Source organism: Pristiophorus japonicus, chromosome 6 (assembly GCF_044704955.1).
Source record: "Pristiophorus japonicus isolate sPriJap1 chromosome 6, sPriJap1.hap1, whole genome shotgun sequence".
Lineage (NCBI taxonomy): Eukaryota > Metazoa > Chordata > Chondrichthyes > Pristiophoridae > Pristiophorus > Pristiophorus japonicus.
This window is the reverse complement of record NC_091982.1, coordinates 234,615,619-234,759,797: the sequence shown is the minus strand read 5'-3', so window position 1 is coordinate 234,759,797 and position 144,179 is coordinate 234,615,619. Positions and strand designations below refer to the sequence as shown.

At 43.7% G+C, this 144,179-nt stretch overlaps 1 protein-coding gene across 2 annotated transcripts; it reads right to left on the bottom strand.

The window, feature by feature from the left end:
- Positions 1-29,992: 29,992 nt before the first annotated feature.
- On the bottom strand, positions 29,993-137,599 carry tsc22d2 (TSC22 domain family 2). 2 transcript variants are annotated; one of them, XM_070883724.1, is made up of 4 exons: positions 134,164-137,599; positions 99,850-99,921; positions 35,755-35,806; positions 29,993-31,722 (listed from the first exon to the last, which is right to left on the bottom strand). In XM_070883724.1, exons 1-4 carry the CDS (start codon positions 136,002-136,004, stop codon positions 31,438-31,440), a joined length of 2,250 nt encoding a protein of 749 aa, XP_070739825.1. In that variant the 5' UTR covers positions 136,005-137,599; the 3' UTR covers positions 29,993-31,437. The 2 variants fall into 2 exon arrangements, with proteins under 2 accessions (XP_070739825.1, XP_070739826.1); XM_070883725.1 differs by lacking the exon at positions 99,850-99,921.
- Between the last annotated feature and the right edge of the window lie 6,580 nt (positions 137,600-144,179).

The window sequence follows — 144,179 nt, the reverse complement described above, 5'->3', positions numbered from 1 at the left end:
CCGTCTGCCCTCTCAGGTGGATGTAAAAGATCCCACGGCACTAATTCGAAGAAGAGCCAGTGTTCTGGCCAACATTTATCTCTCAAATTGGCTGCCGCGCTTCCGACAATACTTCATTGGCTGTGAAGCACTTTGGGATGCCCTGAGGTGGTGAAAGGCGCTATATAAATGCAAGTCTTTCTTTTACCTGATCTCAGCGTGTTACAGTTGAGCTTAGTGTCTGTGTGGCAGGTGAGAGGAATGGGCCGGGATTCTTGCTCTTGATCGCTCGTCTCCTGGCCCCACAAAAAATCTTCTGGCAGTCCCTCCCCCACACCTCCGATTAAATTTGCGAATTGTGACTGCTGGAGTTCCCGCCCTCCCGGAGTGGTGAGCTGCCTGTGAGCATCTGGGCAGGGCTCATGGCTCGGCGGGATTATGGAGATAAGGTTGGGCCTTCCAAAATGGTTCCGGCCTCTCCACAGGGACTGCGGACAGGCAGTACCAGTGCTCCTCCCACTGCCTGCCAATAGTTAAAATCTACCCCTCGAGACAAGCGGCAACCTTCTTTGGCAGATTATTGCATAGGATAAGGCTTCTCCCAATCAGCTCAGAGTCGCTGGGAAGAACAGCCACTGTTTACATAGCTGCGATAGAAACATAGAAAATAGGTGCAGGAGTAGGCCATTCGGCCCTTCGAGCCTGCACCACCATTCAATGAGTTCATGGCTGAACATGCAACTTCAGTACCCCATTCCTGTTTTCTCGCCATACCCCTTGACCCCCCTAGTAGTAAGGACTACATCTAACTCCTTTTTGAATATATTTAGTGAATTGGCCTCAACAACTTTCTGTGATAGAGAATTCCACAGGTTCACCACTCTCTGGGTGAAGAAGTTTCTCCTCATCTCGGTCCTAAATGGCTTACCCCTTATCCTTAGACTGTGACCCCTGGTTTTGGACTTCCACAACATTGGGAACATTCTTCCTGCATCTAACCTGTCTATACCCGTCAGAATTTTAAACGTTTCTATGAGATCCCCTCTCATTCTTCTGAACTCCAGTGAATACAAGCCCAGTTGATCCAGTCTTTCTTGATATGTCAGTCCCGCCATCCCGGGAATCAGTCTGGTGAACCTTCACTGCATTCCCGGGATGAAGCCCTTGATTGCATCTGTGATTTTTTTTCTAAACACAGAGCAGTGTTACTCCGTTCAAGCTGTCAGTTCCCCCATCTTCACATCTGCTTGCCGTTTGTCTTCTGATAAGTGATGTTCAAATCCCTCCATGGCCTCGCCCCTCCCTATCTCTGTAATCTCCTCCAGCCCCACAACCCTCCAAGATGTCTGTGCTCCTCAAATTCTGCCCTCTTGAGCATCCCTGATTATAGTCGCTCGACCATTGTTACCTTCGGCTGTCTAGGCCCCAAGCTCTGGAACTCCCTGCCTAAACCTCTCCGCCTCTCTACCTCTCTTTCCTCCATTAAGACGCTCCTTAAAACCTACCTCTTTGACCCAGCTTTTGGTCAAAACTTAGCAAACGAGCCAAAGGTGGGCAGTGGAAACGTTATAAGGACACCCTCAAAGCCTCCCTGGTAAAGTGCGACATCACCACTGACACCTGGGAGACCCTGGCCGAAGACCGCCCAAGGTGGAGAAAGTGCATCCGGGAGAGCGTTGAGCTCTCTGAATCTCAACGCAAAGAGTGTGAAGAGGTCAGGCGCAAGCAGCGGAAGGAGCGTGTGGTAAATCAGTGCCACCGCCCCCCCTCCCTCCCTCCCCCGATGAATATCTGTCCCACCTGTGACAGAGTCTGTGGCTCTCGTATTGGACTGTTCAGCCACCAAAGAACTCACTTTAGGAGTGGAAGCAAGTCTTCCTCGATTCTGAGGGACTGCCTATGATGATGGTCACCTGCCCTAATTTCTCCTATGTGGCTCGGTGTCAAATGCTTTTGTCTCAAACTACTCCTGTGAAGCTCCTTGGGATGTTTTCCCACATTAAAGGCGCTATATAAATGCAAGTTGTAGTAGTTGTTGTTTGGTTGTGTGCCTGACATTGTTCGCATGCCCGACACGAGACTCCCAAAGCAAGCACTCTACTCGGAACTCCTACACGACAAACGAGCCAAAGGTGGGCAGAGGAAAGAGCGTGCGGCAAACCAGACTCCCCACCCACCCTTTCCCTCAACGACTATCTGTCCCACCTGTGACAGAGAGTGTAATTCCAGTATTGGACTGTTCAGTCACCTGAGAACACACTTTTAGAGTGGAAGCAAGACTCCCTTGATTTCGAGGGACTGCCTCTGATGATCTGTGGAGACTCCCTATCTTCCCTCTTTCTACTCCTGCAGTGCTGGGAGTGCTAACCTCTGGTACCTCACCCTTTTGGCTAGGCAGGTACTTTAGGTGCCGTGACTGATTTGATGATGATACCCAGCCAAAATAGAGTTTGGGGTGAATTTTCCAGATACTTTTCAGTTGATGCAGCAATCTCCTGCATGGGAACGCCCTTCCCTCCAAGCTCACAGAATTCGAGCAACATAAACCAGCAAATAAGAAATATAAGCCCCAATACGACTGCGTTGTTTGGGTTATGAATGCTGACTTGCCGTGGTTTAGGGGGCTTCAGTTTGCATCCCCCAGCCACATGCACTTCGCCTTATAAGCTTGTGGCCTTGGTCGAAACTAATTCATGAAAGTTTGCCAAATAGACACAAAAACATTGATTTGTTTTTTTTTAAAGGACAGCATCTGCTGACTATTGTTTATAATTATTTATGTTTCAGATGATCTGTCTCATTTTTTGCAATGCATCGCGAGACTGTGTGCATGTTCCCCCATCTGCTGGACCTTGCAGGTACTGCAACAATATTGTGCTCGGCTCAAGGGGCAGGGACACTCAAGATTTCTCACTGATTTTAAACGTTGCACTTTGTTTGGAACGTAGGTGATTGAGATCTATTTTTGCTGTGAATGTTATACGTAGAATTTTGTCCCGATTCTCAAGACCATAATTCCAAATATTTCCCTATTTTCATAAGCGGCATCTCATATAAAAAACATATTATTCTTTATAATACTTAATCTTGCTTGCTTAGAACTACAACATCACTCCAGAAAACTTAACATATACACAAAAGAATACTCAAAGTACTTTTTATTTGTGTATATCTGGCAATTAACTTTTAGGACTTTTAGAGTAGCTAGAGAAAAACGATTCCCTCTGGCGAGTGGGTCAATAACCAGAGGCCATAGATTTAAAATCATTGGCGAAAGATCTAGAGGGGAGATGAGGAGAAACATTTTCACTCAGAGAGTTGTGGAGATCTGGAACGCTCGACCTGAAAAGGTGGTGGGAACTAATTCCATCAATAATGTTAAAACGGAGTTGGACAGGTGCTGGAGGGCGAGGAACTTACAGGGTTACAGGCAAAAACCGGAGATTGTGGGACTAAACACGACAGCTCGTTCAAAGAGCCGGCACAGACACAATGGGCCGAAAGGCCTCCTTCTGTGCTCTATAATACTATGACGCAGTCGCTTGGTCAGTGGTGATACTCCTGGGCTGTTGGTGGTACACATTGAATTCCCCCCACCCAGAATACAGTATAGAAAGAACAAACTGGCATTTATATAGCACCTTCAACATCCTCAAGGCATCCCAAAGCGCTTTACAAATGTAGTCACTGTTGTAATGTAGGAAACGAGGCAGCCAGTTTGCGCACAGCAAGCTCCCACAAACAGCAATGGCAGAAACCAAACCATCCACTTTTTGAGGTTGGTCAGGAGAACTCCCCTACTCTTTGAATAATGCCATGGGATTTTTTATATCCACCTGAGACAGGTCCTCGGCTTAACGTCCCAACTGAAGGACGACATCCCCGACAACAACAACAACTTGCATTTATACAGTGCCTTTAACGTAGCAGAATGTCCCAAGGTGTAAAGTGACGGTGTGACACTCCCTCAGCACTGCACTGAAGTGTCAGCATAGATTACGTGCTGAAGTCTCTGGAGTGGGGCTTGAACTCACAGCCTTCTGACTCAGAAGCAAATGTGCTGCCCACTGAGCCAGGGCTGACATACTCTATGCCCTTGCTTATCAAACACAAAAGAGTCATGACTTGTCGCTTGGGGGAGACCTGGTAATCAGCAGGACGTTTGCTCAAGATTTCATCAGGTCCGGAGTTAACCTTGAGGACTGTCGGGGCTATTGCCATCTGTCTGTCAGCCCTGTTTATGGAACGTTGTTGATGTCAACATAATACTGCTCTCTTAAAAAGTAATTCATTGGGTGAAATTATTTGAGACATTTTGACATTACCAGTGGGTCTCCTGTGCCATTGCTTGGCAATGCCAAGGGCTGGGAGGATCTGGGGCAGGGGTGGGGAATAATTGGGACTGGGGTGGGAAGAGTAGGCCAGAGACAAGGCAAGTGGACCACAGAATAGTATTCCCTGGAGTTTAGACGATGAAAGGGTGATTTGAGCAAATCAAAGGGGAACTGATAGGGTAGAAAAGTTAGAGCCAAACCTTTCAGGAATGAATTTAGGAAACACTTCTACACACAAAGAGTGGTCAGAGTTTGGAACTCTCTTCTGCAAACGGCAATTGATGCGAGGTCAATTGTTAATTTTAAATCTGAGATTGACAGATTTTTGTTAACCAAAGGTATTAAGGGATATGGTACATGGAGTTTGGTCACATGATCTCATTGAATGGCGGAACAGGCTCGAGTGGCTCAATGGCCTCCTCCTGTTCCTATATTCCTTGCATGGGCCCAGAAGCTGAGAAGGCCCAGGGAGAAGATAAAGACTGGAAGGTGCCATCATGGCAGGAGACCTGGGACAGCAGAGTGACAGGTAAGTGTTCCGATGGGAAATGTCATTACACATGTGTAGACTATTTCAATTTTAAATGTTAACATCATAATGGAAGCAGAGAGGCGGGATAAACGGGTCCTTTTCAGAATGGCAGGCAATGACTAATGCCGCAGGGCTCAGTGCTGGGACCCCAGCTCTTTACAATATACATCAATGATTTAGATGAAGGAATTGAGTGTAATATCTCCAAGTTTGCAGATGACACTAAACTGGGTGGCGGTGTGAGCTGTGAGTGGGATGCTAAGAGGCTGCAGGGTGACTTAGACAGGTTAGGTGAGTGGGAAAATGCATGGCAGATGCAGTATAATGTGGATAAATGTGAGGTTATCCATTTTGGGGGCAAAAACGCGAAGACAGAATATTATCTGAATGGTGGCAGATTAGGAAAAGGGGAGGTGCAACGAGACCCATCAATCATTGAAAGTTGGCATACAGGTTCTGCAGGCGGTGAAGAAGGCAAATGGTATGTTGGCCTTCATAGCGAGGGGATTTGAGTATAGGAGCAGGGAGGTCTTACTGCAGTTGTACAGGGCCTTGGTGAGGCCTTACGTGGAATATTGTGTTCAGTTTTGGTCTCCTAATCTGAGGAAGGACGTTCTTGCTATTGAGAGAATGCAGCGAAGGTTCACCAGACTGATTCCAGGGATGGCTGGACTGACATATGAGGAGAAACTGGATCAACTGGGCCTTTATTCACTGGAGTTTAGAAGGATGAGTGGGGATCTCATAGAAACGTATAAGATTCTGACAGGACTGGACAGGTTAGATGTTCCCGATGTTGGGGAAGTCCAGAACCAGGGGACAGTCTTAGGATAAGGGGTAGGCCATTTAGGACTGAGATGAGGAGAAACTTCTTCACTCAGAGAGTTGTTAACCTGTGGAATTCCCTGCTGCAGAGAGTTGTTGATGCCAGTTCATTGGATATATTCAAGAGGGAGTTAGATATGGCCCTTACAGCTAAAGGGATCAAGGGGTACAGAGAGAAAACAGGCAAGGGGTACTGAGGGAATGATCAGCCATGATCTTATTGAATGGCGGTGCAGGCTATTTTCTATGTTTCTATATTTCTTTGGTCGACTGTCCCTCAAGTCACCAGCCCCTTCCCCCTTCCCTTCTACTCACTCTCACGAGGGCGGGTAATGAGAAAGAAAGAAACTTGCATTTATATAGCACCTTTCATAACCATCGGACATCCCAAAGCACTTTACAGCCAATTAAGTACTTTTTTTGGAGTGTAGTCACTGTTGTAATGTAGGAAACGCGGCAGCTATTGGCACACAGCAAGATCCCATAAACATCAATGTGATAATGACCAGATAATCTGTTTTGCTGATGTTGATTGAGGGATAAATATTGACCAGGACACCAGGGATAACTCCACTGCTCTTCTCCAAAATAGTGCCACGGGATCTTTTACACCCACCTGAGAGAGCAGACAGGGTCTTGGTTTAACGTTTCATCTGAAAAACAGCACCTCCGACAGTGCGGCACTCCCTCAGCACTGCACTGGGAGCGTCAGATTAGATTTTTGTGCTCAAGTCTCTGGAGTGGGATTTGAACCCACAACCTTCTGACTCGGAGGTGAGAGTGCTACCCACTGAGCCACGGCTGAGAGTCCGAAGATCCCCTCACCCTGTTTCCTTCCTGTCTGTTTCCCATTAAGAGCGTTAGTTTTCAGAATTCAATTTATCTGAGTTTTTTTATTTAAAAATAAAATAAAATTAGGAGCAGGAGGAAAATTGTCCTCTCCTTTTCACAGGTGTCAGGAATTATGTTTATATTTTCTATCAATGTGGGATAATTGGAGGTTTCTATTTGCTTCTCAATTCAACTTTTCTTCAAAACGGAACTAACATAAGGTTGATAAAGACTCTCACCTTAATATGCTTTCTAAAGTTTTCAGGTAAAAATAGATGTGCGATTAGTAGTGTTTTACAGGTTTTCTCATTTAAATATGCAACCTTTCTGTTTAAAAAAACATTCAATATAAATTTAAATTTAAAATACTAATGCCTGATAATTAGGCCTCTCACTTTTCTTCAAAGAATCTTGATAAACAACGTAACTGAAACTACTAGAAGCTAAAACAACAACAACTTGAATTTATATAGCACCTTTAATGTAGTAAAACGTTCCAAGGCGCTTCACAGGAACGTTACCAAACAGAATTTGACACCGAGCCACATAAGGAGAAATTAGGGCAGGTGACCAAAAGCTTGGTGAAATGTAAGTTTTAAGAGGCGTCTTAAAGGGGAAAAGAGAGGTAGAGAGGCGGAGAGGTTTAGGGAGGGAGTTCCAGAGCTTGGGGCCCAGGCAGCTGAAGGCACGGCCACCAATGGTTGAGCGATTATAATTAGGGATGCTCAAGAGGACAGAATTTGAGAAATTAAAGAAAAATATTTCAGCTGACTAAATAGTATGTATGCACCCTGGGAAACTGGGTACTAGAAACATAGAAATTTACAGCGCAGAAGGCCATTTCAGCCCATTGTGTCCGCGCCGGCCGATAAAGAGCCGCATGGCCCTCGGTCAGCTGCCTATGATCATCATCATCATAGGCAGTCCCTCGGAATCGAGGAGGACTTGCTTTCACTTCCAAAGTGAGTTCTCTGATGGCTGAACAGTCTGATATGAGACCCACAGACCCTGTTACAGGTGGGACAGACATTCGTCGAGGGAAGGGAGTGGGTGGGGCTGGTTTGCCGCGTGCTCCTTCCGCTGCCTGCGCTTGACCTCTTCACGCTCTTTGTGTTAAGACTCGAAGAGCTCAACGACCTCCCGGATGCACTTTCTCCACCTCGGGTGGTCTTCGGCCAGGGTCTCCCAGGTGTCAGTGGTGATGTCGCACTTTACCAGGGAGGCTTTGAGGGTGTCCTTATAACGTTTCCGCTGCCCACCTTTGGCTTGTTTGCCATGAAGGAGCTCCACATAAAGCATTTGCTTTGGGAGTCTCGTATCTGGCATGCGAACTATGTGGCCTGCCCAGCTAAGCTGATCGAATGTGGTCAGTGCTTCAATACTAGGGATGTTAGCCTGGACAAGGACACTGATGTTGGTGCGCCTGTCCTCCCAGGGGATTTGCAGGATCTTGCGGAGACATCGTTGGTGATATTTCTCCAGCGACTTGAGGTACCTTCTATAAATCGTCCATGCCTCAGATCCATACAGGAGGGTGGGTATTACTACAGCTCTGTAGACCATGTGCTTGGTAGTAGATTTGAGGGCTTGGTCGTCAAACACTCTTTTGCTCAGATGGCCGAAGGCTGCAATGGCACACTGGAGGCGATGTTGAATCTCCGCATCAATGTCTGCCTTTGTTGATAAGAGACTCCCGAGATTTGGGAAATGGTCCACGTTGTCGAGGGCCACGCCATGAAGCTTGATGATTGGGAGGCAGTGCTGTGCGGCGGGGACAGGCTGGTGGAGGACCTTTATTTTACAGATGTTAAGCGTAAGACCCATGCTTTCATACGCCTCAGTGAATACATTGACTATATCCTGGAGTTTAGCCTCAGAATGTGCGCAGACACAGGCGTCGTCCGCGTACTGCAGCTCAACGACAGAGGTTGGCGTGATCTTGGACCTGGCCTGGAGGCTGCGTAGGTTAAACAGCTTCCCACTGGTTCTGTAGTTTAGTTCCACTCCAGCGGGAAGCTTGTTGATTGTGAGGTGGAGCACGGTGGCAAGGAAGATTGAGAAGAGGGTTGGAGCGATGACGCAGCCCTGTTTGACCCCGGTCCAGACGTGAATTGGGTCTATAATGGATCCGTTGGTAAGGATCACGGCCTGCATATCATCGTGAAGCAGGCAAAGGATGCTCAAGAGGACAGAATTTGAGGAATTAAAGAAAAATATTTCAGCTGACTAAATAGTATGTATGCACCCTGGGAAACTGGGTACTAGAACATAGAAATTTACAGCGCAGAAGGAGGCCATTTCGGCCCATCGTGTCCACGTCAGCTGATAAAGAGCCGCACGGCCCTCGGTCAGCAGTCCTAAAGGTTACATATAAACCTATGAACAATGACGGAAAGACAAAGAACACCCAGCCCAACCAGTCCGTCTCACACAACTGTGACACTCCTCATACTGAAACATTCTACACTCCACCCCAACCGCAGTCATGTCATCTCCTGGGAGAGGTAAACACCAGCTAAAAACCCAGGCCAATTTAGGGAGAAAATAATCTGGGAAAATTCCTCTCCGACCCATCCAGGCGATCAAAACTAGTCCAGGAGATCACCCTGGCCGTATTCTATTCCTTGCAGTACTTACCATTATACCTGCGCCGACCAACAAAAGGTTATCCCAATTATCAGCTCTAGGTCCATAACCCTGTAGTTTACTGCACTTTAAGTGCCCATCCAACCATCTCTTAAAAGTGGTAAGGGTTTCTGCATCCACCACTCTTCCAGGCATCGAGTTCCAGATCCTCACAACCCTCTGTGTAAAGAAGCCTCCCCTCAAATCCCCTCTAAACCTTCCACCAACCACCTTAAAACTATGTCCCCTCGTAATAGACCCCTCCACCAATGGAAATAGACCCTTACTATCCATTATGTCCAGGCCTCTCAATATTTTGTACACCTCAAAGAGGTCTCCTCTCAACCTCCTCTGTTCCAATGAGAACAAACCCAGCCTATCCAATCTGTCTTCATAACTAAGATTCTCCATTCCAGGCAGAAACCTAGTAAATCTCCTCTGCACCCTCTCTAGTGCAATCACGTCTTTCCTATATTACAGCGACCAGAACTGCACGCAGTACTCCAGCTGTGGCCTAACCAAAGTATTATACAATTTAAACATAACCTCCCTGCTCTTACATTCTATTCCTTGGCCAATAAAGGGAAGCATTCCATATGCCTTCTTAACCACCTTATCCACCTGGCCTGCTTCTTTCAGGGATCTGTGGACAAGCACTCCAAGGTCCCTTTGTTCATCTACACTATTAAGTAGCCTATCACTTAATGTGTATACGCTTTCCTTATTAGCCCTCCCAAAGTGCATCACCTCACACTTCTCTGAATTAAATTCCGTTTGCCACTGCTCTGCCCACCTGACCAGTAGATTGATATCCTCCTGCAGCCCATGACTTTCCTCTTCATTATCAACCACACAGCCAATTTTAGTGTTGTCTACACACTTCTTAACCATACTCCCTATATTCAAATCTAAATCATTGATGTATACCACAAAAAGCAAGGGACCCAGTACTGAGCCCTGCAGAACCCCATTGGAAACATCCTTCCAGTCACAAAAACATCCATCAATCATTACCCTTTGCTTTCTACCTCCAGGTATATGACATAAGCGTCCCTTTTTTTCTTAATCCTCACCTGTAAGTCCCTAGACATCCAGGGGGCTCTAGAATTATTTTTCCCAGCCTTTTTCTTTAAGAGCACATGTTTGGCCTGAGCCTTCTGGATCGCCTCCCACTGTTTCAACATTGATTTACCCACAAGTAGCTGTTTCCAGTCCACTGTGGTCAAATCCTTAACTTAGCAAAATTAGCTTTTCCACAATTTGGGACTTTTATTCCAGATCTATCCTTGTCCTTATCCATAACTAACTTGTGTTGACTGAATTATGGTCACTGGCACCCAAGTGCTCTCCGACTAATACCCCTTCAACCTGCCCAGCTTCATTCCCCAAAACTAAATCCAAGATCGTTCCCTCTTGTGTTGGGCTTGCTACATACTGACTAAAAAAGTTCTCTTGAATGCATTTCAAGAATTCCCTCTATACCCTTCACACTAAATTTGTCCCAATCAATATTTGGATAGTTAAAATCCCCTACTATTACTACCCTATGGTTTTTGGACTTTACAGCAATTTGTCTACATATTTGCTCCTCTATCTCCCTCCCACTGTTTGAGGGTCTATAATACTCGCCCAGCAGTGCGATCGCCTCTTTTTCATTTTTCAATTCGACCCATATGGCCTCATTTGATGATCCCTCTAACATATCATCCCTCCTCACTGCTGTAATAGTTTCTTTAATCAGTGCCGCAACCCTCCACCCCCTTTTTATCCCCCTCTCTATCTTGTCTAAAAATCCTGTAGCCAGGAATATTGATCTGCCCCTCTTTCAGCCATGTTTCTGTAATGGCGATAAAGTCATACTCCCAAGTGTCTACCTGTGCTCTTAGCTCATCCGCCTTATTCGCTATACTCCTTGCATTAAAGTATATACCATTCAGCACAGGAAGACCTCCTTGCTTACTACATACTAAGCCCTGTTTCCTCAAGAATTTAAAGCCCTCCCTCCTATACCAACTTTCCAGCCACGTGTTCAACCTCTCAATTCTTCTATTCTTATACTCATTAGCACGTGGCACCGGTAACCCGGAGATTACTACCTTTGAGGTCCTACCCTTAATTTTCTTCCTAGCTCCCTGAATTCTTCCTGTAGGACCTCATCCCTCATTTTATCTATGTTGTTGGTCCCGATATGGACCACGACCTCTAGCTGTTTACCCTCACCCCCCAGGATGCCCTGCGTCTGCTCTGCACATGCTCAGACAATACCATGTGAATTCAGTTGAAATAGTCGTAAAAATAGCAATTCCATGCCAGGCTTTTGAGAGAGGCTGAGAATTTCTCAGAATAACTTTTAGTTAAGACATTAAAATATGCCAAAAGACAATTCAGTAGATATGTTTAATTGTGATTGTAAAATATGTAACTTTGTTTTGATTAAATCCTTATTGTGGACGTTTGAAATTTCAGTTATTGAGAAAAAAATGTCAAATGAAGGTTTTTACAGAAAAGCATTGAGTGATTTATAGACACACGACACAGCACGCCTAGTGGCCAGAGCCTGTAATTATAATTCGTCATCATCATCATCATCATCATAGGCAATCCCTCGGAATTGAGGAAGACTTGCTTCCATTCTCAAAGTGAGTTCTCTGATGGCTGAACAGTCCAATATGAGAGTCACAGACCCTGTTACAGGTGGGACAGACATTCGTCGAGGGAAGAGGTGGGTGGGACTGGTTTGCCGCACGCTCCTTCCGCTGCCTGCGCTTGACCTCTTCACGCTTTTTGCATTGAGACTCGAAGAGCTCAACGCCCTCCCGGATGCACTTTCTCCACCTCGGGCGGTCTTCGGCCAGGGTCTCCTAGGTGCCAGTGGGGATGTTGCACTTTATCAGGGAGGCTTTGAGGGTGTCCTTGTAACGTTTCCGCTGCCCACCTTTGGCTCGTTTACCATGAAGGAGCTCTGCATAAAGCATTTGCTTAGGTAGTCTCGTATCTGACATGTGAACTATGTGGCCTGCCCAGCGAAGCTGATCGAGTGTGGTCAGTGTTTCAATACTGGGGATGTTAGCCTGGATGAGGACACTGATGTTGGTGCGCTTGTCCTCCCAGGGGATTTGCAGGATCTTGCGGAGGCATTGTTGGTGATATTTCTCCAGCGACTTGAGGTGTCTACTGTACATGGTCCATGCCTCAGTAAAATATGTAATTTTGTTTTGATTAAATCCTTATTTTGGATGTTTGACATTTCAGTTATTGAGAAAAGAATGTCAGATGAAGCTTTTTCCAGAAAAGCATTGAGTGATTTATAGACACACGACACAGCACGCCTAGTGGCCAGAGCCTGTAATTATAATTACGTCGTGATAGGAACCATTGGGGAACATTGAATGGAGAATTTGGAACTTGCGATGGGTAAACTCAAAGCAAATGTGCAACCACAAATCAGATTGGAAATGTGCCCAGATATAAGGGGCCATCATGTGCAGCTCCTGCGGGTACGTACGAGAAGCTTAAGGACCGCGCACATTCCGGGTTTAGACATGTGCTGCACATGCGCTAAAACCCAGAACTTGTGACCTGTCAATAATTCTCTTGACAAGTCCTCCGCCCCCCCCCCCCCCCGGGTAAAGGGCCTCCGTAGGTGGCGAGTTGGGCTATTTGTCCAACTTCTGCCCAGCGAATGCCTGTGAAATTCTTATGCCTGGGCCTGGTAAAAGCAGGCGTAAGTCTTGCTTTTACTAGCGTAAGAGTTAAAAAAAATGTCATCCATTTAAACATTAAAACACGCGTACAATAAGAAATGGTTATTTTTAGCCCCTTTAAAACATTTACATTTATTTTTCAAAAAATTAAATTTTTGATTTAAATATTTAATTATAGTAGTATTTTAATTAATTTTAAACGGATAATATTTATTTATTTATTTATGATAAATGTATTTTTTAATGTGGTCCCCATTGTGGGCTTTCCATACATACGGAATCCCCATAAGCATGAATGGGGATTCCCTTCTTTGATTGGTTGGGCTGGCCCATGTGATCTCAGGGGCGCCTGTGCCCCTGGGATATGTGGCCCTCTAAGTAGGCCTATGCTTGGAGGTCCAGGAGCGCGAGTCTCCGTGGATCCTGAGGCAGAAGGTAAGTGCGTTGATTTTTTGCTGGTCGGAGGCATCCACCCGCGGGAAGCTTCCGACCGCAAATTCAGCCCCATTATTTTTCATAAGATATAGACAGATGAGGCACAATATAGATGTTACAAGGTGGTATATTAATAGAGGTATTGGTTTATCATTTCAGATGGGACTCTTCACTTCAACTTGCTGTACTTTCTGTTCTTATTTCAGATTTCCAGCTTTCAGGTTTTTTTCTCTGCCTCTCAGCTTCCGCCTTTTGCTTGTTCTCCGAGTGTGGGGAAAATCAGAGTTTTGGTATGCGATAATCACGGCTGTTAGCATTTCTCAAACCACCCCACGTCGAACAGCATAACTCTGACTAACCCTTTGAGACCACAGGCAGAAGCAGGAAGAAGGATGTGGGCAGGATGTCTGAGAAGCTGGAGGAAGATAGGCAGCAACAGATAATTGATCTTGAAGTCACGAGTGAAGACCTACATTAATCATCATCATCATAGCCGGTCTCTCGAAACGAGGATGACTTGCTTCAATGCCAAAAAAAGGACGAGTTCACAAGTGTTTCAATGAAGGACCCGAACTACATCAAGGGTGGAAGATGCCTGTGCGTGGACTTTTTTTAACGTGGGGTGGACGTTGCACACCAGCCACCACATGGGCTCGACAGAGCTAGGCCTTGGTCCAGTGGCAAGGGTTAACCAGGACGACTGGAGACCAGCTCTGCTGCACGGACCTAGTGCACACACATATCGCAGTGTGAGTTGGCCCTAGCTGCTCCTGGGCCCCCGGCCCCGAACACGTGCCTCCCCTGGGCCCCAATCACGTCCCTCTACAGCCTCTCGCCGCTCCTTAGCCCCGATCTCGCCGCTCCTGCTGCATCTGCCCAAGCTCCAATCACCGACCTGGATCTTGGTGATGTCCCTCTTCGCTGCTGTCGCCCTCTTGCACCAGCTCGCGCTGTACCCTGTAGTAACATGCCTCCACGCTGCCCATTGCTGCCGCTCGCTGCTCCTTTTATGACCCCGACCTGATGTTCCCTCGCAGGTCGGGGCTTCCACGCTGCCCACTCGACACTGCAAACGAAAACAGGTTTCTATAACAAGCCCCTAACCCCTGGCAACAAGTTTAAAATCCTCCCCGATGTTTTGGGGATCAAGTGGGGTTAATGATTTCCTCTAGCAATTCCCGCCAATACATAGCGACGTTGTAACATGCTGGTGGTGATTTCCAGGGGTTAACATTTGCAGCAAGGGTGTCAACACGGCAAAATACACCGCGCCATGTTGCTACACATAACGACCAAAGAAAATCGTAATCCAGGATTGGGATCAGCCATCAAACCCTCTGTAGTTGGATTGCCTGCTGACACTCACATAGGAACAGGAGGAGGCCATTCAGCCCTTCGAGCCTGTTCCGCCATTCAATGAGATCATGGCTGATCTGTGACCCAACTCCATCAATGCTCACATCTTGAGGAATTATCTTCAAGACGAGCTACCAGAGGCTAGCTGATGCCTGTGGTGCCGTGTGCCAGAAGCAAAGGCTTCTTGGTGAGGGTCAGAAATGCAATAGAATCATAGACACCTACAGCACAGAAGGAGGCCATTCGGCCCATTGTGTCCGTGCCAGCCGAAAAAGAGCTATCCAGCCTAATCCCACTTTCCAGCACTAGGTCCGTAGCCCTGTAGGTTACGGCACTTCAAGTGCACATCCAAGTATTTTTTAAATGCGATGAGGGTTTCTGCCTCTACCACTCTTTCAGGCAGTGAGTTCCAGACCCCCACCACCCTCTGGATGAAAAAAAGCTCTCAACTCCCCACTAATCCTTCCACCCATTGCTTTAAATCTTCACAACAGGAAGATAATTAAAAAAAACACAATTTGTGCAGTGGGTATTTGTCAGGGCCATCAGGTGCTGAACAGAACATTATTCACATCAATTGTTCTTAGGCTAGATGATGCAACTTAAAGCCCTAACCTCGGAACAGCATCATCTCCTGTACTAATTAGAATGCTCCCATTTCTCACACCACTCATTCTTGTAGCTTTTCTGAACTAATGTGGTCAGTGAGACACAAGGCAAATATTCAAGTGGTGTGGAGCCGAGCCAATTCCTCGAAGTGAGTTATGAGGAGAAACACAGGCTTTTAAGCTTTGAAAAGATCACCCGATAGAGGCATACAAGATAGTAAGTAGTATGGAAAATTCAAATCACAAATCACAATAAACAATGACAGGGCAAAAGCCAAATTTCGGTCTAAAATCTGAAGTTTTTTCATGAAGTGTGCATTTCTGCGTACAGTCTCGTAGCCAAAAAAAACTTGAATAATTGAAGAAACAGATGAACACTAGGATGGAGGGGACGGCGGCAAAAAGACGACAGGACTCTTGTGGATGTATGAGACAAGGGCTTTAGTCACGTGCTGACAGGCCTGCTGTGCATTCCCAATTTCTCCTTTTTATAATCACACATTAGGTGGAAACTCAAAACCTTTCATCCAAATCTATAGAAGAAAACGGTAGATAACCATGGCTGAAGTGCATTGGTTTTATTGGATTATTGGTTTGAGGTGATCAATTTAGAAGTCACCTTTCTTGCCTCAACTGTGGCCAATCCCATTTGGCAGTAAGTGGGCTGAGATTCCCCACCATTCCATCGTCCTCTTCCAGCCATCCCAAGAAAACAGGCATCTGGACAAAATGCACCTGGTCAATACTCTCTCCCCTCCACACCCCGTCTCCAACCTTCATGATAGCAACATAGAAAATAGGTGCAGGAGTAGGCCATTCGGCCCTTCGAGCCTGCATCACCATTCAATATGATCATGGCTGATCATGCATTTCAGTACCCCATTCCTGCTTTCTCTCCATATCCCTTGATCCCTTTAGCCGTGAGGGCCACATCTAACTCCCTCTTGAATATATCTAATGAACTGGCCTCGACAACTTTCTGTGGTAGAGAATTCCACAGGTTCACAACTCTCTGAGTGAAGAAGTTTCTCATCTTGGTCCTAAATGGCTTACCCCTTATCCTTAGGCTGTGATCCCTGGTTCTGGACTTCCCCAACATCGGGAACATTCTTCCTGCATCTAACCTATTCAATCACGTCAGAATTTTATATGTTTCCATGAGATTCCCTCTCATTCTTCTAAATTCCAGTGAATACAAGCCTAGTCGATCCAGTCTTTCTTCATATGTCAGTCCTGCCATCCCAGGAATCAGTCTGGTGAACCTTCGCTGCACTTCCTCAATAGCAAGAATATCCTTCCTCAGATTAGGAGACCAAAACTGTACACAATATTCCAGGTGTGGCCTCACCAAGGCCCTGTACAACTGCAGCAAGACCTCCCTGCTCCTATACTCGAATCCTCTTGCTGTGGTAGAGAATTCCACATGCCCACAACTCTCAGAGCAGCGTCGGAGGTGCGTGGAGAGGCATGAGTCCAGCGTCAGTGAGAGGCCTATAAAGGCCCAACTTGTGCAGCTACAGGGAGAAGGCAAAAAAGTAGAAAGAAACAGAAAGGTGACATCACAGCCAAGGGGGTAAGTGATTGGCTGGTGATTGGTGAGTAGTTTTTCTTTTTTCTCTTCTATAACAGTGAGTAAACTTTAGCATTGGTGTTGTCAATTTAAGTTAATCTAAGGGTTAAGTCATGATAGGAAAGCTCGGTCACGTGATATGCTCCTCTTGTACCATGTGGGAACTCAGGGACACTTCCAGTGTCCCTGACGACTATGTGTGCGGGAAGTGTATCTGCCTCCAGCTCCTGACGGACCGCGTTGCGGAATTGGAGCTGAGGGTGGATTTACTCTGGAGCATCCACGATGCTGAGAATGACGTGAGTAGCACGTGTAGCGAGTTGGTCTGACCGCAGGTGAAGGGTCCACAACCAGCAAGGGAATGGAAGACCAGCAGGAAGAGCAGTGCAAGGAAGGTAGTGCAGGAGTCCCCTGCGGTCATCCCCTGCAAAACAGATACACCGCTTTGGGTACTGTTGAGGAGGATGACTCATCAGGGGAAGGCAGCAGCAGCCAAGTTCATGGCACCGTGACTGGCTCTGCTGCACAGAAGGGTGGGAAAAAGAGTGGGAGAGCTATAGTGATAGGGGACTCTATTGGAAGGGGAATAGATAGGAGTTTCTGCAGCCGAAACCGAGACTCCAGGATGTTGCCTCACTGGTGCGAGGGTTAAGGATGTCTCGGAGCGGCTGCAGAGCATTCTGGAGAGGGAGGGTGAACAGCCAGTTGTCGTGGTATATGTAGGTACCAACGATATAGGGAAGAGGTCCTACAAGCTGAATTTAGGGAGCTAGGAGTTAAATTAAAAAGTAGAATCTCAAAGGTAGTAATCTCTGGATTGCTACCAGTGCCACGTGCTAATCAGAGTAGAGGGAGCAGGATAGTTAGAATAAATACATGGCTTGAGCAGTGGTGCAAGAGGGAGGGATTCAAATTCCTGGGACATTGGAACCAGTTCTGGAGGAAGTGGGACCTGTACAAAAGGGACGATCTGCACTTGGGCAGGACTGGAACTGATGTCCTAGGGGTAACATTTGCTAATGCAGTTCGGGAGTGTTTAAACTAATATGGCAGGGGGATGGGAACCTATGCAGCGAGATAGGGCGAAGTAATATGGAGTCAGAAACAGATGGTAGAAAGGTAAAAAGCAATAGTGGAAGGCCGAGTAAACGAAGGCAAGAAATAAAAAGGGCCACACTACATCATAATTCTAAAAGGACAAAGGGTGTTAAAAAAACAAGCCTGAAGTCTTTGTGTCTTAATGCAAGGAGTATCCGTAATAAGGTGGATGAATTAACTGTGCAAATAGATGTTAACGGATATGATGTGATTGGGATTATAGAGACATGGCTCCAGGATGATCAGGGCTGGGAACTCAACATCCATGGGTATTCAACATTCAGGAAGGATAGAATAAAAGGAAAAGGAGGTGGGGTAGCATTGTTGGTTAAAGAGGAGATTAATGCAATAGTTAGGAAGGACATTAGCTTGGATGATGTGGAATCTATATGGGTAGAGCTGCAGAACACCAAAGGACAAAAAACGTTAGTGGGAGTTGTGTATAGACCTCCAAACAGTAGTAGTGATGTTGGGGAGGGCATCAAACAGGAAATTAGGGCTGCATGCAATAAAGGTGCAACAGTTATCATGGGTGACTTTAATATGCATATAGATTGGGCTAACCAAACTGGAAGCAATACGGTGGAGGAGGATTTCCTGGAGTGCATAAGGGATGGTTTTCTAGACCAATATGTCGAGGAACCAACTAGGGGGGAGGCCATCTTAGACTGGGTGTTGTGTAATGAGAGAGGATTAATTAGCAATCTCATTGTGCGAGGCCCCTTGGGTAAGAGTGACCATAATATGGTGGAATTCTACATTAGGATGGAGAATGAAACAGTTAATTCAGAGACCATGGTCCAGAACTTAAAGAAGGGTAACTTTGAAGGTATGAGGCGTGAATTGGCTCAGATAGATTGGCGAATGATACTTAAGGGGTTGACTGTGGATGGGCAATGGCAGACATTTAGAGACCGCATGGATGAACTACAACAATTGTACATCCCTGTCTGGCGTAAAATTAAAAAAGGGAAGCTGGCTCAACCGTGGCTATCAAAGGAAATCAGGGATAGTATTAAAGCTAAGGAAGTGGCATACAAATTGGCCAGAAATAGCAGCGAACCCGGGGACTGGGAGAACTTTAGAACTCAGCAGAGGAGGACAAAGGGTTTGATTAGGGCAGGGAAAATAGAGTACGAGAGGAAGCTTGCAGGGAACATTAAGACGGACTGCAAAAGTTTCTATAGATATGTAAAGAGAAAAAGGTTAGTAAAGACAAACGTAGGTCCCCTGCAGTCAGAATCAGGGGAAGTCATAATGGGGAACAAAGAAATGGCAGACCAATTGAACAAGTACTTTGGTTCGGTATTCACTAAGGAGGACACAAACAACCTTCCAGATATAAAAGGGGTCAGAGGGTCTAGTAAGAAGGAGGAACTGAGGGAAATCCTTATTAGTCGGGAAATTGTGTTGGGGAAATTGATGGGATTGAAGGCCGATAAATCCCCAGGGCCTGATGGACTGCATCCCTGAGTACTTAAGGAGGTGGCCTTGGAAATAGTGGATGCATTGACAGTCATTTTCCAACATTCCATAGACTCTGGACCAGTTCCTATGGAGTGGAGGGTAGCCAATGTAACCCCACTTTTTAAAAAAGGAGGGAGAGAGAAAACAGGGAATTATAGACCGGTCAGCCTGACCTCAGTAGTGGGTAAAATGATGGAATCAATTATTAAGGATGTCATAGCAGCGCATTTGGAAAGAGGTGACATGATAGGTCCAAGTCAGCATGGATTTGTGAAAGGGAAATCATGCTTGACAAATCTTCTGAAATTTTTTGAGGATGTTTCCAGTAAAGTGGACAAGGGAGAACCAGTTGATGTGGTATATTTTGACTTTCAGAAGGCTTTCGATAAGGTCCCAAACAAGAGATTAATGTGCAAACTTAAAGCACATGGGATTGGGGGTAGTGTGCTGACATGGATTGAGAACTGGTTGTCAGACAGGAAGCAAAGAGTAGGAGTAAATGGGTACTTTTCAGAATGGTAGGCAGTGACTAGTGGGGTACCGCAAGGTTCTGTGCTGGGGCCCAGCTGTTTACACTGTACATTAATGATTTAGACGAGGGGATTAAATGTAGTATCTCCAAATTTGCGGATGACATTAAGTTGGGTGGCAGTGTGAGCTGCGAGGAGGATGCTATGAGGCTGCAGAGTGACTTGGAATGGTTAGGTGAGTGGGCAAATGCATGGCAGATGAAGTATAATGTGGATAAATGTGAGGTTATCCACTTTGGTGGTAAAAACAGAGAGACAAACTATTATCTGAATGGTGACAGATTAGGGAAAGGGGAGGTGCAACGAGACTTGGGTGTCATGGTACATCAGTCATTGAAGGTTGGCATGCAGGTACAGCAGGCAGTTAAGAAAGCAAATGGCATGTTGGCCTTCATAGCGAGGGGATTTGAGTACAGGGGCAGGGAGGTGTTGCTACAGTTGTACAGGGCCTTGGTGAGGTCACACCTGGAGTATTGTGTACAGTTTTGGTCTCCTAACTTGAGGAAGGACATTCTTGCTATTGAGGGAGTGCAGCGAATGTTCACCAGACTGATTCCCGGGATGGCGGGACTGACATATCAAGAAAGACTGGATCAACTGGGATTGTATTCACTGGAGTTCAGAAGAATGAGAGGGGATCTCATAGAAACGTTTAAAATTCTGACGGGTTGAGACAGGTTAGATGCAGGAAGAATGTTCCCAATGTTGGGGAAGTCCAGAACCAGGGGTCACAGTCTAAGGATAAGGGGTAAGCCATTTAGGACCGAGATGAGGAGAAACTTCTTCACCCAGAGAGTGGTGAACCTGTGGAATTCTCTACCACAGAAAGTTGTTGAGGCCAATTTACTAAATATATTCAAAAAGGAGTTAGATGTAGTCCTTACTACTAGGGGGATCAAGGGGTATGGCGAGAAAGCAGGAATGGGGTACTGAAGTTGCATGTTCAGCCATGAACTCATTGAATGGCTGAATGGCCGAATGGCCTACTCCTGCACTTATTTTCTATGTTTCTATGTTTCTATGAAGGCCAACATATCATTTGCTTTCTTTACTGCCTGCTGAACCTGCATGTCAACCTTCAATGACTGATGTACCATGACATCCAGGTCTCGCTCCCTTTACCAATCTGTCACCATTCAGATAATAGTCTGCCTTCCTGTTTTTACCACTAAAGTGGATAACTTCACATTTATCCACATTATACTGCATCTGCCATGCATTTGCCCACTCACCTAACCTGTCCAAGTTCCCCTCTTAGCATCCTCCTCACAGCTCACACTGCCGCCCAGCTTAGTGTCATCTGCAAACTTGGAGATATTACATTCAATTCCTTCGTCTAAATCATTAATGTTTATTGTAAATAGCTGGGATCCCAGCAGTGAACCTTGCGGTACCCCATTATTCACTGCCTGCCATTCTGAAAAGGACCCGTTTATTCCTACTCACTGCTTCCTGTCTGCCAACCAGTTTTCTATCCATGTCAGTATATTACCCCCAATACCATGTGCTTTAATTTTGCACACTAATCTCTTGTGTGGGACCTTGTCAAAAGCCTTTTGAAAGTCCAAGTACACCACATCTACTGGCTCCCCTTTGTCCACTCTACTAGTTACATCCTCAAAAAATTCTAGATTTGTCAAGCATGATTTCCCTTTCATAAATCCATGCTGACTTGGACCGATCCTGTCACTGCTTTCCAAATGCGCTGCTATTACATATTTAATAATATCTTTAATAATAATATATTAGCGAAGTCATTCTGGAAGCTCTGCAAGGTCATTTCAGAGACATATTCATAGAATCATAGCATACAGCAGCCCATCGTTCCTGTGCTGGCTCTTTGAAAGAGCCACCCAATTAGTCCCACTCCCCCCGCTCTTTCCCCCAAACTCTGCAAATGTTTCTTTTCAAGTATATATTCAATTCCCCTTTTAAAAGCTACGATGTAATCTGCTTCCACCACCCTTTCAGGCAATGCATTCCATATCACAACTCGCTGTCAAAAAAAATTCTAATCTCCCCTCTGGTTCATTTGCCAATTATCTTAAATCTGCGTCCTCTGGTTACCGATCCTCCTGCCACTGGAAACCGTTTCTCCTTATTTACTCTGATCAAAACCCCTCTTATTTTAAACACCTCTATTAAATTTCCCTGTAACCTTCTCTGCTTTAAGGAGAACAATTCCAGCTTCTTTAATCTCTCCACATAAGTGAAATCCCTCATCCCTGGTATCATCCTGGCAAATCTCCTCTGCATCCACTCCAAGCCCTTGCCATCCTTCCTAAAGTGTGGTGCCCAGAATTGGACACAATAAGAACATAAGAAATAGGAGCAGGAGTGGGCCATACGGCCCCTCGAGCCTGCTCCACCATTTTATATGATCTTGGCTGATCCGATCATGGACTCCGGTCCACTTCCCTGCCCACTCCCCATAACACCTTATTCCCTTATCGGTTAAGAAACTGTTTATCTCAGTCTTAAATTTATTCAATGTCCCAACTTCCACAGCTCTCTGAGGCAGTGAATTCCACAGATTTACAACCCTCGGAGAGAAGAAATTTCTCCTCATCTCAGTTTTAAATGGGCGGCTCCTTATTCTAAGATTATGTCCCATAGTTCTAGTCTCCACCATCAATGGAAACATTTTCTCTGCATCCACCTTGTCAAGCTGCCTCATAATCTTATACGTTTCGATAAGATCACCTCTCAATCTTCTGAATTCCAATGAGTAGAGGCCCAACTGCCTCAACCTTTCCTCATACGTCAATCCCCTCATCTCCGGAATCAACCTAGTGAACCTTCTCTGAACTGCCTCCAAACCAAGTATATCCTTTCGTAAATATGGAAACCAAAACTGCACGCAGTATTCCAGGTGTGGCCTCACCAATACCCTGTATAACTGTAGCAAGACTTCCCTGCTTTTGTACTCCATCCCCTTTGCAATAAAGGCAAGATTCCATTGGCCTTCCTGATCACTTGCTGTACCTGCATACTATCCTTTTGTGTTTCATGCACAATACGCCAGCAGAGGCCGAACTAGTGATTTATAAGTGTTTAGCATAATGCCTTTGCTTTTGTACTCAATGACTATTTATAAAGTAAACGGTTCCGTATGCTTTTTTAAAAAACAGCCTCATTAACTTGTCCTGCCACCTTCAAAGTTGTGTATTTGAATGGCTGGGTCTCCATTCCTTCACCCTCTCTAAAATTGGATCATTTAGTTTATACATTACCTCTCCTCACTCTTCCTTCCAAAATGCATGACTTTACATTTCCCTGCATTAAATTTCATCTGTCCATTTCACCAGGCTACATCCGCCTGATGTCTGCAACTATCCTCCTTGCAGTTTTCTTCCAATGGCAAGAAATGAAAGACTGGATCCCACATGTATAGCGTTCAGGAAGCACCAGGACTATTGTGCAAAATGCTCTTCCCTCCTCCACCCACTCCCTGATTCTTCGTATAGAGTTTTACTTCTCAAATTGTAGCTGTTCATCTCTGGTAGGGGATCAAACGGATCAGGAGTGTCCAAGCCTTTTGTCCTTGTGAGCCACTTGGTCATGGGCCACATATAAAATCAATGTTCCAATTAATTTGTAGATATTTCAAACTGTGGATAACATACCTTGGAGCTCCAATTTAGAATTTATCCCCCAGAGAGGCCACAGCACTAAAACAATACACCTTTTCCACACCTCCAATCCTACAAAATCCAACCAGGATAACTAGCGAGTAAGAGATGCAAGCACAAAGAGAATGGAACTGCATGGGATTTATGAGCCACAATTCAGAAGTCTGGACATCTCAGAATAGATAACACGCCATCAGTTTTTGCTTTGCCTGAGATAGTCTGCACCTCCCTAAACTATACCAGGCATATCCGCAGTAAGAAATTAATTATCAACTGCATTACAGACCACATTTCAGAATAAGTGAGTGCAGAACTTTTTTTACCCAGAGTGGTTAGAATGTGGAACTTGCTACAACATGGAATAGCATAGAAGCATGTACTGATAGGGTGAAAGGAGGTTTGTGCATTAACACCGGCATGGACAGTTGGGCCGAATGGCCTGTTTGTGCTGTAATATGTAACGTTATCCAGAACAGTTCATTGAAATTGTACTTCTGAACTGTGCTTTGGAAGTCCATTTAATTTCCATTAAATAAAAAGGAACTCTAGTAAGACCTTTACTACCTACTGCTCCCCAGGTTTAATGCCACTTCGATACTTTAACCCTTGCTTGTGAATACAAATGTTTTAGTCATTATGCAAGCCCACACTGAGGCAAATTCACGAGGCCCATATTCTGCTGGCAGATGAGCATTCTCCCGCCTAGATCAGCAGGAAGAATGCAAATTTGTCCATTTTCTGCCTGGATACGGATTTCTAGTCAGGATTGACTTTTTTTTTTAATTGAGAAGCCAAACTGAAGGTCCAAGACCCATAGTTCAGGACTACGGAAAGAACACGGAAATCGGCAAGTAGTGATTAGGCAACTCTAAGGTTGCGGGGCGAGGGGGGTTCAAAGCCTGTAGATTATATGTGGAAAGAAAGACCGAGGACAGGTAAGAAGATCTTGGGAATGAACAAGTTACAATAGGAGACATTGCACAACACGAGGAGAATGCAGGATGTATGGGTTGGAATGTTTGGAGCTTATTAAGAGGAGCACAGATCATAGTTGTATCAATAAAATAGACAAGATAGATTGCAGAGGTGGGAGGTGAGGGGCCAATTTCTGACCAGATGAGGTTTTTTTACTATTCTCTCCATGACCAAGAGAGATAACCATAAGCTGTGAGGAGGACACAAAGAGACTGTAAAGGGATAAAGACCAGTTAAGTGACTGGGCAAGAAGGTTGCAGATGAAGTGCAATGTGGGAAAGTGTAAAATTATCCACTTTGGTAGGAAGAATGGAAAAGCAGAATTTTAATTTTAATAAAAGGTAGGAGACTAGTAAATGTTGGGATTCAGAGGGATTTTGGTATCCCTCACAAATCACAAAGTTAACATGCTGGTACAGCAAGCAATTAGGAAAGCAAAGGTCTATTAGCTTTTATTGCAGGCAGGATGTAAGATTAAAGAAGATTAAGGAAGTCTTGCTACAATTATATTAAGTTTTGATGAGACCACACCTGGAGTACCATGTACAGTTTTGGTCTCCTTATCTAAGGAAGGATATACTTGGCTTAGAGGGGATGCAACACAGGTTCACTAGATTAAGTCCTGGGATGGGTGGATTGTCCTATGAGGAGAGATGGAGTAGAATGGGCCTATATTCTCTGGAGTTTAGAAGAATGAGAGGTGATCTCATTGAAATATATTAAATTCTTAGAGGGCTTGACAGCGAGAGGCTGTTTCCCCTGACTGGAAAGTCTAGAACTAGGGGGCATAGTCTCAGGATAAAGGGTTGGCCATTTAGGACTGAGGTGAGGAGAAATGTATTTACTCAGAAGTTGGTGAATCTTTTGGAATTCCAGAGGGCTGTGGCTGCTCAATTGATGAGTATATTCAAGACTCAGATCGATATTTTGGGGCACTAAGGGAATCAAGGGATATGGGGCTAGGGCAGGAAAGTGCAGTTGATGTAGACGTTCAGCCATGATCTTATTGAATGGCAGAGCAGGCTCGAGGAGCCGTAGGACCGACTCAGGCCCCGATTTCTTGTGTTTACAGAAGAGCATCCCAAGCAAAGGGAGCAGGATTAAAAGTCTTGAAGGTACTCGGGCTTTATAGAGTTAAGGGCTGGGACAAAGACCATTACTGTTTGGCACAAGAGGAAATCAAGCTCCTTGTAGGTAAGTTTTAACAACAGAGATGTTAGTTACAATTGAGAATGGAGGAGATGGTCAGGCCAAGAATGTAGACAGATGGAAGACCCAGCAATGGGTTTGCAACCACTGGCTCACTTTACAAGGGACAAGAGATTAACCTTTGAAGAATGGATAAACATTACTGTTTGTTATCTATTAAAAAGCATTGAGATTGAGATCTAGTTGGGTCTTTGCAGGACTGGAGGTTGTGAATACTGAAGATGTGCAAGCAAAAGGAAGCTTTTGAATGCAGAATTGATTCAGCAAGTGTGTAAATCGGGGTTGGGCTGGTGAGTAGAGGAGGTCTGAAGGAACAGCAAGAAGTGGATTAATTTACAAAACCAGTAATAGTTAAAATAAGCAGCTTCTCACTCAAAGCGTTAACTTGCACCTTCTCGACACCTAAAAGGGTCAAGTACATTCAATGGAAAGTATTTCAGCCCATCACTTACAGTGGTACCTAATTACAATGCTTCTCATTTAAAAAAAAAATCTTTAAAGACATGGTCAGCTGTGGCTCAGTGGGTAGCACTCTCGCCCGAGTCAGAAGGTTGTGGGTTCAAGTCCTACTCCAGGGACTTGAGCACAAAATATCTAGGCTGACACTCCAGTGCGGCGTTGAGGGAGTGCTGCACTGCCGAAGGTGCCGTCTTTCGGATGAGTCGTTAAATTGAGGCCCTGTCTGCTCTCTCAAGTGGACGTAAAAGATCCCATGGCACTATTTCGAAGAGGAGCAGGGGAGTTATCCCCGGTGTCCTGGAGCCAATATTTATCCCTCAATCAACATCACAAAAACAGATTATCTGGTCATCACATCGCTTTTTGAGGGAGCTTGCTGTGCGCAAGTTGGCTGCCACATTTCCTACATTACAACAGTGACTACACTCCAAAAGTACTTCATTGGCTGTAAAGCACTTTTGAGACATCCGGTGGTCATGAAATGCGCTATATAAATGAAAGCCTTTCTTTCTGTTGAGTAAAAACAAGCAAACAAAAGTAGACGCAAAGCAGGGAAAACAAATAAAACTTCTTAATTGATGACCAGGAAGCATGTGATAGCAGCAAATCAATCAGCTGCTTCAGTCTTGTGCTCCAGACGTCACAGAAATCGATAGCAGGCCTCTTTGTGTGCAGAAGAATTTAGCAACACAAATTTGAACTAAACAGAATCTGGATTAAATTAAACAGTATTAGATTTAGATGTAATGGTTTAAGTTGGTACTTCAATCTTCTCGTTTTCCCCCCTTCCCATCCAGAATAAATAACAACTTCTTGTATTCATATAGCGCCTTTAACGTAAAAAGTCCCAAGGTGCTTCACAGGAACGTTACAGAACAAAATTTGACACCGAGCCACACAAGGAGATATTGCAACCAAAAGCTTGGTCAATGAGGTAGGTTTTAAGCTGTGCCTTAAAGTAGGAGGCGCAGAGATGTGGAGATGTTTAAGAACATAAGAAATAGCAGGAGTAGGTCATATGGCCCCTCGAACCTGCTCTGCCATTCAATACGATCATGGCTGATCTGATCATGGACTAAGGTCCACTTCCCTGCCCGCTCTCCATAACCCCTTATCGTTGAAGAAACTGTCGACTTCTGTTTTAAATTTATTCAATGTCCCAGCTTCCACAGCTCTCTGAGGCAGCAAATTCCACAGATCCACAATCCTCAGAGAAGAAATTCCTCATCTCAGTTTTAAATGGGCAGCCCCTTATTCTAAGATTATGCCTTCAAGTTCTAGTCTCCCCCATCAGTGGAAACATTCTCTCTGCATCCACCTAATCAAGCCCCCTCATAATCTTATATGTTTCGATAAAATCATCTCTCATACTTCTGAATTCCAATGAGTAGAGGCCCAACCTACTCAACTTTTCCTCATAAGTCAATCCCCTCATCTCTGGAATCAACCTTGTGAACCTTCTCTGAACTGCATCCAAAGCAAGTAAATCCTTTCTTAAATATGGAAATCAAAACTGAACGCAGTATTCCAGGTGTGGCCTCACCAATACTCTGTACAACTGTAGCAAGACTTCCCTGCTTTTATACTCCATCCCCTTTGCAATAAAGGCCAAGATTCTATTGGCCTTTCTGATCACTGGCTGTACGGCATACTATCCTTTTGTGTTTCATGCACAAGTACCCCCAGGTCCCGCTGTACTGCAGCACTTTGCAATCTTTCTCCATTTAAATAATAACTTGCTCTTTGATTTTTTTTCTGCCAAAGTGCATGACCTCACACTTTCCAACATTATACTCCATCTGCCAAATTTTGCCCACTCACTTAGCCTGTCTATGTCCTATTGCAGATTTTGTGTGTTCTCCTCAGACATTGCTTTTCTTTCCATCTTTGTATCGTCAGCAAACTTGGCTACATTACACTCGGTCCCTTCCTCCAAGTCGTTAATATAGATTGTAAATAGTTGGGGTCCCAGCACTGATGCCTGCGGCACCCCACTAGTTACTGGTTGCCAACTCGAGAATTAACCATTTATCCCTACTCTGTTTTCTGTTCGTTAGCCAATCCTCTGCCATGCTAATACATTAACTCAACTCAGTGAACTTTTATCTTGTGCAGTAACCTTGTGTGGCACCTTGTCCAAATACACCACATCCACTGGTTCCCCTTTATCCACCCTGTTCGTTACATCATCAAATAATTCTAGCAAATTTGTCAAACATGACTTCTCCTTCATAAATCTATGCTGACTCTGCCTGACCGAATTTTGCTTTTCCAAATGTCCTGCTACTGCTTCTTTAATAATAGACTCCAACATCTTAGGCTAACTGGTCTATAGTTTCCTGCTTTTTGTCTGCCTCCTTTAGGGAGAGAATTCCAGAGCTTAGGGCCTCGGCAGCTGGAGGCACAGCCACCAATGGTTGAGTGATTAAAATCAGGGATGCTCAAGAGGCTTGAATTAGAGGAGTGCAGATATCGTGGAGGGTTGTAGGGCTGGAGGAGATTACAGAGATAGATTTGAAAACAAGGATGAGAATTTTAAAATTGAGATGTTGCTTAACCGGGAGCCAATGTAGGTCACCGAGCACATGGGCGATGGGAGCAATGGCAGTGAAGAGGGACGTCACCAAGATCTCGGTCGGTGATTGCAGTGCGGGCAGGTACAGCAGGAGCAGTGAGGTCGAGGTGAAGGAGCGGCGAGAGATTGTAGAGGGATGTGATCGAGGCCCAGGAGAGGCATGAGACCAGGACCCAGAAGAGGCGCGAGCCCAGGGTCAGCAGGGGCCAGCCCACACTGCGACGTGTGCGCGCACTAGGTCAGTGCTGCATAACGGATCTCCAGTCGTCTTGGTTAATCCTGGTCACTGGACCAAGACCTAGCTCTGTCAAAGCTGTGTGGTGGCTGGTGTGCAACGGCGACCACATATTAAAAAAATCCATGACAGGCATCTTCCACCCTTCAGGATTTAGTTCGGGATCTGGAATTTTAGGTCCTTCATTGAAGCACCTGTGAACTTTTTGACATGGAAACAAGTCATCCTCGATTCGAGGGACTGCCTATGATGATGATGACCTATGATGATGGGTGAACGGGACGGTGCGAGTTAGGACACGAGCAGCCGAATTTTGGATGACATCAAGTTTATGGAGGGTAGAATGTCAGAGGCTGGCCAGGAGTGCATTGAAATAGTCAAGTCCGATGGTAACAAAGGCATCGATGAAGGTTTCAGCAGCAGATTAGCGGAGGCAGGGGAGGTGTCGGGCAGTGTTATGGAGGTGGAAATAGGCGGTCTTAGTGATGAGACGCATATATAGTCGGAAGCTCATCTCGTGGTCAAATATGTCAAGGATTGTGAATAGTCTGGTTCAGCCCCAGACAGTTGCCAGGGAGGGGGATGGAGTCGGTAGCTCGTGAACAGAATTTGTGGTGAGGACCGAAAACAATGGCTTTGGTCTTCCCAATTATTTAAACATAAATCATTCATCCTGCAACATTTCCAGCCTGCGATAGCCTGTTAGGAAATACTATTCAGGTGGATTGCCTTTTCCCATGGCATTCTACCATCTTGTGCTCATCCTACCTTTGCCCTCTTAACCTCCAAACCAAAGCCAGCCTATGGGAATCTGATGCAATTCCAGGGATCAGCTTGTAATCTTGTGGCTGTAAGTCAGTCACTACTGTTCCACTAGCAGGCACCCCATTCCTACAGCCATGCAATTTCAGCCCCCCTGCTACAAATGTTAGACACAAAGAGGGAGAGATTTATTAAACTACTGTTGCAGTATTGCATACTTTAATTCAAACACTCGGGACGAATAGCACATCTGAATCGGCACGTTGCATTTATTAAATACAATAAAATCTGTAATGTAACAAAACTTTATGCATATGAAATTCAAAACACCATTTAAATGAACAAAAGATGGCTCACTCCATTTTTTTCTGACTAGCATTTAACACTAGCTTGAATCCAACAGCTGTTTTTTTTTTAATATAGTTTTCATTGGACATTGTTCACAGACTAAACTTGTTACAGTAAGAGTGCTCAGTAAAAAACATGAGGTAAGAAACTGGTTTGATAAAGGGGTCATGCAGAACATGCTGAAGAGTAAAGGAAAAAAAATGCTCGTTAAAGCTCGAGGAAAAAATAAACTAAAATAATACGTACAGAACAGCCGTACAAAATAACTGAATTCAGATACACAGCTTTAGCTTCTTTGGTTACAAAGTAGGTTGAACAATTTCACAGCTTTTTATTATTCCCCCCTCCCTCCCACCCCAACACACTTCTGAGGAAAAAAAAAGATTTTTGTTTAAAATGGAGAAAATCATGGCAATTTTTTTTTTCCAGATAAAGAAAACAACAGAAATGAGCACAGTTTATTTTTCTTCATCAAAAAAAAAAGCCCAAATACCCTTTCAAGGTGTTAGGTCACAATGTCCGGTGCCTACTTGTACATGTCTGCTATGGTCTTCCTTATAATACTTACACTCTGTACAAAATTTACATTCAAACTGGGATTCGACTGTTGCAGAAGATCCCCATGGTAAAACTGCCATTAGTGTTAGAACTCTGAAGCCAGGATTTTTTTTTGAATTTTATTATTGCCTATATATTTTTTTAAACTAATATATGCAATCCCAACTATCGCTTGCTTTTACCAGTAATCTTTATAATCTTTAATTTCAAACTTACAAAAAAAAAAGATTCTGTGACATTGTTCATTTACATATGAAAATAGCAGCCCTGTAATAAATAAAAACAAACAGTGAATGAAAATTCATGTATGCAAAAAGTTACTAGAATGGTGGCTCTTTTCAGACAGAGCTGCTAACTAGATCTTATTGTTAGACAAGAAGGCGCAATATCCCACAGATTTCTATTTCTTTTTATATATATGTATGTGTGTGTATATATATATATATATATATATATATTATATATATATATATAAAACCTTGGTAAGCCAGAAAGATGTAGGTACCCACTTGTCCATAAACCTGATGAAAATCAGCTTTCCTCCTACGAGATACAATCCTTCAACCACCTCTCGCTGTGCAGTCAGACATTTGCGGATGCCGACCGAGACATCGCACGTAGAAAGCTCTTGCGGATGACTGTCTAATACTGAGAAGGCCAAAGAGCAAAAAACACATTTAAGCATGGCTATTTGCTGTTCAATGTAGAGTGGTAAGAACACCAGTGGCACACAGAGACAGATTTTTTTTCATTTTTTGAAGGTTTCTTTTCCTATGCAGGTGAGCAATTTTCATGCAGACGGGACGTTGGGCTGCGGCGGAGACTGCGTCTGTTGTGCGCTCTGTTGAGGTTGTGCTACTGCTGTCAGCTGCTGTGGTTGTGAAGTACTACTGGGATTGGTCACCTGGGTCTGCAGCTGGGGCAGCTGAGACAGCTGGTCATTGTTCGCTAGTGACTTTAATAGTGAATTCTCTCGCTCTAGTATACAGTTCTTTTCAATCAACTCTTTGATCTGCTCCTTCAAGACTTCCACTTCTTCTCTCACAGCGTACATCAGATGACTTTTCACTAAATCCTGCATTAAAAAAAATATAATCAATGACTTGTACAGTGGTCAGCAATCCTTCAACATAACAGAACTGCCCCATTCACTTAGTCTGTGAGCAAGAGAAAGTGATGTTAAGGCTGGAATACTTTTTGTTCAATGTACCTTGTTACGAACAAAATAATTGGATCAAAATAAAGTGTTTTTTTTTAAAAAACAGCAAAGGCCAATTTTCTTGCCAACGTGGAGATCTCAATGGTTGCCCGGTCCCTCTGGTAACCCCAATTACAGGAGTAGCTCCATTGCAGAAAATAGGGATCAACGATTTCAAACTGGCCGTCAATCCACAAGGCTGGGGATAGATTTTTGCCTTTTGTAGTCTTGTGATCCACGCTCTCAATACAGCCAGAATGCTTGTGACTGATGACTGACATCAGATCAGCCTGGCAGGGAGGGCTGCTCTATTCAAGGGTCTCCATGTCAGCAAGATGATTGACTTGCAGAGAGACAATTTTCTGCTACAAAAGATCTCCTTTCAAAAGTGCAGTTTAGTTCTCACTATTTGCACATTCCAGGGCACTTTTGATTACAAAACAGCAGCCAAGTGCATGATTCTAACGCCAATGGCTGCACTTGGAAACCGTTACCAGGTGCACTTACAGTGTCTGATTGAGAATAGCAGTAGTCGGAAATTCAAATATGGGTGGGTAAGGGGGATGATGAACTACTGCAGCTCCCAAAACTGGCACAGCAGTTTAGAGCACGAGTACCTAGAAAACACTATGGCGAACAATGTGTAATAGATGTTTACAGCACAGGAAGCCATTCAGCCCATCGTGCCTTGCTGCAATCCAAAACTCATCCCATTTCCCTGCTCCCTTCCCATGGCCCTGTATCTTCCTCTTCAAGTATTTGTCTCCGTTTCCCTTAAAAGATGCGATGGCCTCTGCTTCAACCGCTCCGCTCAATCACACATTCCGGCAGATTCCTGCATCCTCAGTATTTTGCTTTTGCATTCTGTCTATCTGTATGTTTGTATGTATAAAAGAAAACATGGACTGTTCTTGAAGATTTCTGTTCTTATATATTAAGGGAATCAAGGGATATGGAGGTAGTGCAGGAAAGTGGAATGAGGTTGATGATCAGCCATGGTCCTATTGAATGGCGGAGCAGGTGCGAAAGGCCGTATAGCCTTCTCCTGTTCCTATTTCTTATGCTATCCAGCCCTTTAATTAAAATTCAATTATAAAGCATGTTGGAATATGGTTCTCGATGTGCCAGTAACCCAGCATTACATCAATTGTCAGCTATCCTTGGGTTTAGCATCAAAGGCAGCAGTCCAGAAACTGAAGGGACTGCAATGTCTGACCTGGAAGGATTTACTAAAATGCTCAGATTGCAGAGTTTCCATTGTCCTATGCAGTCTTGCTTCAGTCAGAAAATCATTTGAGAGATAATTCAACACTACATTAACTAAGTTAGGTTAGTCTATAATCAGATTAGTAGGTATCCTCAAATTTGACTATTTTAAAGACAGCCTATGATTGGACGAACTCCGAGGGCTGTACCTGTACTCCATCCAGCGCCACACCGGAACGTAATGGAGCAGCTTCCTATATTTGAGGGCCAGGAAATAGTGATACCCCAAAACACAATAAAACTCCCTTGGATAGTAACCACCCAATTCAAATCTGGAGTCAAGGATCGTACATCACAAGAGCTTTTAATTCATCCACTTGGTCAGCAGAAAGCAATGCCATTGAGATATGTACTTTACTGCACAAATAAGGTAATAATTACTTGTATGCCCGTGTCCTAACTCGCACCAAGTCCCGTTCGGCCATCACCCCTGTGCTCGCTGACCTACATTGGCTCCCAGTTAAGCAACGCCTTGATTTTAAAATTCCCATCCTGGTTTTCAAATCCCTCCACGCACTGTCAGCGGTGGCTCATTTGGAAACACTGCACTGTCGGAGGTGCTGTCTTTTGGGTGAGATGTTAAACCGAGGCCCCGTATGCTCTCTCAGGTGAAGGTAAAAGATCCATCAGCACAATTTCGAAGAAGAGCAGGGAGCCCTTCCAGTGACCTGCGTCAATACTTATCCCTCAATTAACATCACTAAAACAGATTATCTGGTCATTATTACATTGCTGCTTGTGGGAGCTTGCTGTGCGCAAATTGGCTGCCGCATTTCCTACATTACACCAGTGACTACATTTCGGAAAGTACTTCATTGACTGCGAAGTGCTTTGGGAAGTCCGGTGGTCATGAAAGGCGCATTATAAATGCAAGTCTTTTCTTTCTTTCCATGGCCTCGCCCCTCCCTATCTCTAATCTCCTTCAGCTCCACAACCCTCATATCTGCGCTCCTCCAATTCTGGCCCCTTGATCATTCCCAATTTTAATTGCCCCACCATTGGTGGTCGTGCCTTCAGCTACCAAAGCGCTAAGCTCCGGAATTCCCTCCCTAAACCTCTCCGCCTCTCTACCTCTTTCCTCCTTTAAGACGCTCGTTAAAATCTACCTCTTTGACCAAGCTTTGGTCAGCTGCCCTAATATCTCCTTATGTGGCTTGGTGTCAAATTCTATTTGTTAACGCTCCTGTGAAGCGCCTTGGGGATGTTTTAATGCATTAAAGGTGCTATATAAGTACAAGCTGTTGCTGTTGCATTAGATTTAGATCAGTTCCATTAATGGTGAAGTTGGTAAATTTAGGATGTTACTAATTCTGTACCGATGAGGAAGACCCCAGTTTCTTTCCTTGGTCAGCATCAAGTTGGTTATTGAGCTTAGCTGGGTTGGCAATAAAAGTGTAACAAATGACTGGTTACAGCGGAGAAGAGAAGAGGGGGATTAAAGAGAGACTTGAATGATAGACTAGAGGGGAGAACCAAACTGGAGTATAAGGTTAGTTCAGGACAGGCCCGAGATTTGGAAGGAAATATATATTTTTTTAAAGTGACCGCTTTTACTATGGAGCAGAGAGCTTCTGATAGGAGGGTTGGGGCAGGTCAGGGCAACATGCATTCAATTGTTTACCAATTTCCATCAATAAATCCCCAGATTTTTTTTTGAGGTGGTGAATTGGAAGGAAAAAAAAATTCCTGTTGGCTTTTAACTAAGATGAGGTCAGGAAATGCACACGCATCATCATAGGCAGTCCCTCGGAATCGAGGAAGATTTGCTTCCACTTTTAAAATGAGTCCTTAGGTGGCTGAACAGTCCAATACGAGAACCATAGTCCCTGTCACAGGTGGGACAGATAGTCATTGAGGGAAGGGGTGGGTGGGACTGGTTTGCCGCACGCTCTTTCAGCTGTCTGCGCTTGATTTCTGCATGCTCTCGGCAATTAGACGCGAGATGCTCAGCACCCTCCCGGATGCACTTCCTCCACTTAGGGCGGTCTTTGGCCAGGGACTCCCAGGTGTCAATGGGGATGTTGCACTTTATCAGAGAGGCTTTGAGGGTGTCCTTGTAACATTTCCTCTGCCCACCTTTGGCTCGTTTGCCGTGAAGGAGTTCCGAGTAGAGCACCTGCTTTGGGAGTCTCATGTCTGTCCAACACTGTTGTAAACGCAATGCCATCATCACAGATGGACCCAATTATCATCAGGAAAAGAAACTACCGCTGTACAATTTAGACTTTTAAATTTTAGATTTGGGAGTTGGCTCCCTCAACGGGTTACAACCAGTATACAGCTAAATGTTGTAAAATACCCATCAAATCTTGCACATCATAACTAGCATTGAAGCAGCCTTGTATTTATTTACTCAAAAGAGTATAGATTTTTGACTTTGCAAAACTTAAGAGCACGTGCTAACAAAAGTCTGACTAAGTTATCTAGTTAATAGGGGACATTAATCACTGATTGGAGGTACCAGCTTGACTTGCGCCACCTTTTGATAAGTCCCTCAGACGTGTAACTGGTCGGAGAAGTTTAAACCAAGAATCTAATTTGTATATTTATATTGCAAATAGGTAACAGAATATAACGGTGGAAAGTGTGCATTGTTAGTTTGAAGAGAAAACAAATTAAATATTAAGGGATCATTTCACTTACCATTGCCTGTTCTATCTTGTTGTCGATTGCTACCACACTGGCTCCTGAAGCACTGTAAAATAAACAATGCGCACCATGAAATACGCAGCACAGCATTTTCAAAAACCTCTCAATGAACATTTTTACTGGGTGCAATGCACCTCAACTACAAGCTGGTAAAACAGGCCACTTACATCTCCTCAGTGGCAGCAGGTAGCAGAATGTAAAGTACAAAACTGACTCTTCATTTAAAAGTGAAGTAACCAGCACGTGGAGTACAAGCAGCACACAAAATATAGCTCAAGCCTTCCAATAGGACTGAGTGAGTTTTAATGTCAGTTTTTCAAAATGACACCCACAGCTTTATTCAAACTCCTCCATAAACCTGCTTTGTATCGATGTAATCTAGTTACAAGATCAGATTTCTTGGAAGAGACTTGCTTTTTGTTGTACATTTCTATGGACAAATTTCAGCACATTGACTTGACATTGATGTGCAATGATGTCCAGAACCTGCAAAATCTGAATTTGAAAAGGCACAACAGGTATTTTTTTGTGGTGGAGGGTTGAGGAGACACTAAACCCATTGTATTTGGTAACACAAACTTTGGTTGATTTGTTTTGAATTCATCAGAATCCAATATCCTCAGCAACATGTTAGACGCGTCATTCCACACTTGGGTTATTGAGAAATGCACGGAAGACAGTTGCCAGTATTTTAATGGGAGCAGCCCATATTACACCCACAGCAAAGCTGAAGCAGTAGGTCACACAGAAAGACTGAATTACCTCGATAAACTTCCTGACATTCAGGTGCTTTAAAAAAAAACTGGATAACGTATTCATCAAGTTTAAATTGGAGAGAAAAATCATTGCTTTTGGTCGGATGTTGGTGCCACCAGCTCCTGGCACACAGCTCCCTTGTAACCAGCGACACCCTAGCAAACGTGCCACAGTCGGAAAGCCGACGGCTGGGAAAACTGTTCCTTTTCATTGTTTTAAAAGCTTACTCGGAGTTGTTGCCAGCTGTGCATTTGCATCAGCATCCAACTAAACTCAATCTGAAAACTACTCGGAGCCACATGGTTCCTGGCATCACATCGGTGTCAGTTTCTTCCCCTCCGCACACACAGAAGTACTATAGATAGTGACAGTGCCTAAAGAACCAATTCACATGTTTCAGCACAGCTCACGCATGTTATTCTTGGAATTTATACTTGAGTGCCCCAGTCATCCATTCTGGACAAGCAGCACAGTTAGATTTAGACTGGGAAGAGTCCCTACATCAGATCGGGTCAATTCTTTACATCATTTAAATCTTCTACTCAAGAGGAAGTTCATTGTGGCACCAGCTCATGCTAGTTTCCTTGCATAGCTAGATCATGACGCACCACATACTGTAGAGAGGGGAACTCTGGAAGGCATTAGGAACCTGTTAAATGCTCAGCAAGCTTCCTATTAATATTGCCGTATTCTGATTAAAATACTTCAAATAAAAGCTGAAACTTTAAGAATTTAAACACTTGAAAGCACAGTCCACCTCGAAACAACATGGTGCCAGGAGTGCGGCTGGATGGGTCGCACTGAAGACTTTGTTCTCCATCCTCGTCCCACTCCTCCCCCACCATCCAAAATCTAGGATCAGCGAGGACAGGTACTAATCAAAGGGCAGTCACTAAGCAATGGCCAGGCATGTCCCAACAGGTAGCAATGCTTTTTAAAAATACTCCAGATTGTCAGTCACGCTGCACCGGATATCCTAATATAAATGCTTGCGTTTTATACAGAGCCTCATAATACAATCACCTCAAAAGCACTTCATATTATTTTAAGTGTAGTGAGCAGTGAGCACTATGCCGGCAAATGCAGCAACCATTCTATGCAGCACAAACAACTGATCAGGCGATAGGCAAAAGAACTAGAGAGGCGACATGAGGAAAACAAGTTACTCAGCGATTTGTTGGAATTTGGAATGCGCTGCCTGAAAGGGTGGAGGAAACAGATTCAATAATAATGTCCAAAAGAGAATTGGATAAACACTTAAAGGGAAAAAAATGAGAGCTATGGGGACAGAGCGGGGAGTGGGAATAATTGGATCGCTCTTTCAAAGAGTCTTTCAAAGATGGGCTGAATGGCCTCCTTCTGTGCGGTATCATTCGATGACCGGTCAATCTGCATTTTATGGTTGAGAGGCACATGATGGCCAGAACACTGGGAGAGCACTCTGTCCTTCCTCAGATAATGCCATGGGATATTTAAACAGCCACTTGAACCACCAGAGGAGGCAGACAGGGTCACAGTTGAACATCTCTCCAGGTTACCTAGTGGAAGGCACCTGGAAGGAGGTCACTGGCCTGCCATTTTGACCAAGAATGGCAAAAGCAAAACAGGGATGCAAAAAAAGCAACTTCATCAATCACAGGGACACCAAAAACTGTGGCAGAAACGTTGAAAACCGTGGTAATAATTCCCATTATTTTAGATTCAAATTTCATATACACATTAGGATACTGAAAGCTGTGCATTTTGCAGAATCTAGAAATTCTAATCTTTAAAATAAGTTGCAGCTAATTCACCTAGACCAACAGCTGCAACATTCATTTCTCTTTGCATTGGAAGTGAAATCGGAACTGTGAAAGGTTTTCCATTCACTCTCGGCACTAAAAATAAAATGCATCTGTTAAACAGCAGTTGTAATGTCCTGAGCTTGTCTATTTCCTCTCGGCAAACTAGAGTTCCCCAGAAACCCATTTCAGCACACTGAACTGTCAGCTGCAAGTTTGACCAGTAAAAGAATAACGAAAGGCATCGTCCCCCACAGGTCTCTTCCTCCATCGGCCACACTCTTACACTAAACAAAATCGGCGGTTCGGAGCAGGCAGCATTGCAGAACTCGGCCTGCGATTCTGCTTTGGGGAGTAGGGGGGGGCCAGTGTAAACGTGGAGAGCCAGTCCCACACATTTGATCTTTAGCATTTTCTATAAAAGTGAGGCCCAGCTCTCCAGTCCAAATATAAATGTGGGTTTGTGGTGCACAAAGGCCCTCTCCTGAAGCAGAATCTAGCGATATCACGAGTATAAAAGCATCCAAAAGTACCTCAAAGATGTTTATCTGCTTAGCATGTGATGACCTTTAATTTGCACTGTGTCAGAAAGTAACTATTTTATAAACATGCACAACGCTGTTTTCTATAAATACTTCTGTATTTATCTAAATATCGATACACAAGTATTTATCTAAATATTCTCAATTCCCCGATTAGTGACCAGTCACGTTGCCTACATGCCCCCGGAACCTCATGTCACCACCCCACCTTCAAAAACATTAAGACTTTTATTCCCTTCAACTGTGCTTTTGACATTTCTAATCTTCTTCCTTTTTGCCTCCGTTTTGTGTCCACTTGCTATCAATCACTCTAAAGTGCTCAGAAACCAATGCATATAATGAGCGCTGTAGAATTGCAAGTCGTCACCTTCATTGTCATCTATACATCTTGGCCCCTACACTTCTCCTAAAATCAGTTAGAATTGTTTAAAATTAAAACTCCTGAAAATGCACAGCTCCTGTTAATCTACTCGACCGGTACCTAGTGACAACACTGGTACAAATGATGTGTCAGCTGTGGCTCAGTGGGCAGCACCCTTGCCTCCAAGTCAGAGGGTTGTGGACTCAAGTCCCACTCCAGAAATTTGAGCACATAAATCTAGGCTGACACTCCAGTGCAGTGCTGAGGGAGTGCTGCACTGTCGGAAGTGCTGTCTTTCGGATGAGACGTTAAACCGAGGCCCTGTCTAACCTCGTAGGCGGACGTAAAAGATCCTGTGGCACTATTTCGGAGAAGAGCAGATGAGTTCTTCAGTTGCTCAGGCCCCAAGCTCTGGAATTCCCTCCCTAAACCTCTTCGCCTCTCTTTGAAAAGGTATATAAAAAGGAAGAGGGTAGCTATAGTAAATGTCGGTCTCTTATAGGATGAGACTGGGGAATTAACAATGGGAAGTAGGGAAATGGCAGAAAATTTGAACAAATATTTTGTATCGGTCTTCACGGAAGACGACATTAAAAACATCCCAATATTATTAGTTAATCAAGGAGCTGTAGGGGGAGAGGAACGTAAAACAATTACTGTCACTAGAGAAAAAGTACTAGGCAAACTAATGGGACTAAAGGTGGACAAGTCCCCTGGGGCAGCGGATTGGAAAACCGCAAATGTAATGCCCCTATTCAAGAAGGGAGACAGAAAGCAGGAAACTATAGACCAGTTGGCTTAACATCTGTCCTTGTGAAAATGCTGGAGTCCATTATTAAGGAAGCAGTAGCAGGACTTTTAGAAAATCATAACACAATCAAGCAGAGTCAACATGGTTTTATGAAAGGGAAATCATGTTTGACAAATTTGCTGGAGTTCTTTGAGGATGTAACGAGCAGGGTGGATAAAGGGGAACCTTGATGTAATGAATGGTATTTGGATTTTCAAAAGGAATTCGATAAGGTGCCACATAAAAAGTTACTGCACAAGATAAGAGCTCATGGGGTTGGGGGGGTGGGGGGATATATTAGCATGGATAGAGGATTGGCTAAGGAACAGAAAACAGAGTCGAGATAAATGGGTAATTTTCAGGTTGGCAAACTGTAACCAGTGGGGTGCCACAGGAATCAGAGCTGGGGCCTCAGCTATTTGCAATCTATATTAATGACTTGGATGAAGGGACTGAGTGCACTGTAGCCAAATTTGCTGACGATACAAAGATAGGTGGGAAAGCAAATAACCTGCAAAGGGATATATAGATAGGTTAAGTGAGTGGGCAAAAATCTGGCAGATGGAGTATAATGTGGGAAAATGTGAGGTTATCCACTTTGGTAGGAAGAATAAAAAAGCTAAATTATTTAAATGGAGAGAGACTACAAAATTCTGTGGTGCAGAGGGATCTAAAGGTCTCTGTACATGAAACACAAAAAGTTAGCATGCAGGTACAGCAAGTAATTAGGAAGGCACATGGAATGTTGGCAAGGGGAATGGAGTATAAAAGTAGGGAAGTCTTGCTACAACTGTACTCTAGGTTGGTGAGACCACACCTGGAATACTGCGTACAGTTTTGGTCTCATTTAAGGAAGGATATACTTGCTTTGGAGGCAGTTCGGAGAAGGTTCACTAAGTTGATTCCGGAGATGAAGGGGTTGTTTTATGAAGAAAGGTTGAGCCTATACTCATTGAAGTTTAGAAGAATGAGAGGTGATCGTATTGAAACATATAAGATTCTGAGGGGGCTTGACAGTGTAGATGCAGAGAGGATGTTTCCCCTCATGGGGGAATCTCAAACTAGGGGGCATAGTTTCAGAGTAAGGGGTCACCCATTTAAAACAGAGATGAGGAGGAATTTCTTCTCAGAAGGTTGTAAATCTTTGGAATTCTCTACCCCAGAGAGGTGTGGAGGCTGGGTCATTGAATATATTTAAGGTGGACAGACAGATGTGTGAACTATAGGGTTATGGGGAGCGGGCAGGAAAGTGGAGTTGAGGCCAAGATCAGATCAGGCATGATCTTATTGAATGGCGGAGCAGGCTCGAGGGGCCAAATGGCCTACTCCTGCTTCTTCTACTTATGAGCTTAAAACCTCTCTCTTTGGTCAAGCTTTTGGTCATCTGCCCTAATTTAACCTTATGTGGCTCGGTGTTAACTTTTTGTGTCTCAATAACTGCACAAAGTGCCTTGGGACGTTTTAGGTGCTATATAAATACAAGTTGTTGTTGCTATCCCCCATATCCTATGCAATGTTTATCCCTCAACGAACATCACAAACAGATTATGTGCTCATTATCATATTGCTGTTTGTGGGATCTTGCTGTGCGCAAATTGGCTGCTGCGTTTCCTACATTACAACAGTGACTACACGCCAAAAGTTCTTCATTGGCTGTAAAGCGCTCCGGTGGTCATGAAAGGCGCTTTATAAATGCAAATCTTTTAAAACTTGATAAACAGCTTGAGAAAAAGAAAACCTGAAATATATCAAAACCAAATATACAGGAGGTCCTTGTAAATATAACCAGCTACCTCAAGCCTCTGCAAGTTAAACAGCAAGTCGTATTAAGGTCAACATTACAAAACCACCCAACATTCTCCCCTCAGACTGGCTGGCATCCACAAATACCTTTCTCTCAGTTCCCTCTCATTTCAACCATCACCTTCCTTTGCATCGCTGCTCTTACCATTTGAATGGCAGCGCTCCTCTACTGCAGTCCTAACTTCCGTCGCTAATTTCAACGCTGCTTTCCCTACATTCATCTCGTTCAGCTGTCTCTGGTTTGAATCAGCAGTGTGGGTTGAGGCTGGAGTTGGATGGGAAAGTTGTCATTTAAACACTGCTAGTATGATGCTGCTGCTGGGCCCCCACAATCTTTAGCAGAATTCGGTGGTGAACCGGCCAGAAAGAAAAGCCAGGCAAGGCTTTGCCTGCATGTAAAAAAACTGCCACATAACCTTTGGACCCATACAAGAAATTACATTTTCTACTCTTGTACACGAGTATATACAGCAAGCCGAATTTTCTGCACCGGCTTGTAGTCAATGGTCCCGGTAGTTTGCACTATGTTCGGTTTCTTTCAATGCACGATCCCTTTAAATTTCTGCGCATGCACGGTATTTCTGATGTAAAAGCTTGCGAGTGGCCTGAGCAGGAACTTGCAGATTACTGCACGGCTGCGCACGCACACAGCTTAGAAGGAAACATTGCTTGCAACATTGAAAACATCTCAGAAGCTTGAATTGACAGTGAAACAAATATAAAAAGGGCTTTTTCCTGGCCAATATTTATCCCTCAATCAACATAACAAAAAAAACCAGATTATCTGGTCATTATCACATTGCTGTTTGTGGGAGTTTGCTGTGTGCAAATTGGCTGATGCGCTTCCCACATTACAACAGTGACTACACTCCAAAAGTACTTCTTTGGCTGTAAAGCGCTTTGAGATGTCTGGTGATCATGAAAGGCGCTATATAATTCCAAGTCTTTCTCTTTTTCTTCCCACGTTTAACGGCAGCAAATTAATGGAGCCGATACGCTCAATGCTGAACACCAATACAACAAAGCACTTCCGGAACATCTGAGAGAACTTCATTTCAGCTTTATTGCTCACTTTCCATTTCTCTCCAACTCGGACAGAATTAGCAGAATACTTTGCAACCTCTTCACCATTTTTCTTTTGACTGCCTTTTACATAGTAAAGCTTTTATGTGCCCAGCTATTACAAATCTCCTGTTACAATTATTCTCCTCCTGCATCCTTCCTCTATGCTCCCAGTTAAAATGCCATCAAAAAGACGAGTACTGAAATCTCAATAAACTGAATTATTTCACTACTCAGGTTTTTAAATGAAACGCTCCAATGACCGTAAACTAGAATCTTAAAAACATTTAGCTGTAGTGCTTTAAGACACAAATGCAAGAGATCTTTACATACAGGTCACGACAGACATCATCCCGACATCAGACACCCCAATAAACAAAACTTACCGCAATGTCCATTTTTTAATTCTGTGTGAATTACAACTTCTGGATGTCATTTTTATCAACATGTGCATCTCTGATGCTCAAACCCAAAATTACTGCGAGAGAATGGCAAATGCTGCCTGTTAATATATACACTACATGCTTCCGGCTTTAGCAACAGGATGCATCACGAATTCAAAAATGGCACCGTCATAGCCAGCAAGGGGCAAGTGCAGGCAAAAATCAGGCACTATATTTGCATTGGCACCTGATCATGAGGAAACACAAACCACACAGACCATGTCTTAGCTGACGACGTCTAGAAAGACATACGATAAGTGATTATACGGTAAGGGATACGTAACTACACACAGAAGTAATTTCCGTCACCTTCACAGAAAACAGGTCAAACTGGTTGCTATTTAAAATGTTAAAAACAGTTATGGTTCTTTTAAGAACACCTCCCATTACTTTCTTTAAAAAAAAAACATTAATAGTTCCATATTCTCTGAAGTTTAATGTCTAAACTTACACGCAAGATCTCCAGGCGACTCCAGTCTGCCACTAATAGTTATATAATTATTTTGCAAGTGGTTGTGCATAGCTGAAGTTTTTTCCCCAAAGCATTCGGTTCTCTTTCTCTCCCCCCACCCCCGCCTTTTGGTAAATAATCATAGTAGCTTTATGGCACTGCATGCACTATGCTCCTTTGTCAAGTTGGATGTTCACAGCCCCCAGCCCCCCCCACCAGTTCATGTGTAATTGGTAAAACAGGTAAAATCCCATTGCTGACTCAGGTTTAGCTCAAAACTGCCAAGGACCATCCACCAGCAAGAGTGTCCATGGGCAATTTGTACAGGTCATGATTGGTGCATTACTAAACTGTACAGCATTGGAGCAGATTAAAGTCAGAATCGTCCAAATTAAAAACAAACAAAAAGAACTTGCATTTATAGAGCACCTTTCACATCCTCAGGATGCCCCAGTGCCTCTCAACCATTGAAGTGTTTTTTGAAGTGTACTGGCAGCCGGTTATGCGCACAGCATGCTCCCACAAACAGCAATGAGAAAAATGACCAGATAATCTGTAAGTGACATGGATGAAGGGTGATCTTATGATCAGATCAGCAATGATCGTATTAAATGACTGAGCAGGCTCGAGGGGCCGTATGGCCTACTCCTGCTCCTATTTCTTAGGGCACCACGGGAACACCCATCTTCAAATAGTGCCAAGGCATCTTTTATGCCCACCCGAGAAGCTAGATGTGACCTTGGTTTAACGTCTCAACCGAAAGATGACACCTCCGACAGTGCAGCACTGCCTCAGTCCTGCACAGGAGTGTCAGCCTAGATTATGTGCTCATGTGTCTGGAGCACATGTCATGACCTTCTGACTCAGAGGCGAGTGGTACCCACTGAGCTAAGGCTGACACCAAGATGGAGTTTCCCCAGCAGTACCCTCGCAGTTTAATATCATTAACTTAGTCAGTACAGCAAGTAGCTTTCTGTAGTATGATAGGATCGTCAACAAAGTTTTAGTGGAAAAAATATGGGGCTTTCCCAAGTAGCAAGAAAGAGTTTAACGGCAAAATAAAAATATAACACAGACTTCAGGAAAAAGGGTACAAAGCTGATCTGCTGGTAGACCAAATTAAACCAGTACGTGGAAAAAGTGGTTTCTGAAGCTATCTACCAGTCATAGTCTGACGTACATCAGTTCTAATCTAATCCATATGGGTCACTGCCCATAGATAATGTGTTCTGGCATGCCCATTCCCGACTCTCATTCCTTCCCCCACACCCATGTAGTTATCTCATGCAATGCTTCAGATTGCAAAGGGAGACCTGAAACATGCTGAAAAACACTTCGGCCTAGTTCTTTCAATGACTTCAACCCTGTATTGAATAAAAAGTCTGGTTTTGAGAAACAGTTTTCAGCCAGCCAATCAGGAACTACATTTTAAAATGGGTTGAAGTATAAAATTGAGGGTGCATCAAGTGAGACAGGAGAATAAAAGTGAACGTTAAAACAGATGCTGTAAAGTCAAAATAACAAATATAGAAAATAGATCAAAATTGAGTTGTGTACAGACCTCCAAACAGTAGTAGAGATGTTGGGGAGGGCATCAAACAGGAAATTAGGGGTGCGTGCAATAAAGGTGCAGCAGTTATCATGGGTGACTTTAATATGCATATAGATTGGGCTAACCAAACTGGAAGCAATACGGTGGAGGAGGATTTCCTGGAGTGCATAAGGGATGGTTTTTTAGACCAATATGTCAAGGAATCAACTAGGGGGGGAGGCCATCTTAGACTGGGTGTTGTGTAATGAGAGAGGATTAATTAGCAATCTTGTTGTGCGAGGCACCTTGGGGAAGAGTGACCATAATATGGTGGAATTCTACATTAGGATGGAGAATGAAACAGTTAATTCAGAGACCATGGTCCAGTTAATTCAGAGACCATGGTCCAGAACTTAAAGAAGGGTAACTTTGAAGGTATGAGGCGTGAATTGGCTAGGATAGATTGGCGAATGATACTTAAGGGGTTGACAGTGGATGGGCAATGGCAGACATTTAGAGACCGGTTGGATGAACTACAACAATTGTACATCCCTGTCTGGCGTAAAAATAAAAAAAGGGAAGATGGCTCAACCGTGGCTATCAAGGGAAATCAGGGAAAGTATTAAAGCCAAGGAAGTGGCATACAAATTGGTCAGAAATAGCAGCGAACCCGGGGACTGGGAGAAATTTAGAACTCATCAGAGGACGACAAAAGGTTTGATTAGGGCACGGAAAATAGAGTACGAGAGGAAGCTTGCAGGGAACATTAAGACGGACTGCAAAAGCTTCTATAGATATGTAAAGAGAAAAAGGTTAGTAAAGACAAACGTAGGTCCCCTGCAGTCAGAATCAAGGGAAGTCATAACGGGGAACAAAGAAATGGCAGACCAATTGAACAAGTACTTTGGTTCGGTATTCACTAAGGAGGACACAAACAACCTTCTGGATATAAAAGGGGTCAGAGGGTCTCGTAAGAAGGAGGAACTGAGGGAAATCCTTATTAGTCAGGAAATTGTGTTGGGGAAATTGATGGGATTGAAGGCCGATAAATCCCTAGGGCCTGATGGTCTGCATCCCAGAGTACTTAAGGAGGTGGCCTTGGAAATAGTGGATGCATTGACAGTCATTTTCCAACATTCCATAGCCTCTGGATCAGTTCTTATGGAGTGGAGGGTAGCCAATATACCCCACTTTAAAAAAAAGGAGAGCGCGAAAACAGGGAATTATAGACCGGTCAGCCTGACATCAGTAGTGGGTAAAATGATGGAATGAATTATTAAGGATGTCATAGCAGCACATTTAGAAAGAGGCGACATGATAGGTCCAAGTCAGCATGGATTTGTGAAAGGGAAATCATGCTCGACAAATCTTCTGGAATTTTTTGAGGATGTTTCCAGTAGAGTGAACAAGGGAGAACCAGTTGATATGGTATATTTGGACTTTCAGAAGGCTTTCGAGAAGCTCCCACACAAGAGATTAATGTGCAAAGTTAAAGCACATGGGATTGGGGGTAGTGTGTTGACGTGGATTGAGAACTGGTTGTCAGACAGGAAGCAAAGAGTAGGAGTAAATGGGGACTTTTCAGAATGGCAGGCAGTGACTAGTGGGGTACCGCAAGGTTCTGTGCTGGGGCCCCAGCTGTTTACATTGTACATTAATGATTTAGACAAGGGGATTAAATGTAGTATCTCCAAATTTGCGGATGACATTAAGTTGGGTGGCAGTGTGAGCTGCGAGGAGGATGCTATGAGGCTGCAGAGTGACTTGGAGTGTGGGCAAATGCATGGCAGATGAAGTATAATGTGGATAAATGTGAGGTTATCCACTTTGGTGGTAAAAACAGAGAGACAGACTATTATCTGAATGGTGACAGATTAGGAAAAGGGGAGGTGCAACGAGACCTGGGTGTCATGGTACATCAGTCATTGAAGGTTGGCATGCAGGTACAGCAGGCGGTTAAGAAAGCAAATGGCATGCTGGCCTTCATAGCGAGGGGATTTGAGTACAGGGGCAGTTGTACAGGGCCTTTGTGAGGCCACACCTGGAGTATTGTGTACAGTTTTAGTCTCCTAACTTGAGGAAGGACATTCTTGCTATTGAGGGAGTGCAGTGAAGGTTCACCAGACTGATTCCCAGGATGGCGGGACTGGCAGATCAAGAAAGACTGGATCAACTGGGCTTGTATTCACTGGAGTTCAGAAGAATGAGAGGGGACCTCATAGAAACGTTTAAAATTCTGACGGGTTTAGACAGGTTAGATGCAGGAAGAATGTTCCCAATGTTGGGGAAGTCCAGAACCAGGGGTCACAGTCTAAGGATAAGGGGTAAGCCATTTAGGACCGAAATGAGGAGAAACTTTTTCACCCAGGGAGTGGTGAACCTATGGAATTCTCTACCACAGAAAGATGTTGAGGCCAATTCACTAAATATATTCAAAAAGGAGTTAGATGTCATCCTTACTACTAGGGGGATCAAGGGGTATGGCGAGAAAGCAGGAATGGGGTACTGAAGTTGTATGTTCAGCCATGAACTCATTGAATGGCGGTGCAGGCTCGAAGAGCCGAATGGCCTACTCCTGCACCTATTTTCTATGTTTCTATGATAGAACTGCTTTAAAAAGATATTCTAATACAACTAAAAGTAGCATTTAACTAGTCCGAATTTTACGATGGTAATGATGATGAAACTGTCAGCATTTGCCGTCATTACCCCTCTGAGACTGACTCACTTCAGGATGTAACGCATGCGCAGATAGACGTGAAAATCCTGAAGTTGTGGTTAGTCATTCCCTGCTACGCCACAGGCTGTGCTGTGGAACTCCCAGAGCCGGTAATCAGTTGAAATCACACAAGGAAAAATTCGGCCCTTTTTACAATGGAATATTGCTGTTAAGAACCCCCTAAAACTTTAAGCATTGTTGAAAGAGATGTAGCTGAGTTTTTAAAACAGCATACTGATTGAACCGCTCTGGCCCTAAAAAAATAATTTTATATTTGTGGAATGTCAAATATTTACAACAAGAATTACATGGCTTTGAATAATTTGTTTTTAAAGCTGGTTTATAATATTTCAGCTTCTACCTTAATCATGTGTGTTTGTCCCAATCTTTATTTCGCTCTGTAAAATTTATACATCTGCATTTTACTTCCTGGTTTGTGGACTGCGAGAATTCTTCAATGTGATTGGCTGTTTAGCCAGCTTGATGACATCACTGTTGCTGGACGCTTAGGATTTGCCTGATTTGGCACCAGATTCAAAAAAAGGTCGGCGAGTACAACTTCACGCCACAGAGATCACTAGATCTTTGTTAGTGGCTTTCTTAAAGGTCAGCCACTGACCGCAAATTTCGGGCCATTATCTTTAATGTAGAAAAACTTCCCACGGCAGTTCACAGATGTACAAGGAAAATGTGGACTTCAAGCTGAAGTAGGAAATATTGAGAGTGGTGTCTAAAAGTTGGGTTAAAGAGTGGAGTTTTAAGTAGGGTCTTAAAGGAGGAGAGGGTGGTGGAGAGGTTAATGGGTTTGAGAGGGGGAATTCCAGAGTGTGGCCTAGAGGTTGAAGGAGTTGACAATATCCACAACTGTAGAAGGATTGTGGCGAATGAAGGGCCAAAAGATAGTTAGTTAGGAGTGTGACTGTAAGTAACTTGTAATAATACATCTATTCCTAGCATCATGGCCAGGGTTCCAGCTATCCATTTATCTCTGCTGGGAAGTCTGCATATGTAGACATTGGGTTCATGCTCAACAGCAATGGTCTTCATTGCCAAATAGCCTGGCAACATTCACTGCCTGGATTCATAAGGACACCAACCTGGGTGAAGTATGGCACCACAAGCACCCCTGGAGCCGTACTCCAGCAGGAGTTGCCACTTTCAGGAGAGAAGAAAACAGAGGGAGGGAAAAAAGTTGGTTAAAACTAGGGGTGAAGGGGGAAGGAAAGATAATGTAGAAAGGGACAAGTGTGTTTAATTTGAATTAACATTGCTTATTTATCTATTTTAGGTTATTATAGAAATAAAGCTACATCTACACTTGATTAGATTTATAACTTCAATGTTTCAGCAATGTGTGCAAACTGAAAATGTCTTTGCATACCATTAAAAATGGTGATTGGCCACAATATTTGATTATTACTGAAGACTGTCGGTGACACTGGCAGGGTAACATCATGTGACCTATTAAGTCCAGTGGATGTCAACTAATGTTGTGACAACCCTCCTGTACCAACCCATAAATCTCTCATCGGTGCCCAATGAAGTTATCACTTCTCATCTCCACTGTTTTTATTGCTGTACTTCTTCTGAACCCGAATGTTACAGAACTCTGCTTCCTTACAGCCTCCTATCAGATTTCTTCAAGTCAATTTAAAATATTACACAAACTAGGATTGTATACCCTGGAATTTAGACGGTTAAGGAGTGATTTGATCAAAGTTTTCAACATATTAAGAGGAACAGATAGAGTAAGATAGAAAGAAACTATTTCTGCTGGTTGGAGTGTCTAGGATTAGGAGACCTAGCCTAAAAGTTAGCGCCAGGCTTTTCAGGACTAAAGTTAGGAAACACTTTTACAAATAAAGGGTCGTCGAAGTTTGGAACACTCTTCCGCAAACAGCAGTTGATGCTGGGTCAACTGTTAACTTTAAAATCTGAGATTGATTGATTTTTGATAACCAAAGGTATTATGGGGCAAAGGAAGGTATATGAAGTTAGGTCACAGATCAGCCACGATCTCACTGAATGGCAGAACAGGCTCGAGGGGTTAAATGGTCAACTCCTGTTCCTATATGCTCCTCCCACCATTGCATCCATCTTTCTGGATTTTTTTTGTAAAGTGCCCTGTTCCCAATCATGTGATTACCTTTCACTGCCTGTTGTGGTTTTATTAGGATTCAAAATTCTCCGACTGCACGCACTGACAATAACGCACTCTCTATCTGCCATCAAGTCTTCAAGCCCAGCATATCCGCACTGGACTGGCCATGACAGTTGAGTGCTTCAAAGCATCTTAAATTTTGACAGCTCATCTTTTACTGCACCGAGAGAAAGCTAGTTCGCGATTTCCAAGACGAACCAGGTTACCCAGTTTCTGTTACCCAAGTATTTAGCGTTAACTAGCACCACTGAGCAGCAGCATGAAGTAGTACTTGTAGAACAGGAAGCTCTATAGTCTTTACAAGACAAGCCACAAAACAAAATTTACTGACTGTATTTAACTGTACCACTGGATAGCTCAGCTAAATTGATTCCGGATATGAGAGTGTTGGCCTATGAGGAGAGATCAAGTAGAATGGGCTTATATTTTCTGGAGTTCAGAAGAATGAGAGGCAATCTCATTGAAACATATAAAAATCTTAGCGGGCTTGACAGTAGATGCCGAGAGGCTGTTTCCCCTGGTTAGAGTCTAGAACTAGGGAGCAAAGTCTCAGGATAAGGGGTCGGCCATTTAGAACCGAGATGAGGAGGAGCTTCTACACTCACCAACGGTTGTGAATCTTCGGCATTCTCTACCCGAGATGGCTGTGGATGCTCAGTCATCGAGTATATTTAATGCTGAAATCTGCAGACTTTGGGACACTAAAGGAATGAAGGAATATGGAGATTGGGCTGGAAAGTGGAGTTGAGGTTACCTTATTGAATGGCGGAACAGGCTTGAGGGGCCGTATGGCCTACTCTTGCTCCTAATTCTTATGTTTTAATGGCAAGATAGTGAATACAGACTGCAGCAAGTAAGCTATGAGGAGGAGGAACACATACATGTCCACACTAGTGTGTTAACTGGAGCCTGAGAAACACATCATCAAATTGTTATCTGTTTCTTCAATGCAGAAAGCTGTCCATTTTAGAACTACTTGTTCCTTCATACAACTCCAGCATATCAGACTCGGCTTTACCAAAAACACTTCAATTTTACCGAACACCTGCATTTTCCACTTGCTTACCCTAAAATTTACATTTTCTAACTAGAGTTTTACCCACACCCAGGATTAACATTTCTTGTGCACCATAAATGCCTGAGCTGAAGCAGCAGCAACAGTGAATACAGTTTGCCTCAGGGAGTGGAAACAAAAAGGACAAACTGTTTACAGAGCACGGCCTTGCTTTAATGATCTATCATTAAAAACAAAGTCAGTCAGGAACAGGTTTCCCGATGCACTTGCAAACCATGGACTGGAATTAGCACCATTTACATAAACCAGAACCAGCAAGGTAGATGAACATCTGATGAGTTAGCAAGGATATGTTGAACCATGTCACCAACTTTAGTCAACTTAAACTTGCTAGCTTAACAGCAGTTAACAATAAAGTAAAATTTTACGTTTTGCAGCATTTAACATATGCCCACAGCTGGTGGGATGCAGGATCTTACCAATCCCCAAACTGTGAACTCGTGATTGTAGCTAAGGCGTCAGGGGAGCTGCCATTCAGAGGCAATTCACTTTCCCAAAAGGTCAGAAATGTTCAGTCACACAAACAACGACAATAGATCTCCTTGGGGTTGGTTATAGTCCACCAACGACTCAATTTTAAAATTCTTATCCTCATGTTCAAATCCCTCCCTGGCTTCGACCCATCCCCATCTCTGCAACCTCCTTCAGCCCAACAACTCTCCGAGAATACTGCGTTCCTCCAACTCTGGCTTCATGCATTACTACTTCCAGTGCGGCGACTTTGTGGGTTGAAAACGGCACCGAAAAAATGTCCCCCGATTCTGGCCGCTATGTTGCCTCTCCCGGGGCTTGGCGCGGTGTGGCCAGTCGATTGCGGGACGGAGCTAGGGCTGTGCGCGCAAGAAACAGTTCCAGCAGTTCTCCACATGCGCATTGGAGTGTGTGTGCATGCGCAGTAGCTCCTCGCCCCCAGCATGTCCTGCAGCTTGTGTGGGAGGGACCCGATGCTCACCACCCCTATCCCTGGCCGAGTGGTCTCACGCACCGGCTGGGCCCGCTGTGGAACGCACTGAGACTGATCCCGGTGTTTACAAGTGTGAGGGTTGTGAAGCTGGGTGCTTTCTTCATAACAGAAGATATAAAAAAAACACAAAAGTGTTTCAAATGAAGACTTCGTCAACATTCCTCACTTCTTTAAACAAAAAGTGCCAGGCAAGACATTCTAAAGCTAGCTTTAGATAAGCTGAGTAGGAACAGGAGTGTGGTCAGACAGAGAGGATTCTTTGGGAAGGGATTGGAGCTGGAGCTGGAATCTGGACTTGTTGCGTCGCTGTTCCCGGGCTGAAGATGAAGGTAGGGTAGGGACTGACTTACTTCTGTTGCACTGGCCGGCCTGCTGACTTCCCAGCCCGAGTTTTGATATGAAGGTAGGACTTAGTTTTATTTTTTTATTTCTTCTTGAATGCTTACTAGCTGTTGTGCTTTGTTTAGTGCTTTGCAAGGTCTTCTCCGCTTCCCTTTCCGCCCCTATCACTGGCAGAATGGTCCCCGATGTACCTACCTGCGCTGATTTCTTAACACTCCGAAAGGGTTTTCTGTGCAGCCACAAGTGGCCACAAACGCTGGCCTAAGTTAGTTTGGAGCAATTATCACCTGTCCAAAGTGGCCTAAATGGCCAAAATGGGCGTAGGTGGCTGGTAACGCCCCTTTTTGAAAAAAAAACTTTAAAAATCCTAACTAACTCACTTACACTGGCACAAATTGAATGTGCAAAATGGGGATTTTTAAGATACTCCAGAAAAAATCAAGTTGCTCCAAAAAAAAAAGAGCAACTCCTGGACAATTTTGAGCCCTTTGAAGGCCATGCCTTCAGTTGTCTAGGCCCCAAGCTCTGGAATTCCCTCCCCTAACCTGTGGCTTTTCACTTCTTTCTCCTCCTTTAAGTCACCTGTCCTGATGTCTCCTCCTTTGGCTCAGTGTCAATCTTTGTCAGATTATTCACCTGTGAAGCATGCTGGGAGGTGTTACTATGTTAAAGGCGTTATATAAATGCAAGTTTTTGTTGTATAGAGTATTAGTAGAAGCCAAGAGTTTAGAATAGTACATGGTCCAAGGATGAAGAGAAAGGGGACAGCAGCATTCATTTATTTTAAGAGTACGACTGCATATTCAAACACTACAAACATAGGCTTATAGATGTCAATAGTCATCATCATAGGCGGTCCCTCGAAACGAGGAGGACTTGCTTCCACGCCAAAAAAGGATGAGTTCACCGGTGTTTCAATGAAGGACCTAATATTCCAGATCCCGAACTACATCCCGAAGGGTGGAAGATGCCGTGCGTGGATTTTTTTAACGTGGGGTGGTCATTGCACACCAGCCACCACACGGGCTCGACAGAGCTAGGTCTTGATCCAGTGGCAAGGATTAACCAAGATAACTGGAGACCAGCACTGCTGCACGGACCTAGTGCGCACACATATCGCAGGGGCTGACCCGTGCTGCCCCTGGCCCCGAACTCACGCCTCCCCTGGGCCCCGATCACGTCCCTCTACAACTATAGGGAGTTCACCACGACCTCGCCGCTCCTGCTGTATCTGCCCATGCTCCAATCACCGACCTGGACCTTGATGACGTCACTCTTCGCTGCCGTCACCCACCTGCATCAGCTTGCGCTGCTCCCTGAAGTAGTATGCCTCCACGCCATTCCCCAAAAACCCTTATCCAGAACAGGCCAGTTCCCGAGGGTTCCTGATAAGGGAGGTTTCACCCTGTAGTTGTATCAGGTTAACATTTTAAATCGATATTACTTATTTTCTCAGGCGCTTATCGTTCTCTAAAACGGGCCGCTGGTGGATGCAAGTAAGTGTGGGTATGCTTTAGCTCTTTAAGAAGGGTGTTGACAAATTCCTGAGGGACAAGGACATAAAGGGTGTGTGGGTTAGGTTAGTCCAGAAGGTTTCTTGAAAGTGGCTCAGTGTAAGATACACCTATTTTTCTTGGAACAAGGCACAGGAAGAGGCCACAAACAAATTGTTTTAAAGTAAAAACTGTTGGACTACCTGGGAGGGAACAAGGCGCCAGCCTGAGACAAGTGGTGACTCATCACCAATTGACAAAAAATGTCAATAGACCTCAGTATAGGCTAACAACTAGTTGCATACGTCCATTTGGCATCACCTTGCCCTTCAACTGCTCCACAACAGCAACATCCAACTTCAGAAAAAGAACCAGTATATTGAGGCAGTTGGCAACACCCATGACTGGACTGCAGCAAGGAGCAGGCTCGAGGGACCACAAGGCCTACTCCTGCTCCTATTTCTTATGTTCCCAGGTCCGCCAGCACCTTCTCAGGGCAACTATGGGTTGGCCAGTGTTATTCATATGCTGAGCCAAGCGATATTTTCCCAGCTTGGGCGGCTGGTGGGCAGCAACCAATCGTCCAAAGGGAGGTTAATGCACGTTGCATGCAGGAAACCCCCAAAACATTCTTTTTCAACTTCAAGATTTGGGCGATGCTGGCAAGGCCACATTTATTGCCCATTGCTAGTTGTCTGGAGATGGTAGCCGTGAATTGCTGGAATGATGCAGGTAGATAGAGAATTCCAGGATACTGACCCAGTGACAATGAAGGAATGGTGATGTGTCCAGATTAGGATGGTGGCTCGACCATGCCTGGCTAAGACGAAGACTCAAATGTATGACCCTATTTTATGGAGCGTAAAAAGCTTGAAAATAATTTTTCATTACAATATAAAAATTACATTGGTGAATTTTTATCTCTAATGGCTATTTCAACAGCACGTTTAATTTATCAGATTTTAAAAATAACTAGTATGTGCTCATTTGCTAGTTTAGTGCCTTGGGATTTCAGAATCTTCAGAGACGCTAAAGGTTTTAAGCAGGCATTTTGCTTTGCGTCAACCCCAAATAAATCTAAATGGTCAATACATGCTAAACTATCCACACAGTTCTTGTTAACACCACATGGTGAACTCAAGTTTCCTAGGAAATTGCAGTGCAGTCTTATTTCAGGCTATAAAGTGAATTTGACGGGTGTTTTGTAGTGTTAGTTCAGTATATTAATTCAGGTTGTACCTCTCTTATCCAGAACTCCCTTATCCAGAACCACCCCTCATCCAGAACCATTCCCGGCCACCAGGTGGCACATGCGCAGAACTCCGACATGAAGAAATTGAAGTCCTTCCTCGCTGCCGACTCCCGCAATCGCTGGCCTGACCCCACGATCTACCCCCCCTCCCTCACCCATGATCTCTCTGCCGCACTCCCAGCCCAGATATCCCCTTGCTCAGTACCTATACCATCCCATTTAACGTGACCACCCCTCGTCCACAAAAATCCCGTATCCAGAACAGGCCAGGTCCCAAGGGTTTTGGATAAGCGATGTTCACCCTGTAGTCGTATCAGGTTAACATTTTAAATCGATATTTATTTTCTCAGGCGCTTATCGTTCTCTAAAACAGGCCGCTGGTGGGTGCAAGTAAGTGTGGGTATACTATAGCTCTTTAAGAAGGGTGTTAACAAATTCCTGAGGGACAAGGACAGAGAGGGTGAGTGGGTTAGTTAGGCTAGTCCAGAGTGTTTCTTGAAAGTGGCTCAGTGTAAGGTACACCTATTTTTCTTGGAACAAATCACAGGAAGAGGCCACAAACAAACAGTTTGTAAAAACTGTTGGGACTACCTGGGAGGGAACAAGGAGCCAGCCTGAGGCAAGTGGTGACTCATCATCCATTAAAAGCAATCTCTGATCAAGGACAAAACTTGGTTATGCATACAAAGACATTGATACTCCAGAGACTACAAGTCTGCAAGAAAACCAGGAGTGTACAAAAGACCCTACAAAATGCACATTTTTGGATAACAGAGCATTCAGGATAAGGAGTTATCTCTTGCACTGTCGACTCAGTGTACAAATTAGTAGCCATTCAAATTCAACACCACAGCCCGTTGAACAGATCTACTCATCGATCCAGACGCATTAATCGGACCCTGGCCCAGCGGGAAACGTATTCATACTGTGGATATAAATATACGAACACAGAAACACAAGCAGGCACGGAAGGAAAGAAACACAAGCAGACACCGAAAAGGAACGAACAAGTACTGCAGAGAACAGACAGAAGAACCACCAACAGGTCACGGAATCAATGACCACGAACCTACAAATAGCTACAGCCAGGGCTGGTGATTGTATGTCTTAAGTCAATTTCTCTCAGAAGTCTAGTCCTATAGCTTTAGTCGGTTTTGGTTGCATAATAAAACTGACACTGGTTAAGCCTAAATTTTGTGCTACGTGTTGTCCTTTCCCACTATAAGTTCCGAGGTCCAAGAATCAGAGTAGAGTGCAGGACCTTGGCATTGGGAATAGGATCACAGACTCAAAACCAGGGCAAGAACCCCGAGGGAGGCTTGGTTAAGTCCAAGGTCGGCTAAGGTCGTCAAAAGTTATCTTCTCAAGCGTGGCTAGGTCAACCAGGAGAGAAACAGTTTCCGACAGGCAGGAGTCGTCTCAGGTCGACTAGGGTAGCCACCGAGAAAAGTTGTCGCAGGTAGTCTGCGCAGGGGTCTGAGACAGACCGAAAGTTATCTTCTCGGAGGCAGCTAGGGCAGCCAGCAGAGGAAGGAAACAGTCTTGGGTAGGCTGGAGTAATCCCGGGTTGACTAGGGTAGCCACGGAGAAAAGTCGTCGCAGGTAGTCTGCGAAAGAAAAAGGGTCTCAGGGAGGCCAAGGGTGATCTCAAGGGTGACTAGGGACCAAGAGAGAAACAGTCTCTGACAGACCGGAGTAGTCTCGGGCCAAAGAGAGAAGCCTGAGTAACAGGAAACGCAGGTCACTGTGAGCTGGTCTCAGGGGAGACCAAGGTAGCCAGGAAGAATTTCTCAGTCAGTCAGAGGCACTGGAAATGGACTCAACGCAGCAAAACACGGTAGAGCCTATGGCTAAGTCGTACAAAGTCCATGGAGGGAGGCTAAGGTAGCTGCATACACATGCAACAAAGTGGACATTTCAGAGCCATGGGCACGGGAAATGCTGCACCGTGGGAATCCGCAGGAAAAAGCAGCAGAGTGGACAGTCGGTAACAACCACAAAAGGTCAAAAGAGAAGGTGGTTTGGCTCATGTGCCTGCACATCGGTCAAGAGAAAAGTTAGAAAAGCTGGAGGAGGAGAATAAAAAGTTAAAAGACAAGGTAGCCAGTTTCAAGAAAGAAAGGCAAGACCAGAGTAGGAAGGAAGAAACGGTGCGGAATCACAGAGTATTTACAGTGCCAGGTTACTGAGGCTAAGTTCAACGAGCAAGTGCTCCGAGAAGAACATTCCCGACTAGCAGAGAGAGCTGACAAAGCTGAGGGTCAGTTAAAAGATATAAAGGTGGCATACAGGGTAGTTCAAAATCGGGTATATGAAGAGGCCGATCACAGGCCCTATAATTTAAAAAATCAGTAAGTTGACCCTAGCATTATCCGGGGCCAGGGGTATGGCTTGTCTTATGACACCGGGGGAAGTTGGGATAGATTGGGATGAGGAGGGAAAGGAGCCTAATGATGGGACCCAGTATAGTGAGGGTCGACCAGCTCCCGAAGCACCGGGACCACCGAGACCGATCAATAACTGTGATGAGAACGAATTGGCAGCACTGAGCCGGGATATAGGCCTGATTAACTCCACGGATGGTCCACTGGATGTTAATAGATGCTGGACGGATTTTTGGAGGGGTAACCCGGAGTTGGGGGGTGTGAACTTGAAGCAGATCCTCCTCAGTAGCTGCAAAAACAGTTTTAGAAATTTGAAAGCTGACAGTAAGATGGTGCAGGAAAATGTGAAACAAGTTGAGCAGAAGGACCCTGCGAGATCCAAACGGAAGTACAAAGCATGGCAGGGAAGCATTGTGTTTACGGTAGTAAACAGTTTGTTTAAGAGACAAAAAAAATAGAAAAGCATTTCTGTGAGTCTAAGAAGGTGAACCCGACACTTAAGCTTCTAACTTTCGTGCTGAGAGAAATAAACAGAATTTGCTACTATGGATGTTTGAGAAGTCATGAAATGTGTTGTGTGTGAAAGTCTGTGTGTAAAAACCTTTGATTTTTTCAGGGAGAATATTTAAAGTTGTTTTTAAAAAGGCATGTGGAGGTTATTTGTCTTTAAGTGTGTCTGTATAGTTTTTCTCAACTGGCACTGGTTAGATTGAGATTGGTTTGAAATAATTTGGAGTTAGACGTTAATTAACCTGTGAAAACCAGACTTTTATTATGGCCATGGTGAAATTTTGGTTGGTTTAAATTGTGAGAAAACCCTCTAGTTCCAGACATGAGGCAATCACATACATTTGGTATTTTAAAAATAAAAATTTCCGACCAATTTCAAGTGTGACCAATGGAGAAAAAGGGAGGGACTGCTATTATTCGTGGAGTAGAGAATCATTGTAATGTGTAAGCTATTGGTATGAGTGTGTTGCTTTACAGATTGTTGGTACCATTGTTGTGTTTGTCAAACTTTTAAAATGCAAAAAAGATAACTCTCGGCACTAGACTTCAGAAAGCAACACCTTTTTGCAGAGTTGAATGTAAATATTTTGAGCATTTTAAAATTTTAAGTTTCGAATTTGAGTGGATGTTTCCCTCAATAACAAAAAGGGGATCAGAATTGATGAATTAACCCATTGGACTGGCAGGAAAGCCATAATGGAGTTTGTTTTTTTCTTCTAAGCAGGACTGCTGATGATACAAGATTATCGCGAGAGGTCCTTTAATATGGAAATTGCCTCAAGGTGTTACCGAACTTGAACTTTGATGGGACTGTGCTGTGTGACTGCTCAAGGAAATGTTCAAACAATTCTATCAAAAGAATTATGGAAACAAGAGTCGGGGGGGGGGGGGGAAGCGTACATACCGAGACGGAAAAGGCCGCTAATGAGTGATGTAGCTACAGCATTTAATACTGGGACATCACTGGTAAATAGTGTGGACAACGTGCAGTTGCAAGTCCAAGTGAATACCTAAAGGGACCAGTTAAAGAAAATACTGGAGGAGGGTAGTGACATAGAGGGTAATGAACGACAGGAGGACCAGGCAATGACAATTCATTTGAAGGCGATGATGAGACACACTCTCAGACCATCAATGCTTTAATCAAGGAGGATAGAAACGTATCAGATCAAGCTGCTCAGAATGATGTGTGTGTCCTGTATAGAGCTTGGTTGTTAAATGAAGGACGCAATAATTTAGAGGATTTAAAACAAGGCCACATACCATCGTGGGTCAGTAACAAGCATCTAAAAGCACTGTCTATAACAACCTCCTGAATTCATGCCAGCTATGGTCCGCCTCCGAAGTGTATCCAGTCCTGGTCAACTGTGGTCAAAGTAAATATTCCATAATGGGGATAGTGCTTTGAATACTGGTGTTGGATCAGTCGCAATGGCCCGTACCGGTATATTGGGTGGAAAACATTGGGGTAATTCGGAATGGAGTACATGTGAAGCATCATAAAACCCCGCAGTATGTGGTAAAATTGGGAGACTAGTCTGGAGGGATGCCAGAGAGGAGGAACACGCGTGATATTGTGCCCCTATCATCTGAACCCTTTTGACTGGCCGGTATGTGGGTTCAAGTATAAGGATGGGCAGCCTATAAGCTGTGACGGCTCACGACCATGTTCCGCCTCGGGTTGCGTACAAGGGAAACTGGACATACTGTGTCACCACCAGCGAAAGTCGGTATAGAATACACCAGGACACTTGGTGCCCAGTGAGGGATTTTACCTTTTGTTTCAAACCCCAGGTAGAGGCACAAGTAGCACAAGAAAGGATAATTCCTATTTCAGACCACAAACACATAAGCATCAGTCAAAGGTACTTTACCGAACCTCCAGGACTACATAAATCGCATTTTGGATACGATATCCCACTGTTACCCGAACATTTGACTGAATTATTAAAGAACATCGAGCTGTCCCACAAACATTACTACACGTTACACCAGGTGAATGATAAAGTAAGGGGAGAAATCGAGGAAATGATGGCCCCTCCACGATGGGATCTGGGACTCAATTTTGAAATCCCCACACTCCCCTCCCCTCCCCTCCCCCCCCTCCCTGGATTCGAATCGTATCACACTCATTAGTAATTGTACAGTTGATAATAGTGTTGTGTCTACTTGTCCTGTCAATTAAAGAAAAGGACGAGGGAAGGGAATCTGGAAGGTTTATTAAAGTAAACCCAGGCCGAAGTGTTTGTAAAAAAAGTATAAACCGAAGTCAGATTAAGGCCAAACATGGTTTTGTTGGAAGAAACACTGTTGTATTGTAAAATCATTGGGTTGTGTGTGTAAAAAGAAATGTAATGGGGAGATTTGACTGAAGGCTGCAATCACCCAAAACACTCGTGGAAAAGACGCCACCCAGAGTAACGTCGGAGTTTATTATGAGACATTAAAGGAGGGAGTGTAAAATACACCTATTTTTCTTGGAACAAGGCACAGGAAGAGGCCACAAACAAACTGTTTTAAAGTAAAAACTGTTGGACTACCTGGGAGGGAACAAGGCGCCAGCCTGAGGCAAGTGGTGACTCATCACCCATTAAAAGCAATGTATGTGATGAAGGATGAAACCTGGTTATGCATACAGACAAAGACATTGATATCCCATAGACTACAAGTCTGCAAGAAAACCAGGAGTACATCATCATAGGCAGTTCCTCGACTTGAGGATGACTTGCGTCCACCACAAAAAGTTCGCAGGTGTTTCAATGAAGGACCCAATATTCCAAGTGCCGAACTACATATTGAAGGGTGGAAGATGCCTGTGCGTGGATTTTATTGTAAACGTGTGGTGGCCGTTGCACACCAGCCATCACATGGGCTTGACAGAGCTAGGTCTTGGTCCAGTGGCAAGGGTTAACCAAGACGAGTGGAGACCAGCTCTGTTGCACGGACCTAGTGTGCACACATATCGCAGTGTGAGCTGGCCTTTGCTGCTCTTGCCTCTGCTGGGCCCCGAACTCACGCCTCTCCTTGGTCGCGATCACATCACTCTACAATCTCTCACCGCTCCTTCGCCCTGACCTCGCCACTCCTGCAGCTCCAGCGACCTGAATCTTGGTGACGTCCAATCCAGTTGCCCTCTTCGCTGACGTTGTTCTCCAGCTCCAGCACGTGCTGCTCCTTCCGTTCCCCGGCCTGCACCGATGGGGCTCTCAGGCTGGGGGGCCACGTAGACTGCTGGGGCAAGCCATCCCAATAAGGGTAATAAAGGCCCACAGCCACCCCTGGCCCCAGGTCCTGAACAGAAGTACAAAGGACCCTACGAAATGCACATTTTTGGATAACAGAGCATTCAGGATAAGGAGTTATTTTTTGTATTGTCGACTCAGCGTGCAAATTAGTAGTCATTCAAACTCATCACCACAGCCCATTAAACAAATCATCGCATCGATCCAGACACATTAATCGGACCCCGGCCCAGTGGGAAACGTATTCATACTATTGATATAAATATACGAACACAGAAACACAAGAGGCACAGAAGGAAAGAAACACAAGCAGACACCGAAAGGAACAGCACTGCAGAGAACTGACAGAAGAACCACCAACAGGTCACGGAATCAACGACCACGAATCTACAATAGCTACAGCCAGGGTTGGTAATTGACTTAAGACATTCAATTTCTCTCAGAATTCTAGTTCTGTAGTTTTAGTCGTTTTTTGTTGCGTAATAAAACTGACACTGGTTAAGCATAAATTTTGTGCCACATGTTGTCCTTTCCCACTATAAGTTCCCAGGTCTAAGAATCAGAGTAGAGTGAACAACAAACACCCTACATCAGCAGTTAGCATTACTGGCAGTTGGCACAAGGTTGCACCATTTCGTAGTAAGGGAGAGAATGAATGGACCAGATAAGCATTTCACAGCCTTGCTCTATTCTTGCAGTTAATGAAACTTTAAACTTTCACACGGCTAAAGAAGAAAACAGTTTGCATCCATTGTATTCAACAAAACAAAGCAAAGGTACATCACCAAATTCTTATTAGTGATATCACTAAAACCCTGCTGTGAAAGGCAACACAATTCTCATTGATACCGATTATCTAGGCCTACTACTGCCCATAGTGTACTTCTGAGACACGGGTGTGGTGGTGGTGGTTGTGGGGGGGGGGGGGGGGGGGGCGCAGAGTGGCAGTTTTTGTCTCCGTTTTGCGGTTATTGCTGGAAGGGTTGCTAGAATCCATGAAATTAAGGGTAGTAAAGACGGAGACAAAATGAACAGTCAGCTTGTCTGCCTGGTTAATCAGCACAATTTGTCCCACAACTGCTGAAGACAGGGTGGACAAGGTAGCCACTGTCGAACAATGAAAGACAGCTCAGTAATCTGCAGCTAGGAACTCTATTTAGACATGTTGCTTTATAATCAAAGCATCACCATCAAATTGTAGTCAGCTATGCACTTGGATGCAGCGTTGTCTGGAACGCCATAGAAGACAGAGGATCAGAGAAATCTGCCAAACCTCCATTCTGATCATTTCTGTGTAATAGAGGCACAACTCATATAGAATAAATGACACGCATCCACAATGACACGCATCCACACTAAACAAGTACAATATGATACTGCACCAGTAGGAGTCCTATGCAGCTCCAGTTACACGCAGTTTCAGAGAATCAATATGCATGAGCAGCCAGCATCGTTCGTACAGGAAAGATTTTCTCATCACATACACACTGCAGCATCTCTTCTGCACTGCAGAATATGGCCAGCTCAGCAGTGTCTCAACCATTTGCACAGACTCAGACACCGCTGACAGGATCAGGTAATACCAGCTAGGATCCACTCTTCTCTCCCCACCCCCACCACCTTTACCCCATCAGCCAACTTACTCAGTACATGGTCTTCAGGGGCATTCTTGGCTAGATAGTGCAGTCAAACTCTCCATTTTCCAGGGGTGGAGTGGAATGAGATGGAGAGAGAAAAAAAAGAGAGGAAAAGACGGAGGAAAGGAACGAACTGGCAGACTAGCGCTGTCCCTTACGAGCATACACGCTAGTGGTCAGTTCTTGAGCTACAAAGATACCAAAGGAAAAGATTTAAAGACTAGGGGCAGGTGGAGAGAGAGAGATTATCAGTTTAACAAGACAGCAGCAGTTCGTTTTCAATATTTGTCTTTTTTTAAAGTCCCTTGTAGTTTAGAAGTTAAAATTCTTGATTATTTGGCAACCAATGCATAAATTACCCCAACAGTTTTTGAACTCTATTTACATTTGGAGTTAAAAAAAATATCCTTTTAATTCTGACTGGGCATTTTTACAACTTATAACTGAAAGCAAAATCCAGATCTGCATATTTGACTGAACCTTGTATTCCTGGGGGCTGAGCAGCAGTCTCTGCTGCTGCCACTTGAAAATAATGATATTTGAGTGGGGGAATTGTGTGTGGCATAGTGTACTGATGTGGCGAGGTATTGCTGCAGTGCAAGAAGTGAATTACAAAAATACCTGTTTATAACCCATACTGTCAATCTATCACACTATCATTAGCCTCAGAAAAGAAAATCACCCAAATACTGGCGTTAGCTCTAGATCAGAAAGACACAAACTATTTAAAACAAATGCTGCACTCCCAGACAATGATTTCAATTAATGCTCTTGTACAATATTAACTTTTCTCTCTTCTGCAATAGACAAACACAAGTTGTGCAAGGAAAGGCGATATTTTTGAGAGGTGCTGCACTGATTTAAACTGTAGTCTCCGAGCATTTCAATTCATGGTACTGATTACAAAATGCAAGTCAATTATTCCAGAATACTGCAAATCCCAACTGCAGTTAACCAGCCAAACACCGCATAGGACGAGATTGCCAAAACATCAGCTGACTTAAGAACAACAGCATCCTCTAGTGGACCTGGCTCCACGTGAACATATGCGGCACTTCTGGAAGGCAGGGCTACAACTAATAAAACCAATTGTTTATCCTCAAACAAAACCAGGCATTAAATCTCGCTCTTCATTTCGACACTTAACACAAAATTCACTTTGCACGCATAACTTCTAGAAATAGATTCCCTTCCACAAAGAACTCTTCATTTCAAATTCTAATTCATAACGTTAGACCGTAGTTATTCTTAATTTCAAAAAAACATTGCAGATTACAAATTAGGTGACAACAAAAAATTCCATGTAAGCTATTTATTTAAATTCTCAGTTCATCGAAGTTTAATCTGGTAATCATGGCAACAAGGCAGCCAAGCACAGGCAATGCACATTTAGGTCTCTGTAGAAGTTAAACCGGAAGACAAGAATTTTAGGCGTACTTGTTTGTTAATGAAATCTAGTCAAAAACATTTATGGCCCACAAAGTACATGATGCACATGGAGATGAGCACCTTCACCAACACCAACAGCTGAGGTAATAAATCTTGAACCATTTCAGGGTTTTTAAAAAAAAACGCCATATTGGAATATTGCTAAACGAAGCACATCGCAGCAGTTCAATTACATCATGCCAAGATTAAATGTGCGCAACCATGAATAAACATTGAACAGGAAGTGGCACGACGTAGAAGTTAATACATCAAGTATTTAAAGGTTTCAGTGTGCCAATAAAATGGTCCAGTGGTGGGAAAAAGAATTGGGAGTCTTTTTAATATTGCATTTACTTCAGCTGTTTGTTGTCAAAAGCCACCTCCCCACCCCCAAATGTGGCATCAATTGTCAAAGCAAGCGGAGCCATCTGCGTCACGAGAAGTGGTAGACCACCAGAGTTTGTGGCTTCGGTCTGGCCCTTCAGCAATCTGCTTCGTATTTGTTACAGTTAGTACCGCCCGAACTGGCCAAAGCCATCTCTTTCGGTGGTGCGCATGGGCTTTTGCTCATGGGCAGGGCTCATGCCTGCTCTTTAACAGCCAGCAAAGCAATTTTCCACTTGCTGTTCTATATGGACTCTTCCCAGCCACTTGGGATGGTTAGCACCCCTTGGGAGATGGTTGTAAACAGCCAAGTTTTTCTAATGTTGTTCCTTAGAAACCACTCTGGCCTGTGATGTGAAGCGACAGTTTCGACAGAAATGCAGAAGGCAGTTCGGCAATACAAGTCGAAGTTTCAAAATCAATTTAATTACATTTTAATAGAGGAACCATTTGGTCCATCGAGCCTGCTCTGCCATTTTTGTTAGCCGTGGCAACTCTGTTTAAATAACGTAACAGATGTCACTACATTAAAGCATGCAGCAACTGTAAGGATTAGGTTAGTGTTCATCTACAAATGACAACCCCACAGTAAGAAAAGCTTCAAAGACCAGACTCCATTAAAACAAAGGAGGGGGGAGAAAACCTCGTCCTCCAATTTCAGTTCCCAATCCCAGTTCAGCAGCTGCATTGTCACCAACTACAACAGCTAGAAAAAGCTTTGACGAATTTCCACCAGTACATTTCTGTAGTGCCATCACTGGATTTTCAGACACAAAATAATGAACTGGATTTGTCATTTTCTCAATCATTTACCGATTTATCACCGAAAATATCACCGATGGTAAATTCATCGCAGATTACCACCAAAATATCGCCAATTTCATAATTTAGCATCGCAATACCACTGGTGGTAAAAGATGGCACCGATCTTATTTTTTTGCCATTTTTATGATGTCATTAAGTGTGCACCACTGAAATACCACCGAAAATTACCAGAGGAAAATTCATCAATACCACCATTTTTAACACTGGCCTAAAATTACCGAGAAAAGTGCAGTCTTCTGATTGAATCCAGTGCTACGGACGCCATTTTAAAAAACGGAGCTGTAGTCTATTCCACATGAGAGAAGGCCGAGTTTTACACAGACATCCTTGAGAGTTCGGAGTTAGATTTTAAGGCTTTTAGTGGATTATTGGAGGACATTTTGAGGATATCAGCAGCTCATAAATCAATGCTTTGCTTGAACAGTGAGTTACGTTTCACCTTTACCACCTACTCTCTCGTTGAGTTTTACCCTTCATTTTCTAAGTTAGACACAGCACAAGAATGCTTAGATTTAATAAAATGTTATAAAATGTTGTAAATTTCAAAAAATGTAAATGTAAAAAATATTTTTTTAACTTCAACAATTTAACATTTTTTGCAACAATAACACAAGAACAAGTGGGGGCTTGTAAAAAGGGAACAGCAATAATCATGGGTGATTTTAACCTCCATATTGATTAGACAAATCGGATTGGTCAGGGTAGCCTTGAGGAGGAGTTCATAGAGTGCATAAGAGATGGGTTCCTTGAGCAGTATGTAACGGAACCAACCGGGGGCAGGCTATCTTAGATCTGGTCCTGTGTAATGAGACAGGATTAATAAACAATCTCCGAGAAAGGATCCCCTTGGAATGAGTGACCATAGCATGGTTGAATTTCAAACTCAGATGGAGGGGGAGAAAGTTGGATCTCAAAGCTTAAATAAAGGAGACTTCAAAAGGTATGAGGGCAGAGTTGGCTGAAGTGGACTGGGAAAATAGATTAAAGTGTAGGACGGTTTAGGACACTATAAATATCTGAACAGTGGATAGTCAAGGGGCTATGGGGGGGGGGGGGGAGAAAGAGAGAGGAACTTAACACAATCACAAAGGAGGTAGCACTAAATAAGATAATGGGACTAAAGGCAGATAAATCCCCTGGACCTGATGGCTTGCATCCTAGGGTCTTAAGTGAAGCAGTGGCAGGGATAGTGGATGCATTGGTTGTAATTTACCAAAATTCCCCGGATTCTGGGGAGGCCCCAGCAGATTGGAAAACTGCAAATGTAATGCCCCTATTTAAAAAAGGAGGCAGACAAAAAGTAGGAAACTATAGACCAGTTAGCTGTGGTTGGGAAAATGTTGGAGTCCATTATTAAAGAAGCAGTAGCAGAATATTTGGAAAAGCATAATGTCAGGCAGAGTCAGCATGAATTTATGAAAGGGAAGTCATTAGAACATAAAAAATAGGAACAGGAGTAGGCCATACGGCCCCTCGAGCCTGCTCCGCCATTTATTACGATCATGGCTGATCCGATCATGGACTCAGGTCCACTTCCCTGCCCGCTCTCCATAACCCCTTATTCCCTTATCGGTTAAGAAACTGTTTATTTCTGTCTTAAATTTATTCAATGTCCCAGCTTCCGCAGCTCTGAGGCAGCGAATTCCACAGATCCACAACCCTCAGAAGCTCAGAAGAAATTTCTCATCTCAGTTTTAAATGGGCGGCCCTTTATTCTAAGATTATGCCCTCTAGTTCTAGTCTCCCCTATCAGTGGAAACATCTTCTCTGCATCCACCTTGTCAAGCCTCCTCATAATCTTATACATTTTGATAAGATCACCTCTCATTCTTCTGAATTCCAATGAGTTGAGGCCCAACCTACTCAACCTTTCCTCATTAAGTCAACCCCCTCATCTCCGGAATCAACCTTGTGAATCTTCTCTGAACTGCCTCTAAAGCAAGTATATCCTTTCGTAAATATGGAAACCAAAACTGCACACAATATTCTAGGTGTGGCCTCACCAATACCCTGTATAACTGTAGCAAGACATCCCTGCTTTTATACTCCATCCCCTTTGCAATAAAGGCCAAGATTCCATTGGCCCTCCTGATCACTTGCTGTACCTGCATACTAACCTTTTGTGTTTCGTGCACAAGTACCCCCAGGTCTCGCTGTACTACAGCACTTTGCATCTTTCTCCATTTAAATAACTTGCTCGTTAATAGATTGCAAATAGTTGGGGTCCCAGCACTGATCTCTGCAGCACCCCATTGGTTACTGAGTGTTAACTCGAGAATGAACCATTTATCTCGACTCTGTTTTCTGTTAGTTAGTCAATTCTCTATCCATGCTAATATATTACCCCCAACCCCGTGGATGTTTATCTTGTGCAATAATCTTGGCATGTTTGACAAATTTGCTGGAATCCATTGAGGATGTAATGAACAGGGTGGATAAAGGGAAACCAGTGGATGTGGTGTATTTTTGACTTCCAGAAGGCATTTGACAAGGTGCCACATAAAAAGGTTACCAGTGACGGTTGGTTTATAACTTCCGACCAGACTTATCTTTGTCCATAATTTGTCGCTATCTCCATGAGTTTCAGAGTAAATTGCATTTTTACTCTCTTCACAAGGACTTAAAAGCTTTTTGACCCTAAAAGCATGTAAAACAATTTCAGTTAATTACGAGAGAGGACAAAAGAATACAGGAACGCATGTGCAATTCTGCAAGTAAAATGCCGTCGCAAGTTTCACTTTGGCCATCACTAAGCTTCATTCAGCCTGTGCAGTAAGTGGAAATGTATGCTAGATAAGTAATATCAGGAAAATAAAGACAGAAAGGAGGGGACCGTGTATATGCAGTTGGACACACTCCAGTTTGGAATTGGTCTAAGAGAATGAGGTAATAAAGGAAAATTTGAGAACATGTTCGCACTAACTAGTTTGAGCTATAGGGTGTCAGCCTTGCCTCAGTGGGAGTGTTCTTGCTTCCAAATCAGAAGGTTGTGGGTTTAAGCCCCACTCCAGAGACTTGAGCACATAATCTAGGGTGACACTCCCAGTGCAGTACTTAAGGCTATGCTACAATGTTGGAGGTGCCGACTTTCAGGCGAGACATTAAATCGGGACCCCGTCTGCCCTCTCAGGCGGGCGGAAAATTTTCAAAGAGCAAGGGAGTCCTGGCTAATATTTATCCCTCAATCAACATCAGATTATTTGGTCATTATCACATTGCAGTTTGTGGGACCTTGCTGTGCGCAAATTAGCTGCCCTGTTTCCCACATTATGACAATGACTACATTTAAATAGGATCTAGAAATTTACAGTACAGGAGGCCGCCATTTGGCCCATCGTGTCGGTGCCGCTCGAAAAAAAAGCTTTCCAGCCTTACCCCACTTTCCAGCTCTTGGTCCATAATCACTTCAAATGCATATTCAAGTACTTTTTAAATGCGATGAGGGTTTCTGCCTCTACCACCGTTTCAGGCAGCAAGTTCCAGACCCCAAAATTCTCCAGTGCAGGCAATATTCTCATAAATCTCCTCTGTACCCTCTCTAGTGCAATCACAACTTTCCTGTAATGTGACGACCAGAACTGTACGCAATAGTCTAGGTGTGGCCTAACTTAGTGTTTTATACACAGTTCAAGCATAACCTCCCTGCTCTTGTATTCCATGCCTCAGCTAATAAAGGAAAGTATCCCGTATGCTTTCTTAACCATCTTAACCTGGCATCAAACAAGAAATTAGGGATGCATGCAATGAAGGTACAGCAGTTATCATTGGTGACTTGAATCTACATATAGATTGGGCTAACCAAACTGGTAGCAATACTGTGGAGGAGGATTTCCTGGAGTGTATAAGGGATGGTTTTCTAGATCAATATGTTGAGGAACCAACTAGAGATTAGGCCATCCTAAACTGGGTCTTGTGTAATGAGAGAGGACTAATTAGCAATCTTGTCGTGAGAGGCCCCTTGGGGAAGAGTGACCATAATATGGTAGAATTCTTCATTCAGATGGAGTGTGACACAGTTAATTGCTGAACTTAAAGGTAACTTCAATGGTAGGAGACGCGAATTGGCTAGGATAGACTGGCGAATGATGCATAAAGGGGTGACGGTAGATAGGCAATGGCAGACATTTAAAGATCACATGGATGAACTATAACAATTGTACATCCCTGTCTGGCGTAAAAATAAAACGGGGAAGGTGGCTCAACCGTGGTTAACAAGGGAAATTAGGAATAGTGTTAAATCCAAGGAAGAGGCATATAAATTGGCCAGAAAAAGCAGCAAACCTGAGGACTGGGAGAAATTTAGAATTAAGCAGGAGGACGACTAAGGGTTTAATTAGAAGGGGGAAAATAGAATATGAGTGTAAGCTTGTAGGGAACATAAAAACTGACTGCAAAAGCTTCTATAGATAGGTGAAGAGAAAATGATTAGTGAAGACTAATGTAGGTCCCTTGCAGTCAGAATCAGGTGATTTCATAATGGGGAACAAGAAAATGGCAGACGAACTGAACATATACTTTGGTTCTGTCTTCACTAAGGAAGACACAAATAACCTCCTGAAAATACCAGGGGACCGAGGGTCTAGCGAGAAGGAGGAACTGAGGGAAATCCTTATTAGTCAGGAAATGGTGTTAGGGAAATTGATGGGATTGAAGGCCGATAAATCCCCAGGGCCTGATAGTCTGCATCCCAGAGTACTTAAGGAAGTGGCCCTAGAAATAGTGGATGCATTTGGTGATCAAACGAACTGGCCTCAACAACTTTCTGTGGTGGAGAATTCCACAGGTTAACAATTGAGTGAAGAAGTTTCTCCTCATCTCGGTCCGAAATGGCTTACCCCTTATTGACTGTGGCCCCTGGTTCTGGACTTCCCAACATCGGGAACATTCTTCCTGCATCTAACCTGTCCAATCCCGTCAGATTTTTATATGTTTCTATGAGATCCCCTCATTCTTCTAAATTCCAGTGAATATAAGCCTAGTCGATCCAGTCTTTCTTCATATGTCAGTCCTGCCATCGTGGGAAACAAACTGGTGAACCTTCACTGCACTCCCTCAATAGCAAGAATGTTCTTCCTCAGATTAGGAGACCAAAACTGCACACAATATGCAAGGTGTGGCCTCACCAAGGCCCTGTACAACTGCAGTAAAACTGCCCTGCTCCAAAATACTCAAATCCTCTCGCTATGAAGGCCAACATGCCATTTGCCTTCTTCACCGCCTGCTGTACCTGCATGACAACTTTCAATGACTGATGTACCATGACATCCAGGTCTTGTTGCACCTCCCCTTTTCCTAATCATTCAGATAATATTCTGCCTTCTTGTTTTTGCCACGAAAGTGGATAACCTCACATTTATCTACATTATACTGCATCTGCCATGCATTTGCCCACTCACCTAACCTGTCCCAAGTCACCTTGCAGCCTCTTAACATCCTCCTCACAGCTCACACTGCCACCCAGCTTAGTGTCATCTTCAAACTTGGAGATATTACATTCAATTCCTTCGCCTAAATCATTAATCTATATTGTAAATAGCTGGGGTCCCAGCACCGAACCTTGCAGTACTCCACTAGTCACTGCCTGTCATTCTGAAAAGGACCTGTTTATTCCTAGTCTTTGCTTCCTGTCTGCCAACCAGTTCTCTATCCACGTCAATATATTACCCCCAATACCATGTGCTTTAATGTTGCACACTAATCTCTTGTGTGGGACCTTGCCAAAGTCCAAATACACCATATCCACTGGTCCTCCCTTGTCCACTCTATTAGTTACATCCTCAAAAAATTCTAGAAGATTTGTCAAGTATGATTTCCCTTTCATAAATCCATGCTGACTTGGACCGATCCCGTCACTGCTTTCCAAATGCGCTGCTATTACATATTTAATAATTGATTCCAACATTTTCCCCACTACCGATGTCAGGCTAACCGGTCTATAATTCCCTGTTTTCTCTCTCCCTCCTTTTTTAAAATTTGGGGTTACATTAGCAGGCTGTAAAGAAAGCAAACGGCACGTTGGCCTTCATAGCGAGAGGATTCGAGTATAGGAGCAGGGAGGTCATGCTGCAGTTGTACAGGGCCTTGATGAGACCACAACCTTGAGTATTGTGTGCAGTTTCGATCTCCTAATCTGAGGAAGGACATTCTTGCTATTGAGGCAGTGCAGCGAAGGTTCACCAGACTGATTCCCGGGATGGCAGAACTGACATATGAAGAAAGACTGGATAGACTAGGCTTATATTCACTGGAATTTAGATGAGGGGATCTCATAGAAACATACAAAATTCTGACGGGACTGGACAGGTTAAATGCAGGAAGAATGTTCCCGATGTTGGGGAAGTCCAGAACCAGGGGTCACAATCTAAGGATAAGGGGTAAGCCATCTAGGACCGAGATGAGGAGAAACTTTTTCATCCAGAGAATTGTGAACCTGTGGAATTCTCTACCATAGAAAGTTGTTGAGTCTACTTCGTTGGCCATATTCAAAAGGGAGTTAGATGTGGCCCTTACAACTAAATGGATCAGGGGGTATGGAGAGAAGGCAGGAGTGGGGTACTGAAGTTGCATGATCAGCCATGATCATATTGAATGGTGGTGCAGGCTCGAAGGGCTGAATGGCCTGCTCCTGCACCTATTTTCTATGTTTCTATGTTTAACTACCTGTCCTGCTACCTTCAGGGATCTGTGGACATGCACTCCAAGGTTCTTCTGTTTCTCAACACTTCTCAGTATCCTACCATTTATTGTGTATTCCCTTGCCTTGTTTGCCCTCCTCAAATGCATTACCTCACATTTCTCCAGATTGAATTCCATTTTCTGCCCACCTGATCAGTCCATTGATATCTTTCTGCAGTCTACAGCGTTCTTCCTCGCTATCAACCATACTGCCAATTTCTGACCATAATTTCCCAATCCTCTCTGGCTACAGGTCTGGTACCACAGGATTGGAGAACTAATGTACCATTGTTTAAAAAGAGGAAAAGAGATAGACTGAGTAATTACAGGCCAGTCAGCCTAACCTTGGAGATGAGAAATTATTGGGAAAAATTCTAAGTGACAGTACTAATCGTCATTTCGAAAGGCATGGATTAATCAAGGACAGTCAACATGGATTTGGGGAAGGTCGTGTTGACTCACTTTAAAAGTACTTAATTCGTTGTGAAACACAGAAACCCTGAAAGGTGCTGGATCAATGAATGTTCTTTCTTTACTTCTGATATTTCAGGCCTATAGCCATGCAACTAACCTTTATAGAGTTTTGTTTTAAATCTCACATATCATCATCTGGAGAATACACTTTCCCAAATACATTCACACTGCTCAGTGAGTCAATGAATGATTCAAAGACAACCATGACACCTTACTCACACGGACAGGAAAAGGAGGGGTTAGAATGAGCCTGTGTGCAATGAGTCAGTTCACAGATAATTGGGAGACCAACCTCTCTTCCTTCAAGCCCTTTAGTCATACTTATAAAAGAGGTTAGTTTAATCCCTTTGTAGTAACAGCCAACCACAAGAACTTCCTTTCAATTTTCCTTTAGAATATAACCCCCGTTTGCAGGATAGTACCCTGTAGTTTTTTTGGGTGCTGCGCGGCCCATTCACATTTCCGCGCACGTGCGGTTTTTCCATTGCAAGGCTGGCGAGCAACCTGGCCTGCGCAGGACCTCAAGACTGCTGCGCGGCTTAACGGGAACTTTGCTCATGAGTAACAATTCCCACAGGTGCCTGGACCGACTCAAAATGGCAGCAAAGGAGCCCAAGGTGTGTCACTGACTGGCAGTGGACACAGGTTTTGGCAGAAGTTTGGGAACAACCCATTCGACAGCAAGAGTTTTGTGTCAAACAGAATACAGGGATAACGTAGCAGTGAAAATCAATAAGATTTTTACATAATCTAAAAAGTAAAAACACGGTTGGGGGGGGGAGGGGGAGGAAAGGAAGGGAAAGCATTGCAAAAATTCATTAGTAAGAGAGACTTTACATGCAACACTATACATTCAAACCCTGCCTTGTCTAAATAGTCATCCAGAGGAAGCTCTTTCCTCTTAATTTTCTTTTGGTTTTAACTATTAACAGATAAAAATCCTTGGGAGCTTATAAACAGAAAAACCACCCTATTTATCAAGTTCTGTTCTGCAACAAAAGCCTTCACCTCGACACAGTATAAATCAGGAAACCGGACCAAGTGATAATTGGAGACAAGTCAATGCACTTGATTCACTATAAAAGGAGACTGTTACAAGATGTTGCCAGATAATGTCCAGGCAGGTGCCCATGACGCAAGATCTCAATTATTTTAATACCATTACAAATCAGATCAGTAAATGTTTGGTTTTACTAGCAGCTGCTTTACAGAAAACATTCAATGCAACAAATTGAAGACAGGTCAGCAATTCAACTAGAAATTGCCTTGCAATTTCACTAAAAATGATTCCAGATGCAGCATTTAGCTTTGGGCACCGGACAGGGTAGCAGTGAGAATACATAAAGATACAAAAACACTGTCCTTGCACCTATTTCACTAGTTTGAGGAAACATCCATCCAGCAAAATATCTCATCAGTTCTCCTATTTCTCACCCTTAAGTTAATGCCTTCAGCTATTTGAGTCCCATGCTATGGAATTTCATTGCTAAATCTCTTCCATCTCCCTCTACTCCTTTACAACCCTCTTTAAAGCTCATCTCTTTGACCAAGCATTTTGATTATGTTTGTGAATTTTCTGCATTAAAGGCACTACATAAATGCAAGTTGTAGCAAACAGAATCTGCAACATGGTACAAACTCCTGGAAACAGTTTTACTGTCTTCATACAAACATAAGAATTAGGAGCAAGAGTAGGCCATTCTTCCTCTCGAGCCTGCTTCGTCATTCAATAAGATCATGGCTGATCTACCTCAACTCCACCTTCCCGCACTATCCCCAGTTCCTCGATTCCATTAATAACCAAAAATCTATCGATCTCAGTCTTGAATATACTCTACAACTGAGCATCCACAGCCCTTTGCAGAGAAATCCACAAATTAACAATCCTCAGAGTGAAGAAATTCTTCATCTCAGTCTTAAATGGCCGACCCCTTATCCTGAGACTGTGCCCCCTAGTTCTGGACTCTCCAGCCAGGGGGAACAGCCTCTCAACATCTACCCTGTCAATCCCCCTCAGAATCTTGTATGTTTCCATGGGATCACCTCTCATTCTTCTAAACTCCAGAGTATAGGCCCAATCTACTCAATCTCTCCTCATAGGACAACCCTCTCATCCCAGAAATCAATCTAGTAGAAACAGTTTTACTATCTTAAAGTTCTAGGCGTGAGGGGCACGAAATTGGGAGGTCCATCTACAGAGTTCTACTTTCCCTAGTTGCCAATAAATTTGTACGCCAGTCTAATCTCCAATCTACTGAGGTAGCCACAGTTGGAGTGATACAACTGGCCCAGTGACACTGGATTATTGGTTTTGGGATATGGAGGGGGTCGGTGAAAAGAAGAGAGAGAAGAGGGGCCAGGAGAAAGACCCTTAGCCAGAGTTCCCACTGCTAATTACTAGACATCATGCTCTGCTGAAAATGCACATTGGTGAACATCAAGGTCAGGTCCAGCTGAAATGCCCCCTGCAGTCAAATCGCCTCTTCGCACTTCAGCTTTTAAGTTTCACACACGAATTATGGCTACTTGAGCAAATTAAAAGGCGAGTGGCTCCAGTGAAATCATGCCCCAGCAGAGTCGATGACTTCAGGTGAGAGGCACGACAGGGAGGAGACAGCATAGAGAAAAAGCAGCCAAGAAAATTTGCGCAGGGATGCATGTGGCACAGATGTGGGTTGGGGGAGGAAGGAGGAAAGCAAAAAATAGGTCTGCGGAGGCCCATAACAGAACTGAAATGAAGCAAGTGCAAATAGCTTATTTGCTGAAAATAGGTGCATTTAAGTTGGCAAGAGTATGGATGAGCACAGTACAGTCAAGGTAAAATGAAAAACAAAGAGGGACATAACCCAGTGTGAAGTGTAAAAAAAGGTCATGCAGTAAATTACAGATCTTTTAGAGCTGCCAATAGATTGTTTCATGGGGAATTAGGTATAGCTAGCTGCATGCTATTTTGATCTAAGTTTTGAAACACGTCAGACATGCAAATTTTTGCCACTTAGAAAAAATAGCAACTCACTTCCCCAGTAACAAAATGACCTCAGGACGTGCCCAAAGTAATTGGCTTCGAACAGACCTCGATTGTAAATGAACACATCAATACCTTGTGGCCTCAAAGATAGGTGGCCAGATCACACATAGTTAGTTCCCCCTTAGCACGGTGTACAATACTACCAAAGTTATCACAGAATCATAGAAATTTACAGCACGGAAGGAGGCCATTTCAGCCCATCGTGTCCGCGCCAGCCGACCAAGAGCTATCCAGCCTAATCCCACTTTCCAGCTCTTGGTCCGTAGCCCTGTAGGTTACAGCACTTCCAAGTGCATATCCAAGTACTTTTTAAAAAGTGGTGAGGGTTTCTGCCTCTACCACCCTTTCAGGCCCAGACCCCACCACCCTCAGTGAAAAGATTTCCCCTCAAATCTCCTACCAATTACTTTAAAACCACTGAATCAATTAGGTTTAATACAAGTGGTTAAATACGTTTTTTTTAAATCTGCACAATGCTGAACCACCTCTCCACTCCCACTTCAATCATTTTTGCTAAGTTAGACCCATCTACTTTGAAAATGACGATACTAGAATTTTGAGTTTCTAGCCTTTTGCCCAGTACTGCCTGCAGCATTTAGAATATGTTCCTCCCATCACCTTCAGAAAGGGAGCTACATCCAACAGCTGTTCCATTTACTCACCAATAATTCTGTCTTCACTACTCTCTTCCTCCTCCCTCTTCCTGCCTTACATCCTGCAACTTCATCCATTAAACCAGTCATTTTTTTTTTGAGGAAATAAACTTTGCTGGTTTGGAAGCAACATGCAGGAGTTCTCAGTTTAAAAACAGAATGTCCTTTCATTTCATTCACCTCAATTCAGATAATAACTGCGATTTAGCTGAATAAAAAGGCTGAGTAATAGGGTTGGACATATCGAAACAGGTGGCTTAGAAACAATGGCTGCATTACTCATTGCTTGAAGCATGCGAGTATATGACAAAGAATGGTCCTATATTATACATTTCTATTCTGTAGCAACGGGATGACTCACTGATTTCAATTTTCTTTGTTCCCATAATATTACACTTAAATAGAGCACAAAATTGTATTATCCCTTTTCAAATAATACAAAGACAAACATCATGAATAAAACATGAAGGCCAGCGATCTCTCCATACAGGAGGCTATTTGAAAGGGTCACAAATACACAAGACAACACAACAGAATTGTAATTCTCAAATCTTAAAAATAGGAAGTGCTAAGACAATCAGTACAAAAATGCAAACAAGAAACCCATTGCAGATTTCAATAGATGCTTGTGAAACAGGCTTCAGCAAAATGCATCTTCCTGTATTAAAGCAATTTAATAACTGCAGCAGGGGAAGTGATATCTGCATATTTTATTGGAATGTCAGAAACTTCCATTTTCTGCTCTTGGAGCAGAAGCAGCTTGGGTCAACAATTGCCACCTAATCAAATTAATAAAATCCCCTTTCCGTAGTAAAAGTTGCCTCCCTCATCACTTTCCAAGTCAGCGAGTTCTGCTGACCTACATTTCCCCTGGCCAAACAGCAGTGCTGCTTTAAAGTACCTACATCCATTAGTAAAGAATTTGCAAATATTGTCGGAACAGTTATCTTAACTGTGAAGCAAATTTGCAGGCAATTGTTAAAATGTAGTTTGGACTCACAGTAACAGTGAATGCCATACCATTAAAATCCTCTTTGCCTATACATCAAATCGGAACTTTTCCAACAACTTGATTAACCAATTAAGACCACAAATATCTCCCATTTCAATTCTAATCTTTCTCCCTCGTCTGTAAGTTTCTCTTGAGTGTTACTTATCTACTGCAGACTTTTCCAGAGTGGGGAGTTAGGGACAACAACTAGCATCGTTCCATCAAGGTGAAAACTCATCAGTGAGGTACTTATTTGAACACTAGGCAAAAACTTGCAGGACTCCCTCCCTATCAGTAAAGGGCACCATTTAAGATACCAAACCACTATTGAGGTTTCGTTCTGGCCCATTTTTTTTTTAATAATATAAAGGTCTTATTTGGTAATAAGTATGCAATTAGAACTCACTGCCCGTTAACAAATAGAATTATTCAAACTAGTGCAGTTTCCAATACTTTTTTTAAAGTTTCAATCTACTGCTTCTATTAAATGATGCAACATCTCCAAAAATTGGAACCCACAGACAGAAATTTAAGATTAAGTTTAAAAACACCCACAAACTCACGAAACGGTTTATAACCTCCCATCCACCACATACACAGCAGGTTTGCTGCACAGCTCTCCCTCTTAACACACATGTGTGACAATCAAAAGGCAAGGTGCAAGTGACATTTAAAAAACTCAAATGCCCGCAATGAAACAGTTATTGCAAATAGGCTGAAAGTTTCTCGCACCACCTGTCTTTACAGTAGAGACATCACTGCTGCATAGCTATGCAGCTGCAGAGTTGCACTCTGCGTTGCTCCAATTCTGGCTGCTTGTGCATACCCCATTTCCTGCCCCCCACCACTGGCGATCGTGCATTCAACTGCTCAGGCCCCAAGCTCTGGAGTTCCCTCCATTAACCCCCACCGCCTCTGTCTTCTCCACAAAATGTTCCTTAATATCTACCTCACTGACTAAGTGCGAGTCGAATAACTAGGACGGTAGATAGGGCTTTAAACTAAAACGAATGGAGGGGATTCGGGTAAGGGTAAACTTATAAGTCTGAAGAGAAAGCCAAGTCTGTGGAGCAGAGTAGCATTTTGGCTAAAATCACGCTGACTGCGTCAGGAAAGCAGAGTTTATTAGAAACTAAGGCCACATCAGAAAAACAATAAAAAGCTAAAATTAAAGGCGCTATATCTGAATGCACAAAGCATTCATAACAAGATAGATGAATTAATGGTACAAATAGAGATAAAATGGGTTTGATCTAGTAGCCATTATGGAGACATGGTTGCAGGGTGATCAAGGTTGGGAACTAATACCAGGGTATTGACTTTTATAAAAGATTGGCGCAATGGAAAAGGAGGCGGGGCAGCCCCAATAATAAAGGATGAGACAAAGGCAGTAGATAGAAAGGATCTTAGCCCAAAACAAATCAGGATGCAGAATCAGGATGGGTGGAGCTAAGAAATAAATGGCACCGGTGGGGGTAATTTATAAGCCCTCTAACAATAATCAGTGCTAGGCAGTATAAATCAGGAATTTAGGGGAGCATATAACAAGGGGGATGCAATAATCCTGGGGTACTTTAATCTTCATATAGACTGGGCAAACCAAATTGGCAAAAGTAGCTTCGAGGACAAGTTCATGGAATGCATTGAGACAGTTTTTTTTAAGAACAATATGCTGAGGAATCAACTAAGGAACAGGCTATTTTAGATCTAGTATTGTGTAATGAGAAAAGGTTAATTAGTAATCTTATAGTAAAGGATCCTCCAGGGAAGAGTGATCATAAGCTGATAGAATTCACATTAAGTTTGAGAGTGAAGTGGTAATGTCCAAAACTAGGGTCTTAAATTTAAACAAAGCCAATTACGGAGGTATGAGGGGTGAGCTGGTAGAGGCAGATTGGGAAATTAGATTTAAAAAATTATGGCTGATAAGCAATGGCTAACATTTAAAGACATAATTCATAATTCATCAACGAATATACATTCCCTTGAGGAATTAAAAACTCAACTGGAAAAGCGGGACAGCCATGGCTAACTTGAGAAGTTAAGGATAGTATTAGATTAAGAGGCCTGCAGTATTGCCAAAAAGAGTAGTAAGCCTGAGGATTGGGAGGGTTTTAAAAATCAGCAAATTGATCTGGAAGGAGACAATTGAATACAAGAGTAAACTAGCAAGAAAGAGAGAGAGAGATTGTAAGAGCTTATATGTAAGGAGGAAGAGATTAGCGAAAGTAAACGTGGGTCCCTTAGAGGAGAGATAGAAGAAATTACGATGGGGAATAAGAAAATGGTTAAACAAATATTTTTTGTCTGTCTTCGCAGTAGAAGACACAAAGAACATACCGGAAATTGTGGGGAACCAAGGGTCTAATGAGAGTGAGGAACTTAGAAGTAAACATCAGTAAAGAATAGTACTGGAGAAATGAATCGGACTAAAAGCCGACACATCCCCTGGACCTGATGGCCTGCATCCTTGGGTTTTAAAAGGAGGTGGCTGCAGAGATACTGGATACATTGGTTTTCATCTTCCACGATTCCCTAGATTCTAGAACGGTCCCCATGGATTGGAAAATAGCAAATGTAAACCCTCTAGTCAAAGAGGGAGAGAGAAAACAGTGGAACTATAGGCCAGTCAGTCTGACATCAACAGTAGAAAAAATGCTTATTAAGGACTTGGTAACAGGGCACTTCGAAAATCACAATAGGTTAGATAGACTCAACACAGTTTTATGAAAGGGAAATCGTGTTTGACGAATCTATTGGAGTTTTTGAGAGTGTAACTAGCAAGGTAGATTAAGGGACAAACCAGTGAATGTAGTATATTTGTATCGTCAGAAGGCTTCGATATGGTGGCAACAAGAGATTGTTATGCAAGATTAGGGTTCATGGGATTGGGGGTATATATCAGCATAGACTGAGGATGTGTTAATGGACAGGAAAGTATTTTTGGGATGGCAGGGTGTAACAAGTGGAGTGCCGCAAGATTAATGCTTAGGCCTCAGCTATTTACAATCTACATAAATTATTTGGATGAAGGGACAGAGTGTAATATATCCAAGTTTGCTGATGATACAAAGCTAGGTGAGACAGTAAGCTGTGAGGAGGACACAAAGAGCCTGCAAAGCGATATAGACAGGTTAAGTGAGTGGGCAATAAGATGGATGATGGAATGTAATGCAAGAATCTGTGAGGTTATTCACTTTGATAGGAAGCATAGAAAAACAGAATAATTTTTAAATGGTGAGAAACTATTAAATGTTCAGATAGATTTCAGTGTCCACGTACAGGAAACACAAAGTTAGCATGCAGGTACAGCAAGCAATTAGGAAAGGAAATGGCATGTTGGCCTTTATTGCAAGGGGTTGGAGTACAAGAGTAAGGAAGTCTTGTTGAAATTATACAGGGCTTTTATGAGACCCCACCTGGAGTATTGTGCACAGTTTTGGTCTCTTTAACCGAGGAAAGATATACTTGCCTTGAGTGGGTTCAAACAAAAGTTCACTGGATTGATTCACCAACTGGTATTTATATAGCACTTTAATGTTGTAAAATGTCTCGGGGCACTTCACAGAAGTGTTATAAAACAAAATTTGACACCGAGCCACATAAGGAGATATTAGGGCAGCTGGTCAAAGAGGTAGATTTTAAGGAGCATCTTAAAGGAGGAAAGAGGTACAGTGATGGAGAGGTTAATGGGAATTCTAGAGCTCAGGGCCCAAGCAGCTGAAGGCACAGCCACCAATAGTTGATCGATTAAAATCAGGGATGCTCAAGAGGCTAGAATTAGAGGAGCGCAGATATCTGAGGGTTGAGGGGCTGGAGGAGATTACAGAGAAAGGGAGGGGCAAGGCCATGGAGCAATTTGAAAAAAAAAGGATGAGAATTTTAAAATCGAGTTGTTGCTTAACCGGGAGCCAATGTAGGTCAGCGAGCACAGGGGTGATGTGTGAACAGGAGTGGTGCGAGTTAGGACACATGCAGCAGAGTTTTGAATGACCTTAAGTTTACGGAGGGTAGAACTTCAGAGGCCGGCCAGGAGTGCGTTGGAATAGTGAAGTCTAGAGGTAACAAAGGCATGAGGATGAGGGTTTCAGCAGCAGATGGGCTGAGGCAGGCGCGGAGTCGGGTGACGTTTCGGAGGTGGAAGTAAGCTGTACTTGTGATGGCGTGGATGTTGGCTGGAATCTGATTTCGGGGTCAAATATAACACCAAGGTTGACAATAGTCTGGTTCAGCCTCAGACAGTTGTCGAGGAAATAAATTGAGTCGGTGGCTAGGGAACAGAGTAAATGGTGGCATGAGAGGGCTGTCCTATGAGGAGAGATTGAGTAGAATGGGCCTATATTCTCTGGAGTCAAGAAGAATGAGGGGTGATCATATTTAAATATATAAAATTCTTAGAGGACTTGACAGGATAGATGTTGAGAGTTTGTTTCCCCTGGCTGGTGAGTCTAGAACTAGGGAATCATAGTCTCAGGTTAAGAGGTCGGCCATTTAAGGCTGAGATGAGGAGAAATTTCTTCACTCAGAGGCTTGTGAATCTTTGGAATTCTCTACGCCAGAGAGCTGTGGATGCTCAATCGATGAGTATATTCAAGACTGAGATCGCTAAATTTTTGGGCACTAAGGAAATCAAGGGATATAGAGATAGGGTGGGAAAATGGAATTGATTCAGAAGTTTAGCCATGATCTGACTGAATGACGGAGAAGGCTTGAGGGGCCATATAACTTACTGCTGCTCCTAATTCTTATGACCAAACTTCTGGTCGCCTGTCCTAATGCCTCCATCTTTGGCTAGGTGTCAATGTTTGTCCAATTACGCTCCTGTGAAGCACCTTGTGGCATTTCACTACGTTAAAGATGCTATATAAATGCAAGTAATAGTTATTGACACTCTCTGCTCGTCAAGTGTTCCCACCAACCAGAGCCTGAAATCAGAAGCAGATCTTCGGTCCAAGAAAGCAGATCACACAAAGTTTCCCCTTCTGCTAGCAATCGGCTTCTCTGCTCATACTGGGAGGAACGCTGGAGTAACCGTAGGGTACAACAGCTTTGAAATAACTTGGGAACATTTTCATAGCCTGCAATTACTCTAATTTTTTGTAACACTGAACTGGCCTACAGTTGTGCTTGATTACCAATTCTCAAATGACATACCTATTTTCCACGACTCTAAACTGAAAAGGATCTCTGACTGGCAATGACAGCTTTTCTATTACAATATAAAAAGGAATTACAATTCTGAAATTTATACAAAATATTTTTAGGAATGAAAAACTAAAAGTAGGCTCCTGCAGAAATGCCTATTTCAAACTGGGAAGGCCATTAAATACTTAGGGCAAATGGTTTACATAACATGAGAAATAGGAGCAAGAGTAGGCCATACAGCCTCTCGAGCCTGCTCCGTCATTTAATACGATCATGGCTGATCCGATCATGGACTCAGGTCCACTTCCCTACCCGCTCCCCATAACCCCTTATCGGTAAAGAAACTGCCTATCTCTGTCTTAAATTTATTCAATGTCCCAACTTCCACAGCTCTCTGAGGCAGCAAATTCCACAGAAATTTCTCCTAATTTCTGTTTTAAATGGGCGGCCCCTTATTCTAAGATCATGCCCTCTAGTTCTACTCTCCCCCATCAATGGAAACATCCTCTCTGCATCCACCTTGTCAAGCCCCCTCATAATCTTATACGTTTCATAGAAACATAGAAAATAGGTGCAGGAGTAGGCCATTCGGCCCTTCTAGCCTGCACCGCCATTCAATGAGTTCATGGCTGAACATTCAACTTCAGTACCCCATTCCTGCTTTCTCGCCATACCCCTTGATCCCCCTATTAGTAAGGACCTCATCTAACTCCTTTTTGAATATATTTAGTGAATTGGCCTCAACAACTTTCTGTGGTAGAGAATTCCACAGGTTCACCACTCTCTGGGTGAAGAAGTTCCTCCGCATCTCGGTCCTAAATGGCTTACCCCTTATCCTTAGACTGTGACCTCTGGTTCTGAACTTCCCCAACATTGGGAACATTCTTCCTGCATCTAACCTGTCTAACCCCGTCAGAATTTTAAATGTTTCTATGAGGTCCCCTCTCATTCTTCTGAACTCCAGTGAATACAAGCCCAGTTGATCCAGTCTTTCTTGATAGGTCAGTCCCGCCATCCCAGGAATCAGTCTGGTGAACCTTCGCTGCACTCCCTCAATAGCAAGAATGTCCTTCCTCAGGTTAGGAGACCAAAACTGTACACAATACTCCAGGTGTGGCCTCACCAATGCCCTGTACAACTGCAGCAACACCTCCCTGCCCCTGTACTCAAATCCCCTCGCTATGAAGGCCAACATGCCATTTGCTTTCTTAACCGCCTGCTGCACCTGCATGCCAACCTTCAATGACTGATGTACCATGACACCCAGGTCTCTTTGCACCTCCCCTTTTCCTAATCTGTCACCATTCAGATAATAGTCTGTCTCTCTGTTTTTACCACCAAAGTGGATAACCTCACATTTATCCACATTATACTTCATCTGCCATGCATTTGCCCACTCACCTAACCTATCCAAGTCGCTCTGCAGCCTCACAGCATCCTCCTCGCAGCTCACACTGCCACCCAACTTAGTGTCATCCGCAAATTTGGAGATATTACATTTAATCCCCTCATCTAAATCATTAATGTACAGTGTAAACAGCTGGGGCCCCAGCACAGAACCTTGCGGTACCCCACTAGTCACTGCCTGCCATTCTGAAAAGTACCCATTTACTCCTACTCTTTGCTTCCTGTCTGACAACCAGTTCTCAATCCATGTCAGCACACTACCCCCAATCCCATGTGCTCTAACTTTGCACATCAATCTCTTGTGTGGGACCTTGTCGAACGCCTTCTGAAAGTCCAAATATACCACATCAACTGGTTCTCCCTTGTCCACTCTACTGGAAACATCCTCAAAAAATTCCAGAAGATTTGTCAAGCATGATTTCCCTTTCACAAATCCATGCTGACTTGGACCTATCATGTCACCTCTTTCCAAATGCACTGCTATGACATCCTTAATAATTGATTCCATCATTTTACCCACTACCGATGTCAGGCTGACCGGTCTATAATTCCCTGTTTTCTCTCTCCCTCCTTTTTTAAAAAGTGGGGTTACATTGGCTACCCTCCACTCTATAGGAACTGATCCAGAGTCAATGGAATGTTGGAAAATGACTGTCAACGCATCCACTATTTCCAAGGCCACCTCCTTAAGTACTCTGGGATGCAGTCCATCAGGCCCTGGGGATTTATCGGCCTTCAATCCCATCAATTTCCCCAACACCTCTCATTCTTCTGAATTCCAATGAGTAGAGGCCCAACCTTATCTTATAAGTCAACTCCCTCATCTCCAGAATCAACCTAGTGAGCCTTCTTTGAACTGCCTCCAAAGCAAGTATATCCTTTCATAAATATGGAAACCAAAACTGTACGCAGTATTCCAGGTGTGGCCTCACCAATACCTTGCATAACTGTAGCAAGACTTCCCTGCTTTTATACTCCATCCCCTTTTCAATAAAGGCCAAGATTCCATTGGCCTTCCTGATCACTTGCTGTACCTGCATTCTAACCTTGTGTTTCATGCAGCAGGACCCCCAGGTCCCTCTGAACTGCAGCACTGTGCAATTTTTCTCTATTTAAAAATAATAACTTGCTCTTCGATTTTTTTCTGCCAAAGTGCATAACTTGACACTTTCCAACATTATACTTCATCTGCCAAATTTTTACCCGCTCACTTAGCCTGTCTATGTCCTTTTGCAGGTTTTTTTGTGTCCTCCTCACACATTGCTATTCCTCCCATCTTTGTATTGTCAGCAAATTTGGCTACATTGCACTCGGTCCCTTCATCCAAGTCGTTAATATAGATTGTAAATAGTTGGGGTCCCAGCACTGATCCCTGCGGCACCCCACTAGTTACTGATTGTCAACCCAAGAATGAACCATTTATCCCGACTCTCTGTTTTCTGTTCGTTAGCCAATCCTCTATCCATATTAATATATTACCCCCAACCTCGTGAACTTTTAGCTTGTGCAGTAACCTTTTATGCGGCACCTTGTCAAATGCCTTCTGGAAGTCCAAATACACCACATCCACTGGTTCCCCTTTATCCACCCTGCTCGTTCCATCCTCAGAGAATTACAGCAAATTTATCAAGTATGACTTCCCCTTCATAAATCCATGCTGACTCTGCCTGACTGAATTATGCTTTTCCCAATGTCCTGCTACTGCTTCTTTAATAATGGACTCCAACATTTTCCTAACCAGATGCTAGGCTAACTGGTCTATAGTTTCCTGCTTTTTTTTTTAAATAGGGGCGTGACTTTTGCAGTTTTCCAATCTGCTGGGACCTCCCCAGAATCCAGGGAATTTTGGTAAATTACAACCAATGTACCCACTATCACTGTCGCTACTTCTCTTAATACCCTAGGATGCAAGCCATCGGGTCCAGAGGATTTATCCGCCTTTAGTCCCATTATCCTACTGAGTACCACCTCCTTAGTGATTATGGTAAGTTCCTCCCTCCCATAGCCCCTTGACTATCCACTGTTGGGATATTTTAGTATCCTCTACCGTAAAGACTGATAACAAATATTTGTTCAGAGTTTCTGCCATCTCCATGTTCACCCGTCACTAATTCACTGGTCTTGTCCTCTAAGGGACCAACATTTATTTTCGCCACTCTTTTCCTTTTTATATACCTGTAGAAACTCTTGCTATCTGTTTTTATAATTCGTGCTAGTTTACTTTCATATAGCCCAAGTTTGCCCCCTCTGTTAGAACGGCGCACCTCCGTGAGGTATGCGGACTTTGTAGTACTAGAAACGGCGCCGATTTCTTACCTCCGTATTCTCACCTCCGTATTCTCCCCGTTGGTTCCAGGCCTGTGGTCTGTGGCGCAGCGCATCGAAATGAGCGGTGGGCGGAGCTACAGCCCTGCGCCGAAAAGAGTGCTGGCAGCTGTGCACGTGCACAGTGCGCGTGCGCAGTAGCTCCTGGCCCTCCCAGCGTGTCCTGTCTCCGGGCAACCCTACCCCTGGCCGAAGGAATGACCCGATGTTTGCAGCCCCTATCCCGGGCCGAGTAGCCTGCCACACAGGCCGGCCGCTGCCTTTCCACGCTCCCTGAACAGGCAGTATGGCAACATGGCAGTATGGAGTGTGTACACAGGGAGATTTAGGCCACTTTGTTTGCAGTGCTAAGGAAATAATGTTGGCAGTCTATATAATGTACTCCAGTGCATAACCTTAATTACTTTGAGTATGCATACATGACATATTTACCTAGCACTCTTTTCAGGAGGCAGGACCCTTTGTTCTTAGATTAGCAGCCCTGCCAGAACTTACCCCTTTGATGTCCATGTATCTCAAATAGTATCAGCATTTTACATGATGACTAAGTATGCCGCAGTAGGTGAGGTAAGAACTTTTATTTTTTTTAATTTATTGATTGATTTATTTATCATTTATTATTGATGATTGTTCTTTATTTTTAAAAGTGAAGTGTTTAATGCTTTGGAAAATACTCTAACTTCCCTTCCCCCTCCTCCGCCTACCTGTGCCTGATTTCTAAAGTGTCAACAAGGTATTTCAGAACGTACAAAAGTGGACACTTGCTCCAAACCAACTTAGGCCAGAGTAACTATTTGCTGGCCAAACTTGCTTAAATGGCCAAAACAGGCGTAAGTGGCTGGGAACGCCCCCTTTTGAAAAAAAACGAAATAAAAAAAAAACCTAACTAACTTACTTACACTGGCGCAAATTAAATGGCCAGAATTGCAACTAAAAAGATACTCCAGAAAAATCAAGTTGCTCCAAAAAAAAAACAGAGCAACTCCTGGGGAAATTTGGGCCCATAGTCTATCTTACCTTTCTTAATCATTTTTTTAAGTCATTCTTTGCTGGCTTTTAAAAGCTTCCCAATCTTCTGTCCTCCCAATAGTTTTGGCCACTTTGATGCCCTTGTTTTTAAATTGGATACCATCCTTTATCTCTTTAGTTAGCCACGGATGGCTATCTTTTCTTTTACACCCTTTCCTTCTCACTGGAATATATTTTCTTTAGCCAAATTAGTAAGTTCCATAATAATATTGCAGTGATTTATTTCAAGATAACTCTTCTCTTCCCTCCCCCCTGCCCCCTCAACTACTGTACTAGTGAGTAATAGTTAGAGAATGCGACAGTAAGCAGTGAAGTATGGAATTAACTGCAAACATTGCTCTGCCTCTGCAAGACAAGTAGCAGGAATGTTGCTCATTACAACCATTGTACAGAGTTCTTCTGCTTGGGTTATTAACCCTTTGGGAACCACTAACATCTTTTTATATTATTTTCATTTTAGCCATATAAAATTGGATGGGGAGGAAAGAGGCGGAGAAATACAGACACCGATGTAAACGACTTAGAATCCAGTAAAAGTCATACAAAATGTGAAGGGCCATATTGTCGGGCTACTGCAAATCATTAGCAGATTTTCTTATTCAGCATCTGAAAGTCCTGTCTTTACAAACCTCAATGAGAGATGGTTAGATTCTCACTGGCCTTAACTAACAGCATATTTCAATGCTTATTACTTTTACATTCACTATTACTCATTGAATGACTGATATGGGAGGGGGGGGTGAAGAGATTAATTTTAAATTCCTGGAATATTGCAAAATTTGCTCAGGCTACTTTACATTGTTTGCCCAAGTATTTAATGACCAGCACAGATTTTTAATTATGTAAGTCAGCACAAACCTACTTTAAAAGGCAAAGCTAGAGCTCGGCTCATTCATGAGCAAGAAGGAAAGATTTGAGAAACTAAAGCTCTACAGTTTAGAGAGAATAGGATTAAGAGATGGGCACGATGAGGTATATAAATGATTTAATGGCACAGGTACAGTGAACGATGTTACTTTAAGGAAAATCAGTCCAGTAAAACAAGAAAACTTGTAATAATGAAAAATAAATCTTAGGAAAAAAAAGGTCTTCACTTAAAGGGATAAGAAATATTTGGAATGCTCTACTAAGTAATGGAGAGGAAATCAAAAATATTAGTGGAGTTCAAGATTCAAGGCTCACTAAAGCGACTAGCTCAGTGGCCTGAATAGCCTTTTCTCACGTCCCTATGGCTAAGTATTTATAGTGGCAACGATCTTTTACATTGAAAGCATCCAAGTATTTGATTGAATGCAATCTGATTAACTGATCAAGTTACCAGATTACGAGAGCTCTGCCAAGTTAAGAGGCATGATTTGCAACATTGAACGTTGCACCGCTCTGCTGAACAGTAAAAGGCAATTTTAAATTTCAATACGCACGGGCAAAGTGTTATGGAGGCACTAACTTAAAATTTAAGCAATCCAATTTGTAGCTTGCAACATTTTTGTTCATGCTGTTGAAAGTGTTAATGTTTGGGCATTTAACACAATGAAGGTTGGAAATTTGTGTGCCTATGCATTCAGACAGTGCCACTTTAAATCACAGCAAAAGAGCATACTAAAAGTTTAAAAAAATGTTCTTAATGTACAATTAATAACCAGTGCTAGTTTAACCAGACACCCCTCCCCACCCTCCTAAATAGGAATTAAAATTCCACAAACTGAAGAATGATTACTTGTATCGAACCTTGGTTAGACCACACTTGCTGTAGTACTATGCACAGTTCTAGTTGCCATATTATAAAAAGGATAAAAAGGCACTGGAGAGGCTGCAAAAAAGATTTATAAGGATGATACCAGAACTGAGAGGTTATACTTATCAGGAAACATAACATAAGAATTGAAGCAGGAGTAGGCTGCGCCGCCATTCAATGTGATCATGGCAATCATCTACCTCAACTCCACTTTCCTGCACTATCCCCATATCTCTTAATATCCAAAAATCTATCGATCTTGGTCTTGAATATACAGGCAACTCTCGATTATCCGGGTCCCTCGGGGATTGGGCTATGCTGGGTAAATGATTTCTCCGTTAGAGCGATTGACATTATAAAGTTAAAACCATATGCCTTCCCGTGCCGAAAGGACTCCGAACGCACCGGCCCGATGCCTTCCCGGGCCGAAATTTTAAATCCCGTTACAATGGTTTCCCGTTGGATCCGTGTACGGATAATCGAGAGTTGCCTGTACTCAAAGACTGAGCCTCCACAGCCCTCTGGGGTAGAGAATTCCAAAGATTCACCACCCTCTGAGCGAAGATGTTTCTCCTCATCGCAGTCCTAAATGGCCGATCCCTTATCCTGAGACTGTGACCCCTGGTTCTAGAATCCTCAGCCAGAGGAAACATCCTCCCTGCATCTACCCCGTCAAGCCCTGTAAGAATTTTGTATATTTTAATGAGATCACCTCTCATTCTTCTCAACTCTAAAGAATATAGGCCTTGTCTAATCAGTCTCTCCTCATAGGACAATCTCCCCTATCCCAGGAATCAGTCTGGTGAACCTTAGCTGCACTCCCTCAATGGCAAGTATATTCTTCCTTGGGTAAGGAGCTTGCAATATACATTATTTAGATGAAGGAATTGAGTGTAATATCTCCAAGTTTGCAGATGACACTAAGCTGGGTGGCGTTGTGAGCCGTGAGGAGGACGCTAAGAGGCTGCAGGGTGACTTGGACAGGTTAGGTGAGTGGGCAAATGCATGCCAGATGCAGTATAACGTGTATAAATGTGAGGTTATCCACTTTGGGGGCAAAAACACGAAGACAGAATATTATCTGAATGGCGGCAGATTAGGAAAAGGGGAGGTGCAACGAGACCTGGGTGTCATGGTTGTCGACGATACCGATTCAAGGTAAGATTCTTAACACAAGCAGACCGTCAGATTGTTAGTTTATTTTTACTTGTATACAAGGGGAGAGCGCCCTAGTCAAAGGCTTAGGGTATCAACTCCGACAAGCTAAATGGGGAATATTTATACCCCTAGGTAAACAACTATCATATGGTGATGGTTCCTCTTTTTTGTAATAGTGCAGAGTCTAGCAGTTAATTTAATTACCTCATCAGTGTTATCTAATGGCTACTTGTCTTAGCTACCCTTTCCTTATTTTGGGCTAGCCTCTCCTTGCCCCCTGTACACACTGTCTGTTTTTTTTGGTTTACACATCCTTATTGTGATTATAATTAGACAGAGAAGACAGATGACCTTAGCTGCCGTGAGGTAATGCAACCCGTGGTTTCAACTGCTGACAGCTTGTTTGGTATAATTGCTGAAGTAAGCTCCAATTCTTAGGTTGACCAAATATAATGTCCCAGCAAGCCTTGCAATCTATGGTTGTTCTTTTACTATCTTTCCACATGGTTCATCAGTCATTGAAAGTTGGCATGTTGGTATGTTGGCCTTCATAGCTAGGGGATTTGAGTATAGGAGCAGGGAGGTCTTACTCCAGTTGTACAGGGCCTTGGTGAGACCTCACCTGGAATATTGTGTTAAGTTTTGGTCTCCTAATCTGAGGAAGGACGTTCTTGCTATTGAGGGAGTGCAGCGAAGGTTCACCAGACTGACAGGAATGGCTGGACTGACATATAAGGAGAGACTGGATCAACTAGGCCTTTATAGATTGGAGTTTAGAAGGATGAGAGGGGATCTCATAGAAACGTATAAGATTCTGACAGGATTGGACAGGTTAGATGCAGGAAGAATGTTCCCGATGTTGGGAAAGTCCAGAACTAGAGGACACAGTCTTAGGACAAGAGGTAGGCCATTTAGGACTGAGATGAGGAGAAACTTCTTCACTCAGAGTTGTTAACCTGTGGAATTCCCTGCCGCAGATAATTATTGATGCAAGTTCATTGGATATATTCAAGAGGGAGTTGAATATGGCCCTTACGGCTAAAGGGATCAAGGAGTATGGAGAGAAAGCAGGAAAGGGGTTCTGAGGGAATGATCAGCCATGATCTTATTGAATGGTGGTGCAGGCTCGAAGCGCCAAATGGCCTACACCTGCACCTATTTTCTATGTTTCTAAACTGTACACAATATTCCAGGTGTGGTCTCACCAGGACCCTATATAATTGCAGTAATTTACTCTTATACTCAAATCCTCTTGTAATAAAGGCCAACATACCATTTGCTTTCTTAATTGCTTGCTGTACCTGCACCTTAGCTTTCAGTGATTCGTGTACATGGACATCCAGGTCTCTCTGAATACCAACATTTCCCAATCTCTCACATAAAAAAAAAGGAGGCCATTTGGCCACTCGAGCCTGCTCCGCCATTCAATATCATAGACTCAGCTCCACTTCCCTGCCCGTTCCCCATAACCCTAGACTCCCTTATTGCTCAAAAATCTGTCTATCTCCACCTTAAATATATTCAATGACGCAGCCTCCACAGCTCTATGGGGCAGAGAATTCCACAGATTTACAACCCTGAGAAGAAAACATTCCTCTCATCTTAGTTTTAAATGGGTGGCACCTTATTCTGAGACTATATCCCCTAGTTTTAGTTTCCCCTATGAGTGGAAATATCCTCTCTTGTCGAGCCCCCTCATTAACTTACATATTTGTTTCAATAAGATCACCTCTCATTTTTCTAAATTACAATGATTATAGGCCGAACCTACGCAACCTTTCATAAGTCAACCCCCTCATCTCCGGAATCAACCTAGTGAACCTTCTCTGAACAGCTTCCAATGCAAGTATATCCTTCCTTAAATACAGAGAGCAAAACTGTACGCAGTACTCTAGGTGTGGCCTCACCAATACCCTGTACAGCTGTAGCAGGACTTCTCTGCTTTTATACTCTATCCCCCTTGCAATAAAGGCCAACATTCCATTTGCCTTCCTGATTACTTGCTGTACCTGCATATCAACTTTTTGCGTTTCATGCACAAGGACCCCCAGCTCCCTGTGTACTACAGCACTTTGGAATTTTTCTCCATTTAAATTATAATTTGCTTTTCTATTTTTTCTGCCAAAGTAAATAACCTCACATTTTCCCACATTATACATCATCTGCCAAATTTTTGCCCACTCACTTAGCCTGTATATATCCCTTTGCAGATTTTGTGTTCTCCTCACAATTTGCTTTCCCACCCATCTTTGTATCATCACCATTTAAAAAATACTCCGCTTTTCTACCGTCGTACCCCTTTAATGTAGTTTCCAAATCTACCGTAGCCATGTTCTTGCCCACTCACTTAGCCTGAACACTCTGAATCCTCCTCACAACTTGTATTCCCACCTAGCTTTGTATTGTCAGCAAACTTGGGATAATTACATTTGGTCCCCTCATCTAAATCATTGATATAGATTGTGCCCAAGCGCCGATCCTTGCGGTACCCCACTAGTTACAGCCTGTCAAACCAAAAATGACCCGTTTATTCCTACTTTCTGAATTCCATTAATCAATCCCCAATCCATGCTAGTATATTACCACCAATCCTATGAGCCCTAATTTTGTTCAAAAACCTCGTGTGGCACCTTATCAAATGCCTTCTGAAAATCCAAATACACCACATCCACTGGTCCCCCCATATCTATTCTTCTAGTTACAACCTCAAAAAACTCTTAACAAATTTGTCAAGCATGATTTCCCTTTCATAAATCCATGTTGACTCTTCCCAATCCTATTATTTTCTAAGTGCCCCGTTACCACGTCCTTCATAATAGATTCTAGCATTTTCCCTACTACTGATGTCAGGCTAACTGGTCTGTAGTACCCCATTTTGTCTCTCCTCCTTTCTTAAATAGCGGCGTTACATTAGCTACCTTTCAATCTGCGGTAACCATTCTAAAATCTATGGAGTTTTGGAAGATGACAATGTATCCACTATCTCTATAGCCACCTCTTTCAAAACCCTAGGATATAGGCCATCAGGTCCAGGGTATTTATCAGCTTTCAGTCCCATTAATTTCTCCAGTACTATTTTTTTTTTACTAATACTAATTTCTTTCAGTTCCTCATGCTAGACCCTTGGTTCTCCATTATTTCCAGGAGGTTTTTTGTCTCTTCTTCCAAGAAGAAGACAAAGGTTTTGTTTAATTTCTCTGCCATTTCCTTATTCCCCATTATATAATCATAGGCAGTCCCTCGTATCGAGGATGACTTGCTTCCACGCCGAAAAGAGATGAGTTCACAGATGTTTCAATGAAGAACATAATATTCCAGATCCTGAACTACATCCTGAAGGGTGGAAGATGCCTTTTTGTGGATTGTTTTAACGTGGGGTGACCGTTGTACACCAGCCACCACACGGGCTTGACAGAGCTAGGTCTTGGTCCAGGTCCAGTGGCAAGGATTGCCAAAGACAATTGGAGACCTGGTCTGCTGCATGGGCCTAGTGTACACACATATCGCAGTGTGGGCTGACCTGTGCTGCCCCTGGGCCCTCACCTCTTCTGAGCCCCGAACTCACACCTCTTCTCGGCCCCGAACACACGTCTCTCCTGGACCCCGATCACATCCCTCTACGAACTCTTCCGCTCCTTCTCGCCGCTCCTGCTGTACCTGCCTGCATTGCAGTCAGCCATCGCCCTCCTGCAGCAGCACGCGCTGCTCCCTGCAGTGGTATGCCGCCGCACGCTGCTCCCTCTAATGGCCCCGGCCTGCTGATGGTCTTGCAGGCCGGGACCGCACTGATTTCCGGGCCGGGCTGCCGCACGTTGTTCCCATTTTATCTCATAATCCTCCTGTGAAGTCCCTTGGGACGATTCATTGTTAAAGGTGCTATATAAATGCAAGTTGTTGTTGTTGTTGTGGTGGTGGTGTCTTTCATTCTCTTTCCCGGCCCCCACCTCCACCCTCTCCCCTCTCCCGCCAAGCTTCATGCCATTATATTACAGACCTGTCTCTTACAGCTGGGCTGGAATTAGAAAAGAGCTTAAAATTTCAATACCAATAGTTAGCGTCTTGTATGAAGCAGTCAGAAGAAAGCTCCTTCTCATTCAATATCCCTGATCCTTAAGAGGGCAGCAAGCGATCAATGCTTGCCTGACACTTGCAATAATACACAATCCGCCCCTCCAAACACCACAAAGCCTGCCCTGCCCGTCTCCATCAGACTCGCCTCACATTCGAGATTTATGGAAAGTTCCTATTCACTCCTGAATGCAACAGATGTCTTCAGTCTCCTCGGACATAGCCCGGGTTCAGGTGGGCCATACACCTACTCAATAAAAGGAGATTGTAGGTCCAGGTAATGCTTTAAACTTCCTTCAACGTTGCAGTACAATCACCAATTCTGGCTGGGCGTATTCCTGGAGGTTTAATCACATGACCTCCCGCCTCAGAAAACCCTCCCCCGCAATTGGTCGCCCGACAGGGCCAATTTCGCGGCACCCGCCTGCCTGCACCAGTTGGAAAGCGAACAGACCCGTTGTATGGGAGTCATGGCTCAGAGGGTAGCACTCTCTCGCCAGAGTCAGAACGTCGTGCGTTCAAGTACCAATCTAGAGTCCCGAGCACATAATCCAGGCAGACGCTCGCAGTGCAGTTGGTGTGCCTATCCATGCACAGGATAGGCTCTCAGGCCAACGTCCCCAGCATCGAGGCATTGACCACACTCGACCAGCTCCGATAGGCAGACCACATTGCCCGCATGTCTGATACAAGACTCCCAAAACAAGCACTCTACTCCAAGCTCAGTCATGGCAAGCGAGCCCCAGGAGGGCAGAGAAAATGCTTCAAGGACACCCTCAAAGCCTCCTTGAAGAACTGTGACATCCCCACCGACTCTTGGGAATCCCTGGCCCAAGACCGCTCAAAGTGGAGGAGAAGCGTCCGAGAAGGCACCGAACACCTCGAGTCTCTTCGCCGGGAGCACAAGTACAAACAGCGGAAGGAGCATACGACAAATCAGGCACCCCACCCACCATCTGCCCCACCTGTGACAGAGACTGTTGGTCTCATCAGTCACCTTAGAACTCATGTGTGGAAGCAAGTCATCCTCGACTCCAGGGGACTGCTTGAGAAGAAGAAAAGCGCTGAGGGAGTGCAGCACCGTCGCAGGTGCCATCCCTCGGATGAGACGCTAAACCATTATAATTTCTCCTGTCTCAGCCCGTCGGGGACCCACATTTACTTTCGCTAATCTTTTCCTTTTTACATACCTACAGAAGCTTTTACAGTCTGTTTTTATGTCTCTCACTAGTTTACTCTCATTCTATTTTCCCTTTCTTTAGCAATTTCTTGGTCCTTCTTTGCTGAATTCTAAAATCCTCCTATTGCTCCGGCCTACTCTTTTTGGCAACATTAAAAGCCTCTTCCTTTGATCCAACACTATCTTTAAATTCACCTGTTATCCACGGTTGAACCACTTTTCCTCTGGGGTTTTTGTGTCTTAAAGGAATGTATGCTTGCTGTAAATTATGTATTAATTCTTTAAATGCTAGCCACTGCTTGTCCACTGTCATATCCTTTAATGTAGTTTCCCAATTTACCTTAGCCAACTCTCCCCTCATACCTACCTAGTTTCCTTTATTTAGATTTAAGACGCTAGTTTCGGATTTAACTAAATCCTTTTAAAACTTAATGTAAAATTCTATCATATTATGGTCACTCTTCCCCAAGGGCCCCTTTACTACAAGGTTATTAACCCTTTCACATTGCACAATACTACATCTAAAATAGATGGTTCCTCAACATACTGATCCAGAAAACCATCTGTATAAAATCCATGAATTCGTCCTCTACACTATTACTGCAAATTTGGTTTGCCCAGTCTATATGTAGATTAAGGTCCCCCATGATTATTGTATTACCTTTGTTACATGCACCTCTAATTTCCTGATTCATACTGTGCCCTACATTACTACTGTTGGGGGCCTATAAACAACTCCCACCAATGTTTTCTGCCCCCTGAAAAGGATGGACAGGCTGGGTCTCTTTTTCCCTTGAAACGAGAAGGCTAGAGGTGACTCAATAGAGGTGTTTAAAATTATGAATAGTTTTGATAGAATAGACGCAGAGAGTGTGTTTCCACTTGTGGGGATGAGCAAAATTAGGGCCGTCATTATAAGATAATCAAGAAATCAAATAAGGAATTCAGAAAACTTATTTACCCAGAGTGGAACTCGCTACTACAGGGAGTAGTTGAGGCAAATAGTATAGATGCATTTAAGGGGAGGCTGGATAAGCTTTTGAGCGAGAAGGGAATAGAGGGTCATACTGATAGTCAGATCAGGAAGGATGAGACGAGGCTCGAGTGGAGCATAAATGCCGGCATGGACTGGTTGGGCCGAATGGCCTGTTTGTGCTGTACATTTGATGTAATTACATCCTTTTGATGCATGGAAAATCATTCAAAGTATTTGAAAAAGTGGTACAAATATTGACACGTAACTGAAAATTACTGATTTAAAAGCCTGATTTTGACAATGCTAAACAGCATTAGCAAATGTAGCAGGATATGTAGCCACTGAAGGAATTGCAAATATAATTGTACAGTTGAGGAAACGGGTCATACGAGTAACAGTTCTAGTGAAAAGCCCCATGTGAGTAGCTGCACACAGCACAAGGAAATTAAGGTCAAAAGTAATTCAAGTTTATTTTCCCCAAGTATAGTCACATCACTTATTCCCTTCTCAAAACATAAAAGGCCAGCTACCAGAATGGCCTACACCTATATTTTGAGCTGATATTTTAGTTACAATAGATTTTGCTTTTTTTAAAAAAAACTTTAATATTGTTACGTGCAGCCAGAGATCCTGACTTGCCCTATTTCAAAGTGAGCACAGCTTTCAGGAGAGGAAGTCATCAAATGTACTGAAAACTAGTCACCCAAGAATCATTGTATTTTTTTCTATTCAGTACTTTGTCAAAAGAACAGGCTATTGGGGCTCTGCAATTTATCGTTTGAGGAACTTAACATTCCTCCCTTCTTGCAAGTTCCAACGACTCAGTGAGACCAGCAAAATAATGAGTGAAAATGACTAAATTCAGCTTAAATGATTGGCCTCCCAGTGCAGAGTTTAGACTCCCAGGTTTTCTAAAATGGTGCACAAGGTTCCCTGTGTAATTTTTTTTTGGTGCATGGCCTATTCAATTTTTCGTGCATGCGCGATTATTTCCATTGCAAAGATCTTGAGCGGCCCGCACGGGACCTCTAGACCGCTGCTTAGAGGGAACGCTGCTACTGGGTTACATTGGTATCTTACTACATACAGTACTACTAAGAGGGCTGCTGAAATTGCAATAAAATAACTACAGTAAATGGAGATTAGCTGTGGAAGCCACTGCACCCCATTTAACAAAGTAGTAACATAGCGGTTCTGGTTAAATGCAAATAGTTATTAATCAGCAGAACATTCAATGACCTAGAAAGGTCAACTACCAAAGGCTCGTCTACTGTATAATGGGAGATAGATATAAATAGGCACAATCATGTGATTTGAAAATTATTGATGAAACAATATTGATGTTCAAAAGCAGCAATGACAGACCACGCTTGCAGACAATGGCTCTCAACAAAGGGCTTTTTAAGCTGATCGCAATCATCCCAAACCAATTAATTCACTGCGCAGTTTAATTAATGTTTTGAAGTAGATAATAAACATTTTCCCCTAGTCAATAGGGGTATGCTTGCCTACATTAAACAATGCTATATAAATAGAAATTGCTGTTTGGTTGGGTAAAGAGAATACATAAGAACTGAACATACACTTGTGAGCTTAGTTAGGCTCTACAATTCGTCTCCGAAATCGGGTAGTAAAGTTTCTCCCCCCGACTCCCCCTCTCAAGTGATTACCCTATTTGTGAAGCTTAGAACTTGCTTAATTCTAGTTTCTGACCACCACTCTGATCTCGCACTTAACTTTAGTACCTATTCTTGCAATCAGATTGTTCACTTTTGCTGGCTTCCATGTTTCTAAAGAAAAAGAGAGGCGATGGTTGATGAAAATTCCTCGATCCTGGAGCAGATCTTGAAAAAAAATAATGAATCAGGGCAGTTTCATTTACTGCAATTGCATTTACAGAACAGGATGGAGCTCAGCTACCCATTTACAAAAATTAAACACCTAGGAGGAAAAAACTGACAGGAGTATAAATACACAAGTGGAATGTACATAATCAGCTGAAAGAGAAAAGACTAAAATATCTCAACCTGAACATTTTTTCTCCCCAAAAAAGTGACCTTAAAAAAAGATTCAACAGTCGATGCTGAGTTCAGAAACCAAGAGGCGACACTGCAGTGTTGTAGCAGACTTCTAGTGCCATTTTAGGTGTATGCACTACTCTGTGCCCCACACAAGCATTACCAGGCAGTGAAGAAAGCAACAGTTGCAGAGACACACTCAAAGTTACTTCTTATGGTGCATCTTACAAAGCAAGAGAAGGAAGCTGCAATGTAAGAATTAGTAATGCAAGTTTTCAACGGCCATCTCAAACATCTGATTAGCTCATGCGAAAATAACACTCATTATGAATGTTCCTCGCCAAACATTTGAAGAAAAAATATACAAGAGGGCAAATTTATAACTTTTGGGGTTGAGCGCAGTAAAAAAAGGCCCAAAATGCTGGCATTTCTTCTGCTGCAGGAGCCAGGTGCTAACAGAAGCTACAACACAGATCAGCAGCAACACCAGATATTCTAGCATTGCTCCATCATGTAGATTTAAGAAAACGACATCCACCACAATCAGCAGATATCTACTGTCTCTAGTCTGGATGCTAAAAAAAAGTCTGGAGTGTATTTTTGCTCACCTTATTTCCTCTGAAGTTCAAACTGTAATATTAAGTTTCTCTTACACGTGTGGGACTTGTACACATGGGGCATATTGCAGCAGTCTGCCAATATACCAATACACTGACCCATGGAATAATGGTACGAGTTTCTGCTCACGATTTTTCATATGGTAGTGCCAATTTTTAAAATGGGCTTTTAAGGGAGAAAACCTTCTCTATAGCTCACACTTTCAATTGCTCAACTTCTTAGCGTGGAAACGGAACTTAACACAAGGGGCCAAATGGAAACCAAAGCTGTGCTTCTTACCCATGGAGTGATCCACCATTATTATTGATCTTAATACCGATGACAAAAGCTCATTTCATTTGTAACCTCTAAGGAGCAGAGAACGTACAGGACAAAAGCAAGGCTTCTCTTTCCTCCCACCCAAACTATCGTTCTTTGATGAGCATTTGATTCTAGTGGGAGGTAACCTTGCCTGAAAAGCTTACTAAACAAGGTATGGGTTAGGAGTAACTTCTGCTAGTATTTTGACGAGCCCTTTTTCTGTATACCAATGCCCTTCAGATAATCGAAATGACTGCATTTGTGGTTCAAACTGCACTTATTCTTGCAGCTAAGTGGTTGACGAGAAACCAGAACAGTGCAAAGCAAATACATGCATACTACTGCCTGTATGCATTTTCACGTACAGTCATACCTATCGTAGATGTTCTTTGCATCCCGAGACTTGTTTACAGGGAAAGCTCGGTAGAAAGCAGCAGATGGATTCCTGTATGTTTCAAGAATCAAAGATGGAGACAAAAGAATAGTAAATAAAACATAAAAATAAGCAGAATATAGATCAGATAAATCTTATCCAGAATTAAACTGAATAGCATATTTGACAGAGTAGAAAGTGCTACTAGGAGCTGACAATACAAATGGTAGGGGGGGGAGGGGGGGGGGGGGAGGTGGTGGGGAGAAGTCACCATTAAATTCTAGATCCAGATTGTTACCCGAATGTTAAGTCATTTTAGTAACAGGACATCAGGATATTATGCCATATATAAGTTTCAATAATTATTCATGTGCCATGAATGTCAGTTGTAATCTCTTTCACATGAGTATGATCCTTAATTCATTGCACCAAACTTCTAAAGTACAGCTAAGAAAATCAGTGTGTACATAGCTAATTGTTACTATACTGCCCATCCTAGGGAATAAAAGATGCAACCTAGTTGGCATGATTCAACATCATCTTTTAGCGTAACATGACATTGCTCAGAGAGACATTTCTTCCCCACATCCCACCACACACAAGGAGGGTACTTCTTACAATCAAATGCTTCATTAGCTTTCTAAATTTAAGGCTGCGATTTCCAGACAAAAACTAGAAGCAAACTTGAGTGAACTAGCGCAAATGAAATCACACCCAACGACCAAAATTATGGATACCCAACAATTATCTTCATTTCAAGGCAATATTGGCTGTGGGGTTCCCTAAAGCTGCTGATGTAACTACCTGGATTAGCTCTGAAGTAAAGAACTGATCTCAACATTTATGTCCCTTTCTCCCCACCCTGCATGGATAGCCAGGATACAGTAAAAATGAAACATGGCAAACAAGAGTTTGTAAAGTCGGAGTGCTTCAGCTGGAAGCCCAACATTCCAGCATTAATAAAGCATTTTCAAATGGCTCTTGCCCTGTAAGTCTCGCCAGACAACTGGGGCAGGGCAGGCCACCAGCAAGGAAATGGTAGCAAAATGCATCAAGAAAAGTGTTTGAAAATGGGAAGTCGATTGATATTAGGTCACTTTGGCGCTACAAGAAACTGTAGTACTTCCGCTTTTTGGAAATAGTTCATACTCCAAATCATCTTCAGCCCTGCCTACTGAATGTGTAATAGTCCTGTATCCTTTTTACATTCATTGTTAGGATTGCATGAATCACTTATGAAGCAATTGTTCCCACCCATAAAGCTGTGTCAAAGTCTCATTTTCACAACTTAAAATAATGTACTATTGTTTCCATCAGGTTATTATTCTGTAGTACCGAATTATTGTGGTAGGCCTGGGGAGTTCTACAAGTCCTGTCCTCAAAGCCTAAATGTTATCTCAGTATGCTACTAAAATCTGAAAACAGGTTTAAACCATTATAGTAAATGACGATGGTTATATTGCAAGATGAAGACTGGTAAAGGAAATCTGTAGTTATCGACTTGTAGCGGTCATTGTGTTTTTGGTGCTTTCCATAACTTTCAAAAAAGTTTGAACATCAAATCAAAACAATGGGCTCAATTTTCCCCAAGCCCGTTTTCTGGCATATTGCCAGAGCTACGCCAGTTTTTCTAGGCCAGAAATGTGTTGCCAAACTTTCCCTAATGTATAATTCCAATTTGGCGCCGCGCAGGGTGTCCAGTCGCTTCGAGAGGTGGCGCCTGCTGTCTGCGCGTATTGTCAGAAAACAATGCCGTACCTTCTGCGCATGAGCAACAAAAAAAGTTACGTTTTTGACGTCGTTCCAATGGATGCGCATGCTCAGTACAGCTCGGATTTGGCAATTGGACATTTTTAAAGAGCCAGTTGTGTGTGTTACAAGTGCTGCGTCAGAGCATTGGAAAAGAAAAATCGCAGCTGCAGCTATACAAGATGCAACGCAGTGCAAGGACCAAGAATTTCTTACAGGAAGAAGTGGAGGCCCTAGTTGTGATTGATAACAGATCGCAGGAGCTTGACACCAGCAGAGGTCACATAAAAGTTCCACCAAAAGAAAAGAAGAAACGCTGGAATCAAGTTGCAGAAGATTACTGCGCAATGGTGAATACCATGAGATCTGGAAGCCAGAAGAAATGGCAGGACCTTGGTCAAAGAGTTAATGTAAGTAATATTTTCATTTTTCAATGGAATTGCAATTGTAAATGTGACCATCTATATATGTCACATCCAGCAGAAAGACACGCTCTCTAAAAAGTTGCATTTTCATCTTTGCAGAGGAAAGTGGCACACAACAAAAGGGAAAGAATTCGAACAGGAGGAGGCCCGGCAAATCTGCACCCACTGACACCATTGGAAGAGAGGGTGCTGCCTGGAAAAAAGCAACCACCACTGCACAAGCTGGGCCCACAATCGAGGGAGCGGGTACGTCCTGCAAATTCATCGTGGCCCTTCAAATCAACCTGCTGCCTGGCCTGCAATGTGTGAACCTACTCATGCCACCCATCCTGCCCCCTCCTCTGCTGCTAACCATTTGACTGTTGTGTTATATTTTGCAGAACTTGAGGCCAACCCTGACGATGCAGAAGATTCAGATGCGGACGAGCCAGAAGAGGAGAACATCTTCCAATCCATCCATGGGGGCTGAGGGGGAGGGGATGGAGCTGGATGAAGCTCCCACTGCTGTACTGATTTTGGAGGTGCCGCTCATGGAGGTGACAGCCCCTTCTGTGACTAGTAGTTTGAATGTTGGTGGGACATTCCATGGTTTCATACCTTCCGAGGTTGTGGGTCCCAATGATGGGGAGCAGCGAGGAACACCCAGGGCTCCACCATCCCAGGTTCCAGTGGTGTGGTGCAGCGAAGCACACCCAGGCCCCACTGTCCCAGGCTGTGGGTTCCAGTGTTGTAGTGCAGCGAAGCACACCCAGGCCCCACCATCCCAGGCTGTGGGTTCCAGTGGTGTGGTGCGAGCCACACCCATGAGGAGGAGGAGGGGAAGGAGAGCTCGACCGCGCTCTCCTGAGAGGCAGGATCTAACAGATGTGGTTCAGATGATGTCATTGAGTGCGGAGAGCATTGACCGATCACTCCTAGACACCATTAGTGGGGTGAGTGATGAAGTAGAGGGACTGTCAGGAGAAGTAACAACACGCTCACGAGAAATGGGAATGATATCCGGGACCATCAGTGAGGGAATAGTGGCCATGAGGGAGGGAATGTCAGGTAGTGCAAACCACGTCACTGGCCATGAGGGAGAGAATGTTGCAGGCCGTTGAGACACTGTCAGGGTGCATGAGGGACGGCAAGTTGGAGTTAGCTGCTGCAATAAGGGAACACGCCCAGACCCCGCGCCCATTGACAGAATCATCTGCCAATGCCACTCCAATCTCCACACCAGCCTCTCAAGAGCCCCAAGTCGGGCCCTCCAACTTGCTGCCTGGGCCATCTAACTTGCCGCCTGACGCCGACGCTCTCAAGAGGTGCACAGTACCCGAGATGTTCGAAAGAATAAGCTTGGTATCAAACCTAGAAACACTGCACCACTGCCTGCGGGCCGGGGTGGTGGAGAGTCCAAGACTAAGCGCAACAGGCGGTCTTAGAATAAGGGGGATGAGAGATGGGTGCAGCCTTTCTTTGCTGCTGTTATTATTAGTCCTGTTGTAACTGTTCTCAAATTAAAAGTTTTTTTGCAAGTTATGAAAATTTACAAGTTTGTGATCTTAGAGATTTTATTAAAATTAAGTTCTTGTAAACTTTTGAATAAAATATATTTTACATTAAAACTGAACCATGTTCCATTAACACAGCGTAACATTACGGAACAGCTCCAAACAGCAAACATGTCCATGTGAAATAGCTGTCGCTGAGCCCTCAAGGTTTCCGCTCTTTCCCTCTCCCCCTGCCCCTTGAGCCTTCCTCTCTCCCCCTCCCCAGGCTCCAAGCCTTCTGATCGTACCTCGCTCTCTTTCTCTCTCTCTCTCCTCCCCACCCCACCCGCCTCCCCTCCCCTCCCCCAGCCTTTACTAATTGTTTGTGAAGTCTCTCTCCCCTCCTCCCCGGGCTCCAAGCCTTCTGATCTTACCTCCCCCCCTCCATGGCTTGTTTTGTAGCCGAACCCCGAGCCGCTGTGTCCGGGCGCTAGGCCAATTCTGCCGGCCAAACCTACAACCCTCCAGGCCTTCTTCAAGACGTTCGCTGATGGTGTGTGTGTGTGTGTCAGTAAAAAAAGAGAAAACTTGTGAAATCCAACAAATTTACACTTCTACATTGACAGGTTAAAAAAAAGTTGAACTTTATTATTGATTTTGACAGTGTTCTTGACTCCCTCCAAAATCTTCGATTTAAAAACAATGGCGTCTTTCAGTGCAGATTTGTGAATGTGCGTTGGTTTTCTTAACTCAGCAGAAGGTTTTTCGGGAGTGGCCAGATACACCGCCCCAAGAGAAAAAAATGTTGGCCAAACTGCGAACAATTGAAAAAAACAAGCGCAGACATGAGGGACGCCCCATGATGTAAAAAAAAAACTGGCCTCGAAAAACCGTAACTAAGTCAGTTACACCGGCGCAGATCGCAGGGGGAAAGTTTGAAAAAAATAAATGTGTCAGAAAAAACGGGGCACGCCAAAAGAACGCCGCAAATGACCGGAGAAAATTGAGCCCTTAAACCCGGTAACTTTTAAAAAAAATTCGAAGAAAGAAAAAGCACCTCAAGATATTGCTCACATTATCCAAATAGGTTCCTAATGCGATCGTACTGATCAGCCACTCACTTAAATCACGAGATCTCCCATCAAGAAGAAGCAGCAGTTCAATTCAAGCAGTGCTTAAACTTGGAAAGTCAAACCAGTATTGAGACAACTTCATTACGCTGTAGATTTGGTCTATCAAATCTTGGCCTACAAAGTTTTTTAAAATTAGGAATCTTTAGTTTTAATCAGTATATCACCACCACCAGCATACAATGGCACTGAATATTATGGGATAGGTGACACAGGGATAATTTTTTTGAATTGACGTCTTTTCACATAGAAATCACTGGATTTTAGTAATCCATTAGAAGTGCAGCTTTTTTTTAAAAATCGCCAAATAAGTATATTTAATAAAGCTCATCAGGAAAGAGAGACATATCTCCTGATTTCATCTCTTCAACAAACAAGTCATTTTCCACCTGGAAGTCACCGATACTGATCCATTACAGGTTAGGTTGAGAAAATTCACAAACATATTGAAGCACTGAAAAGACTTTGAATAGTAAACAAAATACAAAGCAAGCACGGTATAAAGTCCTTTAACTCAACTGTGAAGAGACTGAAATGAGCAGGAATGACAAACTTCATTGCTAAAGGCCGATCTGATCTTCTGAAAAGCAGCTCGGACCATTTTTCCAGTCATACTTAATTTTTAGTTACTAAGGATGTTCCCCATTTCTTTCTTTAAAGACACATTAATTGCTTACTCAAACCAGATGCTGCACACATTGATACAGAATCATTCACATCACATACATCAGTTCCCTCCAGGAAGAGCTCTTCAGGGCGAAAAGTGGAAAACTCAGGTTACGTATTCAGGAACTGAGGTTTGGCCGAGACAGCACATGGAAAAACTTACATCACTATTGGTTCAGTTATCTTTGGGAAGAGAAAGTGAGCCACTTCATTCTGCAATTTTTCTTCCAGTAACTTCAAACATAGTTTGGGCCTGTTACACTGCCAAACAGCTCTTCCCGCTCATCCTTCCCTCCCACGAAAACTTCAACGTTATCCTCAAGTCCATTGCTGCATGGTGTCAACTCAGACTGCATTTTTGTTATACTGAATTCCCAGATTTTTTACAGATGGTTTAGGTACTGTAGACTGTTTCTATTTTATAGCATTGCTCAGGGTCTACTCCCAATTCAAAGTCACTTTGTTTCAAAAATGTTTTAAGCAGTTCCACTGTGTGTTATTTACATTGCCTAGTTCAAATTATTTTAGGTACAAAAAAACCACGGTTATCAGAAGCAGATTATTCAAAGGAGCTACTATCCACTATAATTAGGGCCACTGCTTCATAAAGGCAAGTCAAATTACTCAATGATATAAGGCTGGCAAGTTTTAGCATTCCACCAGTCTTTCCTTGAAATTTGCAAAAGTGTCTTTGATTATCCTTATTGTGTCCAGATTATTTTAACTGTCCTTTCAAATATGAAGCGACAATTCAAGCGGCTTTGATACTGGTACTCATTAAGGCTGGATTCCAGGGGACAATATCCTGGAGCCAGGTCCCAGTGATTACACAATTCTGTCTTGACCATGCAAAGTGGATTGACAATTCTGCAGCCTGAATATGGGTGGCAGATTTAGTAATGCAAATACCAGGAGTTGGCTTACAAGAGGATCTCCGAAAACAAAGGGCAGCTAAAAGCACCTGAAGACTGCCATATGTGCTGAACTTCAAAGCGGTTCTGCACTGTAGACTTTGATGGGCTGGGAACTGGATAAAGAGTCAAACTCAGCATTTTCATCAAAAGGCAGACAATGGAACATTTGACTGACTACTCCGAATTCTAGTGACTAGTGGAGTGCCACAGGGCTCAGTGCTGGGACCCCAGCTCTTTACAATATATATTAATGATTTGGATGGTGGAATTGAGTGTAATATCTCCAAGTTTGCAGATGACACTAAACTGGGCGGCGGTGTGAGCTGTGAGGAGGACACTAAGAGGCTGCAGGGTGATTTGGATAGGTTAGGCGAGTGGGCAAATACATGGCAGATACAGTATAATGTGGATAAATGTGAGGTTATCCACTTTGGGAGCAAAAACACAAAGGCAGATTATCTGGATGCCGGCAGACTAGGAAAAGGGGAGGTGCAGCGAGACTTGGGTGTCATGATTCATCAGTCATTGAAGGTTGGCTTGCAGGTACAGCAGGTGGTGAAGAAGGCAAATGGTATGTTGGCCTTCATAGCAAGGGGATTTGAGTATAGGAGCAGGGAAGTCTTACTGCAATTGTACAGGGCCTTGGTGAGGCCCCACCTGGAATATTGTGTTCAGTTTTGGTCTCCTAATCTGAGGAAGGACGTTCTTGCTATTGAGGGAGTGCAGTGGAGGTTCACCAGACTGATTTCTGGGATGGCAGGACTGACATATGAGGAGAGACTGGATCGACTGGGCCTGTATTCACTGGAGTTTAGAAGGATGAGAGGGGATCTCATAGAAACATAAAATTCTGACAGGACTGGACAGGTTAGATGCAGGAAGAATGTTCCCAATGTTGGGGAAGTCCAGAACCAGGGGACATAGTCTTAGGATAAGGGGAAAGCCATTTAGGACTGAGATGAGGAGGAACTTCTTCACTCAGAGTTGTCAACCTATGGAATTCCCTACCGCAGAGAGTTGTTGATGCCAGTTCATTGGATATATTCAAGAGGGAGTTAGATATGGCCCTTGCAGCTAAAGGAATCAAGGAGTATGGAGAGAAAGCAGGAACGGGGTACTGAAGGAATGATCAGCCATGATCTTATTGAATGGTGGTGCAGGCTCAAAGGGCAGAATGGCCTACTCCTGCACCTGTTTTCTATGTTTCTATGTTTCTTCTCCAGTTAATAGCGAGAATATTTCACTCTCCTTGTATACCAACAGTTAGCTATCAGCAAAGCAACAAGTCAGATTCAGATTTGATTTTGATAAGCAGGCTGCTGAGTTATGTAATTGTAAAAGTAGGCCACCGGGACATTCCTGGTTACTCACGATCAACCAACACATTTCTGCACAATTACATCACCAATTACCACACAGGACATTTATATTTTGCAGATTCATTCATGAGAGAGAGATTTCCTAACTCATACAAAATTCCTTGTACCCCTATAGGCAGCAAATATAGATTGTTATCTCCAGCCATATACTTATCCTTCGTGTAATACAAAAATATTCTACCCCCCCACTCCACTTAAAATCACGTTTCTAGATTTTATTCTTCAACACTCCATCCTTCTGTCAGCATTTTTCTGCCTGACTGGCATCCATTTCCAAAAGTCAAACTGTTATTTCTGGTTCTTCACATCCAGAAATACATTAAAAACCTTCTAGCATAATGGATGTGAAGGGTTTATCAATTACAGGAATAAGACAAGAAATTGCTTAATTTTTGTCGTCTATGATGAAACAACATCAAAGCTAGCTCACTGGCATCCCAAATGCCCAGTCTCAGATACCCCTTCCCACCTCTTTTACTTGCAGGAATATGCTGGATTTTACAACACAGTAATATTTAAAAGAACTTACTTCCACACCCCTTTCTGTGGGAAAATGGACAAAAGCTCCTGAACCCAGCAAGACTGACAAAGCAAAACCAACTCCAAAACTTCAGATACCACCCTCAAGGGTGCTAAGAGCAATCTAGTTTTACTGGCAACGTTCTATTTAGTTGCTGACAGATCAATATCAGTGGCTTTAGGCCCATCAAGGAAGGAGGCAACTTTTGCAGCATACATTTTGGAGAGATGCCATGCAATTGTGTCACACCAGATTTTAATTTTGGATCAGTTATGTTGAACAAAAAGTTATGGGGAGGGGGGAACCCTTTAAAAAGGGAGCTAGAATCTACCTTTTATCCTATTAATTTCTCCCCTCTTTGGTACTGTGTCCCCACCAAATCCCTACCCCAAAACCATCACTACTTCAACACCTTCCTACTCTCCTGCCACCATTATGGGTTTGGATCCCCCCAATGTCCACAGCTACTCCCTGTGCCTGCTCATAGCTTTCACCGAAGCTCCTATCGCTGCTTTCTTACAAGCAGCGACCCTAAGTACCCCACCCATCTATCTTGCCAACCTACCCACCCAATACACCTGCTGAGGGCAAAGCTAGACATTCTCCTTCACATCCCACTCACTCTGCGCACCACTGCCGCTTTGGGCTCTGTCAATTACTGTCCCTCTCTGCATTTCCTTCCAGAACATCTGATCACTCACAAACAAAGCCTTTTCCAAGACAATAGCATCAACATCCTAGCTTTAACTGACACTTGGCTTGTGTGTGGAGACACCTTCTCCTTAGTAAAGCATCCCTGCAGAAACCACTGTGGTGAATGTGACAGTTACAAGCAAATTACACCTTGCTCTCTCTCCCTACTCCTCTGGTACCATCTCCTCCATTAAATACCTCACCTTGTTTCACCCCTCTCGCGGGTCCTTCAAAATCCTCATTCCCCACCACCTACTCCAAGCCCGATCTCAAATCTCCGCCTTGTCTTCCTCCTTCAACTTCCGCACTTAGGAACTCCTCGCCCATGGTGATTTCAAGCTCCATCACAACTCCCCTTGTCCTCTCCTCGGACTTAGCTGCCCTCCTGCCCTCCCTCAATCTCTCCTTTCATATAAAACTCTCCTACACATTTTCAAAGATTTTCCATCTCGTCACACCTCTACTCCATGGTCTCCATCATATACAATTCCATCTACAACCACTTCCTTGCATCCCATACCGCTCACATCCCCTGCAATGAAACACCTAATTTTTTATTCACACTCTTCATTCCGCAGTGCAGCAGGGGCAAGATAAAGAACCCGGCTTCTGAAGGAACCTAGGTGAAAGATACATTCCATTGCAACATGAGGGCAAGCGCCAAAATGCTGACTGTAAATTTACTTCAACTTTAGTCAAGTTATGACCTTCAATCTTCCAGTTTCAAACAGGGAAATTTAATCTTATATATATATATATTTCAGCATATGATCACGGTCACATTTCAGGTTTTATTGATGACTTTTTTCCTTCACAAAGGATTTTGGAATTCAGTTATGGTTAAATGATGTGTTTTCAAACAAAGTGATTTGGCACAGGTAAAAGCTGAAGGTATTAAATATATACATTAAAGTCAAATGAGCCAGTTTGTGGAATGTCGCATTTCACAGTCTGTTCCAAACTTAGAGGTCGTCACGATGGGCAGAGGCAAGCCATTTTGAAAACAGATGTTTTCTTTGTCCTCCTACTTTGGGGTGTGTATCTGAATATCCAGATCTATTGACAAGCCAGTCTGACCCGTGGAGGAAGTCAACATCACAGTCCTCCCTCTTGGTGGAAACCCAGAAAGAGGAGGATAAAGGGAGGCAGGTGGGGTCAGGTTTTAAATGAGAGACTGCGAGGTGCAGGCCTGAGGCCCAGAGTTGGAAGCTAAAATGCAGTTGGTCAGTTTTTGCAATTAATCTGAAAGAAAGGCAATGCCAAAGATAAGTCAGCCATGAAAGGGGCAAGGTGAGTGGGTGAGTGGTTTGTTAATTTTTTTCCCAGATTTTTTGAGGAGAGACAAGATTGAATTAAATGAAATTTACTTTGAGCATTGGAATACTGCGTGCAGTTTTGATTTCCATATTTACGAAAGGATATATTTGCTTTGGAGGTAGTTCAGAGAAGGTTCACTAGGTTGATTCCAGGGATGACGGGGTTGAGCTTCTACTCATTGGAATTCAGAAGAATGAGAGGTGATCTCATCGAAACGTATAAGATTATGAGGGGGCCTGACAAGGTGGATGCAGAGAGGATGTTTCCACTGATGGAGAAGACTAGAACTAGAGGGCATGATCTTAGACTAAGGGGCCACCCATTTAAAACTGAGATGAAGAAAAATTTATTCTCTGAGTGTTGTAAATCCAAGGGATTTACTGCCTCAGAGAGCTGTGGAAGCTGGGACATTGAATAAATTTAAGACAGAAATAGAGAGAGTTTCTTAAATGATAAGGGGATAAGGGGTTATGGGGAGCGGGCGGGGAAGTGGAGCTGAGTCCATGATCAGATCAGCCATGATATTATTAAATGGCGGAGCAGGCTCGAGGGGCCGTATGGCCTACTCCTGTTCCGATGTTCTTATGTTCATTGCTCTATGTTTACATACTGGTCGGAAATAAGGCAACTCAACGATTCATACCTGGCCTCACCTCACTAAGCATTTCAGTCCAGTTCAGAAAGACTGGAAAAGCAAGGCATATAGGAAAAATACAATATCCAGTGCAAATCACAAGGGGGCCCTATTGTTACACCTCTGCATTACACTATCATTTAGATATTGGGTGGTATAGGCATACTCCTGGACCACTTACAGGAATGAGCGGCATCACAGTATGAGAGAACATCTGAAGCTGACCAAAATTTAACCAGGCAAAATAAAAATTTTAAAACGTTACCCCTTTACAACCATCCCATTTCCTCATTACGACTTTCATTATGCCCAGGAACATTCTCCTCATGTGACTTAGTCAGAAACACACTACTCAGCTTGTTCAAATCTAGAAGCTTTAGCAAGCAGGTCAAAACCGAACTGGGTAAAATTCTGCTTAAAGGCTATATATGGTCATTTTGGTTGATGAATAGAGATACAAAAAATAGAGTTGCATGGATTGAATAGCAGACAGGAAGCTACTATTTCAGATACCTTATCTAGGAGTCGAAAAACGTGGCCGTCAGTTTTCGACATACAGGTAAAAAAAACAATGAACCCTCTCCCCCAGGAAACATTGAAAATGAGCATGCACCAACTTCCTCTCATCCATCCAATTACTTTTCATAATTGCAATATATAAAATGATGTGCATCAAATAACAATGATTCAAAAGCAAAAATTGAAAGTGCAGAGGCTGGAAATCTGAAACAAAAACATAAAATGCTGAAAACACTCAGGTCAGGCAGCAGAACCTCTGGAGACAACAAACCAGGTCCAGACCAACATTCCTGCTACTGAGCAGTGATCTGGAGGTCCCGCACAGGCCGCTCACTGGCTTTTAAATGGGGAAACCACACATGCTTAAAGCTTTGAATGGGCTGCACAGCCCCTTAAAGGGACTGCGCACGAAAAAAAAAAAGAGAAGGAACATTGATCCAGACCCTTCAAAATATTTCGATTCCGTTTTCCTAAACACGGAACTTTAATTTAGTTTTAATTGTCTCCATCTCATTCTGTGCATAACTTTGACTTTCAAAAATAGAAATAATTGCACAATAAACCAGTGACTTAGGCTTGTTGGTCAAGAACACAAGATGTGCATCAGGCCTACACACCAGGCTTATGTTATTTCACTCAGTCATGCCACGGATAAAACTTGCAGTGAGCATATGCAACTGTAATCATCCAGTTACTGCCCTCCCACCCCATGTAAAATACTTCAAAAGCATCAGATATACCTGGTTTAAACTGAATCCAATGGAGCAGTTGCAAGATTCTCCAAGCCCAAGTGATTTACCTACTAGTTAAACATACAAGTGATGCAGCGGCTGCACACCGTGTTGCCATTATTAGAAATGCCTCGGGGGAGTTTAGCTCGGGATTTTGATACAGGTGACAATTAAGACACATTCACTGGTCATTCAAAAAACACGTGTAGAAACTAAATCCAAAAAGGACAATTTACACTCGCTCTACTCCTTAATGCGCTGACCTGGTACAACCTGGTTCAGGATACAGTACGCTACACAATTTCCTCAGGTTTTATTTGGTACTGTATAATGGATTTAAGCGTTATCGAAAATAACAGGTACCTTCACACAGTTGCAAGTCTGACCTTATCAAGAGCTTCAGATGTCATAAAATGCAAGTGACATGTATGCCAAGAATAGAATAGAAAGATTTTTATATGGCAATAGGCTCCACTTTATTATATGAACAAGTGGGTGGCTGTGCACTACAGCCTGACAACCTTAACCTTCTGATAAAATTCATGAGTGTTTTTTGAACTCTGTATTGCATTACAGCCTTGTCACCCACACCAACTCAATGGTTGATTCTGATTGACTGTGTTCTCGTTAATGAGCTGCAAACATCCTCAAGCAATTAATCTTTAGTGACAACAAATTCTAAACTGTTTCACAAACCCATGTGGCAAATTGGGCATCAATGAAACTGATGACTCTTCAATCAATGAGTAACTCACACAAAGCTTCATTCTAAATGGATACCCTCTTTGGAATATAATCACAAGATGATTTTATATAAAAATGGCACTTAATAATTTGCACATTTTTCACCAGAATGATACTTAAAGGGTTAAATTATGAGGGCAGGCTGCAAAAACTGGGTTTATCATCATTGGAATTTAGAAGGTGGGGATGATCGGATAAAGGTATTGAAAATGGTAAAAGGATTCATGAGGAGAGATACAGAGAAGCTATTTCTTCTAGTGGGGAAAATCCTTAATAAGGAAGCACAATCTTAGCTAGGTCATTTACAACTGAAATCAGAAATGACTTTCATACAAAGGATAATGGAAATCCAGAACTCTCCCTTCAAATGGCTGTGGATGCTGAGTCAACAGAAATTTCAGACTGAGATCAATAGATTGTGTTAGTTAAGGGTATCAAAGGATATGGAGCAATGACGGACAAATGGAATCGAGGTACCGATCATCCGTCCATGACCTGACAATGGTGGAACTGGCTCGAGGGGCTGAACAGCCTACTCCTGTACCTATGTACTGAGAACCATTTGCTTCTTTCTTCAAAGGGCTAACAATGTTCATAGCTTGCAAACTAGAGTTTGAAATATTCCTTTGCCTGGAACCAGACCGTCCAACAGGACATGAATCATGCTTTCTGCATACCAAGAATTCATTGAGGAAGCATTTTGCAAAACATTCAATAAATCTATGTATGACTTTAAATGTAAGCTCCAGAACTACTGCTTGGTTATTTAAAAGAATGTAATGTTTAAAAAAATGGATCTGTTACTTACACACACACACACACACACTTAAATGCGCCAACACTGTACAGAAAATATTTCACCCACGGCAGTATGGAAGACTTATAACTCCAGCCCCAGCAGTCTTTCGCAAGAAAGAAAGAAACATATAATAAATGGAATAGCATTTTAAGGAGGGTTATAGGTCAGTCGCTCAATTAAGGGATCAAAATAAGGTTAGAAACCACGAGACTGCACAAGCAGTTTCTAAAAACATAGTTTGAACTCTAAAGTTCGATTAGCATACATTTCTGCTGATATGAGAGGAGATTACGTTCTGGAAAAAGCTAGTATTCTATAAGTAGGCAACACCCAGCAGAAGAGACCTTTATGTCCAGATTATGTACTACTGATAAGTGGAATGTTTCATATTCTTGGATTTGAGATGATCAAGTATTAAACTTAAACTCAATGATCAGCAACCCACTCAATAAAATTCATTTATGAACATCCATAGACACCAAACTAGTCTGGAGTCACCATTTCAGGAATATGGCCGTAAATAATTCCTGTAGATCTGCTGCAGTGCATATTTGTACAGGACACCCAATATTTCTATGCTGTAATGTGGACTCAGCAACTGACATGTGCAGCCAGCTGAGAGGACTGACAACCCCAATGTGTCAGCTGTGGCTCAGTTGTTGGCACACTCGCCTCTGAGTCAGAAAGTTGTGGGTTCAAGTCCCACTCCAGGGACTTGAGCACAAAAGAATCTAAGCTGATACTCCCAGTGCAGTGCTGAGGGAGTGCTGCACTGTCCGAGGTGCCGTCTTTTGGACAAGAGGTTAAACCAAGGCCCCGTCTGCCCACTCAGGTGGACGTAAAAGATCCCATGGCACTATTTTGAAAAAGTGCAGAAGAGTTATCCCAGTTGTTCTGGTCAATATTTATCCCTCAATCAACATAACCAAAAAAAACAGATTATTTGGTCATTATCACATTGCTGTGTGTGGGAGCTTGCTTGTGTTCAAATTGACTGCTGCATTTCCCACATTATAACAGTGACTACACTCAAAAAAGTACTTCATTGGCTATAAAGCGCTTTGACACTTCCGGTGGTCGTGAAAGGCGCTATATAATCCAAGTATTTTTTTCAACTCCGAGGTGGGTCTGGTTTATGCTAGTGTAGATTCAAAACTCCTGGGTTAGACAGCTTTACAGTAGCAAAAGGCCATCACATTTCATGACAGCTTCTTGCCATAAATCAGGATATTAGATAATATCAGGCCTCACCCACTCTCCAGGCATATTAGTCTTTGTGCAAACAGAGTAAGCTTAAAATGATTTTGCAGAATAGTCACCCTGTAAGATTCACTTCAACCACATCTACAAGCTTGACATCACTAACACTTTTAGTGGTGCAAACAACCAAGAGTTATCCTGCCCCATTTACACCATTCTCTAGCAGTGAGAAGTGCTGACTTGTGAGCTTAATCAGATGTAGAAATCAGCCTCACTGGCCTCCCACCAATTTATTTTGCTAGAAGCAGCCAACAAGCAGTTATTAACAAGCAGTTATTTTTCCACTTTGCCAAATTTTACTCACATCACCTGAAGGCATCTACTACTCGCTACAGTATGATTGCAAAAGTGCCTACATCACTAAAGTGGCCGTTAGCCATACGAGAGCCTGAACATCGAGTGCCAGCAGCCTCACCACAGGCAAAACCAACGTCCTCAGCTGCTCATGCAGACACAATTTTGGTGGGGGAGGGTCACTAGATAATAACCAGGAGTGGAAACGGGCTGATTTTCTGTCCTTAGTCCAAGGGAGCTGGAGCCAATTGTAACATCTCTGCCGTAGTATCGTAGAGCACAGGAGGAGGGCATTCGACCCATAGTGCCTGTGCCAGCTCAAAGACCTATCCAACTAGTCTTACTCCCCTTCATAATACTGCAAATGGTGCAAAGCTAAAGTAGTGCATGGTTATCTCCTCCAGGTGGCTCACACTCTGCCAAACTTTATATTTATGTTAGCTTCGATATAGCTACACTGTTCTGGGTCAGAGACAAGATAATCATTTCAAAATAAAAAAGCTTGCAAAATATAATCATTTACCTCATTATGCATTCAGAGAGTTGTTTTATCTTAACTTTCTTTGCTTTCAGAACCAATTATCTCGTTCTCTCACCTGAAAGTGTTGGCTCCTGCAAGTACAGTTATAGTCAGCACCCATTGTCCGCTATCTTGGCCCAAATGGCTAACCTACGTGTGTGGGATGGTGTGTGTGTGGGGGTTGGTGTGGGGGCCTAGATAGTGATTGCCAGCAGGCTATTTGAATGAGGTTACTACTGAGGCCAATGGGGATTCTTCTCTCACCAGATACCCAAATACACCTACTTACAATGGGGGTCACTGGATAGCAATCAGAAACAGGAAACCTGGTCAACTTCTTAATGGGATGGAGAATGGAGGACGATTGGAGCACCCCATCACCGCTCTGACTGGGATCAGCCAATGTAGGATGGACAAAGTACTGAACCAGAGCCTTCCTTAGTTTGTAGAGTTCAGCTACTTGCTACTTTTACTGTCTGATTGCTCATCAGAAGTTTATGAGCAGTATTCAAGCCATGCCAATCTCAATTTAACATTTAATATCAGGTATTAAGAAAGGAAAGCTTGCTATGTAGCATGAACCTATCAGAGGCCCTTTATATATACCCTCATTGGAAATCTACACGGCAGTTGCAGAAGGCAGGAAGCGTTCTAAAAGACACAAAGTACAGCTTTCAATTTAATGTAAAAGTCCGCTTGCAGGGCAACAAAGACAAACCCCTTTCTTTTTTCATCCTCTCTTGCTGCTCCCCGCTACCTCTACCCTCAACACTACAGATCTGGCAAAAATGCATCTCACCGAGAAGGTCTTGAACTTAGAGCTCAGAGGGGAAGTACCTAAGGAAATTTCTACACGATGGTTAAACCCAATGAGTAATGCACATCCTGTCTATGCACTTAAAATATAAACAGTGCTTAGACTGCTGGGAAGTCCAGGCAAATGAAAGTCTTCCTGGGCCAGACAATTCTGTAGGTTTTCAGTTCATGCAGTATGAAACAAACCAAACGACTTGTATCAAAATGACTTTTATTATTGTAATTAACCCTAAATTACAATATATTTAACAGCTATATTAATTCTGCTCATCCCACTAACCATTTCCCTCATATCTTCATGTCTTTTAAGTTCCATTGTTATTACTTGTACTCGACTCTTAACTTTTCTTTTCTATCCAATATATGTCTCAGATAGCACTTTTGCTTCTAAGCTTATGATCTTTAAATCAATAAGATCTACTTGCCTTCATCCGCATCAATAAAGAGAGACTTCAAAAGTTTGAGATTTGTCCAATAAGTTTAATATAATGCACTCTACTGTTGCATGCTTACTTTTCAGAGACATAAAGCTTTAGAGTTGGGATTACAATGTAGCACGGAGGAACAAGAGAAAATAAAACAGAACTTTCTATTCCTCCCCTGTCTGGCAATGGAACTTAATCCTAGTATTAACCCCATGTCATTGGCACAGGAACAGCTCTCTTCTGCAGCACCCCCACCCACCAAATACATTTGAGTGCAAGTCAAGGTCATTCATTGATGCCCTAGGGCAATAATAAAATCCGCATACTAGCAGAAGTGAATGTCACAATCCAAAAATCTGCATTTTAGCGTGGCTTTTGTGGAACACATTATTGTACTTCTGTTACATTCAAGTTCACGTTGGTGATAACTGCAGCATTTCTGCTCCCACCATTTCTCATAACACAAAACATCTGCCTATTAAAATCCAATTGATAAAAGGAATTGGGCAAACAGAGTGTCTTTAGTTTGCATTCAGAGGGCAGTACACATTTCAAGAGAGATTGTGGGGGCATTCTAGAGAAAAATCGTCTTGGTTTTCCCAATATTCAGTTGGAAGACGTTTTAGCTCATCCATGACTTAATGTTGGGTAGGCAGTGAGACAGCATATAGGTGCTTGAAGGGGGTGATGAAGAGGTAGAGTTGGGTGCCATCAACATGCACTAGAAAGCTGAACCAGTGCCGCTGGGTAATTTCACCAAATAGCAGCAGCATGTAGACGATGAAGAGTAGGAGAGGACAAGAACAAATCCCTGGGGAACTCGAGGAGATGGTACAGGATTGGTACGTGGAGAAGTCACTGTTCGTGCATTGGCAACATTTGGACAGGTATGAGCAGTTCCACAGAATTGGACGATGGAAGAGCGGCAATGGAAGCAGATTGCACAATCGACTGGATCAAATACTGCAGTGAGGTCGGGGAGAACAAGAGATAATGCACTGCTGCCACAGTTACAATGATGTTTTGGTGAATTTGGATATCATTTATGACTTTGCTCGGAGCAGTCTTGGTGCTATGAGAAAGGTGGAAGCTGGACTAAAGTGATTCAAACAAACAATTAAAACAATTTTTTTGTTTTAGACAGAGGATTCTGTCTACCTGTTCAGATGAATGTAAAGGTCCTGTGCCATGTATTCAAAAGTGAGCAGGGAGCCCTGTCTCGCGGCCAACATCACCCGCTCAATCAACACCATGGAGTTTTGTTGGACCTCAAAAGCAACTCACTGTACATGAAGTAGTTTGGGATATCTGAGCAATGTGATAAGCCACTATATAAAGGCAGGTTTTTTTCCTTTTAAAATCCCTACAGCGTTCTACCTATGGGAGCACTGATTGATGAGTAAGTACCATGAATAGGCACCTAACTTACCTTGAGGAACAAACTGCTCTTGGGTCTGGCCAAACTGCAGAATAGAATTTTTTTGAAATAAAAGTGTGAGAAACAAATTCAGCAGGAAACACTTGGGGTAAAAACAAAAATATACCGAATATGTTAGATACCATCCATAACAAGGTCTTCCCATTTATATAAATAAACAAGTGTTTTAATACAATGGGGTTCAAACAAAGTGATACAGAAGGATAAGGCGATTTGTGCCCAACATCCCCATGTAACGGAATTCCTGATCTTAGCAATAGCATCTGGATAGGCACTTCCAAAGACAAAGACTGATCAGCACGCAAGTTACCTCCGGGCCGATTTCCTGCATCTCCAAAGGATTGAGCCCAGGTTGCCTCCAATCCTTTTACGCGCTATTTGATTTCCCCGTGAAAGCAAACAGTGGGGTGGGGAAAGGAGGAAGAGAAATGCACCAGGTATGGAGGTTTCCTACATAATTAGTATATTTCATTATGTTTTTTGCTGGATATGTTTACAATTAAAATGGAATACATAGCCACTGAAATAAATTATTCTTTGTCAAATATTGATAACTTAATTTGGGAGTGGGGAAGGGGGCGGAACAAAGATTTACCATGACTGAGCGTGAAATAAGGGTGAATCAATAGCCAGAGCTGGTCATCAATCCAGATGCTTCAGCAGTATTACAGTTTCAACTCTACATTAATGCAGATTTTTCACAGTGACTGGACTCAAATTCCAATTGCTTTCATACAGCCAAAACATTTTAATTGCTGACGGAAACAAAAGGAGTTAAAAGATGCTCCAATTTTGTTGTGCAAATCATTTGATATTTTATTGATAGCAAGAATCCTTTTTAAGAACTATCCCTGTACTGGATTATGCATGAGCAAGATTGAAAAAAACGATTAGCACCTTTGGTAGAACACTGTACAACCAATATTAAAAATCAATCAAAGTCATCTTTAAAACAAAGACTACCAGTTTTAAACAGTATCAAAAATACAGCCAAGAAATCAGCACATGGAGTTCAAGCTGCATTGCAGATGAAACAGGGAGGCTGAGGACAGCAAGTACTGCAGAGCATGAGAAAACCTTGAATCAACTGATTAATCTCCCATTCAGACATTATCACAAAATTTTACAAGATAACGATAGAGAAGGCTTAGCACATCCACCATAGATTTAAAATCCTAGTGACTCAAAATCATACCATCCCAAATTGACTTCGCGACCTGAAACTGCAAGTCCATTCCAAGCAAACTGACCATCATCAGCCCCAAATTTGCTTTTTACCATTTTGAACCCGTGACCCCACCTTATAGTACTCTGGATTTAACTTCCCCAAGCAATTTAATCTCACATGAGCAACAAGTATTTATATAGCATCTTTAATGTAGTAAAAAGTCCCAAGGCACTTGACAGGAGTGTTACAAGACAAAAAGGAAAAATTGACAGAGCCATATCAGAAGAAATTACGGCAGATGACCAAAAGCTTGGCCAGAGAGGTAGGTTTTAAGGAACGTCTTGAAGGAGGAAAGAGATGTAGAGAGTCGGAGAGGTTTACGGAGAGAATTCCAGAGCTTAGGGACCCAGGCAACAGAAGGCATGGCCACCAATGATTGAGCAGTTATAATCAGGGATGCTCAAGAGGGCAGAATTGGAGGAGCGCATATATCTCGGGGGGGGGGGGGGTTGTGAGGCTGGAGATTACAGAGATAGGGAGAGGCGAGGCCATGGAGGGATTTGTAAACAAGGATGAGAATTTTGAAATCGAGGCGTTGCTTAAATGTGAGCCAATGTAAGTCAGCGAGCACAGGGTTGATGGGTAAACAGGGCTTGGTGCCAGTTAGGACACGAGTTGCCGAGTCTTGGATGTATTCAAGTTTATGTAGGGTAGAATGTGGGAGGCCAGCCCGGAGTGCATTGTAGTCGTCAAGTCTAGAGGTAACAAAGGCATGGATGAGGGTTTCAGCAGATGATGAGCTGAGGCAGGGGCGGAGACGGGCGATGTTACAGAGGTGAACCTTTAAAAGGTTCCCTGCTTTCAAATATTAAACGTCCCAAGTCTTTCCAGTCTTTCTAGAACTCTAACTAGGAATTAACTTCAGGGTTTTTCTCTGTACTACCTCTAGGCCTTAAATGCTTCCCTTGGATGTTGCTGACTGTACTCAAGATGCAATATTATCAGATAACTGTACAGTCTCAGCACATCATCTGCTTTTTTAAAATTAAAATCACACTGCAATTATACTTCTTGCTAACTACTCAACCCTACCACGACTCTGGTGCCAGGGGGTTATACAATCATCCCCTCCTCTCACTCACTCCCAATCAAGTTTGTACCTTTATCCTTTCCAATTCATCTCAAGTGGGGAGTAAAAGCACATTTAAACAATTTATTTTTACCTTTGGGAAATTCTATTTGAGTAAGAGTTGCAAAGATGTCCAACATCTGCAGTTCACAAACCCAGCAAAGCAACTTGGTGTCATCAAATGGAGCTGACTATATTTACTCTCTCTGCAACAACCGTCAAAATGTCCTATCAATTAATATTCATACTAAATGAAAAATGAAATCAAGAACCTATTAGTCAACTGGCAACCTGATTACACTCAATTGAGGGTGAAGAAAACGCAGATACACTTCAAAAACAAACCAAAACCTTGTGACAAATGTTTCAACCCATTTATGATTGTAACTAACCAGTAAATTCTGCACTTTGATTCTTCTAGAATATACATTGATGGATGACCCAATAACCAGCCATATTTCACTCAGAAAAGTCTTTAATATGGAAGATAAAATTACAAAAACTCAGAACGAGGAGCTGCCGGATTGATTGTTTTGTACGTGGAAGGATGGGATACCAGTGAAGAATCACCAACATTTTTATAGCTCTTACAAAAAGAACCCACAGAACAAAAGCTAGCCAGTCTGTAAACATGTCAATGATTTAAAAGTTCAATAAAACAAACTGCATAGTTGCTCAACCAGTTAATTATACTCCACTTTGAACTCCGAGAAATACAAACTCAGAAGTTCATTTAAACCGCTCTCCTACAATGAAGCCTTGCTGTGACTCTAGGATTTAGGTAATTCTGAAAATAAATACTTTCAAGAAAAACAACTTCAAAAGCACATTCATTTTTTTTGCTTACATAATTGACACTGAAGTTGTCCTGCAGATATTCCGCACTATACTTTCCACATGGCTGTAACATGCAATATTTGAAGCAGGTCCAGAAAGGGATACGGTGATAATATACAGCACTGCGGTAGCCCTGAACTCTGCAGAACCATAATACACCTTTTCAACTGGAAAGTGAATACCTTGCAGGGGTACCAGGAATGGTTTAATATACTCATTTTGCAGGGCTCAAAATTAAGTCTGATAAGTTTGAGTGCAATTGGTCAGCTTTTATTTTGAATTTAAATTTCTATTACATTGGCAGCCCAGTGATGATGCCCTTTACGCTAAATTCTACGGTTGTGATTCTGTTGAAAGGCGCTTTCAAATTTGACTTGGTTAGATACTAGAAAGCAAAAAGACAGACTTGTATTTATAAAGAGCCTTTCACGACCAAAAGCACTTTACAGCCAATGAAGTACTTTTTTTTTTGATGTGTAGTCACTGTTGCAATGTAGGAAACATGGCAGAAAAATTGCACACAGCAAGCTCCCACAATGTGATAATAGCCAGATAATTTTTTTTTTTAAAACTGATGTTAATTGAGGGATAAATATTGGCCAGGATACCGGTGATAACTCCCCTGCTCTTCTTCAAAGATAGTACCGTGGGATCTTTTACATCCACCCGACAGCACCTCGGACAGTGTAGCACACTCCCTCAGCACTGCACTGGCGTGTCAGCTTAATTTTTTGTGCCCAAGTCTCTGGAGTGGGACTTGAGCCCACAACATTCTGACTCAAGAGGCTAACTGAACTACAGCTGACTACTGAATGGGTAAGTGAACAATGCAGTATGGTAGCAAGCTACAAAGACCTGGTTCAATCACTGTCCTATATGGAATTTGCGGAGTATAACTGATCTCAAAATCCCTGGACTAAAACAAGTGCTTGAGCCCTTGATTCTGATCCCAACGATCTGCTCCGCCGCCTCCTCATATAAAGCCAATCAATTTGCATGGATTATATTTTGTATTCGTTACAATTCGCAGCACTTCAGTGCAAGGAACATTTGCTGGGACTGTCAATGAAACGAGTAATTCAGATAATGGAGACAAGTGTAAAATGTTAACATAGACTCTTTTTCAGAAATGCATTATTCATACCAGAAACAAATGCAGCTTTACACTAGTGCCAATTTGACCTAATTTTAATGTACTGCAATAGCTACACCTCTTTCACTAAGTTGCAATTTTCATAATATATTTTTGCATTATACAAGTTAGGCTGAAAGACTTGGAGAAAGGTTTCAACAAAAGCCACAGCAAAATAGTCTGCTAGAAGGTTCATTTCGAGTTTGTCTGACACAGAAGGTTTTTTTAGTAGCAAATATTAAAACTTGCGGCTCGATACTATATTGGAGGCTGTTCGAAGCAACTATACCCAGGAACTGCTGTTTTTAATGAACAAACCAAAATTGGCCAATCTGCGATCAAAACAGCTGTCATCAACTGTCTTTGACCCAAAGACTATGGGTTTCAGTACAGTTAGTTTAAACATTCATAATTCATCTACTGAATGCAGGTACAAAATAATTCACAGTGTTGATTCATTCGGCGCGGACACGATGGGCCAAAATGGTCTCCTTCCATACTGTAAATGTGTGTGATTCTATGAGTGTCGTATTTCACTGCAGAAGTTAATGCACAAATGTTGATTTAACTTTTTCCACGTGCAACATCAGCGTAACTGTGCAAACTGTCTGAAAGCTGATCACCCTAGCCAGATTCAGATGGAGGGGCATTTTACAAAATGTGAGCTTCATACAATTTTAACCAAAAGTTTTTTTTTTAAATAATGAATTTCTTGCAAATATAATAGCAGGCTTGGAGACCTCAATAAGGGCGCAATGTGGGAGCGGTTTTTAAAGTATGGTTCCAAGTTTACACCACCTCAATCCCAAAATATGCAATTAAGTAGTGAATATTTGTTTTACTATTCCAGGAACAGGCTGAAGCTAGTGTTTCAGATTGTTCTACTTACTGTCCACTTCCCCTGTATAATGCAGCCACAATAATTTCTTCAATTCGGTTTCTGCTACCAATCAATTCCGGAAAGGAGCAGTTATCAACAGTCATTGCCAAGGTTTAAACAACAGCACTGTCATTGAGGCATGGAAGCAACCCGTTGACATCCTGTCTGGTGTTGGTACATTCTCATAAGTTTGGATCCAGCATGTTCAGCCAGTTCAAATAGTACATTTTAAAATGTTACAAAATATAGGGCCCAAGTTTCCACATGATTTGCGCCTGATTTTTAGGAGCAACTGGTGGAGAACGGACTATCTTAGAAATCGCAATTCTCCACATTTTTTTTCTGCAGTTCTAGTCAGGTAGAACAGTTCCACTATGGAACAGAATTTTTTCTTCAAAAGGGGGCGTGTCCAGCCACTGACGCCTGATTTCAAAGTTTCCACAGTGAAAACATACTCCAAACTAATTTAGAATAGAGCAAATGAAGATTTTTGTAGAACTGAAAAAACCTTGTCTACACATTAAAAAATCAGGTGCAGGTTACAAATTAGGCGTCCAGAACGAGGTGTGGGGGGGGGAGGGGGAGGGGGGGGGGGAAGGGAAGTCATTAAATTCTATAATAAATCCTTATTTATACTTCTACAAATATTATACAAATAAATCCAACCTGAATAAACATTTATAAGCAAAGAAAAGATTAAATAAACCATCCTCCTACCTGTGTGAAAGTGCTTCAGCCACGGAGAATGCTGCAGTCAGCCTCATAAGTTGAGGCGCCCGTTCGTTCCCGCGGGGGGGGGGGGGGGGGGGGGCGGGGAGGAGGCGCCCGTTCGTTCCCGCAAGGGGTGGGGGGAGAGAGAGGAGGCGCCCGTTCGTTCCCGCGGGGGGGGGGGGGGGGGGGGGCGGGGAGGAGGCGCCCGTTCGTTCCCGCAAGGGGTGGGGGGAGAGAGAGGAGGTGCCCGTTCGTTCCCGCGGGGGGGAAGGGGGGAAGAGAGAGAGGAGGCGCCCGTTCGTTCCCGCGGGGGGGGGGGGGGGGGGGGGGGGGGCGGGGAGGAGGCGCCCGTTCGTTCCCGCAAGGGGTGGGGGGGGTGGGGGGAGAGAGAGGAGGCGCCCGTTCGTTCCCGCGGGGGGGGGGGGGGGGGGGGAGAACAGTGAGAAGGCTGCAAGAAGCCTCAGTGCTGATGGCAATGTGCTTTTATTAAAAAATGTTCAAAAATTAAACAGCTACAAAGAACTACAAAAATGGCCGACTGCCAATGTTTCCTTCACACTGCGCGTGCGCGAACGCTCCAAAGCCCACGCGCAGCGTTGCCGGCAGGAAAAAAAACTAATTTAAATGGTACCCGCCCCCTCCCACTTACAAAATCGGCATGAGTGTAGGCCCCTGGGCGCCGCGCCAAACAGACAAGGAGCTGCAAAGCGCTCCAGAATCGCGCGTTTTTTTTCCGGCGCCGTTTTAGGTGCGAAAAACGGCCGCCCAGCTCAGAGGGGCGTCCGTTTTTTATCATGTGGAAACTTGGGCCCATAGATTTACTCCAGCAGTGATTCGCTTAAATATATACAAAATCTAGAACCTCCCCCAGCCTTGTACTCTCCCATTCCCTATGGCGCTCTACTCTGGCTTTTTGTGCATTCCATCTTCATCACCCCACAATCAGTGGAAGAGCCTTCAGCCATCTCATCCCAACTCTCTGGCACTCCTTCCACAAAGCTCTCCACCGCTTTTAAAAACCTACTCAACCCTTTAGATCGCCTCTCCTAACTACCCTTTCACAGCTCGACATCTGTTGTCTATTTTATATATTTTTTTCTGAAACCTTGGTGTTCCAGGTACAGGTTGAACCTCCCTTATCCGGAACCCTCGGGACCTGGATAAGGCATTTTTGCGGACGAGGGGTGGTCACGTTAAATTAGATGGTACCGGTACTGAGCAAGGGGATATCGGGGCTGACGGGCTTTGAGCTGGGAGTGCGGCAGAGAGATCATGAGTGGGGGAGGGGGGGGGGTGGATCACGGGTTCAGGCCAGCGATTGCGGGAGTCAGTGGCGAGGAAGGACTTCAATTTATTCATGGCGGAGTTCTGCGCATGTGCCACCCAGTGGCCGGGAATGGTTCTGGATAAAGGAGTTCTGGATAAGGGAGGTTCAACCTGTACTTCCAAGGCAGAGAAATGAAATACACCTTGGGTGAAATCGCCCGAACCCCCAAAAGTGCTTTACAAGCAGATCAAAACTAATTTTACCTCCCCCTCACAGTCTCTCCAAGTGCTCCCGATGCCTGATATTCTGATGGATAAACAAAGCCCTCGAGACAGCTGCAAGAATTGAGAAACTAAACCAATGTTGGCATCATAGAAGGAACAAAACTACTTGTGAGTAATGCCACAGGAGATTGACAATATATATTGAAGTTGAACAAAACTTAACTCCTTTAAAAGAAAACAGTAATCCGATTCGAATAGCTTTACTCCCATACTATGGATTCTAAAAGCAGCTTTATATTCCTTTCAAAATACAGGTTTGTGCCACTTGGAGCTTCGTGTGGCTTTTGAAAAAAAGGTACAGGTATAATTTTCTAAACTCAGAACTGCTGCAGTGATTGAGTGAGTAAAAGGAAAGCGCTGCAAACAAGTCACTTTCCTTGAGCACGTTCAGCAGTTACACAATACACTGATAAGCAGGACAGAGATATTAGTGCCATTTTTAGCAGTGTAAAAATAGATATGAACGTATTAACTGACAATACAAAGTCAGGAGAAAGACACTTCGACTAGTCAAAGTGCTGGACGTCAATGTATATTTCTAAAAGTCCAACACCATAATTATCTGCAAAGAACTATTTTTCTCTACTTGTGTTGTGTTGAGAAAAGAATTGATTCTGAAGAAACATTGGTTAATTTACAATTGAAATTTAGCTACACACACATCAATTTTAAAGAATTCTATATCCTTTACAGAACATTGCACATGCATGTGATGAAGTTTAACAAGATATGGTCCATATTTTTCACGATATTACTATCCCAGATCTCATCTAGCACTGAATGTGGCTCAACCTGCAGAACTAGACAATACTTGAGTATCAAGTTAAACTGAGCCAAATCAATTCTGCAACTGCTGTCTGGAAATGTTCAACACTGAAATAAAAGAGTGGCTGTTTGGCAAGGAAGGATCAGGCCAACATCTAGGTGACAAAGAATGGTTGGTTAGCGAGAGATCAGATGATTGGCAGTACCCTTGACCCAATACCACAGCACCAGTCAGCACCTTTAGTAGAGGGGAGGTGGGAGAGTAGATTAAAATGGACAGTGGTGGGAGAGAAGAGACACAATTGATTCCAAAATTTCTATGGAAACTGCCAGCACAATACAGACCGCACAAGACACAACCAAAAGCAACGCACACATCCACGTGATTTCCTATGCAGCAAAAGGTAGAGAAATAGGATGCCACCTCAAAGTGAAAATGGATGAAACTTCCAAGACCACCCAAGCTTAGGTACAGATTATTTGCAAAGGAGTTACACACCAATATTTACATTCCTTCCTTCAAATATCATCTAGAAGGCTCCTAAACAGCCCAACACATATCAGGTTACACCACTGGTGACTCATCTACTTATAAAGAATTATAAGCATCCTCTTTGCTATTAGAGGCAGCAACAATATTGATAAAGTTTTCTGCACTTTATCAGTGGCAATTAATACAAACCACTCCCCTCAGTCACTTTTAACTGGAGGGTATACACATAAGGCTCTGGGCTCCATGAACTCTTTGCATTTGCTGCAGTGCAGGATTCACAATTGCAACCATTCACTATGATCCTGGAATGCAGCCCATAGAGTTCACGAGGGTTAGTTATCTCTGGAAAATTATCTGCACTATGTCCTCATTCCCATATGGCTAGCTAGTATCAGTTGGCACATAACAGAAGAGCTCCATACATTTCACAATTGAAATATTCAGTTCACATAAACCAAGGAAATGCAGTGTTGCATACAGGATATGTACGTGGAAACATAACCTTTTAATTCACTTGAATTAGATTTGCGAATGTTACAAATTTTGAAAGCCTTTCTTTAAATTGGTCGAGAGCAATAAAAAGTATTTTATATGATCCAGCCCCCTCCCGTAAATAACTAGAGCAGCATCACTGAGCAATGAGAAAGCAATAGAGCAGAGTAGCAGGGGGGGAATGATAACCAGAGCATGACAGAAAGGGACAGAATGTATAAACTTAAGAGTGTATGAGAAAGTAGGGCCAAAGCAGGGAAAAATGGTAAAAAAAACAAAATTAAAAGCTCTTTATCTGAATTCACGCAGCATTCGTAACAAAATAGCTGAGTTGACAAATAGATATAAATGGGTATGATCAGATAGTCATTACAGAGACGTGGTTGCAAGTTGACCAAGGCTGAGAACGAAATATTCAGGGGTATTTGACAATTCAGAAGGATAGACAGAAAGGAAAAGGACGTGGGGTAGCTCTGTTAATAAAGGATGAGATCAGTGCAGTAGTAAGAAATGATATTGGCTCAGAAGGTCAAGATGTAGAATCAGTTTGGGTGGCGATAAGGAATAATAAGGGGAAGAAGTCACTCGTTGGCATAGTCTATAGGCCCCCTAACAGTAGCTACACTGTTGGACGGAGTATAAAATCAAGAAATAATGGAGACTTGTAAAAAAGGGACAGAAATAATCATGAGCGATTTTAATCTTCATATTGATTGGACAAATCTAATTGGCCAAGGTAGCCTTGAGGAAGAGTTCAGAGAGTGTATCCGGGATAGTTTCCTTGAACAGTACATTGCGGAACCAACCAGGGAGCAGGCCAGCTTAGATCTGGTACGGTGTAATGAGACAGGATTAATAAATGATCTCCTTGTAAAAGATCCTCTAGGAAAGGGTGATCATAGCATGGTTGAACTTCAAATTCAGTTGGCGGGTGAGAAAGTTGAATCTCAAACCAGTATCCTAAGCTTAGATAAAGTAAACTACAAAAGATATGAAGGCAGACTTGGCTAAAGTGGACTGGGAAAACAGATTAAAAAGTATAAAATGGTTGATGAGCAGTGGTGAACATTTAAGGAGATATTTCATAACTCTCAACAAAAATATATTCTAATGAGAAGGAAAGACTAAGAGAAGGGATAACCATCAGTGGCTGACTAAGGAAATAAAGGATGGTATCAAATTGAAAACAATGGCATACAAAGTGGCTAAGTGGGTGGGGGGGGGCAGAGGATTGGGAAACTTTTAAAAACTAGCAAAGAACGACTAAAAAAATAAAGAGAGGGAAGATAGATTATGAAAGTAAACTAGCAAGAAATATAAAAACAGATAGCAAGAGTTTCTACAGGTATATAAAAAGAAACAGTGCAAAAGTACATGTTGGTCCCTTAGAGGATGAGACTAGGGAATTGATAATGGGAAACAGGGAAATGGCAGAGACTTTGAATAAATATATTGTATCGGGCTTCACGGTAGAAGTCATTAAAAACATCCCAACAGTGGATAATCAAGGGGCTATAGGGAGGGAGGAACTTAAAACAATCGCCGTCACTAATGAAGTAGTACTCAGTAAAATAATGGGACTCTAGGTGGACAAGTCCCCTGGACCTGATGGCTTACATCCCAGGGTCTTAAAAGAAGTGGCTGCAGAGATAGTGGATGCATTGGTTGTAATCTACAAAAATTCCCTGGATTCTGGGGAGGTCCCAGCAGATTGGAAAGCCACAATTGTAACGCCCCTATTTAAAAAAAGGAGGCAGACAGAAAGAAGGATGCTATAGACCAGTTAGCCTAATATCTGTCATTGGGAAAATGTTGGAGTCCATTATTAAGGAAGCAGTAGCAGGACATTTGGAAAATCATAATTTAGTCAAGCAGAGTCAGCATGGTTTTATGAAAGGGAAATCGTGTTTGACAAATTTGCTGGCGTTCTTTGAGGATGTAACGAGCAAGGTGGATAAGGGGGAACCAGTGGATATAAGAACATAAGAAATAGGAACAGGAGTAGGCCATATGGCCCCTTGAGCCCATTCCGTCATTCAATAAGATCATGGCTGATCTGATCATGGACTCAGCTCCACTTCCCCACCCGCTCCTCATAACCCCTTATCGCTTAAGAAACTGTCTATTTCTGTCTTAAATTTATTTAACGTCCCATCTTCCACAGCTCTGAGGTAGCGAATTCCACAGATTTACAAACCTCAGAAGAAATTTCTCCTCATCTCGGTTTTAAATGGGCGGCCCCTTATTCGAAGATCATGCCCTCCAGTTCTAGTCTCCCCCATCAATGGAAACATCCTCTCTGCATCCACCTTGTCAAGCCCCCTCATAATATACATTTTGATAAGATCACCTGAATTCCAATGAGTAGATGCCCAAACTTCTCAATCTTTCCTCATAAGTCAACCTCCTCATCCCCAGAATTAACCTAGTGAACCTTCTCTGAACTGCCTCCAAAGCAAGTACATCCTTTCGTAAATAGGGAAACCAAAACTGCACGCAGTATTCCAGGTGTGGCCTCACCAATACCTTATATAGCTGTAGCAAGACTTCCCTGCTTTTATACTCCATTCCCTTTGCAATAAAGGCCAAGATACCATTGGCCTTACTGATCACTTGATGTACCTGCATACTATCTTTTTGTGTTTCATGCACAAGTATCCCCAGGTCCCGCTGTACTGCGGCACTTTGCAATCTTTCTCCATTTAAATAATAACTTGCTCTTTGATATTTTCTGCCAAAATGCATGACCTCACACTTTGACATTATACTCCATCTGCCTAATTTTTTTCCCTCTCACTTAGCCTATGTCCTTTTGTAGATTGTGTGTGTGTCCTCCTCACACATGGTGTATTTAGATTTCCAGAAGGCATTTGATAAGGTGCAACATAAAAGATTACTGCACAAGATGAAAGTTCACGGGGTTGGGGGTATTATATTACCATGGATATAGGTTTGGCTAACTAATAGAAAACAGAGAGTCGGGATAAATGAGTAATTTTCCAGTTGGCAAACAGTAACTAGTGGGGTGCCCCAGGGATCGGTGTTGGGGCCTCAACTATTTACATCTATATTAATGATTTGGATGAAGGGACCGAGTGCAATGTAGTCAAGTTTGTTGATGATAAAAAGATGGGTGGGGAAGCAAGTTGTGAGGAAGACACAAATAATCTGCAAAGAGATATAGACAGGCGAAGTGAGTGGGCAAAAATTTGGCAGATGGAGTATAATGTGGGGAAGTGTGAGGTTATCCACTTTGGCAGAAAAAATAAAACAAATTTAAATGTAGAAAAATTACAAAATGTTGCGGTACAGAGGGACCTAGGGGTCCTTGTACATGAAACACAAAGTTAGTATGCAGGTACAGCAAGTAATCAGGAAGGCAAATGGAATGTTGGCCTTTATTGTAAGGGGGATGGAGTATAAAAGCACAGAAGTCTTGTACAGGGTATTGGTGAGGCCACACCTAGAGTACTGCGTACAGTTTTGGTCTCATTTAAGGAGGGATATACTTGCATTGGAGGCAGTTCAGAGAAAGTTTACTCGGTTGATTCCTGAGATGAAGGGGTTGACTTATGAAGAACAGTTGAGCCTAAACACATTGGAGTTCAGAAGAATGAGAGGTCATCGTAATGAGACAAACAAGATAATGAGGGGGCTCGACAAGGTGCATACAGAGAGGATGTTTCCACTCGTGGGGGAATCTAAAACTAGGGGGCATAGTCTTGGAATAAGGGGCCGCCCATTTAAAACTGAGATGAGGAGAAATTTCTTCGGAGGGTTGTAAATCTGTGAAATTCTCTGCCCCAGAGAGCTGTGGAGGCTGGGTCATTGAATATATTTAAGATGGAGATACAGATTTTTGAGATAAGGGAAGTAAGGGTTATGGGGAGCGGGCAGGGAAGTGGAGCTGAGCCGATGATCAGATCAGCCATGATCTTATTGAATGGCGGAGCAGGCTCGAGGGGCCAAATGGCCTACTCCTGCTCCTATTTCTTACGTTCTTATGTTGACATTCTATCCAAATCTCAATTAATGCATAGATTCCCCTCCCACATAACCAATAATTAATTAACTTCCCTTTGCCTTCGACTCGACACATGTTGCGCATTTGCCCCCATCTCAGAAACAGAAGTGGAGAGAGAAATATGAGACAAGACCATGATGTTAATTCAGGCCTCGGAGACTAGCACCACACAAGACAGAAGCCTGATATCTTATCCAAAAATACTGTCCCACAACAGTGTAGTATTCCCCCAATCACTAAATTAGATAGGAGCTCAAGTTCTCTCTCTCTCGCGCTCCTCCTCCTACCCGCCCTCGCACTAAAGATTATCTATGGTAACGCACCACCAACAGATCTAAAAATAGCCCTTTGCCATGTGCATTCAACCCAGATTCAGCTGTGTTATGCAAGTCTCTTATTAATCAGTCCAAGATCTGAAGCTAGTTTCAATAAACTGGACATTTATAGTTTTAATGTAATTTGAGCTCAAGACTGTTTCTTACATGATTGTGTAGTTAATTTATTTTAAAGTTTATATTCGACCTAGGAGATATTGGATGAAGGGGTCAAACATTCCAATAGTCAAAGTTCTGAAACTTGGTTGGTATTTCATTTCAACAAAATGTCCCACAGACCTGTGAAAGAACTCCAATACTGGTGTTGTGTCACTCAAAGAACACCCAGTATCGGCCGTTTCCAGGGGAATAATTGGCAAAAACTCTACTGCAGCAACAAACACCAAACAGGCAAGACTTGAATTAGGAGTCCTGGGACAACGTTGCAATCAGCCCACACACTTCACACCCAAGTGAACACCAAACACAATGCTGGTCTTGGGGATATATTTTTAAGGGGTTTGAATGATCGACAAATTAATTGGAGATTTATTTACCGTTAGCGAGTGGTTTCTTAACTTTAAAGCAGACAGTTGCAGCACTAAACTGCTCTGAACACTTAATATGAAATGGTTATTGAAAGTAGTAATTTTTTTTAAATCACGAGATACACCCTAATCAGATAGAATGCTTCAATTATTTTCTTTCAATATATGCAAGCATGTAATTGAGAAAGGTTAAGTTAACAGCAACACTGCACTGCCTTTTCAATGACAGCAGACAACTACATCAATATGTAGCTTAACTAGGTCATGAAATCATAGACCAATTATTAGCAATTATTTTCATTTATAGTTATTCAATATCCAGTACTTATTTTAGCACAGATTAGGTTCTGCTCCAACTAAATCAGCTGCTCTCTGCTTCACCCTGCATTGAATCAGCGTTGGTGCTCGAGATACAATTTTATTTAGTGGAAATTATACTGTTCCTAACTCACAGGTGTTAGTTACACTTTGGGGAGACCTGTTAAAACCATGTCACATTTCTCTACATGCACATCACCAGTAATGCAAAAAGCCAATACCTCATTCGAATGGACAAAGAGTGGATAACCACAGCTGTTATCCCAACAGCAAACTGGCAGTCCGTTAATGAAAATATGAAATAAGTATGCCAACAGAAAAGTACAGCATTAAGTTTATAATTGCAGCCTATGGATAATTACTGTGGATTTAGTACTTTTTTGCAACAAATCTGAACTGAGACACAATTAGCAGGCACCAATATGAAAGGCCTAGAGGAAAAATTTTAAAGGTACCAAAATCAATAAATTGTGGCTCCTCAAAGTTCAGCTCAGTATAAATGAATTAAATCAGGGTGTGAACTAAATTAATGCCAAACACTAGCTAGACACAGCACCTCAGATGTAATTAGGCCAGATTAATATATTTTAATACCTTAACTGCTGAGAGATTTGGTAACTAGATAGTTTAATACTGGGTTGTTCAATTAGCCGGATACAGTACTTCACACATGCAATTAGGGCTGGATAAATTTCAACTTTGAATATTATTTAATTATAAAATTTAACAGTATGATGACAATAATTTAAAGAAAGCTGGTTTGGATTTCTGTTGCTCAGCCTTAACTATGTTTAAAATGTAGGCAATAATCAACTATTTTATTCCTCAAAATTTAACAAAGTAAATATATGTGGTAATTATCTTATATGATAGGTTTTTTAAAATTAAAACAAGCTTTTGAAAAGCGAGGCAATTTAAATCGACTGTGATTTCAAACCTGAAATGGAAGATTTAGACTTGGCTCTGTAAAAAAGGCTATCACCTGCTCTCTCAGGCCATCTGATGGCAGTCCCAAAAGGTGGGGTCATTGGGCAAGGTTCATGGTCATAATCAATTTCCTGGACGTCTCCTCAGTCAAAACATTCACAAAAGCTGTTAGTTCATTGCAGAATAGTTATCTTCGATCCCTTGTCTTTGCCATGTCAGTAGGGTGGCGGCAAAGAAGTTACTAAATTTGCCTCAACACCATCCCCACTCCTGCATGCTATTTGGTAATCCATGCCGATAAGTCCACACATGGACATGATTGGGCTCGGCTATGATGGTTCTCACAGTCCAATAACCCACCTACACTTACTGTTCAGGATCATGTGAACTCCTACTTAGTAAATTACCAGAGAGTGTTGGTACCTGCGAAACCACACCCCAGCACTAGTTAGCACTTTTGGGAAGGAGTCGAGAATAAAAAAAATGGTGTACAATTTTCAATATCAGATGCCCAGTATATCCAGGGAATGCATAAAAGAAATAGCAAACATCTATTCAATAGGATAAAAAACAATCATACCTGTCTTCATCTCCATCGATCTGTATAGGTATAGAGAACACAGAATTTGTGAGGCTGTTCATTGGGCTAGCCACTTGCAAATGCAGAGGGTTACCAAGAATTTCTGGAATAAGAGGCCTCATAGAGGGCTTGTTTTCACCAGACTGAGATGTCGGCGGTATAAGCTGCTCCGAATTCCGTCTCTCCTCCAGCTGGCCTATACCTTGCTGTGTCTGGAACAGGTTGGTCTGCGACATGTTTGAAGATAAGTTGATTGAACCTTGCATCACAGGAAGAAGCCCAGATTGCATGAGGCCGGTACTCCCGGTCAGTGGTGTCTGGGTACTTTGCTGTGATTGAACCATTGTTGCTGGAACACTTGGCATAGTAACAGAAGTGGCAGATACACTAGGCACCACAGCAGGCACACCAGTTGGTACACTTGAAACACCAGTACTAGGCACACTTTGGATGCCAGCAGCCACATTGGGTTGTCCACTGGGCTGCACGATTAGTCCTTGCGTAGGCCCCGGCTGAGCATTCTGCATCCCTTGCCCACCCTGACTGACCAAATCACAGCTCTGAACCTGTACTCCGGCGGCAGATGACTGCATCACTGGTGAAGGACCATGACTTGTCGCTTGGCCCGCAGGTAGACTAGAAGCTGCAGTGTTCTGGATTACTTTACCCGGTGAAGGTTGCTGAACAGTTCCTGGACCCTGCATCACCGGCAGGTGTTGCATGTATTCTGTGTGGCTGTTTGGAGCGGTACATTGAGACGGCAGCAAAAGCGGAATCTGGGGCTGAGAAAACTGAAACTGCTGGGGCTGGGAAGCAGGGATATTAGCAGTCTGTTGGGAAACCCCAGCCACGCTGGTCTGGGAAATAGATGCACTGGGTGTATGAATGGCCATGCCATTAATCCCACTCTGCATAACCCCGAGCTGCCCCAGGCTATTCTGCAGGTTTACCTGCGACTGATGCTGTGGGCCACCCACCGCAGAGATGCTGTAGATCGGAGTGGCGGAGGCAGCTTGAGAGACTGACAGCCCGCCTGTTGACTGCTGCCCCTTGAAGCTTTGGTGCTGGCCGATCGCCTCCGCCGGGGCCAGCTGCGTGACCGTGGCGTTGAGCGAGGTGTCGGCCAGGGACTCGGTGGCAGCGTGCACCGAGTGGACGGTGGGGATGCTTACTGAGCTGGCGGTGGCCCCCAAGCCGCTGTCCCGATCGGCGCACGGCGGCTCCAGGGCCGTGGTACTGCTGCTGTTATTGTTGGGGTGGTGGTGGTGGTTGTGGCGGATGTTGTCGGCCGACCTGGCCAGCATCGTTACGCCGCCGTCCGAGTCGCGGTCGTAAAATTCGGTGCAGGTCCAGCGGCCCCGGCGGAATGGCTCGCCCGAGCCGTGGTCGAGCTTGATGACCCTGAAGCGGGAGGTGCAGGCCACCGCCGGCTGCATGGTGACCCCGCTGGAGGATGCGGACGGGGGCGGCGTGGCGGCTGGTGCTGTCACCGTGGCTCCACCGCCTCCTGCCCCGACCACCGCCGCTCCTGGGGCGGCCACTCGCGACCCGAAAGGCGCCCCTGCGTCCCGGTCGTGGGGGATATTGGGCGACACGGCCCCGGGGGTGTCCGCCTCGCCCACGTTGTTCAGGGTCTCGTCCGACGAGCTGCGGTCACACACCTCGGCGTGCTCGTAGTCGGTGGCCCGGGACGACACGTCGAAGATCTCCGACGAGATGTCCTCGGTGCGGGACTCGTCCGGGTCCTCCAAGCTCTCGGTGTCCTCGGTGATGCTGCTGGCCGCCACCTGAGCCGTAGTCACGCTGGTGATCTGGAAACCGCTCTTCTTTTTAACCGGCATTTTAAACACTTCAAAAATATATATATAATATATATATATATATAGAATAGTGTGTGTGTGTGTGTGGTCGAGTCTCTTTTACCTTCTCTCTCTCTCTCTCTCTTCGCTCCCCCGTAACAAAACAAAATAATCCACAAAGTCTTCAGTTTGCTTTTTCAGTTTAACAAGTGTTTTTAAGACACAATCCTTCTTCTCTGCTCGGGTTTTTAGAATTCACAGCAGTTCTGCAAAACCAACACGCACCATCTTCTCCTTGTGGCGGTGGAAATATCCAAGCCCAGAGAGGGAGGGGAAAAAAAAGAATGTTATTTTTAAATGGGAAAATAAATCTTCAGAGTTTGTAGATTGTTCTGTAGGGTTTCTTTGCCCCCCTTCCTCTCTCTCCACGCAAAAACATAAAAATTAAATTGGACTAACACAGTTGGGAACAATGTCTGAAGCAAACCATCTCTGCTGCTCCTCTTGGGTTACAACTGAAGCCTCCTTGGAGAGGGGGATGCGAAGATTTTTCTTCTCCCTCCTCCCGCACTTGTCTTTTTTCCTCCTCTTTTACTTTAGCTCCTTCGGCAGCCAAGGGTGGCACTTTATCAGCAACGTGTGGAGGGACTCCGGCTCCCTTTCATCAGTGACAACGACACACCATCTTCCTCCTTCCACTTACAGCAAAGCACTGCAGCTCCTCTGTGTGTGTGTGTGTGTGTGTGTTTGGGGTGGGTGCTTTTTTTGTTCCTCCCCACACCCCCTTTTCAAACAACTCTCTCAATTATTGTCTTCAGGACTTTCTTTTCTCTTGTCGATTAAACGCACACACACAGTGGGTGTGAGGGTGAAGGAGGGAGAGAGGGGGAAGCTTGCTGTGGTCGAATTGACAAAGCGGTGAGGAGGGGGCTTTTTCTTTTTGTTGTTGAAGGCCAGTCCTGCCCGGAATAAGCAGCAGCTGCTTCAATTTTTCTTATTTTTTCCTCTCTCTCTCTTTCCCAAATCAAGAAAAAGATGAAGGAAGGCGGTAGGTCTCCACAATCCGGCAGGACTCCACAATCCGAGTTGCGCAGTTTCTCTCTCTCCCCCGCCCCCGGGGGTGAAGCTCCAAAGGTGGGCAAGGCAAGGCAGGGCCGGCCGGTGTCGCAGATACACTCCCGTCTCGCTCTCTCTCTCTCTCCTCCCGGGACTATGTCCACCTTCCCCACCCCCCTCCTCCTCCTCCTCCCGCTGTCGCTGCTGCTTTCCCCGCTGCCCGGGGAGGGGATAGGGGCAGGGGCGGGGCGGGGGGTAGAGGTTGCGGGGCGGGGCGGGGGGTAGGGGTAGGGGGGCTGGAAGGGGACGGACCTTGCACTAGCCCGAGCCGCCGAGCGATGCCATCCGCCTTCTGTCCGACTTGAGGAAGGGCTGCTGGTGGGCCCGGGGCCTTCAACAACAGCACAGCCCTTACTCTCACACACACTGACCCCCCCGCTGCCACCACACACACCACAGGGGGAGGGGAGGGGAAGGGATATTTCTGTTTTATTTATTATTGGGGCTCTCTCTCTCTCTGCGCTCTCCCCCAGCCCCCCGCTCCCGCACTCGCACTGCACTCAAAGCAAGATGGCGGCGCCGCTACCGCGCTGCATTCTGGGAGCGCGCCGTCACCCGCCCCGTGACGTCGCCGCGCACCCGCCCCGCCACGCTACGCTCAGGGCCACTGTGTCAAGTTAGGGGTGACACAGCCTCATTACAGCTGCTCACTCACAGCACACAGGCATGTCCACACTCACTCATACCCATACTCTGATTCACTCACATTCACACTCACACCCATACTCTGACACACTCACTCACACCCACGCTCTGACACACTCAACTCTTGACACACTCGCACCCATGTCTGACACACTCACACTCTGACTCACTCACACCCATACTTTGACACACTCACTCACACCCATACTCTGACTCACTCACACTCTGACTCACTCACTCACCTTCACACTCTGACTCACTCACACTCTGACTCACTCACTCACCTTCACACTCTGGCTCACTCACACCCATACTCTGACACACTCACTCACACCCATACTCTGACTCACTCACTCACACCCATGCTCTGACTCACTCACACCCATACTCTGACACACTCACACCCACACTCTGACACACTCACTCACACCCATACTCTGACTCACTCACTCACCTTCACACTCTGACTCACTCACACTCTGACTCACTCACTCACCTTCACACTCTGGCTCACTCACACCCATACTCTGACACACTCACTCACACCCATACTCTGACACACTCACTCACACCCATACTCTGACTCACTCACTCACACCCATGCTCTGACTCACTCACACCCACACTCTGACACACTCACTCACACCCATGCTCTGGCACACTCACTCACACATGGATTTTTTTAACGTGGGGTGGCTGTTACACACCAGCTACCACATGGGCTTGACAGAGCTAGGTTTTTATCCAGTGGCAAGGATTACCCAGGACGACTGGACACCTGCTCTGCTGCACGGACCTAGTGCGCACACATATCGCAATGTGGGCTGGCCCGTGCTGCCACTGGGCCCTAGCCTCTTCTGGGCCCAGATCATGTTGCTCTGCAATCTATCGCCGCTCCTTCGCCCCGACCTCACTGCGCTTGCTGTACGTGCCCACGCTCCAATCAGCGACCTGGATTTTGGTGACGTCCAATCCAGTCGCCCTTTTCACAGCCGTCACCCTCCCAGACTGGCTCAGCGGCAGGCTGGGGTTATAAAAGGAGCAGCGAGCGACGGCCATGGACAACGTGGTAGCATGACACACACACACCCATACTCTGACACATGCGTATACACACACATTGTGAAACTTTGTAAAAAGTATTAATATGTAGGTAATATACATATATACACATGCAGATTCATACATGTAATGTGTGTATGCATAACACTATAGAATCATAGATTCATAGAAATTACAGCACAGAAGGAGGCTATATCGGCCCATCGTGTCCACGCCAGCTGACCAAGAGCTATCCAGCCTAATCCCACTTTCCAGTTCTTGGTCTGTAGCTCTATAGGTTACAGCACTTTAAGTGCACATCGAAGTATTTTTTAAATGTGGTGAGGGTTTCTGCTACCCTTTCAGGCAGTGAGTTCCAGACCCTCACTATCCTCTGGGTGAAGAAATTTCCCCTCATATCTCCTCTAAACCATCCCCTCCCCACGATTACTTTAATGTGCCCGCTGGTTGTTGACTCCTCTGCCAAGGGAAACAGATCCTTCCTATCCACTCTATCTAGGCCCCTCATAATTTTATATACCTCAATCAGGACTCCCCTCAGCCTCCTCTGTTCCAAAGAAAACAGATCCAGCATCTCCAATCTTTCCTCAAAGCCAAAATTCTCCAGTCCAGGCAACATTCTTGTAAGTCTCCTCTGTACCCTTTCCAGTACAACCACATCTTTCCTGTAATGTGGTAACCAGAACGGCACGCAGTACTCCAGCTGTGGCCTAACCAGTATTTTATACAGTTCAAGCATAACCTCCTTTCTCTTGTATTCCAAGCCTCGACTAATAAAGGCAAGTATTCCGTATGCTTTCTTAACCACCTTATATACCTGGCCTGCTACCTTTAGGGACCTGTGGACCTGCACTCCTAGGTCCCTTTGTTCCTCTACATATTTCAGTGTCATACCATTTAATTTGTACTCTCTTGCTTTGTTAGACCTCCCCAAATGCATTACCTGACACTTATCCGGATTGAATTCCATTTGCCACTGTTCTGCCCACCTGACCACTACATAGAAACATAGAAAATAAGTGCAGGAGTAGGCCATTCGGCCCTTCTAGCCTGCACCGCCATTCAATGAGTTCATGGCTGAACATGCAACTTCAGTACCCCATTCCTGCTTTCTCGCCATACCCCTTGATCCCCTTAGTAGTAAGGACTTCATCTAACTCCTTTTTGAATATATTTAGTGAATTGGCCTCAACAACTTTCTGTGGTAGAGAATTCCACAGGTTCACCACTCTCTGGGTGAAGAAGTTTCTCCTCATCTCGGTCCTAAATGGCTTACCCTTTATCCTTAGACTGTGACCCCTGGTTATGGACTTCCCCAACATTGGGAACATTCTTCCTGCATCTAAGCTGTCTAAACCCATCAGAATTTTAAACGTTTCTATGAGGTCCCCTCTCATTCTTCTGAACTCCAGTGAATACAAGCACAGTTGATCCAGTCTTTCTTGATAGGTCAGTCCCGCCATCCCTGGAATCAGTCTGGTGAACCTTCGCTGCACTCCCTCAATAGCAAGAATGTCCTTCCTCAGGTTAGGAGACCAAAACTGTACACAATACTCCAGGTGTGGCCTCACCAAGGCCCTGTACAACTATAGCAACACCTCCCTGCCCCTGTACTCAAATCCCCTCGCTATGAAGGCCAACATGCCATTTGCTTTCTTAACCGCCTGCTGTACCTGCATGCCAACCTTCAATGACTGATGTACCATGACACCCAGGTCTCGTTGCACCTCCCCTTTTCCTAATCTGTCACCATTCAGATAATAGTCTGTCTCTCTGTTTTTACCACCAAAGTGGATAACCTCACATTTATCCACATTATACTTCATCTGCCATGCATTTGCCCACTCACCTAACCTATCCAAGTCACTCTGCAGCCTCATAGCATCCTCCTCGCAGCTCACACTGCCACCCAACTTAGTGTCATCCGCAAATTTGGAGATACTACATTTAATCCCCTCGTCTAAATCATTAATGTACAGTGTAAACAGCTGGGGCCCCAGCACAGAACCTTGCGGTACCCCACTAGTCACTGCCTGCCATTCTGAAAAGTCGCCATTTACTCCTACTCTTTGCTTCCTGTCTGACAACCAGTTCTCAATCCATGTCAGCACACTACCCCCAATCCCATGTGCTTTAACTTTGTACATTAATCTCTTGTGTGGGACTGTGTCGAAAGCCTTCTGAAAGTCCAAATATATCACATCAACTGATTCTCCTTGTCCACTCTACTGGAAACATCCTCAAAAAATTCCAGAAGATTGATATCTTCCTGCAATCCGCAGCTGTCTTCTTCATTATCAACCACACAGCCTATTTTAGTGTCAACTGCAAACTTCTTAATCATAGCGCCAACATTTAAGTCCAAGACATTTATATGTACTGTTGTGTATCTGTAAAGCATGCACTCCCATGTTCCACCACCAGGGAGCGCATCCCCTGAAGTCCCAAGGGATCCCAGCATCCCTTGGGAGCACTGTATATAAGCCGGCCCCTAAGGCCTGTTCCTCACTCTGGAGTGTCTTAATAAAGACTGAGGTCACTGTTACTTTAACCTCCCTGTGTGCAGTCTCATCTGTGTTAGGAACACAATAACTGGCGATGGGTATACGAATCCAAAGCAAAGATGCAGCAAACTCTGGGCATCCTGGAGAAGCTCTCGGAGGGTGAAGACTGGGAAGTCTATGTCAAATGGCTAGACCAGTACTTTGTAGCCAACAAGCTGGACGGAGAAGGAAGCGCTGCAAAAAGGAGAGTGGCCCACCTCACGGTCTCTGAGGCACCGACCTACGCCTCATGAAGAATCTTCTGGCTCCGGTGAAACCCACAGATAAGTCATATGAGGAGCTGTGTACACTGGTTCGGGAGCATCTTAACCCAAGGGAGAGCGTGCTGATGGTGAGGTATCGGTTCTACACGTGCCAACGATCTGGAGGTCAGGAAGTGGCGAGCTACATCGCCAAGCTAAGGCAACTTGCAGGACAATGTGAGTTTGATGGCTACCTGGAGAAATTGCTCAGAGACTTTTTTGTACTGGGCATTGACCATGAGACCATCCTACGAAAACGTTTGACTGTAGAGACACCGACCCTCAGTAAGGCCATTGCGATAGCACAGGCGTTTATGTCCACCAGTGATAACACCAAACAAATCTCTCAGCACACAAGTAATAGCAATGTTCATAAATTAACTGGAACGGTGTTTGTGAGCAGAAATGTACAGGGCAGAACCCACGAGTCTGCAACTGCCAGCAGGCCTCAGGTGACCCAGATGACTCAGAGTCCCCAACAAAGGATGAATGCAAGGCAATTCACACCTTGTTGGCGTTGTGAAGACTTCCATTCAGCCTATTCATGCCGCTTCAAAGGGTATGTTTGCAAGAGCTGTGGAACAATGGGGCACCTCAAGCTCTGCAAAACCTGCTAACCACCACGTGGCAGAGGAAGATCGGTCCATGGTGGATCAAAGCAATTTCGAGCCTCAGAGAGAGGAGGCAGATGCTGAAGTACACAGGGTGCACACATTTTCGACGAAATGTCCACCTATAATGCTAAATGTAAAATTGAATGACTTACCCGTAGCCATGGAACTGGACACTGGCTCTAGCCAATCCATCATGAGTAAAAAAATGTTTGAGAGATTGTGGTGCAACAAGGCACTCAGACCAGCCCTGAGCCCCATCCACACGAAACTGAGAACGTGCACCAAAGAGCTTATCACTGTCCTGGGCAGCGCCATGGTCAAGGTCATCTACGAGGGCACGGTGCACGAACTGACACTCTGGATTGTCCCGGGCGATGGCCCCACACTGCTTGGAAGGAGCTGGCTGGGCAAAATCTTCTGGAACTGGAATGACATCCGAGCGTTATCACATATCAATGAGGCCTCAGGCTGCAACGCGAGGGCATCATCTCTCCAGTGGAATTCAGCGAGTGGGCCAGCCCGATTGTTCCAGTACTCAAAAGTGATGGCACGGTCAGGATTTGCGGCAATTATAAAGTAACTATTAATCGTTTCTCGCTACAGGACCAATACCCGCTACCTAAGGCAGAAGACCTATTTGCGACGCTGGCAGGAGGCAAGACTTTCACCAAGCTCTGACCTGACTTTGGCCTACATGATGCAGGAGCTGGAGGAGTCTTCGAAGGGCTTCACCTGCATCAACACGTACAAAGGACTGTTCATCTTCAACAGATGCCCGTTTGGAATTCGGTCGGCTGCAACGATCTTCCAGAGACACATGGAGAGCCTACTCAAGTCGGTACCACGCACCGTGGTTTTTCATGACGACATATTGATCACGGGTCGGGACACCGTCGAGCACCTACAAAACCTGGAGGAGGTCCTCCAGCGACTGGATCGCGTAGGGCTGCAGCTGAAGAGGTTGAAATGTGTCTTCATGGCAACAGAAGTGGAGTTTTTGGGGAGAAAGATCGCGGCACACGGCATTCGGCCCACAGACGCCAAGACAGAGGCTATCAGGAACGCGCCCAGGCCACAGAACGTCACGGAGCTGCGGTCGTTCCTGGGACTCCAACTATTTTGGTAACTTCCTACCGGGGTTAAGCACCCTCTTAGAGCCCCTACATCTGTTATTGCGTAAAGGTGAGAACTGGGTATGGGGGGAAAAAAACAAGTAATTGCTTTTGAGAAAGCCAGAAACATTTTATGCTTCAACAAGCTGCTTGTATTGTATAACCCTTGTAAAAGACTTGTGTTAGCATGTGATGCGTCGTCATACGGAGTCGGGTGTGTATTACAACAATCTAACGTTGCGGGGAAGTTGCAACCTGTCGCCTATGCCTCCAGGAGCTGGTCTAAGGCCGAGAGGGCCTATAGCATGATTGAGAAAGAGGCATCAGCGTGTGTGTTCGGGGTAAAGAAAATGCATCAGTACCTGTTTGGCCTCAAATTTGAGCTGGAAACCGATCACAAGCCCCTCACATCCCTGTTCGCTGAAAACAAAGGGATGAATCCTAATGCCTCAGCCTGCAAACAAAGGTGGGCACTCGCGCGATCAGCGTATAACTATACCATCCGCTACAGGCCAGGCACCGAGAACTGTGCGGATGCTCTCAGTCAGCTACCATTGCCCACCACAGGTGTGGAAATGGCGCAGCCTGCAAACTTGTTGATGGTGGCACAGCCCGCAGACTTGTTGATGGTCATGGAAGCGTTTGAAAATGATAAATCACCTGTCACAGCCCGCCAGATTAGGACTTGGACCAGCCAAGATCCTCTGCTGTCCCTAGTAAAAAAACTGTGTACTGCATGGGAGCTGGGCCAGCATCCCTGTTGAAATGCAGGAGCCAATCAAGCCATTCCAGTGGCGAAAGGACGAGCTGTCCATTCAGGCAGACTGCCTGTTGTGGGGTAACCGCGTAGTGCAACCAAAAA

What these genes read in the sequence shown, in the direction of transcription:
- tsc22d2 (XM_070883724.1), bottom strand. Translation starts at nt 136,004, where the DNA reads ATGCCGGTTAAAAAGAAGAGCGGTTTCCAGATCACCAGCGTGACTACG. An exon ending in GCAAAGAACATCTACGATAG is followed by an intron (nt 35,807 to 99,849) that starts GTATGACTGTAC and finishes TTTATTTTACAG; the next exon opens with TGCTTCAGGAGCCAGTGTGG. An exon ending in ACAAGATAGAACAGGCAATG is followed by an intron (nt 31,723 to 35,754) that starts GTAAGTGAAATG and finishes TTTTTAATGCAG; the next exon opens with GATTTAGTGAAAAGTCATCT.